This window comes from Heptranchias perlo, chromosome 1 (genome assembly GCF_035084215.1).
Source record: "Heptranchias perlo isolate sHepPer1 chromosome 1, sHepPer1.hap1, whole genome shotgun sequence".
Taxonomy (NCBI): domain Eukaryota; kingdom Metazoa; phylum Chordata; class Chondrichthyes; order Hexanchiformes; family Hexanchidae; genus Heptranchias; species Heptranchias perlo.
The window spans coordinates 113,715,593-113,859,771 of NC_090325.1; the positions used below are offsets into that span (position 1 = coordinate 113,715,593).

The 144,179-nt window shown below is 42.1% G+C and overlaps 1 protein-coding gene across 10 annotated transcripts; it reads right to left on the reverse strand.

The window, feature by feature from the left end:
- Positions 1–6,861: 6,861 nt before the first annotated feature.
- On the reverse strand, positions 6,862–115,438 carry sec31a (SEC31 homolog A, COPII coat complex component). 10 transcript variants are annotated; one of them, XM_067989837.1, is made up of 30 exons: positions 115,331–115,438; positions 107,164–107,256; positions 100,097–100,220; positions 99,430–99,628; positions 95,687–95,782; positions 85,777–85,917; positions 83,844–83,986; positions 82,469–82,568; positions 80,576–80,737; positions 79,507–79,659; positions 78,434–78,664; positions 74,684–74,758; positions 74,415–74,468; positions 62,479–62,553; positions 61,433–61,535; positions 58,993–59,171; positions 58,781–58,907; positions 56,265–56,410; positions 53,615–53,788; positions 50,214–50,396; positions 40,885–40,974; positions 37,850–37,985; positions 35,731–36,021; positions 31,907–31,945; positions 23,107–23,145; positions 18,069–18,130; positions 16,584–16,850; positions 10,851–10,970; positions 10,053–10,124; positions 6,862–7,697 (listed from the first exon to the last, which is right to left on the reverse strand). In XM_067989837.1, the coding sequence occupies exons 2-30, from the start codon at positions 107,240–107,242 to the stop codon at positions 7,518–7,520; spliced, it is 3,840 nt and encodes a 1,279-aa protein (XP_067845938.1). In that variant the 5' UTR covers positions 107,243–107,256; positions 115,331–115,438; the 3' UTR covers positions 6,862–7,517. The 10 variants fall into 10 exon arrangements, with proteins under 10 accessions (XP_067845938.1, XP_067845964.1, XP_067845983.1 ...); XM_067989863.1 differs by lacking the exon at positions 62,479–62,553; XM_067989882.1 differs by lacking the exon at positions 40,885–40,974.
- Between the last annotated feature and the right edge of the window lie 28,741 nt (positions 115,439–144,179).

Below are 144,179 nucleotides of genomic sequence, written 5' to 3' on the forward strand. Positions count from 1 at the left end.
TCCGTAGCCTTGTATGCTATGGCATTTCAAGTGCTCATCCAAATGCTTCTTGAATGTTGTGAGGGTTCCTGCCTCCACAACCCTCTCAGGCAGTGAGTTCCAGACTCCAACCACCCTCTGGGTGAAAAAGTTCTTTCTCAAATCCCCTCTAAACCTCCCGCCTTTTACCTTGAATCTATGTCCCCTTGTTATAGAACCCTCAACGAAGGGAAAAAGCTCCTTAGTATCCATCCTATCTATGCCCCTCATAATTTTGTACACCTCAATCATGTCCCCCCTTAGCCTCCTCTGCTCCAAGGAAAACAAACCCAATCTTCCCAGTCTCTCTTCATAGCTGAAGCGCTCCAGCCCTGGTAACATCCTGGTGAATCTCCTCTGCACCCTCTCCAAAGCGATCACATCTTTCCTGTAGTAATCACATGCACAGTAACTATCTCTATGTTTTTTACACTATTTATTGCAATGCACATTATAGTTTTTGTTTTTTTATGCAATTTTATACAAAGTTTTGGGTCAGTTTAGTTAGACCTTTTCAATTTAAAAAAATCGTCAATTACTATTATAAAATCCGTATCAAATGTGAAGGACACAGAGAAAGTCACTCTGCAAGGATATGATCTTCTGACTTTTATGCAGAGTTGATATTACAATATTACTAAAAGCTGTATTAAATTTACATTGCAGACACTTGCGGTGAAATGAAATTTGTTGGGCATTGGTTTCATTTGCCTTGTGTTTACTGTATCAAATATACCGAATGTATAACATAGCGGGCAGTTGACCTAAATCTGAAGTGAATGTTTAGGCTTTAGAATGAGCAATGTTTCTGTCAACATGTGATGTGATTTCAAAGCATTAATTCGACATGAACAGCCTGAAACACATCCACATCCAGCACAATGTGTGGGAGGAATCCAACCCGGCTAATTACCATCCTATCAGCCTACTCCCAATCATTAGTAAAGTGATGGAAGCAGTTGTCAACAGTGCTGTCAATCGGCACTCACCAATAACCTGCTCACCGATGCTCAGTTTGGGTTCCACCAGGACCACTTGGCTCCAGGCCTCATTACAGCCTTGGTCCAAACATGGACACGACCTAAATTCCAGAGGTGAGGTGAGAGTGACTGTCCTTGATATGAAGGCAGCATTTGACTGAGTTTGGCACCAAAGAGCCCAGTAAAACTGAAGTCAATGGGGATCAGAAAACTCACCAGTGGCTGGAGTCTTACCTGGCATAAAGGAAGATGGTTGTAGTTGCTGGAGGCCAATCATTTCAGCCCCAGGATATTGCTGCAGGAGTTCCTCAGGGCAGAATCCAATGCCCAACTATCTTCTGCTTCGTCAATGACCTTCTCTCCATCATAATGTCAGAAGTGGGGATGTTCCCCGATGACTGCCAAGCGTTCGGGTTCCATTCGCAATTCCTCTATTAATGAAGCAGTCCGTGCCCGCATGCAGCAAGACCTGGACAACATCCAGGCTTGGGCTGATAAGTGGCAAGTAGCATTTGTGCCACACAAGTGCCAGGCAATGACTATCTCTAACATGTGAGAGCCTAACCATCACCCTTTGACATTTAATGGCATAACCACTGTCGCGTTCCTCACCGTCATCATCCTTGCAGTCACCATTGATCAGAAACTCATCTGGACCAGACAAGTAAATGCCGCAGCTAGAGCAGATCAGAGGCTGGGTATCCTGTGGTGAGTGACTCAACTCCTGACTCAAGATAAGAGTGTGATGGAAGACTCTCCATCTGCCTGGATGTGTGCAGCTACAACAACACTCAAGAAGCTCAATGACATAGTATCTTGGTATCATAGTAGGTATAGCTCAGGAGGAGGCCATTTGGCCTGTTATGCCTGTGCCAGCTCTTTGAGAGCTATCCAATTAGTTCCATTGCCCTGTAAACTTTTTCCCTTCAAGTATTTATCCAATTTCCTTTTCAAAGTTACTATTGAATCTGCTTCCACCACCCTTTCAGGCAGTGCATTCCAGATCATTGCAACTCGCTGCGTAAAAAAATGTTTCTTCATGTCGCCTCTGGATCTTTTACCGATCATGCAGAACAAAGCAGCCCACTTGATCGGCACCTCATCCACTAGCCTAAACACCCACTCCCTCCACCACCGGCGCACCGTGGCTGCAGTGTGTACTATCTACATGATGCAATGCAGCAACTTTCCAAGGCTTCTTTGGCAGCTCCTCCCAAACCCACAGCCTCCACCAGCTAGAAGGACAAGGGCAGCAGGTGCATGGGAACACCATCACCTCCAAGGTCCCCTCCAAGTTACACACCATCCTGACTTGGTCCTATCCATCTCTGTTCCTTCATTGTCACTGGGCCAAAATCCTGGAACTACCTACCTAACAGCATTGTGGGAGCATCTTCACCACATGGACTGCAGCAGATAAACAAAAAGGCGGCTCACCACCACCTTCTCAAGGGCAAGTAGGGATGGGCAATAAGTACCAGCCTTGCCATCAACGCCCACGTCCCGAGAACGTTTCCCATGAGAGAATTTCAGGTCCTACCTGGCGCAGTGGCTGAATTGATAAAGACAACTGACCCAAATAAGCAAAAAGCTTAACCATCGGAGCAATGAGTCTCAGCCAAACACCGCCACCTCGTTTCATTTAGCACTTAACTCTGCTCATTATTTTTGTCCCCAGACTTGTAGATTTGAATTGTTCTTAGTCTTTAATTTAGAAAGTTAACACCAAATAAATCACTACCTATCCTTATACCTAGAAATGGCCAATTCCTACTAAACAAAAATTTAACTGATGGAAGTTAGAGACATTAATGGCAACTGCATCCAATCCATCTTTAAAAACGACCAGGTTATTGATGAAGCTGTATTTCAAAGATTAACTGAATAGATTGGGTAATATATCCAGTTTGGAAAGAATGTGTGTAAGATATTTGGCATAATGCATTAACTCTTCAGAGGGAAATGTTTGGAGGGAAAAGTAACATTACTTCCAGATCTATTTTAAAACATGAAGTGTCCTGGCCAATATTTATCCCTCAACCAACACTTAAAAACAGATTATCTAGTCATTGTTACATTGGTGTTTGTAGGACCTTGCTGTGTGCAAATTGGCTGCCGCATTTCCTATATTACCATAGTGACTACGCTTGAAAAGTACTTCGTTGGCTGTAAAGCACTTTGGGACATCCTGAGGTTATGAAAAGTGGTGTATAAATGCAAGTCTTTCTTTCTTACAGCATCCTGCTTTTATATTGTAAATCTGACACTGCTTTAGAGATTAGGGAGGCTCAGGATGGTCCAGAACACAGTTTTGATTTCTCATCTCACTGGACGTTTATAGTACCAGTACTTCATTTTCATGAGAGATTGCCAAAGTTGGCTTTTTTTCATTTTCTACTTCATTGGTTGTAAAGCACTTTGGGACGTCCTGAGGTAGTGAAAAACGCTATATAAATGCAAGTCTTTCACTCTTGTCACCTGCTCCCAGACCAGGTCACAAATTCACACGATAAATACAGATTAGGAAGGACGTTCGTCTCATTTTAGTTTATTCATCCAGACCCTATTGTCCTCCTATTATAGTATCCAATTGTTTCTTAAATGATTCTGGGGTTTTCATCCCTACTGTACTGGGAGGCTATTCCACTATTTGAAGAACTTCCTGATATCAGTCCTAAATTTGCCTTTTACTAGTTTGAACTTGTAGCCCCTTATCTTAAATGTCATTTTCTGGATTTACCGTGAACTATTTTTATAAACCTCTATAAGGTCACATCCCAGTCTTTTGTTTTCAAGATAGAAAAGCCCATTTACTCCTGACACTAGGGACCAGACAGCTGGCTCTTCTCTGAACTGTATCCAGTACTTGAATGTCTCCTCTGTGTTGCAGTAACCAAAACTGGACACAGTACTCAACTTGAGCTCTGACTTACATTCTACTGTTTTGGCTATGTAGTTTGACATTCTTTTGGTTCTGTTGATTGCTGCTCTGTATTGGTTGGATGTGTTGAGCGCCAAGTCTAATAAGACTTCTAGGTCTCTTGTCCTTAGGTCTTACAACACCAGTCATCGAGTATGTCAACCATTTTTATTTCCTATCAAGAGTACTTTACAATTGTCTGCCTTAAATTTCATTTGCTTTTGTTTTGCCCACGAATATTTTCCTATATTTATCCTGGTTTTATTAGCTGCTTGTAAGACTAAATGATTTTTTTTGGCTTCAAATTTGATCTAATCACACCCAGCCTTTGATGCTCTCGCTTTTCCTTTCGAGAATATATTTGATTGGTACCCTTTCTATCTCCCATTGAAATATTTCCCATTTCTGATTCATAGTTCTATTTGCCAATTTTTCTTTTAATTTGAACAAGATCCCTTTTTATCTTATTTTAATTTGCTATGTTTCCAGTCGAATACCCTTCCCTGACATTTCTATTCTTAAATCAAACTCTAATTATATTGTGATCAATTGTTAAAGTGTGTATCCTCATAATGCTGTCTAGTATGAGGAAATACAAATATGAAGAAACGCTTGAAAAATTGCATCTTATTAGAATTATGCAGATTATGGTTCAAATTGATGGCATAGAAGCGTTTAAAATTCTGAAAGTGTAAGACAAGGTAGATAGAAGCAGACAGTTTCCAGTAATTGAGGGGTCAAGAACTTGGGGCCATAGATACAAGGTTTAATATGAGATTTAGAAGAGAGAGCAAGAGAAACTTCTTTACACAGGAAATGATGAAGCTGTGGAATTCACTTCCAGGGTTGGTGGCTGAGGCAGAAACTGCTTCAACATTCAAGATTAGATTGGATAGGTGGATAACGGAAAGGGGAATAAAGTGATAATAGAACGGGGTGGGTAAATGTGATTATAACTACTCACGTAGAGGGTAAACACTGACATGAACTGGTTGGGCTGAATGACTTGTTTCCATATTGTAATTCCATGAATTTCTATGACTCCATAAAGATAACGGACTACTCATTTGTATGTAAAAGCTGAACAAGTGAAGAAGATTTGTATTTTGACATTTGGAAAGAACTGATACAGCCAACAAAGACTTTCAGTCCATCAGTAAGAGTCCAATGAGAGTTTGGGCAATCTCAACCCAATTCTTCATAACAAATTAGACTGTTCCAAATTTGGCATTAAATTGGTAATCTCACTCGAAGAGGCCAAGGACCTTTTCATACTGCTGGAGGTCCAGCTGCTCTTCTGAAGCTAGGTTTAAGGCAATCAGGGAAAATCCTATCCATGTGTTATTTGTAACAAAATGATTTACAATTTTACTATAAGTAACACAGCAAATATTTTTAGCAATGGTTGGGGCAGAGTAAAAAGAAGCAATTGGTTGATTATGATGCAGGGTTCCATTGCACAGTTGTGGAACCTCTCATCTTGATCAGTACACAGCCTTATCAAAAATGACCAGAAATAGTGCACATAATTATGTTTTGAGCAAGATGAAGCCTTAAGTCCTCTAAGTGGCAAGAAACACAGGTGTACCATCTAAAGTCTCTGCTTTTGGTCAGTGGTATAGTTTCTTTCCTTTCAAACATGAGCTAAAGTTTGTAACTAGTCTGTTTATATTGGGACATGGTCTCAAAATTACCATTCTCTGAACTCTTGAAAAGTCTCCAGGTTACCCTGAAGGTACCTGGTTTGGTGAAGCAGTGGGCTTCTTCAGCCATGGATTCAGAATTCTGGAGCTGTAAAATCCTACAGGCTGGCACTTGTAGTTTTTGGCAGATGTTTGGATTTGTCTACACAATACCAAATTTGTATCTATTCACAGATATGCACGGGATGTTTAACGTTTTGTAACAACTCAAGACATGTTAGTAAAGTTGAGTTAAGATAATCTCACACTGAAGCTTCGTGAACATGACCAGACATCAGAAATTGCCAGGAAATATGGAGAGAACATTAGAAATAGGAGCAGGAGTAGGCCATAAGGTCCCTCGAGCCTGCTCCACTATTCAATCAGATCATGGCTGATCTTCAACTTCAACTCCACTTTCCCGCTCGATCCCCATATCCCTTGATTCCCCTAGAGTCCAAAAATCTATCGATCTCAGTCTTGAATATACTCAATGACTCAGCATCCACAACCCTCTGGGGTAGAGAATTCCAAAGATTCACAACCCTCTGCGTGAAGAAATTCCTCCTCATCTCAGTCTTCAACGGCCGACCCCTTATCCTGAGACCATGCCCCCTAGTTCTAGACACTCTAGCCTGGGGAAACAATCTCTCAGCATCTACCCTGTCAAGCCCCCTCAAAAAATCTTATATGTTTCAATGACATAAGGGCATTTCACAACATAAGGGCATTCAACAAGATCCTCATTAACATTATGCTACAGGTATAGTTCCAATCTTGGACAGCCGGAGTGATTATCCTCATCAGTTCCATTTGACAGGGGGTGGAGAATATACAGCTTCTTTCTTATGGGAATTTTGATCTTTCCTGTACTTATCAAGGATAATTAGGTTAGTTTATTTGCCAATTCAACAATGATTGGAATAAGATTATTTTCCCATTGATTTTGCTGGTACATAGTACGTGGATTGTATTACATTGAAAACAATTAACAGTGTTTCAGTAAGACAACAGCAAGAGTGGAAGTGTTCAACTGTTCAAGAGCTTCTTTCAGTGTTCAAAATGCACCATTTTTTTTTTGCTTTACCCACTCAACAGAAAGCTCTAGAAAAGAACACAAAGCAGGATTGTCCTGAGCAGTAGCAGACTCCTGAATCCGCCGTTAACACTGTATGACACTATTTGCCAAATGTACATTCCTAATATTCAGCTGTCTTGACTACTGTGACCAGCTCAACAGATAAAAAAAAGACACAATCAATTTAAATAAATTAATGTTTATTTAAAATAAGATGAATTGTAGATGTGTTTCTGAATCATAAAATTGAACAATTAAAAGGGAAAGACAAGGTAGTACTGGTTTTGTGCAACCTGCACGGCATTATAGGCAGTTGTTTCAACTTTTCTCAGAGACTCAGCCATAAATTGAGTATCTTCTTCCAGTCTGTATAATTGTATTGGTGCTAAACACAGCCCGACATTTTGATCTCTTAAAGTACACTGTGCCATTAAATAAGACAGTGGCACAAAACCTGTATTATTTTAGTTTGATCAGTAATGCATGCATCTGGATTATTACAATACTGTACGGATTCCATTTGTCCTATGTAGGTCACATAATTTAATTGCTTTTTTAAAACAGGCAATATAGACAGATTTAAAAGATCAAGGTGCATTGCCACTGGCTTCATATTATCTGATTATATATTGGAATGTCTTGCCTCTTTATATGAAGATGCTGTGGCAAGAGAGCCATAAAATGCAATATGGAATGAAACTTATGTCCATTACATTTGACAGTGAGTATTCAAATGATCTTTGCTCAGATTCTCATTTTAATCTAAACCGACATAGGTTTGGCCAACATTTACTTTTCACAAAGTATATAGCTTTCTTTTATCAAATTACACTTTTATATCAAACACCTAGTTTATTAGCCTGGGTGAGGACCACTTTCAGGACCGGCATGAATGCAGAGATTTCACTGAAGTTACTGGTGCTCACTATGTGCGTGTGGATGCTTAATCCCTCAGTGTAGTTCCGCGTTTCAATGCTCCTTGCTATGTTGTGTAAACCGCCAACTATGGCTGGTGAGAGCTGCAAGAAACGAAGGAAAGTGTTAAGAATATCAAGATCATATTTCCTTGACTGCAACATTGATTTTGCTGTTAACGCACTATTAATGACGCAATTTGGTATCATTCACGCTGCAGTCGATGGTCTTGAGGTGACTTCCAAGGGAATTTATTGCAGGGGGTGAGCCTCACAGCTGTCAACACGAGGAAACTGTTAGTAGATTTATGATCAAAAACAGAGACTGATCACAAACACATTTCAACAGAAGGTGCTGTGTTTATTTTTAAGAGTGCAATACATCAAAATAGGTCACAGTTTTAAACTGAAATAAACGAGTTTCACTCTAAATTAGTTAAAGATCTGGCATGCTGGCTTCAGCAAGCTCCTCATGCTCAAAGCAAGGCCCCAAATAGAGTCAACAAAAATACATGGAGAGTATCTGTGATGGGGATCACCCACCCTCCTAACTGAAGATGATAGCGTGGATGTGCAGATGAACTGGGGGTGGGGGCGCCATGGAGGGAGGGAGAGGGGAGGGATGGAAAGAGGGCAAACTAGGGAAAAAGAAAAGTTGTGTGATGAATTCATTTTCAAGCACTAATAGTTTTTCACATTCCTACGAGGTAAACAGTGGCAGGGAAAATACTTGACAGACTCACTACAGGAGGAGACAGGATATGGCATTTGTTTCCATGAGTGAACCAGATATTACAACTCATGACATAGCTGTCATGACCTATGTTATGGCCAGGGTAACTCATGGAAATAAATTTCACATCCAATTGGCTCTGGCATTAAATATTATTTTGTGCAATTTTTTTTTAAACTGTATGTTTTAATGGGGAGTATCCTGTGAGAAGCACCAACTGTCACACAAATACTAATGGTCCTATGAAATAGGTCAGTTGGAATGAGTGCATCGAGATTAGATAAGAATAGATTAAGAGACTGTTGTCTGAAGCTGAAAGCTTATTTTTTGACAGAGAGCTACAATGTTTTTAGGCAGAAGTGAGGACATGTGGAATGGTTTGGGCAATTTACTCTGGACCAGTGTAATTTTTTTCTTTATATTATGCAGTAAAAGGTTCAAAAGACAATCTAGTGAATTTTTTTTAATGGTTTTATGAGGCTATGACTTCCTTTTAATTTTTCCCCAGCTTCCTTGGGTCACATACCACCGGGAGCTGAGAGGGTGAGTGGCCTAATCACAGGCTTATGCCAACATCAAGAAGGTGGATTGAGATAGAGATTGATTGTTTTTTTTAAATTTAGTATTCCTTAAAGTAGGAAATTAACAAGCAGTTGGGGGTATGAACAGAATAATCAAATTTCGTACCTACTTATATTCTTAGGTGCAATAGGTTTTCTCCCCAAGCCTGACCAACACCAAATTAAGAGTTAATCTAAGAGAAAAAGTTAACACAGCCCCAGCAGGGTGGGTAATTACCACCACCAAATGCTGGGATGGGGTGGCTGGGAGGACAGCAGAGTGGTACTTCCAAGTTTCACTGCGCTGAATTTGGATTTACAACCAGGTAACGACAGGCACAGTGCAGTAATTGAGACAGAGAATATGGTGGTGTTTACTCACGGAGAAGACCAAGAAACCAGCTTTCAAAGTTCACGGCCTTAAAACTTAATTCACGATCCCACGAGGTAACTGACGACAAGTTGCTCGCTACAAAAATAGCTAACTATCTTTCAACTTCACTTCAGGAACTAAAAACAATTGAAGTAGGATTCCTGCTTCTGATTCTATCCAGTGACTCCCTGCTAGAATTTACATGTGAACATTGGGTATGATGAGGATAGGGCTAATTTGTGAAGCCTCCCCCACGGTCAAAAGGCTTGGCAACACTCACTGTCTAGACATATACAAGGGGTGTGAGGACGCTGCCGGTTGGGAGCCTTGTCCATAGGAAGCACCTATCAGATATTCAAGCGTGCACTGCGCACCATTTTTATGACCATTAATTTCAGAAATGAGCTTCCAGTGGACAAGCTCCCCCGCTGGGAATGCGGACTCGGAAAGTTAGCTCTATGAAGAACGCAATTTGAGCAAATATCAGAGGATTGCCGGCACCTATGGGACTGTATTCCAACATGTAACTGTCTGCAGGAGAAGAGGGGAAATAAAAAAGTGGGGGGAGAATTCAATTTGGCATGGAAAGCAGGTGTTATCAAATTCAGATATATTCTTGCGTCTTCAGGTAATTTGTTGTTTTTTTTGCTGGGAGAGGGGAGAAAAAAGAAAGGAAGCAGTGTTTATTCTGAGGTTATCACCTGCTGCATGAGACCCATGCTGTAGGAGATGGGGGTCCCAGTACGCCACCAAGTGCAATATAAAAGGAAAGTGGTTCATATTAGGTTACTCACCACCTGGTCCCGCAGCTTATCATACAGAGATTCCAGTCGCTTGTTTGCGTCATCCAGCTTTCTCTTGGTTTGCTGCAAAAACAAAAGTTTATTATCTAGTTAGCAACTGAATAGCAGCAGAAATTTTTTAAAAATAAAATGTTCTCACAATCACAACTGTACTTTTCTTGTTTATTAATTTCAAGTTTCCATCTGCTTTTCTCTCCCGATTTATTCACTCTCAAAGGCACGACTCATTTTGGGGTATAGTGTTGTGAGCTGAGGCAGCCTTCATGTGTGAATCTGCTGGCAGGATATTCAACCATGACCGAGTCCAAGCCTGCATTCACACAGGTGCACTTTGCAATGGAGGGGCGGTCACTGGATAGTGGGAACGTTGGCCAACTCCTCCCTTCCCTAGCCAGGGATAATGACAACAACTGCAGCACTCATATCACAGCTCCAATTGAGATCAGCAAACTCAGCATGTGGCAAGGATCAAATCCAGAACCTTCCTGATCTGTATAAATCAATGGCACACCATGTAATGTATTCAGCTGCTCAGCCACCAGAAGGTCATCTTCTTGATGCAATTTAATATAAAGACTAATCTACTTTCAAAATTACTTACAACCGTAGCACTGGAGCTGCCGTGCATATTTCTGAACAATTCACAAGAAATGTCTGTCATAAAGAGCAATCAGCCCACACAAGTACAAGATACAAATATGCCTTTATAGCATCACGTGATCACATAACAAAATCTACAATTATCTACCCATAGAAATGTAAATAAAATCAGGCATGGACAATACGTACAGGATCAGTAGCTGCAGTCATGCACCGCTGAATCAATCCTTCAAATGTGATCTTCAGAATGGCATGCTCTTCTGGAATGGGTTTCTTGGCAATTTTCTCAGTGGTTACTGGTTGTACTGGCTGAGCAAATAAAAAGCACAGCTTGTCAGATATTTGAAGCACCAATTTCAGTTTTACCAACATACATCTCAAAGTTTCCAGTGCAGCACAGTAATGTTGACAGCAACTGGGTTCAGCTCATATAGTAACCTGGCAGATTTCCGCCAATATAGGTGGAGTTTCTGCAGTAGAATAAGAAGTTAAAAAGCAGATATGTGCTTTCATTTGTAATCACCTTTGCCAATATTTGCGAACTAACCTCACATTAAATCACCGACTAGGACCATAAGACTATAAGAGATAGGAGCAGGAGTAGGCCATTCGGCCCCTCGAGCCTGCTCCGCCATTCAATGAGATCATGGGTAATCTGATTTTTACCTCAATTCCACTTTCCCGCCCTTTCCCCATATCCTTTGACTCCCTTGCTGATCAAAAATTTGTCTAACTCAACCTTGAATGTATTCAATGACTCAGCCTCCACAGCTTTTGGGGGTAAAGAATTCCAACGATTCACGACCCTCTGGGAGAAGAAATTCCTCCTCATTTCCGTCTTAAATGGGCGACCCCTTATTCTGAGACTATGCCCCCTAGTTTTAGATTCCCCCATGAGGGGTAACATCCTCTCAGCATCTACCCTATCGAGTCCCCTCAGAATCTTGTATGTTTCAATAAGATCTCCTCTCATTCTTCTAAACTCCAATGAGTATAGACCCAACCTGTTCAATCTTTCCTCATAAGACAACCCTTCCATACCCAGAATCAACCTAGTGAACCTTCTCTGAACTGCCTCCAATGCAAGTACGTCCTTCCTTAAATAAGGGCACCAGAACTGTACGCAGTACTCCAGGTGTGGTCTCACCAGCACCCTGTACAGTTGTAGCATAACTTCCCTGCTTTTATACTCCATCCCCCTAGAAATAAAGGCCAATATTCTATTTGCCTTCCGGATTACTTGCTGCACCTGTATGTTGACTTTTTGTGTTTCATGTACAAGGACACCCGGATCCCTCTGTACCGCAGCATTTTGTAGTATTTCTCCATTCAAATAATATTTTGCTTTTTTATTTTTCCTCTCAAAGTGGATGACTTCACATTTTCCCACATTATATTCCATCTGCCAAATTTTTGCCCATTCGCTTAACCTGTCAATATCCCTTTGCAGACACTTTGTGTCCTCATCACAACTTGCTTTCCAACCCATCTTTGTATCATCAGCAAATCTGGCCACAAGACACTCTGTTCCTTCATCCAAATCATTGATATATATTGTAAATAGTTGAGGCTCCAGCACTGATCCCTGCGTCACCCCACTAGTTACAGATTGCCATTTTGAAAATGACTATTTTATCCCGACTTTGTTTTCTGTTAGTTAGCCAATCCTCTATCCATGCCAGTATATTACCCCCAACACCCATGAGCTCTTATCTTGTGCAGTAATCTTTTATGTGGCACCTTATCGAACGCCTTTTGGAAATCCAAATATACTGCATCCATTGATTCCCCATTATCCACCCTGCCCGTTACTTCCTCAAAGGACTCTAATAAATTTGTCAGACACGATTTCCCCTTCATAAAATCATGTTGACTCTCCTTGATTGTACTATGAGTCTCCAAATGTCCTGCTACTACTTCCTTAATAATGGATTCTAGCATTTTCCCAATAATAGATGTTAGGCTAACTGGTCTATAGTTACCTGCTTTCTGTCTCACTCCCTTCTTGAATAGGGGTGTTACGTTTGCGGTTTTCCAATCCGCTGGGACCTTTCCAGAATCCAGTGAATTCTGGAAGATTACAACCAATGCATCCACTATCTCTGTAGCCACTTCCTTTAAGACCCTCGGATGCAAGCCATCAGGTCCAGGGGACTAGTCAGCCTTTAGACCCATTAGTTTACCTAGTATTTTTTCTCTAGTGATAGTGATTGCTTTTAGTTCCTCCCTCCCCTTTGCCCCTTGATTTTCTACTATTATTGGTATATTATTAGTGTCTTGTACTGTGAAGACAGATACAAAATATCTGTTCAATTCCTCTGCCATTTCCTTGTTTTCCATTATTATTTCCCCAGTCTCATCCTCCAAGGAGCCAATGTTTACTTCAGCTACCCTCTTGCTTTTTATATACTTGTAGAAACTTTTACTGTCATTTTTTATATTTCTTGCTAGTTTACTCTCAATTTATTTTCTCCCTCTTTATTATTCTTTTAGTCATCCTTTGCTGGTTTTTAAAGTTTTCCCAATCTTCGGGCTTACCAGTAATCTTTACCATGTTGAATGCTTTTTCTTTTAACCTGATACCATCCTTTACTTCCTTAGTTAGCCATGGTTGGTTCACCCTTTTTTGTGGAGTCTTTCCTCCTCACAGGGATATATTTTTGTTGCGAGTCATAAAATATCCTTTTAAATGTTTGCCACTGCTTATCCACCATCATACCATCTAATCTGTTTACCCAGTCCACTTTAGCCCATTCCGCCCTCTTTCCTTTATAATTGCCCTTATTTAAGTTTAATACAGTAGTTTCAGACCCAAGATCCTCGCTCTCAAACTGGATGTGAAATTCTATCATGTTATGACCACTGCTTCCCAAGGGATCCTTTACTTTGAGATCATTAATTAATCCTATTTCGTTACCCATTACCAGATCCAAAATGGCCTGTTCCCTGGTTGGTTCCCCGACGTATTAGTCGAAGAAACAGTCCCTAATACACTCTATGAACTCCTCCTCAGGGCTATTTTTGCCAATTTGATTTGTCCAATCTATGCGAAAGTTAAAATCGCCCATGGTTATTGCATTACCGTTTTTACAAGCCCCCCTTATTTCCTGATTTATATTTTGTCCTACAGTGTAGCTACTGTTAGGGGGCCTATATACTACTCCCACTAGTGATTTCTTTCCCTTGCTATTTCTTACCTCCACCCAAATTGATTCGACATCTTGATCTTCTGAGCCAAGATCATTTCTCACTATTATACCAATTTCATCCTTTATTAACAGAGCTACCCCACCACCTTCTCTACCGCCCTAGTTATTCGGTTTGCCAGAACACTGGTTCCAGCATGGTTCAGGTGAAGTCCGTCCCAACGGAACAGCTCCCTCTTTCCCCAATACTGGTGCCAGTGTCCCATGAATCGAAACCCACTTCTCCCACACCAATCTTTGAGCCACGCATTCATCTCTCTGATCTGATTTACCCTGTGCCAATTTGCTCATGGCTCAGGTAATAATCCGGAGATTATCACCTTTGTGGTTCTGCTTTTTAATTTAGTCCCTAGCTGCTCAAACTCCCTTAGCAGAACCTCTTTCTTATTTCGTTGGTACCTACGTGGACCACGACAACTGGATCCTCCCACTCCCACTCTAAGTTTCTCTCCAGCCCTGAGGAGATGTCCTTAACCCTGGCACCGGGTAGGCAACACAGCCTTCGGGACTCTCACTCTTGGCTGCAGAGAACAGTATCTATCCCTCTAACTATACTGTCGCCTACTACAACCATATTCCTTTTTACTCCCCCCACTTGAATGGCCCCCTGAACCACGGTGCCGTGGCCAGTTTGCTCATCCTTCCTGCAGTCCCTGCACTCGTCCACAAGGGCTGCAAGAACCTCATATCTATTGGACAAGTGCAGAGGCTGAGGCTCCTGCAATGTACCTGCTGGATCCCCTGTACCTGCCTCACTCGCAGTCACACACTCCTGTCCCTGACCAAGTGCCAATTCTACAGTATTTAGTCTAAGGGGCATGACTGCTTCCTGGATCAAAGTGTCCAGGTAACTTTCTCCCTCCCTGATGCCTCGCAATGGCTCCAGCTCCTCAACTCACTCCAGCTCCTCAACTCGGAGCCGAAGTTCCTCGAGCTGCTAGGAGAGCAGAGCAAAGGATTATTCCCCAGCGCCAAAACCAATATGTTGTTCCAGACTTTCAGTGCCCCCTCAACAGTCTCCATTTTGTGCAGCCAAAATCCTTGAAGATTTGAATTGGTGCCTTTCTATTTTGCGTCTGGTTGGGCCATTCTTTGGTTACTTTATAAGTAGGATGGCTGAATGTATCGGATAAAGAGATGCTAATCTGGGACTGAATCTAAGATAACAATAGTTTGGAGGGAGGAAGCACTGTATGAAAGAAGCAGATTCAGTTCTTTTGAACATAGGACATAGGAACAGGAGTAGGCCATTTAGCCCTTCGAGCCTGTTCCGCCATTCAATGAGATCATGGCTGATCTATGACCTAACTCCATATACCCGCTTTAGCCCCAAATCCCTTAATACCTTTGGTTAACAAAAGTCTATCAATCTCAGATTTAAAATTAACAATTGAGCTAGCATCAACTGCTATTTGCGGAAGAGAGTTCCAAACTTCTACCACCCTTTGCGTGAAGAAGTGTTTCCTAACTTCACTCTTAAAAATCCTGGCTCTAATTTTTAGGCTATGTCCCCTAGTCCTGGACTCCCCAACCAGGGCAAATAGGGTAGATAGAGAGAAACTATCAGTTCCCTAAATATCTTGAAAACTTCAATCAATTCACCCCTTAATTTTCTAATTTCCAGGGAATACAACCCTATTTTGTGTAATCTCTCCTCAATTTAACCCTTGGAGTCCAGATATCATTCGAGTAAATCTACGCTACACTCCCTCCAAGGCCAATATATCCTTCCTAAGGTGCAGTACCCAGAGCTGAACCCAGTACTCCAGGTGTGGTCTAACCAGGGCTTTGTATAGCTGTAGCATAACTTCTACCCCCTTGTATTCTAGTTCTCTAGATATAAAGGCCAGCATTCCATTAGCATTTTTGATTATTTTCTGTACCTGTCCATGACATTTTAATGATCTATGTACACGGACCCCGAAGTCTCTTTGGACCTCCACTGTTGAGCTTTTCACCATTTAGGAAGTACTCTGATCTTTGCTTTTTAGGTCCAAAGTGGATGACCTCACACGTGCCTACATTGAAATCAGTTTGCCACAATTTTGCTCATTCACTTAAACCAGTAATATCTCTGTAATTTTATGCTTCCATCTACACTGCTTATGATGCTGCCTATCTTTGTGTCATCAGCAAACTTGGATATGTGGCTCTCTATCCCGTCATCTAAGTCGTTGATAAATACAGTGAATAGTTGAGGCCCCAAAACAGATCCCAGTAGGACACCATTCGTAACATCCTGCCAATTTGAGTACCTGCCCATTATCCCTACTCTCTGTCTCTTGCCGCTCAGCCAATTTCCTAACCAGGTCAATAACTTGCCCTCAATTCCATGAGCTTCAAGTTTAGCTAACAGTCTCTTATGAGGGGCTTTATCGAATGCCTTCTGGAAATCCATATAAACAACATCCATAGTAATCCCCCTGACCACTACTTTCGTCACCTCTTCAAAAAATTCAATCAGGTTTGTCAGGCATGACCTACCCGTTACAAATCCATGCTGGTTCTCTCTGATCTGAAGGAAACTAAAAGCAAACTCTGAGCTGTGATGGAGTCTCTGCAACATTATAAGAATTAAGCATATTGCTTACATCATATTTTCCTGTACCAAATCAAATTTATAATACAAGAATAGGTTGATCCGATTTCAACTGATCCAAGTTTGCTCTGTATGTGATATATGAACAGGTTTAAAACACAAGGAAAAATCCTGTACCTGCATGATGTCACCAGTAGGAGCACCAGGTGCTTCCTCAGTGCTGTGCTTTGGCACCATTGTCTGTAGTGTGGGCTGCATTCCTGGCAGGGCTATTCCTTGGTATGGACTCTGAACCCCTGGTTGACTTAAAAGTTGCTGGGGAGTCTGGAACGAACTCTGCAGCGGAGGATGAGACTGCTGGTGCTGAATTGGGGCCTGAGGGTCTGCGACTGGGTTCATTATGGGAGCTGTGATGGGTGCAGGAGGAGTATAGTTGCCTGGAACCTGAAAAATATTATAAATTAAAATCATGAAAGGGTGATTTTTAAACAAACAGAAAAATCAGCTTGGATTGTTTAATGAGTCAAAAAAAAGTTCTGTAGTACTTATTGGAAATTCACAACTATTTAGTTTTTAGCGAAGATAATATAACAGCTCAGCAAAAATATCTGCATATTCTATGGAAATCTAAAAATGACATTAAAATAAGTAAATTTCATTAAGTGATGAATTCATAAAGACTTCTTTCAAATTAAAAATAGAAAGTACTGGAAATACACAGCAGGGTCATCAGCATCTGAACATAAAAAGACTGGTTAATTTTTCTGGTAGAGAAGATTCATTATGAGCTCTGCTAATAAGTCCGGATCAAAAGCCTCAACCTGTCTTTTCTCTTTGCTAGAAATGGACTTTCTTCCTGGTGCAACGACATTAAATTTGGTGTTCGGGGTTGGGGGGGGAGCGGTTTATCAATACAGCCTTACCATCAGTGTGTTCACTTCAAGTAGGCCCAAGCGCTTAGCAGAGCATGGAAACACTACCACCTGTGTGGGGGCCTAGTTCATTCTTCTGGATTACCTGCAATCTTCAGCCAAAGGCAGCCCATGGCTCTACCACTTGCAGCGGCAGGTGCCGCTCTGAGATTCTGATCCTCATGCTGGGGGGTGCCTGTGTTGCATCGCTAGAAAGGCGGGCACCTGCCCTTATTACTTAGAAGACCTTGTTGCCATGGGATTTTTATCCTGCTGTGTATTTCCAGCATTCAGAGTTATTTTTTTTATTTCCTTTATCTTTAAATAATAATTTTAACACAAATCTCTTAATATAAGAACCTTATGCCTTTGTACATTTCCTAACAATTTTTCTTTGTTATAAATTACTATGTCCACATTTATTATTGAAACTGCCTATGTAAACTTATCAAGCTGTAATTACATTCTCCCTCTAGTGCTGGCACTGCAGCACCACCTCTGGCAAGTGGGTGTAATTACAGTGTGACAAGTTTACATAGGCAGTTTCCATTATAAGTGTGGACAAACAAATTTATAATGGAAATATAAAAATAAGGACCGAATGTATGACTGCATTACAACTGCTGCTCTGGTCCAATTATCTCTCGCCCTCTAACTCTGCTTCACCTGAAGACTACACTTGATCTTGACTCCCCATGTGCTATGGGGAGATTAACTAGTTTAAACAATAATTAAACATTTCTTAAATTACCATTATCTTTTTCTTTGGAATCCTATTCAAAGCTGGAGGGTCATTCCAACCATTTTGAGGTCCTTTGAAAAAGAAACATTTTTTTACTTCCGGGTAAAACCAATAAATTACATGAATATTAACTCCAGCTCTTAAACAGCAGGCATCACCGTCACTGCCCCTTTTCAAAATCAGTTGCAAAGAATTGTAAGCAACCTTTTGTCTGGTTTTGTTGTCCGTCTCCCCCACCACCATCTTCAATACTTGTTTAAACAATAACAATGAAGGGGCTGATTTGTTGCTGATCCTAACAGTGTGCAGGACACAGAAAATCAGTAGAGATTGGAGTTGTTCAGTTGTGGGCCTTCAACTGCCTGCGTTAATTCAGCTCTCTCACACTCTCAGGCACAGTGATGGTGACAGCCATGCTTTAAGCAATTTTTCAATACTCCATGAAAGGTCTGGACAGTTCAAATATTAAGGTAACAAAACTGGATTCAAAGTGATCATGCAATAGAACCAGCACATTCTGACAAGAGTGTCATAGTTCGATTTTTCACCACAGCAGTTTGCTTACAGTGCAAATACATCTGCTATTTAGTAGCAATACAAGTGCGCAAAAACAAATCAAGCACGGCAACTGCTAACTGCAATGAAGAATTTACAATAGATCTAATGCTTGCTGTTTGTTCCCTTTCTGTATTTTGACTCGTGATAAAGTCCTGAGCAATTTACCAACGATACAAGCAAATGGTTCACTGACATCCTTGGATCAGCTATATGTTTATCCAGATTTTGACACATTGGTAAAATAAATGCTAAGGTCTGTGTCCTCTAGATTTTGTTTCATTCCTAAGCATCAAATATGTCATCCTAAACACTCTTCTTCCTCTTTACATCCCCATTGGTTAAAAGTGAGACTCATTTTACAGTCTCCCGTTCTAACTCCTTTTTAAGGATCTCAAAGCTGTGGAACTCCTCGTCTCCTCTCAGTCTTTCCTTTCTCCTACAATGTTCAAGCTTTGAAAACTCAAGCTTGCCATCACTATTTCTTGATTTTCTTCTATCATGTTGTGTACTTTTTTGGCAGTCTTTTCTGCTCTGCAATCTACCAGGCAATGATAGAGGACTTTAATAGGATGAGAAAATCTTCCCAAAAACTACTGTAAATCTTAAAAGCTATGAAATTTAACAGCTGGCTTTTGAATACCGAAATATTTCAAAGCAACCTCAGCTCATTATTTATATGATCGGTAGGAAATGTTAAGATGGCCAAATGATAATGATCAATTTCCATGAAAAGTTGTTTTTGTTCCAGTGGATGCAGCATAAAAATTTAATGTGCCCAGCATTTTACTTTACTGCACACTGCTGCCTATGAACAACATGGCAATTAATGCAATAGAATCTGCTAACAAAGGTATAAAAATATTACCATAGTTACAGGTCACATGCCTGTGTCAATACAAAGGGTAAGAGGAACTAAAAAAATAGCACAGGCTAATCAAACAGATCCATCTCCTGAATTTTCTACCGATTGACCAATGACAAAAGGATTACAGAAAAGCTATTGATTACAACATACACACTCCTGCACTACAGTAACAAATCTAATCATTAACTCTTGTGTTCTGTTGTAATGGGAAAGGACTAAAGCTGAACAACATAAAAAGTGAATGTCAAACATTGTCAATTAATACCAAATATTAAATGCTTAGACTGTTAATGCATAACGTGAGTCTGGGTGCAGCAACAACAGAATTGCCTGCAGACTGAACAACAACACGTTGCTTTTAGATCCTGAGTGTGCTGTTTCCGTACCTCACTGGATGGAATAATTTTATTCTGATGTGAAAAACTTGTATTCCAAAAAGGGGAAAAGTTGTTATTTCACATAAAGCTTTATTTGGTTAAAATAAAAACTGACCTAATATTTTGTAATTGAAAAAAAAATTCTTCTGGTTACACAGAACACAGATCAAAACCAGATACATATTAAGTGTTACGGTATTATTATCCTTGCATATAATTGAGCCTAAGGATTTCCAGAAAGCGCACCTTCATATTCATCAATGCAACCTTTTCAGTTATTTCCTTACTGGCATTTCCCCTTTCCACATTTGAGGTCATTTTAAATGCAAATACATTTCATTATGTCCCCACCAACCAGATAAACTTCTTCCAGTAATTTGAAAATCCCACGGTCAATAAGCAATCATAGAATCATAGAATGGTAACTTCACAGAAGGAGGCAATTCTGCCCATCGAGCCTGTGCTGGCTCTTTGTAAGAGTAATCCAGTTAGTCCCATCCCCCCGCTCTTTCCCTGTAACCCTGCAATTTTTTTCCCTTCTAGTATTTATCCAATTCCTTTTTGAAAGCCACAATTGAATCTGCTTCCACCACCCTTTCAAGCAGCGCATTCCAGATCATAACTACTCGCTGCGGAAAAAAGATTTTCTTCATGTTGCCTTTAGTTCTTTTGCCAATCATCTTAAATCTGTGTCCTCTGGTTCTCAACTTTTCCACCAATGGGAACGGTTTCTCTTTACTTACTTTATCTAAACCCTTCATGATTTTGAACACTTCTATCAAATCTCCTCTCAAACTTCTCTGTTCCAAGGAGAACAACATCAGCTTCTCCAGTCTATCCACGTAACTAAAGTCCCTCATCCCTGGTACTAGTAAATCTTTTCTGCACCCTCTCTAAGGCTTTCACATCCTTCCTAAAGTGCAGTGCCCAGAATAGGACACAATACTCCAGTTGTGGCTGAACCAGTGTTTTCTAAAGGTTCAATATAACTTACTTGCTTTTGTACTCTGTGCCTCTATTTATAAAGCCCAGTATCCCGTCTGCTTTTTTAACCGCTTTCTCAACCTGTTCCGCTACCTTCAAAGATTTGAGCACATATACCCCTCCCCGGTCTCTCTGTTCCTGCACCCCTTTTAGAATTGTACCCTTTAGTTTATATTGCCTCTCCTCGTCCTTCCTGCCAAAATGTATCACTTCACACTTCTCTGTGTTACATTTCATCTGCCATGTGTCCGCCCATTCCACCAGCCTGTCTATGTCCTCTTGAAGTCTATTACTTCTCACTGTTCACTACACTTCCAAGTTTTGTGTCAACTGCAAGTTTTGAAATTGTGCCCTGTACACCAAAGTCCAAGTCATTAATATATATCAAAAAAGCAGTGGTCCTAGTACTGCCCGCTGGAGAACACCACTGTATACCTTTCTCCAGTCCGACAAACAACCGTTCACCACTACTCTCTGTTTCCTGTCACTTAGCCAATTTCGTGTCCATGCTGCCACTGCCCCTTTTATTCCATGGGCTTCAATTTTGCTGACAAGCTTATTATATGGCACTTTATCAAACACCTTTTGAAAGTCCATATGCACAACATCAACCGCACTACTCTCATCAACCCTCTCTGTTACCTCATCAAAAAACTCAATCAAGTTATTTAAACACAATTTGCCTTTAACAAATCCATGCTGGCTTCCCTTTATTAATCCACACTTGTCCAAGTGACCATTAATTTTGTCCCTTGTTCCGGATTATTGTTTCTAAAAGCTTTCCTACCACAGAGGTTAAACCGACTGGCCTGTATTTGTCGGGTTTATCCTTACACCCTTTTTCGAACAAGGGTGTGGCATTTGCAATTCTCCAATCCTGTGGCACCACCCTCGTATCTAAGGAGGATTGGAAGATTCTGGCCAACATCTCTGCAATTTCTACCCTTACTTCCCTCAGCAACCTAGGATGCATCCCATCTGGACCTGGTGACTTATCTACATTGAGTACAGCCAGCCTTTCGAGTAGCTCCTCTTCATTATTTTTTAACCCATCCAGTATCTCAACTACCTCCCCTTTACTGTGTCTTTAGCAGCATCTTCTTCCTTGGTAAAGACAGATGCAAAGTACTCATTTAGTACCTCAGCCATCCCCTCTGCCTCCATGCGAAATCTCCTTTTTGGTCCCTAATCAGCCCCACCCCTCCTCTTACTACCCGTTTACTATTTATATGCCTCTGGAAGACTTTCGGATTCCCTTTTATGTTAGCCACCCGTCTAGTCTCATGCGCTCTTTGCCCCTTTTATTTCCTTTTTCACTTCTCCTCTGTACTTTCTAAATTCAGACTGGTTCTCAATCGTATTACCAACCTGACATCTTCATATGTCCCCTTTCTCTGCTTCATTTTACTTTCTATCTTTTTTGTCATCCAGGGAGCTCTGGCTTTGGTTGCCCTACCTTTCCCCCTCGGGGTACTGTGCCTAGACTGTACCCGAACCATCTCCCCTTTAAAGGCTGCCCATTGTTCGATTACTGTTTTGCCTGCCAATCTTTGATTCCAATTTACCCGGGCCAGATCCGTTCTCAACCCACTGAAATCGGCCCTCCTCCAATTCAGGACTTTTACTCTAGATTGCAATAATTCAAGAGAGGGGACAATCTTATATTTACAATAATATAAGTTTAGCTGCTTAAGATAATCACACAAAATAAGCTAATATTCAATTCAGAGGGAGGAGAGAAAATTACTTGGAAGCAAAGTACTAAGATTTTGATGCCTGGTAATTGGTTTGTTTTTGACCCTTTATATACTGTGGAATTACATGCATCTTCCTGCCAAACAGTACACTGTAAGAATTTTCTTTAAGTAATGTAGATCAAGTTTCTCCAAATCCCATTTTGTTCACCAGTGATTCCGTTAATACCAATTAATCTGAGCCAGGAGCTAGCAAAACAGAGTGGAAGCCAGCAGCATTTGTAAGCTATATTGTACACACAGTGTTGACCCTAAGTCACCATTACAATAATAAGAAAAAACATACTTGAAAATGGACCATATTTGAAATGCAATATTTGGTATATTTCGTTAAATTTAAAAACATGTTGAGGGTAGTGGGGCATCACAGCATTAATGGTACATCATAAATAATCCGCTTTAATTATTTAGTTAAAATTAGACATCATTAGGATTACATTTGGATTTTTAAAAATTATTCCCAAATCAACTGAGATTTCCAGAGTAATATTTCACTATCTTTAGTTCACCTTCTAAGAAAGTAGTTTGGTCTTGGGAATATATGTCTCCTGTAGACAGAAGCAAAGTAAATTCAGAACAAGAGATGCACAAAACATGACTTAGCTAATTTCTAAATAGTTTTGTAAATTGGTATATTCTAATGCTCTAGGGTCAAAACAAAGAGGAGGATGATTCAAAACTCTGCATTAATAAAATAACCAAATCCTCAGAGACCAAAACAATATCTCTCTTCTCAGTATTTCTTCTAACAAGTAGTTTTTTTCCACCTTTTGTTTTTAAAAGCACAAGTAAAAACTCCAGTTAGTATTTTAAATTAATTTCTCTGTTAGTTTGTCAAAATTCTGAATACTTTACTGCGGCAATCCTTTTGTTACAAGAAGTACATTCTCACCTACATTGAGAGCACACAGCATATGGCTCCAGATAAAACTCACCAGTTTGCAGGCTGGTGCTATTTACGTACTAAATTCAGGCTGCAAGGTGGCTGCGGCAGTGTTTACATTGAAAAACCAATCTGAGCCTCGTCAGTTAGAGCTCCAGTCACTTTGTAGAATAGTGGGTCTGATATGGGTCCAGTGAGATTATTTCTGAAGCAAGTAGGAATGCATCTTAAGTTAGAGGTTGAATCTCAAACCCGAACAGAGTGTGAAAGATGTTAAGCAACACAAAATAAAAGCTGCTTGTGGTAATTAAATGCCTCTGTGTTTATCAATGAATGTTATAGAAAGTGCATGACACTAACATGTTTTCAACATGGCGTTATATGCCATATGTAAAAGAAAAAAAAATTGCTGAAAAGGCAGAAGTTCCGAAGTCTTGGATATCTGAAAATTGGTGAGAAAGAATACAAGATAGGTGGCCCTTCTACTCTTTACCTGCATTAATTTTCTCCACAAAGTCCAAGCTGAGATGGTGAACTAACCACGGGTGGAGTTACAGAGAGCCCCTGGCTTCCTGTTCATCAGTGCATCATTAACAGTCTGACATAGCCATGCTCACAGAATCATACCTTTCAGCCAATGTCCCAGACTCTTCCATCACCATCCCTGGGTACATCCTGTCCCACCGGCAGGACAGACCCACCAGAGGTGGCGGTACAGTGATATATAGTCAGGAGGGAGTGGCCCTGGGAATCCTCAACATTGACTCTGGACCCCGAGAAATCTCATGGCATCAGATCAAACATGGGCAAGGAAACCTCCTGCTGATTACCACCTACCGTCCTCCCTCAGCTGATGAAACAGTCCTCCTCCATGTTGAACACCACTTGGAGGAAGCACTGAGGGTAAGCAAGGGCACAGAATGTACTGAGTGGGGAACTTCGATGTCCATCACTAAGAGTGGCTCGGTAGCACCACCACTGACCGAGTTGACTGAGTCCTGAAGGATATAGCTGCCAGACTGGGCCTGTGGCAGGTGGTGAGCGAACCAACACGAGGGAAAAACTTACTTGACCTCGTCCTCACCAATCTACCTGTCGCAAATGCATCTGTCCATGACAGTACTGGTAGGAGTGACCACCGCATAGTCCTCGTGGAGACGAAGTCCCGTCTTCGCACTGAGGATACCATCCAACGTGTTGTGTGGCACTACCACCGTGCTAAATGGTATCGATTCAGAACAGATCTAGCAGCTCAAAACTGGGCATCCATGAGGCGCTGTGGGCCATCAGCAGCAGCAGAATTGTATTCCAGTACAATCTGTAACCTCATGGCCCGGCATATTCCTCACTACCATTACCAACAAGCCAGGGGATCAACCCTGCTTCAATGAGGAGTGTAGAAGAACATGCCAGGAGCAGCACCAGGCGTACCTAAAAATGAGGTGCCAAACTGGTGAAGCTACAATTCAGGACTACATGCATGCTAAACAACGGAAGCAACATGCTACAGACAGAGCTAAGCGATTCCACAACCAACGGATTAGATCAAAGCTCTGCAGTCCTGCCACATCCAGTCGTGAATGGTGGTGGACAATTAAACAACTAACGGGGGGAGGAGGAGGCTCTGCAAACATCCCCATCCTCAATGATAGTGGAGTCCAGCACGTGAGTGCAAAAGACAAGGCTGAAGCGTTTGCAACCATCTTCAGACAAAAGTGCCAAGTAGATGATCCATCTCGGCCTCCTCCCGATATCCCCACCATCACAGAAGCCAGTCTTCAGCCAATTCGATTCACTCCACGTGATATCAAGAAACGGCTGAGTGCACTGGATACAATAAAGGCTATGGGCCCCGACAACATCCCGGCTGTAGTGCTGAAGACTTGTGCTCCAGAACTAGCTGCGCCTCTAGCCAAACTGTTCCAGTAAAACTACAACACTGGCATCTACCCGACAATGTGGAAAATTGTCCAGGTATGTCCTGTTCACAAAAAGCAGGACAAATCCAATCCGGCCAATTACCGCCCCATCAGTCTACTCTCAATCGTCAGCAAAGTGATGGAAGGTGTCGTCGGCAGTGCTATCAAGCGGCACTTACTCACCAATAACCTGCTCACCGATGCTCAGTTTGGGTTCCGCCAGGACCACTCGGCTCCAGACCTCATTACAGCCTTGGTCCAAACATGGACAAAAGAGCTGAATTCCAGAGGTGAGGTGAGAGTGACTGCCCTTGACATCAAGGCAGCATTTGATCGAGTGTGGCACCAAGGAGCCCTTGTAAAATTGAAGTCAATGGAAATTAGGGGGAAAACTCTCCAGTGGCTGGAGTCATACCGAGCACAAAGGAAGATGGTAGTGGTTGTTGGAGGCCAATCATCTCAGCCCCAGGACATTGCTGCAGGAGTTCCTCAGGGCAGTGTCCTAGGCCCAACCATCTTCAGCTGCTTCATCAATGACATTCCCTCCATCATAAGGTCACAAATGGGGATGTTCACTGATGATTGCACAGTGTTCAGTTCCATTCGCAACCCCTCAGATAATGAAGCAGTCCGTGCCCGCATGCAGCAAGACCTGGACAACATCCAGGCTTGAGCTCATAAGTGGCAAGTAACACTCGCGTCAGACAAGTGCCAGGCAATGACCATCTCCAACAAGAGAGTGTCTAACCACCTCCCCTTGACATTCAACAGCATTACCATCGCTGAATCCCCCACCATCAACATCCTGGGGGTCACCATTGATCGGAAACTTAACTGGACCAGACACATAAATACTACGGCTACAAGAACAGGTCAGAGGCTGGGTATTCTGCGGCGAGTGACTCATCTCCTGACTCCCCAAAGTCTTTCCACCATCTACAAGGCACAAGTCAGGAGTGTGATGGAATACTCTCCACTTGCCTGGATGAGTGCAGCTCCAACAACACCAAAGAAGCTCAACACCATCCAGGGCAAAGCAGCCCGCTTGGTTGGCATCCCATCCACCACCCGAAACATTCACTCCCTTCACCACCGGTGCACAGTGGCTGCAGTGTGTACCATCCACAGGATGCACTGCAGCAACTCGCCAAGGCTTCTTCTACAGCACCTCCCAAACCCGCAACCTCTACCACCTAGAAGGACAAGAGCAGCAGGTACATGGGAACACCACCTGCACGTTCCCCTCCAAGTCACACACCATCCCGACTTGGAAATATATCGCCGTTCCTTCATTGTCGCTGGGTCAAAATCCTGGAATTCCCTTCCTAACAGCACTGTGGGAGAACCTTCACCACACGGACTGCAGCGGTTCAAGAAGGCGGCTCACCACCACCTTCTCAAGCGCAATTCGGGATGGGTAATAAATGCCGGCCTCGCCAGCGACGCCCACGTCCCCTGAACGAATCAAAAAAAAACTAGCTGCAGTATCTTGCAATATTGGCATAATGAGAATACCAAACTTGTTGCAGTGCAGTACTGGACTTATTTCACTTGTACATATGACACTGATGACTTCTGGGATCTGTCCCTAGGGTGAAATGAATCCAGTAAATTACTGCACTTAGTGGGATGGCATAGATTAACGAGATCCTTGTAATTTTTCTCTATTTGCTCCTGCCAACCAATTGACTGTTCTTCTCTGCACGGAGGTTAGAAGAGTACAGCCCATAGTCATCTCTAATTATAGCATCAATGTCACTCTTCAGCTCGCCACACAGTGGAACAATGCAGGAAGGGGCTTTCCCCCTCAAATTAAAAAAATTATTTTTACTTCTCTTCAGATTTTCCCCACGTGCTACTGCACAACCAATAATTCAGCTACGGAACCTGCTGCAAGGCCTCTATTAACGCAATCTTGATTGATAAATTGATAAATCTGCCAATTCTCCCTCCTAGATCATTGGAACTCAACATGAGCAAAATTGTATGAACATTGCTCCATCGAGTCACCCTATAGTCTTCCCAAATTACCCAGCTGAGACTGACAAGATGGTCCTTTGATCAAGCTCAAACATGAATGCTGTCTGAACCTAGGATTCAAACACCGGTTTCCTATTAAAGAGTCCAGTTTTCAAATTCTACAGCAACTGGAGTTCCAGTTTCTTCTCTCCCACCCCTTCATTTTTAAGGGTTTACATCAATAATCTCAAACACACTAAATGGAAATAATCATCCATTTATAAATCACCTTATCCTCTGATGCGAGGAAGTCAATTATAAACTTGACTTCAATTGAAATAACCCTTCAATTTCTTTAAGACACAAGGTCAAATTATAGTCAAATAAACATATGCACAATACTTTTGACACACAAAAGAAAAATAAATCCCAAAATTAAGACGCTGAACATTCAAAATTTATATTATTGAGAGGGTACATAATTTCTTAAAAAGCAGGCTTGAAAATTGCCTGATAAGGGGGTGGGGAACTTACAAAGTTGGAATAGTGTTAGCTGATTGGGTTGTGTCATCACTGTTCGTGAAAGATGTGTCATGTATAACTAACCTAATAAGAGTTCTCAGACGGTCACCAAGGTGGTTGATAGAAGAGGATTTATGAGATGTGGAATACATGAATTTTCAGAAGGCATTTGATAAGGTTCGGCAAAAGAGATTTCTGGCTGAAACTGAGGCCAATATAATTACATAAAGACAAATGAGTTGGGAGGTAGGAAGCTGAGAGCTAGGACAAAGGGACATTTGTGGATTGGTGTCCCCCAGGGATCGGTACTGGGGCCATAGCTCTTGTTCTGAAGTTGGGAATAGAAAGGAGTATAACCAAGTTTGCAGATGATACTAAGCTAGGAAGTAGATTTTATAAATTTGTACTCCCAGAATTAACGGCCCAATGATGATCTCCGCACCTGAACTCATCTGTGTCCCAAACACGTGGAGCGCAAATTTATTTTAAAAATCTACTCTATAGAAAGCAGAAAACTCCAAAAGGGACACAGATCAAATAAACTAGTGGGGAGACTGATGGCAGATGGAGCTTAATATACCAAAGTATGAGCTGTATATTCTGAACGCAAGACTGGCAAAGAGCAGTACGCTGTAAATGGGAAAGCATTATGGAGAGTTAGTTGAACAAAGATTTAGAGTCCAAGTACATAAGCAATTAAAAGCTAGCTCACACTTGCAAAATATAATCTAAAGGCTAATGTGGTGCTGGACTTCAGAGGATCAAACATAGGCCATTCAGCCGCTCGAGCCTGCTCCTCCATTCAATTAGATCATGGCTGATCTATACCTCAACTCCATTTATCTGCCTTAGATCCAAATCCCTTAATACTCTTACCTGACTAAAATCTATTGATTGCAATTTTGAAAGCTCCAATTGACCCAGCATGCACAGCCTTTTGGGGCAGAGAATTCTCGATCTTTATCACCCTCTGTGTGAAAAAGTGCTTCCGGGATTTCCCTCCTAAATAGCCTAGCACTAATTTTAAGATTATGTCCCCTCGTTCTTGATTCCACCATCAGATACAATAGTTTCTCTGTATCTACCCTATCGAATCCTTTTGACATTTTAAACACCTCAATCTGATCATCCCTCAATCTCCGATACTCAAGGGAATACAAGCCAAGTTTACGCAACCCGTCCCCATAGTTTAACTGGCTAAGCCTTGGTATCATTCTGGTGAATATGCGCTCTACCCTCTCAAGGGCCAATATATTCTCCCTGAGGTGCAGTAACCCAAAACTATATGAGTACTCCAGATGGGGTCTGACCAAGGCTCTATACAACTGAAACATTACTTCCTAACCTTTATAATCCAGCCCCCTTGAGATAAAGGCCAGCATTCCATTTGCCTTTTGGATTGCTTTTTGTACCTGTCTACTAAGCTTTCAATTTTCATCACGAGGTATAGACTATAAAAGCAAGGAAGTACTACTGTACAGAGTATTGGTCAGACCTCATTTGGAATAGTGCCCCATCTTAAAAGTCTTGGCCTTGGATAAAGTCCAGCAATGGTACCTAGCATGAAGAAATTCAGTTATGATGAGCGACTGAGTAAACTTGAATTATACTCCCTGGAGATGACAACAGTTGAAGGGTGAAAGGAAAGGAACACAGGAACAGGAATAGGCCATTCAACCCCTCCAGCCTGTTGTGCCATGACCGATCTGTGGCTTAACTCCATCTACCCACCTTGGATCCGTAACCCTTGCCGAACAAAAATCTATCAATCTCAGTTTTGAAATTTTCAATTGACCTAGCCTCAACACCTTTTAGGGGGAGAGTTTTCCAGATTTCCACTACCCTTTGTGTGAAGAAGTGCTTTCTAACATTACCCTTGAACCTTGCTCTAATTTTAAGGTTATGCCCCCTTGTTCCAGACTCCCCCACCAGAGGAAATAGTTTCTCTTTATCTCCTTTAATCATCTTAACACCTCAATTAGATCACCCCTTACATTTCTACACTCAAGAGTACACAAGCCTAGTCTATGCAACCTGTCCTCATAAGTTAACCCTTTTAGCCCCAGTACAATTCTGGTGAATCTGCGCTGTCACCCCTCCAAGGTCAATATATCCTTCCTGCGGTACGGTGTCCAAAACTGAACACAGTATTCCAGAAGCGGTCTGACCAGAGCTTTATATAACTATCATAACTTCCACCTCATTGTATTCCAGCAATCTTGAGATAAAGGCCAACATTCCATTAAACATTTAAATTATTTTTTGTACCTGTCTACTAGTTTTTAGTGATTTCTGCACTTGGGACTCCTAAATCTCTCTGTTCCTCCACAGTTCCTAGCTTCTCGGCATTTAGAAAATTCTATGATCTATCTTTCTTGAGTCCAAAGTGGATGACCTCACACTTTCCCACATTGAACTCCATCTGCCACAGTTTTGCCCACTTATTTAATCTATCAATGTCAATTTGCAACTTTCTGCTCCCATCTACACTATTTTACTGTGCCACCTAACTTGGTGTAGTCTACAATCTTGGATCTATGGCTCTCTATTCCCTTATCCAAGTTATTAGTAAATCTAGTGAAAAGCTGAAACTCCAGTACAGATCCCTGGGAGATACCATTAGTCACATCCTGCAAGGTCTTGCATTTATATTGTGCCTTTCATAACCTCAGGGCGCCCTAAAGCGTTTTACAACCAATTAAGCATTTTTGAAGTGTAGTCACTGTTGTAATGTAGGGAAATACAGCAGCCAATTTGCGCATAGCAAGGTCCCACAAACAGCAATGAGATACATGACCAGATAATCTGTTTTAGTGGTGCTGGTTGAGGGATAAATATTGGCCAGCACACGGGGACAACTCCCCTGCTCTTCTTCGAATAGTGCTATGGGATCTTTTATGTCAAACTGAGAGGGTAGATGGGGCCTCGGTTTAACGTCTCATCAGAAAGACAGCACCTCCAGCAATACAGCACTCCCTCAGCACCACATTGAAGTGTCAGCTTAGATTAGGTGCTCAAGTTTCTGGAGTAGGCAAGAGTGCTACCACTGAGCCAAGGTGATTTGATTGAGGTGTTTAGGAACTTGACAGGAGAGATAGGAAACAACTCCCCACTTCAGTCAGGGAATCCAGAATGAGGTATCTTAGAGTTTGAGTTAAAGTGGTTAAAAGAAAATCCAGAAAAACGTTTTCACATAAAGGGCTGCGAGAATGTAGAATGCGTTACCCAGAAGTCCAAAGATGCAAAATCAATTGAGGTGTTTAAAAGGGAGGTGGACACATACTTAGGAAATAAGGACATTAAGTGATATGGAGAAACAACAGGGAATTAAGAATAAAAAGAGCTGCCATGGCTAACAAAAATGGTGGGACAGACTTCATGAGACAAGTGTCTGCCTCTTGTTCCAATGTCTGGTGAAATCTGAAGAAGTAGTTTATGTTTTAACTATTGAGGTGACATGCTAGTGCTCAGATAGGTAGAGATTAGTTGATGGCATCATAACTTAAATCTGCCTCCTTATGGCGGAGGGGAAACTACAAAACCTTAAAGTCTGTATTAGATAACTGAAAACTGTAATTAACTGTAACTAATTCAGTTAACTGTATTAGTTAACTGAAAGCGCAAAAAAAATGAAACATTTCAGTGTTAACATTTACAATCATATGGATCTCCATCATGCATATTGCACGTGACCTTAATTTAAAGTGAGCACTATCTTCATGAAAAGACAGGTATAGGAAAAAACTTTTATAGGGAGTGTTGACCCTAAGTCTCCATTACAATAATAAGAAAAAACATACTTGAAAACAGAACATATTTGAAATGCAATGTTTGGTATATTTCTTTAAATTTAAACTAAACCCATTGAGGGGTGTGGGGCATCACAGCATTAATGGAGTACCATAAATAATTCGCGTTAATTATTTAGTTAAAATTAGAAATCATTAGGATTACATTTGGATTTTTAAAAATTATTCCCAAATCAACTGAGATTTCCAGAGTAATATTTCACTATCTTTAGTTCACCTTCTAAGAAAGTAGTTTGGTCTTGGGAATATATGTCGCCTGTAGACAGAAGCAAAGTAAATTCAGAACAAGAGATGCACAAAACATGACTTAGCTAATTTCTAAATAGTTTTGTAAATTGGTATATTCTAATGCTCTAGGGGCAAAACAAAGAGGATGATTCAAAACTGTGCATTAATAAAATAACCAATTCCTCAGAGACCAAAACAATATCTCTCTTCAGTATTTCTTCTAACAAATAGTTTCTTCCTCCTTTTTCTTTAAAAAGCACAAGTAAAAACTCCAGTTAGTATTTTAATAAATTTCTCTATTAGTTTGTCAAAAATTCTAAATACTTTACTGTGGCAATCCTTTTGTTACTCGTGTACATACTCACCCACATTAAGAGCACACAGCATATGGCTCCAGATAAAACTCAAGAGGTTGCAGGCTGGTGCTGTTTACGTACTAAATTCAGGCTGCAAGGTGGCTGTGGCAGTGTTTACATTGAAAAAGCAATCTGAGCCTGGTCAGTTAGAGCTCCAGTCACTTTTTGGAAAAGTGGGAGCAACACCTCTCTGGGTCTGATATGGGTCCAGTGAGATTATTTCTGAAGCAAGCAGGAATGCATCTTAAGTTAGAGGTTGAATCTCAAACCCAAACACACAGAATGTGAAAGATCTTAAGCAACACAAAATAAAAGCTGCTTGTGGTAAATAAATGCCTCTGTATTTATCAGTGAATGTTATAGAACATGCACTAAACATGACACTAACATGTTTTCAGCATGGCATTATATGCCATTTGTAAAAGAAAAAAAATTGCTGAATTTTCATTAAAAAGGCAGAAGTTCTGAAGTCTTGGATATCTGAAAATTGGTGAGAAAGAATACAAGATAGGTGGCCCTTCTACTCTTTACCTGCATTAATTTTCTCCACACAGCCCAAACTGAGATGGTGAACTAACCATCAGCGGAGTTACAGAGAGCCCCTGACTTCCCGTTCATCAGTGCATCAATAACTAGCTGCCGTATCTTGCAATTTGGCATAATGAGAATACCAAACTTGTTGCAGTGCAGTACTGGACTTATTTCACTTGTACATATGACACTGATGACTTCTGGGATCTGTCCCTAGGGTGAAATGAATCCAGTAAATTACTGCACTTAGTGGGATGGCATAGATTAACGAGATCCTTGTAATTTTTCTCTATTTGCTCCTGCCAACCAATTGACTGTTCTTCTCTGCACGGAGGTTAGAAGAGTACAGCCCATAGTCATCTCTAATTATAGCATCAATGTCACTCTTCAGCTCGCCACACAGTGGAACAATGCAGGAAGGGGCTTTCCCCCTCAAATTTAAAAAATAATTTTTACTTCTCTTCAGATTTTCCCCACGTGCTACTGCACAACCAATAATTCAGCTACGGAACCTGCTGCAAGGCCTCTATTAACGCAATCTGTATGTAGCCCAAATTGATAAATCTGCCAATTCTCCCTCCTAGATCATTGAAACTCAACATGTGCAAAATTGTATGAACATTGCTCCATCGAGTCACCCTATAGTCTTCCCAAATTACCCAGCCGAGACTGACAAGATGGTCCTTTGATCAAGCTCAAACATGAATGCTGTCTGAACCTGGGATTCAAACACCGGTTTCCTATTAAAGAGTCCAGTTTTCAAATTCTACAGCAACTGGAGTTCCAGTTTCTTCTCTCCCACCCCTTCATTTTTAAGGGTTTACATCAATAATCTCAAACACACTAAATGGAAGTAATCATCCATTTTTAAATCACCTTATCCTCTGATGCGAGGAAGTCAATTATAAACTTGACTTCAATTGAAATAACCCTTCAATTTCTTTAAGACACAAGGTCAAATTATAGTCAAATAAACATATGCACACCTACTTTTGACACACAAAAGAAAAACAAATCCCAAAAAATTAAGACGGTGAACATTCAAAATGTATATTATTGACGAGGTGCATAATTTCTTAAAAAACAGGCTTAAAAATTGCCTGTTGAGGCGGGGGTGGGGAACTTACAAAGTTGGAAAGGTGTTAGTTGATTGCATTGAGTCAGCATAATTTGTGAAAAATTATGTCGTGTATAACTAATCTAAGAAGAGTTCTCAGAGTCACCAAGGTAGTTGATAGAAGAGGATTAATGAGATCTGGAATACATGAATTTTCAGTGAATGACCTCACATTTCCCCACACTGAACTTCATCTGCCACAGTTTTGCCCACTCACTTAATCTATCAGCATCCCATTGCAACTTTCTGCTCCTATCTACACTATTTACCATGCCACCTAACTTGGTGCAGTCAGCAAACTTGGATATATGGCTCTCTATTCCTTTATCTAAGTCATTGATAAATATAGTGAAAAGCTGAAACTCCAGTGTAGATCCCTGGGGGACACCACTAGTCACATCCTGCAAGGTGTTACATTTATACAGTGCCTGTCACAACCTCAGGATGTCCCAAAGTGTTTTACAGCCAATTAAGCATTTTTGAAGTGTAGTCACTGTTGTAATGTAGGGAAATAAGGCAACCAATTTGTGCACAGCAAGGTCCCACAAACAGCAATGAGATACATGACCAAATAATGTGTTTTATTGATGCTGGTTGAGGGATAAATATTGACCAGGACACTGGGGCAACTCTCCTGTTCTTCTTCAAATAGTGCTATGGGAGAGGGCAGACGGGGTCTCGCTTTGACGTCTCATCAGAAAGACGGCACCTCCAGCAGCGAAGCACTCCCTCAGTACCACACTGAAGTATCAACTTAGATTAGGTGCTCAAGTTTCTGGACTGGGACTAGAACCCACAACCTTCTGACTCAGAGACAAGAGTGCTACCATCGAGCCAAGGTGATTTGATTGAGGTGTTTAGGAACTTGACAGGATAGGAAACAACTCCCCCCCCCCCTCTTCAGTAGGGGAATCCAGAACAAGGTATCTTAGAGTTTGAGTTAAAGTGGTTAAAAGAAAATCCAGAAAAACGTTTTCACATGAAGGGTTGTGAGAATGTACCCGGAAGTCCATAGATGCAAAATCAATTGAGGTTTTTAAAAAGAAGGTGGACACATACTTGGGAAATAAGGACGTTAAGTGATATGAAGAAACAACAGTGAATTGAGAATAAAAAGAGAGCTGTCATGGCTAACAAAAATGGTGGGACAGACTTCATGAGACAATTGTCTGCCTCTTGTTCCAATGTCTGGTGAAAATCTAAAGAAGTAGGTATGTTTTAACTCATGAGGTGACATGCTAGTGCTCAGATAGGTAGCGATTAGTTGATGGCATCATAACTTAAATCCACCTCCTCATGGCGGAGGGGAAACTACAAAACCTTAAAGTCTGTATCAGTTAACTGAAAAAGCGCAGCAGAAACATGCAACATTTCAGTGTTACCATTCTACAATCATGTGGATCTCCATCATGCACATTGCATATGACCTTAGTTTAAAGTAAGAACTATCTTCATGAAGACAGGTATAGCCATGCATCATTTTTGTCATGTCATACGATGATGCGTTTGGATACAATACATTTCTGTTTGTGAACAAACAAAATGAGGTCGGCGAAACACTTTTCATGAAGGTGGAGCCCTTTTAAAAAGTCTTTAAATCAAACACAATGCACAGAAAGATGCTGCTGCCTTTATGAAAGACATGCTTTTTTCTCCTGCATTATCAACCATGATGAGGCAAAAACCTAAACTGCTGTCAGCATACAACGTTAAATGCAAAATGTATTTCAAACAAGAAAATAAAAGCAACATGCCAACAACAGCAGACCTGTTCTTTGTGAGGCAGGCAGCCCGTTAGTTGCAGTGTACCTGTTGGTCCTGTTGATGGTGGATAGCCCACAGAAGACGTTGGAGCTCCAGGTCCGCCATGCTGGTAGGATGCTCCAGAGAGAGGAGGAAAAGCAGTAGCAGGGCCAGGTGCTGTTGGGGATGTCTGTGGCTGTCCTTGATACAGAGGAGCCACAGAAGGAGGCAAAGAGTGAGAAGGAACAGAAGGCAAATAACCAGATGAGTAGGAAGGGGGTGGAGGTGCAGTAGGTTGCTGAGGTTGATAATAAGTTGGTCCCCCTGCTCCTTGGGGGTACTGTTGTAGTTGGTAAGCTATGGAACAGAATTATGTTAGTAAACAAGTAAGAATGATTAAATAAGCATTTATCATGGGTTTTAACCAGCGAAACATTGGGCAAAATCAACCAGCACACAAATACCATAAGATGTTGAACTACAAATTTGTTGTTAAAGCGAACAAGTCAAAACTCTTTAATTCTACTGAGGCTGGAGGGTGAGGAGGCAAAACAAGGAAATGGTTGGGGGTGGGGGTGGGGGGGGCAGCATGGCTCCACCCACTGCAATTCATCAGAATTTGGTTCCTAATTACCCGCAAACGTACTTACATACCAACTATCCAATCCTTATTTAGTTAAATTACATAGAATTTTACAGCACAGAAACAGGCCATTTGGCCCAACTGGTCTATGCTGGTGTTTACGCTCCACACAAGCCTCTTCTCACCTTACTTCATCTCACCCTATCATCATGTCCTTCTATTCCTTTCTCCCTCATGTATTTATCTAGCTTCCCCTTAAATGCATCTATGCTATTCGCCTCAACTGCTCCATGTTAACATTTATGTTCCTATAGGTTGAAGACCAGCCATGACCTTATTGAACGGTGCAGCAGGCTCGAGGGGCCGTATGGCCGACTCCTGCTCCTATTTCTTATGTGGTAGCGAGTTCCACATTCCCACCACTCTGAGTAAAGAAGATTCGCCTGAACTCCTTATTGGATTTACTTGTGACTATCTTATATTTATGGCCCCTAGTTTTGGACTCCCCCTCAAGTCGAAACATCTTCTGTATGTCTACCCTGTCAAATCCCTTCATAATTTTTAAGACCTCTAATATTAGCACATTATAAGAATTGAAAAATAAAACTGACATATTATGGTCACTAAAGTACCCTATTTACCATGAGATCAGGATTATGCATATATTATGCAAAAAAAATTTAAATCCTTCCCTATTTTTATGGTTACTGTTTTGGGTCAAATGATTTTCTATGCATCGTCACCCCTCCTCCAATCCACCTTTAGTATTCAAGGTTTCAGCCTTGTTAGCCTACACTGTGAAACTCTTTCCCTATACTTCTCCACCTTGCTACCTCTCTCCATACTTTCAAAAGCTTCCTAAAAAGCTCTCTCTTTGATCATTCCTTTGGTCACCTTCCCTAACTCTTCGCCTCCTTTATTAAGTGCTTAGTAAGTTAAATGTGTGCTACAAGTGCAAGTTGTCATTGTTGATGTGTACAAATCATCCCAAATACTCAGGGTACATAAATACAGGTATGAAGGTGGAACTTACATGATGGATTTTATGGTACAATGCAGAGAGCTGGACCTTTATTACACTTTTTCTGTTCAACAGTGGAGATTCTTTATTAACTAAATGGGACTGCTAAAATAGGACTATAAAGGTCCATCATCAAGCAAAAAATTCAGTACTTTTAGATGCAGGAAATTATTTTTTTTTTTTGCAGAGGGGGTAAATTCATTATCAAAACCCTAAATATATACCAACATTAAATTGTTGGACAGCCAGCTGGAGTTCTTCCTTCAGGACTTTAATTGTCCACATTTATTGCTAGCCTGGGACCACCATAATTCTAGTCCCCATCATAAACACTTCATTTCACAACACACAGCAGCATTACTACCATCTCAACTATTTCCAGGATGGTAAGGACAACTAAATGGACACATGTCCTGTGGGTAATAAAATAATTCAACCATCATGCACTTGCTAGATAGTGGATATTTTCTGAAACTGGTTCAGTTGCTATTGTCTGACTCAAGTGATACAGGATTTATTCATCAAATAACGTCTATGAAAGTCTGATTCAGATCAAAGGAGGTGTTACTGATTATACTTACTTTGAGGGAACGTTTGACGGGACCCCACTTGGGAATACATGTTATATGCGGTTGATGTTGAGGTTGATGATTGCACCTGCCCACCGGGATTTGGAATTCCCTGCAGCACAAAACCTGGCGGTGGTGGGGCTTCACCCTGGAGAATGAGCAAAACAGCACTTGAAGCTATAGAAATGCATTCAAAACGTAATAATACAATATATGTAGCCACATAGAGGATAAAAGACCGTGTGAACATGTTAGAGAGCTGTAATGCATTTGAGTGGTTAGCATGGTATTAAACTATAAGGGTTAACTCTCGGGAAGAGCGATTTCATTCAAATCCCAAGACTGCGGCTGTCTTGGAACACCATAAAAACTTATAAACAACCTACGTTGTTTAACCTACATACAACTGTCCTCATGTTAAACAATTTCTCAAAGAGCTTTGCAAGACAGAGACATGGGCACTGAGCAGGAAAAGGAGGGTTTTGGGGAAGGGGAGGAGATGGAAGGCAGTGTCCAAAATGTGTTATTTTTTAAAAAGGAGAATTTGAAGACAGGAAGGAAGGTAGCAAGGGGTTGTGGGAAAGAATTCCTGAGCGCAGGGTAGCACTGACTTAAGTTGCGGGACAGGAGACAAGGTAGAGAATCAAAGGGAACACATCAGGAGGTAGATGGAAGTCAGTGAAGCTTGGATCCAGAGTGGCAGCCATTTCTTTTTATACAAGATATATGTCCAATTTTCTTAATGTTTTTCTGAGTACCCAGTTGCCATTTAATTCACACTATCGCTGCAATTACAGTCAACTTTTCTTATATGGCTCAATGTTAAATGAAAGGCAGAGGCGGTTTGTTAAAACATTAGGGCTAGAAGTCTATAGTCATGTAAGATAAGCTACAGAAGAAACTGCTTCACTGATAAACAGTCTACTATTTTTACATATTATAACAGAGGAGTCTTTAGACAGCACTTCAGTTGGAAAGAACAGATAGCAACTGTCTGCATTTAATTTGCAACACTTCTTTATCTCCAAGATAAATGTCTAAAACATAACTTATACAGATACAATGTATCAATTTTAAGATTTTTTTTTCAAATTGGAGGTTCAACCAAATTCGAAAGATAGTGAATTTTAATCTATCACTCAAACATCAGTCCCATGTCGCACTGGAGAGTCAGTATTCAATTTTCTCCTCACTCATCCAGTTTTTTTTCTGGATAGCAGCTCAAACTGATGACATGAATGCAGGTGGGCCATAGTTTTGCTTTACAGGCTTGCATAGAATTTTGTCTCAAAGAAAGAATATATTCTTCTTTTAAAAAAATTAAAGTTGTCAAAATTTTGAGTGCAAGTAATTGTTTTTTTGGTTTGTGACCATCACCCAAAATGAACTGGATTTCATATAAAATGTTTGAAATTGGATCTCTTCCCAACGTAGAAGCATTTGGTTCAGAACATTTGACAGAGGGGAATAATGTAATTTTCCATCTTTTCAATGGCGTTGCGCTCTCTTTATTTTATCTTTGCATTCAACAAAAGAACGCACCTGAATAGCTTATCAGCAAAAGTACTTCAGCAGTGTACTATTAGTTTTGGCTCTGCAAAAAACGTTATCTGTAATGGGACCAATCATATCTTCAGTGCAACAACTAACTGCCTCTCCAGTAATAGAGTTCAATAATGCAGTGATAAAACCTGTGAATGAGACTCGCAAAAAGCAGCAGAATTTTTCAAATCACTCATTACGTGCAAGTTTCCATACTTCAAAATTTCCTTAAGCATCTATATTGGACTGGCAAACACTGATACATTGATTTTAACTGCCAAGTCCGGGTGGGTTTGGGGCTGTGGGGGAAACAAAATCCCATTTTTATGCAGCTGCAGGGAATTCTGCCTCCAACCTGCCGAAAAACGTGTACGACACAGACACACCTGGACGCGCATGAGTATCAGGAAGCCAGAAGTCCCGTCGGCAATTAAATCCAGCGGGCCGATAATTAAAGGGGCAAATGTACCTCATTGAGGTACTTAAGGTAGTTTATTTTTTGTATATTGGACACTTAAAAAGATTTTAACTGTACTTGGGCGGCTTTTCCACGGCTTCTGATTCACGCCTGATCCAGGCGGGAAGGGCCGGATCAATGAAAAATAAACTAAATTAAGTAAAATTACATTTCCCATTGTAAACAATAAATAAACAAACCTTAACACCGATGTCATATGCGCACCCCCACCCCCCCAATGTCTCTCCCAATGGCCAATGAGGTCTCTCTTTCTCTCCCCCGCCCCACATTTCTAGGATGTGTGGCTCCTCTGTTGACAGGCAGCCAGCCTGTCAATCAGGCTGGCTGCCAGGCGTGAAACCTGGAGGAAGATCGATTGGCCTCACTACGGTCATGATTGCAGATTGCGACCTGCCTACTTCCCTTCTAGGTTTTGCACCCACAAATCCTGCCGCCCCACCCCCACCCCGGCATCATGCCCATTGTATCACGATAAATCATGCCTTTTTTTAAAAAAAGGACATCTCTGTACTTTCTTCATCAATGTTGTGCACATTAAATCAACTACCTCTATCCTCCAACAGCTCTAGAAAAGGCATTCAGCCATAATGAACGTAGTAATAATAATAAAGTCACAAAAGTGGGGAAAACAATTGATCTTAAATATTATTCTCATTTTTTTTTCCATCTTGTGCTCAATGTGCTCTATAAAGCAATTTCACAGATGCCCGGGTGGAGGGAAACCTTTTTACAGAATTAGATCAATGTATTCAACATTTCCAAGCAGCGCAAAATACGCATCAGAATCAGTTACTGATTGGATTTACGTAAGGATGAGTTTCAATCAAAGTCGGAACTCTGGATTCGTTCCAAAATTTAAACAAAAAATATTCAGGGAAGATAGTAGTAAACCGGAGACAAAGCACAGACAGCAGGCGAAGTAAAGCAAAGTGGATTAAACACTAATCCTCATTGCCAATGCAACCTTTTTTTGCTGTGAGAAGAGGCTGCTAATTTGGGAGAGAACAGTAGGTTAACACTGTTGTACCTGTGTGTTAGATGCAGAGGCTGGTGGAAAGCTGGGAAGGGCAGTGGAAGTTTGGTTACTCCATGATGTAACAGTAGGGGCAGGTCTAACCTGAATCAAACAGAGACAGACACCAATAATGGAAAAAAAAAGGAACCACAGAACATTCGTCCATATTTTATATAAAGTAAAAGATGACATGATAGCTCCCCTTGAAAGACATGCACACCAACAAAAACAAATAAAAGCAAGTGCAATATAAAGACATTTTGACATTGAAGAGAAGGAAAAAATCTTACTGATCATATTTTAGATATAATGTTTAAACATATTCTGTTGCATGCATTCTGTTCAGATTAGCACTGTTTATGTCATTAAGACACATGACCAGTGCAGATACATGCACAATATCATGTTACAAAACAGGAGCCCCAGTTTTGAATCAATTTTCTGCTGACACTTACACATGGATTCTCTCGGACAGTTGTTGACGTCACCTGTGTAGTCAAGAAGAGGCCAATGGAAGGTACCTGTTGGGGGGTGGGCCAAAACAATAAGCCCTCCCAGTGAGGAGTTTTGCCTCAATGCAGAAAGGTGTTGGGAGAATCATTTTTTAAGTAGAAAATAAATTGAGCCACGTTTGAATCCAGTCTGCACAGAGTTAACTGGGGCATTTCTCTCCTCCCTAACTTTGAGGTTGAAGTGTCAGCTGGGGTTCCCACTTCTCATTGCTATTAAGGGACCCTACTGGGAGGGGTTTGTGTGTAACATTGGGTAAGGAGAGTATGGGCTTTGCGCTGATATTCCCTCACAGTTGAACAGTTTATGAGCAATCACTCTAAAGGCTGCACATGAAGAATGGCCACTTATGTTTGCATCAGTACCTTTAGGAGAGATGAGAAGATTGGAGTTAGGGAAAATTAAAGCTCCAGATGCGATCCCTGGTCAATGCTCTGTTAACCCATCTCACTTGGGCAGCACTGGGAGTGCACCAATTTTCCAGTGCCCCTTGGTTAGGGAAGGGAAAACTGGCCAGTGAATATGCTTCAGATTGGTATGAGGCAATCTCTACTGGAGGTGTGTGTGAATGGACGTTAGGTCATCGGATCAGGCAAAGTTGAATAACCTGCCGAGACTCACTGTCGAAGCTCTCACATGAACAATGGCCACTTGGTCAAGATACTGGAAGGCGCCTAGCACCTGTGCAACAGTACCCCAACAAGGAGGGAAAATAATATGAACAAAAAAAAAAACTGACAACATTTCACTGCATTTGGACAGAGTGTAAAATATTATTGTCACATAGCAAGCACACAGATGAAGCACAGAGATAAGTAATCAATGTAGCAATGTATTGTTGAACAAGCACCATCTAGTGGCTATGAAAGTGGAATCAATTCAAAGCAATGTTTAACAGCAGTCATTATTTTCATCTCAAACTGACCAGCAGATACTACAGCTTAAAGTTACTCTGCAATAAAAACTATTAGGGAGAAATCATTCTGATTCTGATCAACTGTTCTTAAGACTGTATTTCGTGACTGTGGCAGTCTATGCCAAGTCCTGTTGATTTAAAACTTGGAAGCAGATTTCCAAAATATAGCAGAGGGAGAGTATATAATATATAGGAAGACTCGATCCAGTTTGGTTCACCTCCTACCAACTAGTTACAGAACATGAAGAGCAAAAAACTGCAGGTGTTGGAAATCTGAAACAGAAAATGCTAGAAACACACAGGTGGGTCAGGCAGCATCTGTGGAGACAAAGGGTCTGCAGTCAAAACGTTAACTCCTCTGTTACTTGCTCCACAGATGCTGCCTGACCTGATGAGTGTTTCCAGCAATTTGTGTTTTTGTTTTAGTCACAGAGCATCATTGGTAGGGGCTGGGAGCAGGCTACTGCTGTCCTTTCTTAGCTAAGAATGGAGTGTGGGGAGCATGTGGATGGAATGGGGGTGGGGGGGTTAAAAAAAATAAAACTAGCATTTAACAAAAAAAAAACAAATTAAATCACCATGGGTGGGGAATTTCCTCTGTGCGCTACGTGTAGCAAAATGTAAATGCAGTCCTTATAAACAGGCACACTATTTTGTGACACCTAGCCCAGAGATAATCTTCCATCCCTGATGGCCTATTTTCTCCTTTCAAGGCCTGTGGCCCAACCTGTTCTGATTCCGATACAACTGGTATGATGCGAAACTTAACCCAACCGGTACAACACCAACACAGGAATAAACAGCACAGCCTGTTCCGCCTCACTTAAACCATGTTAGCCAATCAGGAATTGGAATTGACAATGGCCATGGAAAAGTTCACAGCCCTCATCACTCCAGTTGTATCGGCTACAGAACAGTTCTGACCGCAGGGCTTGAAAGGGGAGAAAATTGAGGTGGGAAAAACTGGGAAAGCAAATAAAAGGAAAAACAGAAAATGCTGAAAGCACACAAGTCAGACATGTTGTATAATGCCTTTAGGCGAGTGTATTAATCCGGAATGGAAAGGGTTAATCAGGTTAGCAGTAGAGATACTGCAGCTGGCCAGATTGATTCTCCGAAGGAATCTGTTAGTTTAATATTGCTATTTTTTTTTCTTCTGTGTAAAATTGTAACTTTTCACCTCAAAGTCTTAACACACAACATTTTGAAATACCTAATCAATATCTAGTTAAGAAAGTGAAATCTGTGGGAACAAGTAAGATAGTGTAGAAATGCCCTTGTGGCAAGTGCTGATGTTGGATATATAAAAGGGGTCTGTAGACCTGTGAATCAACAGACTCTCATGGTTGAATAAATATCAGAGAGGGAAAGAATATGCTAGGTCAAAGTTGATGTTTACTGGTGCCAATTACAAGGACACCAGAGTATTAATTAAGAAGAAGGGAGCCCAGTGCTCAGAGAAGTGTAATAAAGTTCATGTAAAGGCTGGAAAACAAAGGGGAGCTGTGGCTAGAGCTGTAATGTGGCAGTAATAAGAAAGGGTCGACATCCAAACGGGGAGCTCCAGTGAATCCTCCACAAAACAAACCATGGTTGGTGTAATTCTCAGAACAGAGATAATCACTGTATCCTGTTTGGTAGACCGGCTGGCTGTCGGGCGGGAATCGGAGAAGAGGATGGGATCGTGGGCAGTGGAGGACATGGACATGGACATGAACGGGGCGGGGGGGGTCTGATGCCAGAGGTGGAGATCGGGGGAGGGATGATGCCGGGAGGAGGTCAAAGGTCGGGTGAAGGGGTCAGATGAATAAGTCAGAGGTGGGGGAGGGGCGGGTGATCCAGCATCCAGGAAGGCGGGGGGGGGGGGGGGGGGGGCTGCGGAATAGGTCGATCACAGGGGTCCTGTTGCGCCAGGTAAGCTTGTTGGGCCTCGATGAAACACTCCTGCTCCTCCGGGCCCACAAGCAGGGCAATAAAGGCACTCATCTCATGGATCCGGTTCTTCCCACCTGCTTTCACCTAACGTGAATCGGAAGCAATGGGAAACCCGAACAGGTAAATTTAAAGTTGTTTTACTTTTGTAATACACAAAAAATTAAGTACCTCAACTATTTCAATGAGGTACATTGCCCCTTTAAGTATTCGCCTGCTGGCTTTAAGTGGGTGGGTGTCTGTTGTGTGCACACATCCAAACGCGCCTGGCTTAAACCTGGAAGTGGGCATGTGGGAGCCAGGATGCAGTCCCGCTCCACAAACTAATTATTTTTACTGCCCACCCGCCCCCAACCCTCCCGTTCTTGGGGGTTGAAATTACCCCCGAAGTCTGTCATAAATTTTTTAAAAATGTAAAGTATATATGTAGTCGTGCATATATGCAGCAACAGTCACTGTCAACAGTCAGGCATCTGTGGAGAGAACAGACTATTCTCAGGAATTACTAATAGACCACAATTGAGATCACAGCATTGCTGATGCAGGTTATTTATGCACTGTCCTTGCATTGGTAACATACTGGATTGGGGAAAGAAAAGAAACACTTGGTTTTATATAGTACCTTATTGTATCATCAAAATACATCACACAATGAATTACATTTGGAGGGCAGGAATAGTTGTTTAGTTGGGAGGGAAAGTCAGAGGTCCAAGACCACTGGAAGACCGCTGTAACACCAAGCAAACATTCGGACCTCCCAAACTACTGCATATCCCATTTTGTAATGATCTCTTTCATAGGCACCATCCAATATGGCTTTGAAAGAGAACGTTATAAAAGCACAAACTCAGTTGGACAGAACTCACTTACGCTAACTATTACAGTAAAGACCTTGAAAGAGCTGGAGATTATGTAAACAATTTCAAATTGTCTTTTTTTTAAAATCACACAGCACTGTGTTTGATGAGGTCTAATAAGTTGCAGTTGAGAGCAGGCCATAAAGTAAATAGAGGATGAACATGCCATGGTTTAGGCCATGAGGGATTGCACTGTACCTTTTAGATTTCTGGATTGATGGTTTTATGGGGAAATTGCTGGGTAACTTGGCAGCTGGGTGCAATTGCTTTTTCATGCTGCTATACACCATGATGTTACCAGAAGTCCAATGATAAAAACTTTTAAAAACTGGTTAAACCCCAGCCCATCTCCCACCCTGTGTAAAATCTACTCTTTGGTATCTTAAGCAAGATAGGGGAAGGGAATTTGAATATTTGACTTCCTTTAAAAAGTAAGCAATAGGTTAATGTACCCCTCCCTACTTATTCTCCAGACTTATGCTGGGTTACAGTTCCACAGGCACTGTACTGCTACACTATCTCACTCAAGAAGCCATTTTTCACGTCCAAGTGTAAGGAGGCTATATAATCATGGAGGTCAGCAAGCCCAGTCCAGTCCTTTCCTCTCCTAACATCCAGACGCAACGACTTGGCAGCAGGTCACTGGACAGTGATCAGGGGTGGGAACCCTGACTGATTTTTCATCTCTCTAGCCCTGTGGTGCTCTGGCCTGCCTTAGTGTGTATAGCTCACACAATATCTAATTACCCAATGATCCATTTTCCAGATATGCATGGTGCTATTTATATTATATTGCACTGATCATATTGTATTGTTCTGATTATATTGTATTGATTATATTACAAGTAAGCTGACTGAACAGGGTAGTTTATAAGTTAAAAAGTGAAAATTTAAAAAAATTAAAATGTGCCTTATAGTTATTTCTGATGATTAGTGCTAGGCAGAGGAGATTTTTTCAGTTCAATCATATGGGAGATGGGCGAGTAGGATGCAGCAGCATCACCTACTGTTTAGAGACCTGCAAGGACAGCTTTAAAAAAGTGTGACAGGCAAATGTTGACATAGGATTTTTCCATTATAAATGTTAACATAAAAAGCGTGCCTCAAAAATTGTGGCACAGGAAATAGGGTTAATTTGGGCAGAAAGTGCATGCCATACGCAAGATTTTTATCATTTATATATATAAAAAATAAAATTACATCTGTCTTGTCTGTCTGTTCAGTCATGCAGGAGCCTTACAATTGGTTCAGCATAAACTCATGTCTGATCTACCTGACTGATTCAATGTTTCTATTGTATTTGCTTGCTATCTACACTGTCATTTTTAATTGGTTCAGTCACTGAACCATGACAGCTCCCCGCATCCCAGCTTCTATTAAAAGTTAAACAGGTAGATTATAACATTATTTTTAATGCCTAATTTCTCTACTATTGAAATAAATAAATCTAATTTTTAAATTATGTTCCCAGTTTTCTATATACTGTTGTATCTGTTGTAGTTTGGCTTGCGGTTGATGGCAAAGCTGAAGCATGTTCAGAATACAGTGAATGTAACAAGGACCAATGTCAAATTTATATGCACTGCTGGACTCCAGCTGTTAGATCTGAATTAGATGATGAATGTAGCTATCAAGGGGAATCCAGGCTACTTTTTATCATGAGATATTCAATACCAATCAGAGCTTGGTTAGTGAAATAATCAGAAGGTACAATGGTCAAGCCACATTCTTTAGGATGATAAAAGACTCTGACGCAGATTGCAGCAGCAGTGAGATGCGTGCTGAGAAGCAGAATTGAAAACACTGCAAATAGCAACACTGCATTTATGTGGGAAAAATAGTCACCGACCTCCTGATGGGAGTGTGCAGCACCCACAAAGTCAGGAAGTCACCCACTCCTTCTGTCATTTCACAATTCTCCTGGATAGCCATTCTGTCTATTCTTCACTGAGATTTGGTTTAATTAATATATATCAATTCCTCCATCAGTCCAGTGAATAATAGATTTCTGTACCTGTGGAACTGCAAATGAACAAAAAACCCAGCAATAAATCGCCCTCAGTAACTACTGGATATCAGTTGAGAGATAAGGACCTTGGGGAAAATGTTATGATTTAGCACTCCAGGTGCAGGGAGTTGTGTGGCGGGAATGCACATTGCAAACTTGCACACGGAGATCAGTCCAACTCCAGGCCCACGTGATTTTCCACCCACTCAAATGAATGGGCAGGAAACCATGCAGGCCAGAAATCGGATACACTGACATCCATGCCTGAATTCCTGATATGTGTTCCCATCGCCAATCCAACAGCACTTGAACCCAAATGACTGGGTTTGCAGAGAGTAAAAAGAAAAATCTTTGAATGCTGACAACCTGAAATAAAAAAAGAGAAAATGTTTGAAATGATGTACAGCAGGTCAGGCAGTATCTGAAAGAGAAAAGACAGGTTAATGTTCTGATTGGGATCCTTCACCCAAAACATCCTGCTGCTATCTTTTCTCTTTCATATGCTGTGCTGTGTATTTCAAGCATTTACTGGTTTTATTTAAAATGGCTTTAATACTACATAGAACGTACAGCACTGAAACAGGCCATTCGGCCCAACTGGTCCATGCCGGTGTTTATGCTTCACACGAGCCTCCTCCCACTCTACTTCATCCAGCCCTATCAGCATAGCCTTCTACTTCTTTCTCCCTCATGTGTTTATCTAGCTTCCCCTTGATTCTTTAAGTATACTAAAGAGAATCAGGCAGCATTCAACTGTTGGCTTCTCCGGACTACCTCCCAGAGAACAGTCAGCTGCAATCTCCTTTCACGCCAAGTCTATTGATCATTTGCTGCCTGAACTCACATTTGATGAGGTTTCACTGCAGTGAATAATAAAGAATAAATCTTGCTGTAGAAAATATACACAAAATTAAAGAAAAAATTATAAAGTTCATGTGGAATAAAACGATCACATTCACTTCCTCACTAGCAATATCGTTTGCCACTTAATAGATCTGCAACAGCTTTTTTAAAATTTTGCAGCATGGGGGAAGCCATTTGGCCCATGGTGCCTGGACTGGCTCTCAGAAATAACTGTCCACTTAGTCCGATTCCTCTAGCCTTTCCCAGTACCCTTTTAACATTTTCTTTTAAAAATATTTATCCATCTCCCTTTTAAATTAAATTAATTATGGATTCTGCTTCAACTACTGTTTCTGGTAGGGCATTCCATGTCTTAATTCTCTACATTATAAAAAATTCCCTCAATCGCTCCCTTCATTTTTTGCTGATGTTAAATTTATGCTCTCTAATTACCAAATGACTACCAGTTGAAACAGTTTTTCCCTATTTACCTTATCAAAGCCCTTCATAATTTTGAAGTGCTCTATCAGATCTTCTCCTAACCACCTTTATTCTAATGAAAAGCAACCCAGTGTCTCTAGTCTCTCCTCATAACTATAGACTCTCGTTCCTGCCCTGTGCCCTAACGCATCAAATTTAAAATTCTCATCCTCATGTTTAAATCCCTTAACCGCCTCACCCCTCCCTAACTCTGTAATCTTCTCCACCACAACAACCCTCCGAGAACTCAGTGTTCCTCCATCCCTGGTCTCTTGTGTATACCCCAATCCCTTTGCCCCACCATGGGTGGTTGTGCCTTATGCCACCTAGGCCCTACACTCTGGAATTCCTTCTGTAAACCTCACCCTCTCCCTCTCCTCTTTTAAGACCCTCCTTAAAACTTACCTCTTTAACAAAGCTTTTAGTTATCCTTCCCAATATCTCCTTCTTTGGCTTGGTGTCGATTTTCGTCTGATTAAGCTTCTGTGAAGCGCCTTGAGACGTTTTTCTACATTAAACATGCTAAATAAATGCAAATTGCTGTTGCATCATTTTAGTAAATCTCATCTGCACTCTCTCCACAGTCTTGACATCATTCCTAAAGTAGGGTGCTCAAAAATGGATGCAATATTTTAACTGTGGCCTAACTGATGATCCTCACAGGGTTTAGTGTTACCTCTTCACTACTGTACTGTATGCCCCTATTTATAAAATTCAGCATGCCAAATGCTTTTTTAAAAAAAATTACCAACTTGCACTCCCATCTTTAAAGGTTTGTATATCTAACCCTCAAGTCTCTCTACTCGTTTTTGAAGTTCCACTATTTATCATATATCGCCTCTTATTCTTCCTCCCAAAATGAATCACCTCACATTTCTCTGCATTAAATTTCTATTTGCCCAATCCACTAACTTGTCTACCGTGAGCCTTAATTTGATCGAGGCTCCTATGTGGCAGCTTATTAAACACTTTTTGAAAATCCATATACATAGTAATCACTACATTTGCTTTATCAATGCACTATACAATTTCCTCAAAAAACTATGAAATTTGTCAAATAAACTTGCCGTTTACAATCCTGAGCTGACTGTCCTTTTTAGGCGAACATTAATTTTACTTTGCATTATGGCCTTCAGAAGCTTACCCACTGTTGCTATTAGGCTGACTGGTCTACAGTTACTTGGTTTATCCCTTTTGAACAGAGATGTTACATTGGCAACCCTCCAGTCTTCTGGTACTGCTTCCAAATCCAAGGATGTTTGATTGATTGTGGTTAAAGCCTCTCTATTTCCTTCAGCATTCTAAGATGCATGCCATTAGTAGGCCTAGTGCCTTTTCCACTTTCAGTTCCACCAGTTTTTTTTTAAGTCCTACTTCATTATCTATAGTTATCCTATCTAACTGCTCCACCTCCTCCTCCTGCATCCTTCCATCTTCATTACTATACTCTTCTGTGAAAACTGAAGACTGGAGCAGTGTACACGAGGGCACAAGCAAAAGATGCAACATCCAATTCAGATCACAAGTTGTTACAACCCTGGGTTATGCTATCATACAATTAGATATTGGGCAGTGTGGGCACACACCTATAACTTGGTCTATATATTACCACTAATGAGTTGATTAATCCATCTGCTTGATCACCATAAGAAATTTTGTATAAACAGGAATTTTACTTGAAAGCAAAGCCTTTCTTATAATTAAAGAACCTTTTTACATTTATATTTCAAAATATTGTACACTATGAAAAATGTATGCTTAACTTCAGGTTAAAAAGATGAAGAAGCTGCCTCACCTGTGGGTAGTACTGCTGGGTAGGTGCTTGCTGCTGTAGCTGCCCTGGAGTGAGTGAATGACTGGAGCTGGCTCTCCCTCTTGAAACTTGATGCTTCTCGTATGGAAAAGGAGTCAATTCCTGCCCTGCTGCCTGTTCACCCTGGGCACGGAATAGTCTGTCTCGTAAATGTAGGATGGTCAACTTGTTGAAAGATGAAGAAAAAAATTAATATGAAAAGAAAAAGATGCTTCCTCCAAGAGAGCTTTTCGCTTTAAGGGAAGCTGTCATCAAGGTAACTGGTCTCACTTTACCTTGTTTTATAGAGGATGATGTGATTGGTGTTGCAGTGACACGACTCTGTCACCTATCACATCTGCCACTAACAATTTTATTTTAGTTTTTTTATTGGGCAACTAAGAATGTTTGTTCTGCAGCAGCTGCATGTGGAATATTTTTCTCAGATCGTTAATTTTGCAAAAAAGTTGATGTGAATAAACTTGCTGTTCATTTTTTGCCCATTATTATTGCAACTCTTGACTGTTAATTTCCTTTCATCCATTTTAGGATTGAAGTATCAACAAAACATTGCTTACTGAAGGCCTATCCTGCAAAACACTGCATGAGGCAGAGGGGAAATATAAATGGAAAGTGAGCCCTGAACTCACATTCAGTGTAATAGTTATGCAAAAGGAAGATTTTAAAGTATCAGCATGGCTGGTACTTATTGTTTAGAAGTAATCTAAATCTAGCACAAAGCAACAATATAACACCACTATAACATTCTACAATATAACATTCAGATGTGTTTTATAAAAACATAATTTTACAACCAAAATCATTTAATGGCAATAGCTTATTAACCATGTAATACAGTTTTTATGCACTACAAATTCAACTATAGTTTGCAATTGTGCAAATAAACTAATTGCACTGTTGTGTCACACTAATAATAGAATGTAGTGATATAATTTACATTGCATGAAATGTGATGTAATTTCTAAAGTTTTGAATACTATTATATCTTGTAAATGAAAAACATTTTAAACGATGCCAAGCATTTCACAATGTATTATATAGCTCAATCTTTAAGAGAGTTTTTAAATTTATATTGTTATTTTCCTTGCATAAATGGATACCTGGGATTGCACTTAGGGCTCCTTGAGAGATTTGAGTAAGTCACAAGCACAACAATCTTGAGAATCCTTCACGTTTCTATAATACAGATTTGTTTTTACATTTTCTATTTTGGAGCATTTTAATGCAAACTATCAGTTTCGATTCCATTTGCTCTGTCACTGTTGGTCATTTTTACTTTCTACAGCTGTTATGGAGCCTGTATTTTACTAATAAATGTCAGGTCATTTTATATGAACAGATTCAATTCACAGTATTGAACAACAGGAAAGGAGTTAGCTGCAAACAGACAAAATAAATAACCAATTAAATATACTGGAAAAAGTTAGGATTGATCAATTATTCCCAAACAGTTTTGGATGAACTGGAACTTTTAGTACATGCAGAGTTCTGTGAGTAAATTGGGATTTTCTCCATTTTCATTGATCAGCTCATACCAGCTTTGAGCACTCCATATTTGTTTTACTGAACTTGTGTCATTTATAATAAAAATAGAAAATGCTGGAAATACTCAGCAAGTCAGGCAGCATCTGTGGAGAAGAAACAGAGTTAACGTTTCAGGTCGATGACCTTTCGTCAGAACTGGAAGTTAAAGATTTAACAGTTTTTGAGTAAGTGCAGAGCCAGGGAAAAGGGGTCCGGGGTGGGGGGAGGGGAGGGGGGAGGGGGGTGTAGGTAATAACAAAAAGGAAGGTCTCTGATGGGGTGGAGGGCAGGAGTGATTAAATGACAAAAGGGATGATGGTGCAAGGCAATGAGGGTGGTAATGGAACAAGTAAAGAAACAAAAGATGGATCTAAAGGAGCTGTAAATGGCAACAGCAGAACCATTACCAGCACCTGCTATCTGAAAAAATGGGAACTGTGGTTATGAAGTTACTGAAATCAATGTTGAGTCCGGAAGGTTGTAAAGTGCCTAATGGAAAGATGAAGTGCTGTTCCTTGAGCTTCCATTGAGCTTCATTGGAACAGTGCAAGAGGATAGAGAGGTCAGAGTGGGAATGGGACGGAGAATTAAAGTAGCAAGCAATCGGCAGGTCAGGGTCACGCTAGCAGCGAATACAGTATACTAAATTGAAAGTATATTCGCTGCTTACAGTGCAGTCTCCTGTACATTGGGGAGATCAAACACAGATTGGGTGGTCGCTTTGCTGAACATCTCTGTTCAGTCTGAAAGCGTGACCCTGACCTGCCGGTCACTTGCCATTTTAATTCCCCGTCCCACTCCCACTCTGACCTCTCTATCTTCAGCCTCTTACACTGTTCCAATGAAGCTGAACGGAAGCTCGAGGAACAGCACCTCATCTTTCATTAGGCTCTTTACAACCTTCCGGACTAAACATTGATATCAATAACTTCAGATCATAATCACTGCTCCATTTTATCAGACAGTAGGTGTTGGTAATGGTTCTGCTGTTGCCATTTGCAGCTCCTCTAGACCCATCATTTGTTTCTTTACTTGTCCCATCACCACCCTTCTTGCCTTGCACCATCGTCCCTTTTGTCATTTAATCACTCCTACCCTCCACCCTATCACAGACCTTCCTTTTTGTTCTTTCCTCCCCTCCCTCCCCCACTTTCCCTGGCTCTGTACGTACTTAAAAACTGTTAAATCTTTAACTTCTTCCAGTTCTGACAAACGGTCTTTCTCCACAGATGCTGCTTGACTTGCTGAGTATTTCCAGCATTTTCTATTTTTATTTCAGATTTCCAGCATCTGCAGTATTTTGCTTTTGTATCATTTATATATCCCTTATGAGGCTCATTAACGACTTAATAATTATTAAAGCATTATTACAGGTGGATCATGAAAGCACGGTTTTCTGTTCCTGCTCACAAGCTTGTTACATAAAACCACCCGAAGAAAAATTGCACTCAGCCGCCATTTTGATTGGTGGTCGATAAAATCAACAAAAAAAGGGTTATTATCTGTAATTTCAGAAAAGAGGAAAATATTCCCTGTAACGTCTACATTTAAAAAGGTAATTATAATAAAACGGTAAACCAAGAATCTAGTAACACTGTGTTACGCACAGCCTTGTTTGCTTTAGTATTTGTAATAGACAAAAATATGGAAAACATGTCACATGGTGCAATTCCTCCTCCCCAGAATCTTAGTTACTCTGAGCATGATAGAAATATTTTCTCTGAGTCTCGCTCTTAACCAAAAAATGCCACTTATGTGGCCGATGGAGATGTCCATGTACTCAAACAGCCTGTTTGCACAAACATTGAGGATAGTGTGGATAGAAAGTGGGGACAAAGCAAAAAAACTTTCAGCATTACCTGATTTGTATCAGTAGGCAGATAAGACAAAGCAGCAGCTAGACTTCCTTGGGCAGCCAACAGGCTGGCATATTGACTCATCTTCTCTGCCAGAACAGCGCCCACTCCATTATTGTTAGTTCCTTGGGTAAGTTCAATGGCTTTACGCAAAACCACTACTTTCTCAATCAAATCCTGAAGAGCAGGAGAACACAAAAATACACAAGAAAAAATTAAAACCTTGCTGCGAGAGAACTTTTCTTTTTCAATTAGGTTACTGATTGCAGCTGGAGTCAGTTATAACAAAGACAGAGACCTTATAAATGTGGCCCTGGTAGTTACTGAGAATACAGAAACACTTGAGCCACTTTTATAATTTGTTAGTGCTGCGAGCCCCCCCGGGGTTACATCGCCAGCCCCCCGGGGGCACGGGGTCCACCGCCGGCCCCTTACTATATTCACTTAAGGCCGCCCGATAGGAAGACCTGTGGGAACTTTCCCAGCATGGGGGAAGGGGCACTACCCAGATGTGTCTGAATTTTTTTGGCCACACTTGAATGGTGGCCTACCCTTCAGCACCCACTTGGAGTGGGTGTTGTGCAGTTGCAGTGCTGGTCAGGTGGTCCAGCCGAGTTATGGAGCAGCTGCCTAATTAGTATGAAGTTGCCTAATGAGCCTAGCTCACAACTTGTGTGCAGGCTCCCAGCCCCCATGCTGCTCACCATCCACACTGGGTAGTGATTAGTGCTTCAGACATGCTACAGGCCTCAGGTCACCCACAGTATCGGCCCCTCTATGTAAACATGACAGAGTTCCATGCTAAACCAGAGGTTGGTGCGAGTATAAGGCAAGGTATGCACTTTATATTCACACCAAATTTTCCACTCACATTAGCAACCAGAGGAAAATATTCCTGATTGTTTGATAGATTCCACCTTCTGCTTCGACTACTAAACCAGTTTTCAATCCAATTAGCTACTTTTATATTATTCTATGAACCTGAGTCGTTTTTTTTAAAAAGCCTCACACATGGAATTTATCGTACAAGTGGCAAACTCGATCAATATAATTATCGTCTTACTAAACGTCTCTATGAATGGGAATAGGAAGCTCTCTCAACCTGATGCATTCTTGATGTTCAAGCCCCAATACAGGACTTGACTACATAATCTAGGCCAACACTCAGTGTAGTACTCAGGGAATGCGGCACTGTCAGAGGTGCTGTCTTTCAGATAACATGTTAAAGCAAGACCCCCCCCGCCCCACCACCTCCTTATCTGTTCCAGTGGTTCAGGTGAATATTAAAGATGCCATAGCACTATTCAAAGAGCAGGGAGTTCTAAAAAGGATAGATCAAAGTACTTTCTAAATGGTGACAAGCTCAAAACAGTGGCAATCCAAAGAGACTTAGGGGTCCATGTACATAGATCATTAAAATGTCATGGACAGGTACTGAAAATAATCAAAAAGGCAGTGGAATGCTGGCCTTTATATCTAAAGGACTAGAATACAAGGGAATAGAAGTTATGCTACAGCTATACAAAGCCCTGGTTAGACCACACCTGGAGTAGTGTGTTCAGTTCTGGGCACCGCATCTTAGGAAGGATATTTCGGCCTTGGAAGGGGTGCAGCGTTGATTTATTAGAATAATACCTGGACTCCAAGGGTTAAATTATGAGGAGAGATTACACAAACCAGGGTTGTTTTCCATGGAATTTAGAAGATTAAGGGGTAATTTGATTGAAGTTTTCAAGATATTAAAAGGAAACAGTATTAGACAGCACAGAACACCAAAGTATAGCGCCATGGGATGGGGGGACACTTCACCAATCTCAATCCTAGCTGCACTGCTGGGGGAAAGCAATGAGCGAAAGCCAGATAACTCTCTATAGGCCCACAAGAAAAACTGATGAGCTTGAATGCCAAGAAGGCATCAACTTGAGAGAGCTTCCTATCCACATTCCTAGAGATGTTTAACGTAGATGATAATTATATGCCTCCTAGTCTGGCTCAGGAGCAGACATCTTGGTCACAGGAGGTGTGTGTCCAGCGAAATCTGCATTGGGAGAAAGTGGTCGGAAAATGGAGGAATTTCATGCCTCTTAAATAAATAATCTTAGATTATCAATTGACCGGGTGAGCAACCTAGGAACAGGAGAAGGCCATTCAGCCCCTCGAGCTTGCTCCGCCATTTAATTAGATCTTAGCTAATCTGTACTTCCACTCCATTTGCTCACCTTAGCTCCATATCCCTTGATACTAATACCTAGCAAAAATCAATCAATCTCAGACTTGAAAGTTTCAATTGACCCAGCATCCAGAGCCTTTTGGGGGAAGAGATTTCCAAATTTCTACTACCCTCTGTGTGAAAAAGAACTTCCTGATTTCACTCCTGAATGGCCTGGCTCGAATTTTAAGATTAATGTGAAACGAGCTTAAAAGAATGTTTTTAAATCTAGCAAATTCAAGGAAGCGCTGTATGTGATTCGGGCTGAAATCCACAATGTGCTGGCAGTGATCATTAGGGGAATCACTAAATAGAGGAGAGGTCCCACTGGATTGTAAACAAGCCACAGTGGTACCTTGCAAGAAAACAATATCACCAACTCCACTTCCTGTTATTCAAAAATGAATGAAATTGCATTGCCCCAAAAATCTCAATGGCACTAACCTGAAGAGCAAGAGGTGAGTTTCCATTCCGAGCTCTATCCCAGCAGGCAACTAGTTTCTCCACATTACCAGCACAGATGTAGCACAGGCAGGCTTGGGCTTGAAGGCCATTGTCCCCCTCGCTCTCCAATCGTGTGCCCAACAAATCTTCGGCGGAAACAAATAAAAGCATAAAGCACACAATTTAAAAAAAAATCTTTCTTTTTATGTAATTTCTTTTTTTATTTATAAGCTAGACCCCTCATCTTCCTGGCTTTCACTTCTCTGCTACTGAGAGTGTGGGTGTGTGTTACGCTCCCACACCACTGCCAGGAGGTGTTACTAACCACCCACATGTGATTCCCTGTTCCAAATCCCTTCCTCCCTGCAACTTCTACTCGGTGCTCCCTGATTAGTGCAGCTCAGATGAGCAACTGAGCAAAGCGGGGATTGAACCTGCTTTTCTCAATCCGTGACATTGAGTATTTGTGCTTCAACGTATTGTCAAAGCCACATCAGATATCAAAGGTCACAGCAGCAGGGCTATTGGAATGACATTAAAAGGGGACATTTTTCTTCCCCTCCCCGTGCCTCAGTCCTAGACTTCAGGTGTGCTGCTCCTATCCAGCCCCAGCATCACTAGAATTTCCGCTCCCTGGGTTAGCAGAAAGGGCAGAAAAATGAGGCACGGTTGCAGGCCCCTTGGAACTTGGGCATTAAGACCGAGCTCTGCCTCTGCCCCCCCACCCCGACAAAAGGAAAGCCTCACAAATCCCAGGGCAATGTTAAGGGGCAGATGCTTTTTCCTGACCTTTGTGCTTAGAAAACTGGGCGTTCCCAGGAGCTATATTTTTTATATACACAACACCTGTAGAACTTTTGTTTTTAATTCCATCTGCCAGCTAACTAGCTTCCCCCACCATAAAACCATCCCTCAAATTTCAATCTTTGCAACACAAACTGCAATGTTCGTTAAGTTTTGATTTTACTGTAAAACATTTAGTTGTGGATTTATCTTTTTTAAAAATATATGTATCACCACTGACCAAATCTTCCTCAATGAACTGACCACACTGGCAGACATATCTAATTCTGCTGAAGGAACATCACTGCTAAATAGGAAGCAAGTAGTAGAATCAGATTGTAACCTAACGTTTTGACCCAAATCAGATCAGCAGATCCCCAAATGGCTTTAGTGGGTAAATAAATTGCTCAGTGTGGTGCAGAGCCACAGAAATCATGCACGGCACAGTTTCGATCCCCAATCTATGCTGTTAGCTGATCTTGGCCGAAGTGCTCTTAGGAGCCATACGACTGTCCATCGGACTAAGGATTGAACAGCCTGACAAAAACCTGGGCCCCGATATTTACAGGAGACGGGGAGGGAGCGGGGGGCACATGAGGGAAACCTGGAAATCCCGGGTCATATTATAATTTTTTGATTCCGTTTCTCGCCCAGCAGCCGGCCAGATTGACAAGTTGCAGAAGGCTGCAGCCGGGGACTCTTGGGGACGGCCCCCAGCAATCGGGAAGGATTGAGGGTTAGTGAGGGCACTGTGGGAGCCTGATTTAAATATGATAATGAAGTGTCCTGCCTCTCCAACACGGGACATGGACAAGGCTCGCAACCCCCACCCCCCCCACCGGCTGCAGGTACCTGTGGTACTCTAGCCCATCAAAAATAGAAATAAGGGAAACAGGCAGCCAATCACCTCTTTACTACATTCTACGCCCATTAGCTGCTAATGGAAAATATGGAAGTGGTGGTTGTTCTTGGATATAAACTGTAAGGAACAAGTAGTGTCACAAATCAACTGCAGCCCTGAGAGAGGTGCCTTAAAATTTACAATCACCATTAATGTGATCGAGAAAAACGAAGCAAGGAAATAGCTCTTTGACTCTATACACTACTTGTGTTAAATGCATTTTTAAGTAACAGGGAAAATGTCACTATCCTGAGATACGCAAGTACAGCAAGATTGATCACAACAGTTTACATACTGCCAGTGCTTTACAGGTCGAGCACCTTATTTTGGACAGGTTCAGTTCCTGAATAGGTGGCTCTGGAAGTTGAGCTTTTGTGATACCATACTGGATGTCACAGCAACAACTTACTTTAGACTCTGCATTGTATATGCAGAGTAAACATTATCCAATGCAGTTGATTTCTTTTTTTAATCTTTCTTTTATTAAAATCAAATAAATTTAAATTAAACTACATCAATTGCAACTCCCTTCCATTTATTAAAACAATGGTGTCTGGCCCCTTCAAATACACCAGCAGTGCAGAAATACTTAAGATAATACAATAAATGCATTTTTGTTTCAAAATTTGTTCAATTATCAGTTGTTGTGGTACCAACATGCAGTTGCTCTGTGAAGATCTGTGCCACTGGTGTTTCAATGGATAGGCCATGCCTTGCTGACAAAACAGCTTGCGACTAAATCAAACACCATTACGATGAATTCCTCTTGTTTACAATCAATTAAATAGGATGACAAATACTTCAGAACATGGGGCAAAGCATTTCTACTCACCACAAAGTGCTGCAAATTCATCAGGCCTAGCATAGGTCAACAAGGCAGCCAAAGCTTCCTTCCAGTTCTGAAGATCACATGACCGTAGAATTTCTTTCCAATCTCTTGTCACTACAGCATCTATCAACTAAACATTATATCCAAAACATTCAGAACCAAGTCAATAAGTAATAAGATGATTCAAAACATGGTCAAAATGAAAGCCACCTTACCCTGGTGATCTTGCTTTTTGTTTTGGCAAAGTATTTTTTTTGTGTCTTAGCCAGAAGTTCCTGTCCTCCAGCTATTGCTAATATGATGGCATCCGCCATTCGATTATCATACAAGCAAAGATCAACGGCCCCTTCGAAGTTACCAGTCAGCAAAGCCTGAGTAATCAGCCCATCAACATCTGTAGTATGGAAAAGAATTTTAAAAAATGTGTCGCCATACCAAACTATCTTAATCCAATCTATGAACCACTGAAATCCTTCAGTGCAGTACTGAGGGAGTGCTGTACTGTCAGGGGTGCCATGTTTCAGGTGAGACATTAAACTGAAGCTCCATCTGTTTAGGTGGACATAAAATATCCTATTCAAGAGCAGAGAGTTCTGCTGATGTCCTGGCCAACATTCCTCATCAATCATAGTCATCAAAGGCCAATTAGCTGGCCAGTCATTTGCAGTTTGTGAGACCATGCTGTGCACAAATTGGCTGCCGCATTTACCTACATGGAAGTAAATGCACTTGAAAAAGTAATCCATTCAGCGTAAAGCACCTGCAACATCCTGATGACCTGAAAATATGCTGTATAAGTGCAAATTCATTCTTTCCCTTTCCTAACCTAAAATAACCACACAATTCCAATTATGTATCAGTTTCATCCTCAGGACTTGAAACTACTGTAGGCCTGTGATACCAGGACCACTTAGTTGTTTATCAGCACAACACAGGTGCTGAGAAGAGCTTTGAGTGACTTGTAAATATGCTACCTCTGCTGCTGTGTGTAGCAATAACAGTGTTGGAATGTTCTGATTTTTCCTTTTGGCTGTCAAGTCTCCCTCCAATTTCATGTTTCTCACAGTTGCTGACATCGCATTCACTCCTCAGTCAGCAGCCTCTCAAAATGGTCGTGTTGAAGCTGCAGAGACGCTGCACTCAGGTATAGGGGACCAACACATCTTCCCTCAGCAATGCACTGGCTGAATCCACGATTTATAAAGACTGCAATTTGCATGTGTGCGGTTGAGAGCAAACGGATGAATTCGGACAGAAGCTGACAAATGGGTGGATGCATTTTTATTTTACATTGATATATGGGAAGGGCGAGATTGATATTTAAATGTGATGAGAGGCACAATGAATTTCTGTGCATTAGGTGTCAGCTGTGGCTCAGTGGTTACACTCTCGCCTCTGAGTCAGAAGATTGTGGGTTTAAGTCCCACACCAGGGACTTGAGCACAAAAGCTAGGCTGACACTCCAGTGCAGTACTGAGGGAATGCTGTACTATCAGAGGTGCCGTCTTTCGGATAAGATGTTATATACAAGGCTCCATCTGCCCTCTCAGTTGGATGTAAAAGATCCCATGGCCATATTCTTTTGAAGAAGAGCAGGGGAGTTCTACCCGGTGTCCTGGTCAATACTTATTCCTCAACCAACATCACTAAAACAAATTATCTGGTCATTATCTCATTGGTGTTTGTGGGAGCTCGCCGTGCAGAAATTGGCTACCATGTTTCCTACATTACAACAGTGACTACACTTCAAAAGTAATTCATTGGCTGTAAAGCACTTTGCGACGTCCTGAGGTCATGAAAGGCGCTATATAAATGCAAGTCTTTCTTCCTTTATTAGAAATTTGGGCTTAGAAATTAGTGTTTTTGGGGATGTAAACCTGGTGTTGTGGGAGCAGAGGGGCAGGATATTGGGGCAGAATCCATTTATCAGGTTTCTGGCTTGGACAAGAACTTCTGGGAGGGATGGGGGGGGAGCCATCACAATCACGGGTTTATTTTAACGCTTCATTACATGGGAAGGACTAAACCATATACACTTTTATTTTAAATTGTTGCTGATCTTGCGCTATTTCCCCCTGTAGACCAGCAACACTTGCCCACTTACTAGTCCTGCTGTACAGTATAGTGAGTGGGATTATCTGCAAGTCCTGTGACATTAAATGTAACTTTGTAAAGTACAACTTTGCTAGTCCTTAATGAGGATAGTGAGCTGCCTGGAATGTCCATGTTATTTTTTTTTGTATTTTCTAGAACAGATTTAAAGTCATACTAACTTGTGGAAAGAAAGCATCACTCAAGACCTACTCAGAATTCCATTTAAAACAAACAGGAGTCAACTATTCATTCTTGCACGAGCTGGCACAGACACGATGGGCCGAATGGCCTCCTCCTTCTATGCTGTAAACCTCTATGGCTCGATTTGGCAATACACAGGCTTTATGAAAACTGCCTCATGGAAAATATAACAACTGTATTAGCTGGTTTTAGGAGTGAAATTTCTTAGGTCGATAACTAGCAAAAAAGTCAAGTAAATAAAAAGTAGTGATTTCAGTTTTATACTTATGTTGACTTCCTCACTAAAATTGATGGGATAAAATTTACTGCCTCATTGTTTTTCTTTAGAACATAAATTACCAACTTCTACAAACTACTAACCTCCACTGATAGAAATATTGAATTTAGTTTCATCCTCAACTTGCTTCTCAGATGTGGACTCACTGATGTCCACATCTTCATCCTCTTCGTGCTCACTTTCTGCCTATATGGCAAACAAATAAAAAGCTAATTATATACAACATACAAAACACTCACAAACATTGATGCCACAAATACATCTCATCACTAGCATTTTCATTTAAGATACAGTCTATCTTGTTCAGTATGCTAAGTGTGTTCTATTACTTTGAAGAATATAATCACCAAGAGATGTGATGTATTATAAATTGTGGAATTTTATGACTGTCAGCAACTCTTTCTAATACAGTATAGTCCCAGGATAGATTATGAAACTCAGTCCAAATCCAGATTTTAATGTATAATTCTAGACTAGATTATAAAGCAAAGTCCCTGGTTGGATTATATTTTTCCCTGATGGTTCAGCCAGTTTATCCAGTAGCTGAGTACTGACATAGCTGAGGCATATGGACCAGGAAGATCCCAGGTTTGATTCACAGCCTATGCTCAATTAACTGATCTCAGCCAGAGCAGCAGCAGGTGCGTTACAATTGACCTCAGTACATCTGCGTTAGGGAGAGAAAAATCAGCCACGGTTCCCATCCCTGATAACTATCCAGCAACCACTCCCGGAAATGTGTGTGTGGATATCAGGAGAGGACAGGATTGGCTATGATGTCCTCTCATCAAAACGCTGCCAATTCTTGCAATGACAGCCATTTACGCATGGTAACGGAGGATGACTGTACCACGACAAGGAGTTGGCACCTTCAGGAAAGAAGGGATGGGGAGAAAATCCCTTTTGAAAAAAAATTGTTATGTATGATCGCTAAGCAAGAACATTCAACTTTCATGATCTGCGTTCCCAGTGTAGCAAACTGATCAATCACTTAACTGGGAAATTTTCAACACAAAGCACCGCGAAGGTTACGGCTTTCCGAGTGTGTGGAAATACTACCAGCACAAGGTGTTATCTGCATGCACACAGCTAAATTACAATAAAAAAAATAATGGGATTGATCTAATACCTCCCCCAGGAACTGATCTTCTATAGCAGGGCTGTCTTCAGCACTTTCTGCTGTCTGCTCAGAGTCATCGAGAGCCTTAAAGTGGAAGGGTTAGATGATAACACCATAAGGAAGAGTAGGAAGCATCAGCAAAGCCAGAAGAATAAAAATGTCAGGGAGGACAATGGGGTAAGCAGTTTATTCCACAAGTGATAGAAGTCATAATACTATGTCTATGTGTAAGGCCAGTGAAACACTGAGCTCTTTTTAAACCCTTCCCGAGTCATTGGGTAATTGTGGTAAGACACATTCCACTCACCACCACCTATGGTTCCAATGACTTTTAAAAAACAATTTAAATAGATTATAAAATAAAAACATTGCACAATAAGTTAGCAGACTGGGATCTGAATCCAGACTGATGGGATCAAGTTGCCTCTCTCTGCTGGCTGTTAAAGGTCCTACACAAAATGTGTTTGTCTTAACCGTGTTCATAGTAGGCATGGATCAATTGTCATATAATCTGGCACTACGTTTGCAATCTCTCTCAGAAGGGCCACAAGATGATTGATGTGGTAAACAATCGTCACACTGATGCAGTACAAGCTATTCTGAGATTGGAACACACTACTTAGGCAGAGTGGAGGGAGCTTTATTCTGCAACTCTCAAGTTTTACCCAACCAGATAATACTCAGTGCTGATAATGGTGCTTGAAAGTATTCCATTCCTCAACAATAACATCCCGCACCCTCATTAAAAAAAAATCATCCAAACAAAAAAAACAGAACTGCACGTTTAAATTTTGATCAGTTAAATAATATGGTCTCCAATCTCAAAGCACTGTTGGGTTTAAGTAATCTAAATCATCACAACCCCTTCTAAAAATTGAAGTATTACAAAACACCATGTTAATATCCTTTTATTTTGCTCCATCTATTTCTTTTGAGTTTTTAATATTTTGGTTAAACAGTGAGTGATGACACTATTGGGGGTACTGGCATTAGAGTTACTGAGTTCAGCTGCAAAGGAGCCTAATTATCATTAATGCAGATAAAGTCATTAACCCGGGGGAAGTTCAATGTCAACTCTATCTGATAATCAGCTTCTTCACATCATTAGGCTCTCTAGCTCTTCCAAGCCAGTACTTTCAAAGTCTCCAACATGTGCTGTGTAAATAAAAAAATATTTTTTTTAAAAGGCAGAAATGGACAAAAAGTCATAATTTCTGTACCTGAATTTAAAAACTGGACTCTGATAGCGAGGCTCCCTCTTCAGCCTCGCACTGTCACTTCAGTTCTATTGCTCACAATGATCATTATTTATACAAATGTAGGAGCTCGCCTCAAAATTGGGTAATACAGAAATGCAGTCTCAACTAAATATCACACACACACATTCACACTCACACACATTCACACTAAACAAAGAACTCAAAAGGGCTGAGTATTAAGTAGCCTCCATTAAGTAGTCTTTCTCACCAGTGGGGCAAACTATATATTATTCCTCATCTGTGCTTTTTATTTACATCACAGGTAAAAATATGATCACACCCTAGCTTAAGACAAATTAGCCACATAAAACTGCTTAATAGAATGTGGCTGAGGTCCACTCTCATTCTTATGGTACAATACCACAGCAGTTATTGGATCAGGACCTCAATCACAATTCTAACAGGCCTTCAAGCTTAGATTTCCTCAGTTCGGTGTCAATGTCATCCAACTCTCGGGCACAAGACTGAGGACAAGAAATGTCCCATTCACCTTTATGTGATCAGCCAAGTGAAGCCACAGCACTAAGGTGCCAATCCGGTCCGCAGTATCAGGAGCAGCAATGAGTGCAGGTAAGTTGCATAACAGACAGAAAAGGGAAGTCAACAAGGGTTTATCATCCAGATTTATATCTAATTTGTCTTCAAGGTGATGACTAGCAAAGGCTGTGGAGATGTCCACAGTCACCCATCTGACTGTTAACGGGAATCTACTATGTACTACACAAAATAATATTTTTTTAAAAACTTGTCAAGATGAAGGATGTTAGTACTGGGGATTGGAACAATTCAATTTTGGGAAGGCAGTATCCGTATCTGGCACTCCTAGTTTAGGTACAGCAGAATAAAACTCTATCTGCTCAGCCCCAACCTCAGAAGAACATCCCCAACTGCACTAATGTGACGCTTCTCCATTTTCCACACCAGCCACAAGTGATCTCTCTGAATGAAACTGCCAATTAATGCCAAATTAGGGACCGTTTTATGCTGTAGACCTGTGCTCATTTGGAATTAGATTGAGATTGCCTAAAATCATTTCACATTGAACCTTTACAGCCAGCAAGAACAACAGATTTTCATCCGTAGGAACAACGGAACAGGAGGAGGCCATTCAGCCCCTTGAGCCTGTTCCACCAGTCAATTAGATCATGGCTGATCTGTACCTCAACTCCATTTAGTCCAGTTTCGATTTAAACTCATGACACTAAGTTAAAAAGCCAGCGTCTAACGCAAATTTTAATCTTTAAAAAAGGAACTACGCAGTTTGATCATAAACTTTGCTTTGATTTTTCAATCTTGTGGAATAGTATTTATCCCATGGTTTATACAACTGTGGTAAAATTCAATACAAATCAGCAAGACAGAATCAATCACATTTTCAACTTAAATAACGATTAATTTAAGTAATTAGTACAATCAAAAGAAAGGTTACTTCAGCAAATCTAGGTCACAATCCAAGGGGATAGAGTGCCCTCAATCCAAGGGGATAGAGTGAGGCTGGAGCAAGAAGGTTAAGGAATAGGGTAGAGGTGTTCAAAATTAGATGGGGTTTCGATAAGGTTAATAAGGACAAGAGCAGCAGGCACATGGGAACACCACCACCTGCACGTTCCCCTCCAAGTCACACACCATCCCGACTTGGAAATACATCACCGTTCCTTCATCGTTGTTGGGTCAAAATCCTGGAACTCCCTTCCTAATAGCACTGTGGGAGAACCTTCACCACACGGACTGCAGCGGTTCAAGGCGGCGGCTCACCACCACCTTCTCAAGGGTAATTAGGGATGGGCAATAAATGCTGGCCTTGCCAGCGATGCCCACATCCCATGATCGAATAAAAAAAAGGGAGAAACTATTTCCAATACTAGAGGATATAAATTTAAAATAGGTAACAAAAAATTGAAGGGAAAGGTTGGAAGAAATGCAGTGGAATGTCCTGCCATCAACAGTGGTGGAAACAGAATCCATAATAGCTTTTAAAAGGAAAGTGGATAAACATCTGGGAAATAATTTAAAAGGGAGTGGGGAAAGTGCAGTAGAATTGGACAAAGCGGGTTAGCTCTTTCAGAGAGTCAGTAAAGGCATTATGGGCTGAACGACCTAATTCTGTGCTGCGAAATGTAATGATTCTATATAGCATTTGCTAATTGCTGAAACTATAACACTGAAAATCATGCTGTGTTCCTTAAGTACAATGTGTACATTTCTTTACTGCTGAAAATAATTATAAAACACCATTATTTCTTGAAATATTCAGCAACTAGCAACCCAGGAAACCAGCCTTAATGTCACTAAAAAGTTCAAATAACAGGCTACAAGTTGAAAAATTAAGAATAAGAGTGAAGTTTCAAAGGAAAAATAGAAACGGATATTGAAGAATCAAAGTTAAGGTTGCTGAACTGGAAAAAGGCAGAGTTTAGTGAGATAAGAAGTGATTGGCCCCAAATGAATTGGGCAGAAAAGTCAGCAATCAGGTCGATGGATCAACAGTGGGAAATCGTCAAATATGAGATGTGTAGAATACAAAATAGATATACTCCTATAAGGCAAAAGGGGATGGATACATCAAGGGAAAGAGTTCAATAAATAAATATAGAGCTTAAAACTAAACTGAAATTTTAAAAAGGGAGATGTGCCAGAATAAGGGCTAACAATACTGAAAAATGTCATGAGGAATATAAAATGTATTGTGGGGAGGTAAAAAGGCAAATGAGAAAGTCTGACAGGGAATGCAAAAAAAGATTAGCAGATAATTTACCCAGGGAATGGTATGGGCTTTTATAAGCACAATAAAAGTAAAAGAATAATTAAAAAGTGAAGGACTACTTAGGGATGAAGGAAGAATCTAGTTGGGGAGAATGAAGGCATGGCAGAGATGTATTAAATAAATATTTTGCATCTGTTTATACATCATGATTAAAGTGAGAATGTAGGTGTACTAGAAAAGGATGTGGAGGTAACAGTAGAAACGGAATGGATTGTGGAAAAATTAGAGCTCAAAGTTCTAATTTACTGGACTCTGATGACACGCACCATCAGCTACTGAAGGAAGTCAAACAGGGGATAGCAGAGGCTCTGACCACAATTTTTCAATCCTCCTTAATTATGCAAATTGTGCCATGGGACTAGAGAGTAGCCAATGTAACAGCGTTGTTCAAGAAGGGAAAGAAGGATAAACTGTTAACTTACATTAGACTAACTGGCCCAAAGTTATGGGGAAACTCTTAGAAACCGTAATTCAAAATCAAGTTAGCAATAAGTATCAGCGAGATAATCAAAGACAGCCAGCATGGAATTGTTAAAGGCAAATCATGTTTGACAAATTTAATGGTTTTTTTGAAGATGGGACTGATTGTATAAATAAAGGGAACGCAGCATATAGATTTTCAGAATGATTCAATTATGTGTCTCAGAAGAGGCTTGTTACAAAAATCAGGCATGTGGTATAAAAGGAAATGGAGCAGCATGGATCAAAAGTTGGAAACAAATGGTTACAATTAATGGGTATTGCTCGAATTGGAGAAGGGCTGGAAGTAGAATAACTAAGGGGTCAATGCTGGGTCTATTTCTGTTCTCGGTAAATTTAAATAATTTGGGCATAGAGAGCACAATATCAAATTTGCTGATCACACAGAAGCAGGGGTTTGGCAAAGCGCAAGGAGGACAAAGCCATCTCTGACCACTTCCTTGTCTCCCTTACCACCCACACCTCTCTGCCCTCCTCCAGTCCCACTACTTTCACCATCTTCTCCCACTTCTCCCCTCGCCCCAATTCACTTACAACCAGCATCTCGAATTCCCAAATCCCTCGCTTTTGGCTCTCACCTCGCAATGACACTGCTGCAGCTGTCATTTTGCTTAAACACTCCCTTAACTTCATCTTCAACACCATTCTTCCCCACAAAGCAAGACTGGCCAACTCCAGTCCTGCACCCACTCCTTTCTTTCTGAAGTTTCGCCCCCATCTGCCCTTGCATTCTCCAAATTCACCTATGAGATCCGCATCCTGCTCCCTCCAGCCTCTTCTCACTCAACTCCTGTTGCTCCAACTCCCCTTCCCTGCCCCATGCTACCTAATATTGTCAACGGTTCCCTCTTCAGGCACTGTTCCTCTCTCCTTCAAAACCACCGTTATCACCTCCTCCTCAAAAAACCCACCCTTGGCCATTTCGCACTGCCAAATACTGCCCATCTCCAACTCCCCATTCCTCTCTAAGGTCTTTGAACATGTCATCGCCTCCCAGATCCATGTTCAACTCTTCTGTAACTCCTGTTCAAATCCCTCCAGTCCGGCTGCCACCCTTCACACAGCACTGAAAGACCCCTTATGAATGATATCCTCTGTGAAATGTGACCATGACACAAAGACAGCTTACTTCCACCGTCTCCGTTCCTGCCACAGTCCATCTGCTGCTGAAACCCTCATCCACGCTTTTGTTATCTCCAGACTCGACTATTCCAATGCTATCCTAGCTGACCACCCATCTTCCACTCTCCATAAACTTGAGCTCATCCAAAAATTTGCTGCACATATCCTAACTTGCACCAAGTCCCGTTCACCCATCACCCCTATGCTCGCTGACTTACACTGGCTCCAGCACCAATGCCTCGAATTTAAAATTCTCATCTTCCTGTTCAAGTTCTTCTATGGCCTCATTCCTTCCTAGCTTTGTAACCTCCTCCAGCCCTACAGCCCTCCAAGAATAAAAGAGATGCAGCCAGAACAGAGAAATCAAAAAAAAAATCAGTAAGTCACGTCAGAGGAGCGCCGAGGGTAAGTCAATGTAAGTATTTAGTTTATTGGTAAGTGTTTTTAGTGGTTATTGTGTTTAGTGGTTAGTATCTTTAGCGGTGGTTAGTGTTTTTGTGGTTAGTCTATTAGTGTTAGTTAAAAAGCCTAAAGCTAAACACGCAGTTAAAAAGAGCAGGAATCCAGAGCAGTTAAACAAACCCAGGAAAAAATCTCAAAAGGTGATGTCATAGTCAGCACAGAGGGTGGAGCGGTGGAACCTGAGGAAATTAAACTAAGCCTTTAATTTACAATACACACTTTATCTTTAACTATAAACAATAGTTAAATAAATAAATAAATAAATAATTACTAATTAATTTAAAATCTAGCTAAAATCCATCTACTAAATATAATCTAGACCTTAAGTGTTCCTATTAGTTCTAGATTAGTTAGTATTAAATTAATACCAACAAATAAATATAAACTAGAAATGGCCATGCAGGCTGTGTGTCAGGACTGTGATATGTGGGAGTCTGTGGACAGCGAGACTGTCGCGGATTGCCACATCTGCAGTGAATGTCTCTGCCTTGAATTACTCCAGCGCAGCGTCCTCTTGAGCTGGAGTGCGAGTTAGAGACACTCTGACACATAGCTAGGCAGGATAAGGGGAACCAAAGGGAGGTAGAGAATGAGGTCCGCAGACACTGGCCCTATCCAACAGGTACAATGTACTTTCTACCTGTGAGAATCAGGGTGTAGACTGCGGGGAGGACAGCCAGAATGCTAACCATGGCACCGTGGAGCAGGAGGCAGTCCTAGGTGGGGCGGAGCAGAATAGAAAGGTTGTTGTCATAGGGGATTCTATATTAGGGGGATAGATAGCGTCCTCTGCAGTCGTGACCGAGAGTCCAGGAGTATGTGTTGCCTACCTGCTGCAAGGGTAAAGGATATCTCGGAGCAACTGGAGCAGAACTTGGAAAGGGAGGGGTGGGGGGGGAGGGGATCCAGTTGTCGTGGTCCATGTTGGGACCAATGACATAGGGAAGAAAAGGGAGGAGGTCCTGCTAAGAATATCAGAAGTCAGGAACTAAATTTAAAAGCAGGCCCTCGTGGATGGTAATCTTGGGATTATTACCCAAACCATGTGCGAACTGGCATTGGGACAGACAGATCGGGAAGGTGAATGTGTGTCTGAAAGACTGGTGTGGGAAGGAGGGGTTCCACTTCATGGGGCACTGGCACCAGTACTGGGAAGGAGCTGTACCACTGGGACGGGCTCCACCTGAACCGGACTAGCGGAAAGGATAAATTGGGCTGTCAATAGAACTTTGAACTAGGAAGACTGGAAGGATCTGGGGAAGATGACATAAGTCTGAAGAAAAAAGAAATGATAGTAAAGGTCAGACCAAGTTAAGGAATATGGGTAACAAATGGTCAAGGAAAAAATACAGTTATAGAATATAAGTACAAAATGACTGTTAAAAACAAAGGGAGGGGAACAATTACTAAAAACAAATTGAATTGCCAGTACAGCAATGTGCACAGCATCCGAAACAAAACGGGAGAACTGGAGGCAATAATTCATAGTGAGGAGCCAGATGTGGTAGGGATAACTGAAACGTGGCTACATAAGGAACAGGGCTGGCAGTTAATTATTGCAGGATATAATGTATTTAGAAAGGATAGGAAAGGAAGAAGGGGGGGATGGGGTAGCTGTACTAATTAGATGTAAAGAATCTTACAACACCAGGTTATAGTCCAACAATTTTATTTGAAAATCACAAGCTTTCGGAGATTATCTCCTTCATCGGGTGAGTGTGGAAATCCTTGAACGTTTCGCATTTATATTCAGAGAACAATACCTGGTGATTACAGATAATCTTTCCAACTGCCCGTTGGCAAGGCAATCAAAGTGTTCAGACAGAGAGGTGTTACCTACAGGACCACCGAATACACAAACGGCCAGAACACAAAACAGAGAGAGAGAGGGAGAAACATCCGAAAGGAAGAGAAAGACAGAAAATGACCAGTTGTATTAAAAAGATAACTTTTATTCGCTGGTGGGGTTACGTGTAGCGTGACATGAACCCAAGATCCCGGTTGAGGCCGTCCTCATGGGTGCGGAACTTGGCTATCAATTTCTGCTCGACGATTTTGCGTTGTCGTGTGTCTCGAAGGCCGCCTTGGAGAACGCTTACCCGAAGATCGGTGGCTGAATAAAAGTTATCTGTTTTTAATACAACGGGTCATTTTCTGTCTTTCTCTTCCTTTCGGATGTTTCTCCCTCTCTCTCTCTGTTTTGTGTTCTGGCCGTTTGTATATTCGGTGGTCCTGTAGGTAACACCTCTCTGTCTGAACACTTTGATTGCCTTGACAACGGGCAGTTGGAAAGATTATCTGTAATCACCAGGTATTGTTCTCTGAATATAAATGCGAAACGTTCAAGGATTTCCACATTCACCTGACGAAGGAGAAAGCCTCCGAAAGCTTGTGATTTTCAAATAAAATTGTTGGACTATAACCTGGTGTTGTAAGATTCTTTACATTTAATTAGTACAGCTACCCCATCCCCCTCTTCTTCCTTTCCTCTTTGGCTCGGAGTCAATTTTTGTCTGATTACGTTCCTGTGAAGTGCTTTGTGACGTTCTCCTACATTAAAAAGGCACTAGATAAATGCAAGTTGTTGGCGATATTGGATCAGCCGGCTCTTAAATACCCCGCCTGATTTTCCTTTCCATTGAGGTCAATGGCAAGGAAAATTATGCGGCTGAGGTGATATCGCCTATTTTATGCCCCTGCCGAAGTTGAAAGTTCCATCCATCAACTTAAAACTGTCACTAAGAGGGTGGAGAGAGGTTAGGAGAAACTTCTTTTGCAGAATGCTGTTAGAGGATAGAATACTTTATCACAGGTAGTGGTTGAGGCAAAGACCACTGCATAGATACAGGGCTATGGGAAGAGAGCAGTACATAAATAAAGCCAATTACATAGGTATTAGGGGCGAGTTGACTAAGGTAGACTGGGAAATTAGAATAAAAGGTATGATGGTAGATAAGCAATTTCTGCTAACAGTAAAAGTTAAGATGGCCTCCCAAGTGTGTCAGAACTATCATAAGGAGTGTGGAGGATGGTGTCAACAAGCAGATCAATACGGAGCATTTAAAGAAATGTTTCATAATTCTCAATGAATATACATTTCATTGAGAGGTTAAAAACTCCACGGGAAAAGTGATCCATCCGTGGCTAACTGAAGAAGTTAAGGATAGTATTAGGTTAAAAGAGGCATATAATGTTGCCAGGAAGATTAGTAACCCTGAGGATTGGGAGAATTTTAGAAACCAGCAAAAGATGTCCAAAAAATTGATAAAGAGGGAGAAAATAGAATGAGAGTAAACTAGCAAGAAACATAAAAACAGATTGTAAGAGCTTCGACAAATATGTAAAAAGGAAAAGTAAACATGGGTCCCTTAGAGGCTGAGACAGGAGAAATTATAATGGGGAATAAGGAAATGGCAGAGACGTTAAACAAATATTTGGTATCTGTCTTCACAGTAGAAGACACAAAAAAATACCAGAAATAGTGGGGAACCAAGGGTCTAATGAGAGTGAGGAACTTAAAGTGATTAATATTAGTAAAGAAAAAGTACTGGAGAAATTAATGGGACTAAAAGCTGACAAATCCTGTGGATCTGATGGCCGACATCCTAGGTTTCTAAAAGAGGTGGCTGCAGAGATAGTGGATGCATTGATTGTGATCTTCCAAAATTCCCTAGATTCTGGAATGGTCCCAGTGGATTGGAAGGTAGCAAATGTGACACCGCTATTCAAGAAAGGAGGGAGAGAGAAAACAGGGAACTATAGGCCAGTTAGCTGGACATCAGTCATCAGGAAAATGCTGGAATCCATTATTAAGGAAGTGGTAACAGGGCACTTAGATAATCATAATATGATTAGGCAGAGTCAACATGGTTTTATGAAAGGGAAATAGTGTTTGACAAATCTATTAGAGTTTTTTGAGGATGTAACTAACAGGGTAGATAAAGAGGAACCAGTGGATGTAGTATATTTGGATTTTCAAAAGGCATTTGATAACGTGCCTCATGAAAGGTTGTTACACAAGATAAGGGCTCATAGGGTTGGGGGTAATATATTAGCATGGATAGAGACGTGGTTAAAGGACAGAAAATAGAGAGTAGGAATAAACAGGTCATTTTCAGGTTGGCAGGCTGTAACTAGTGGGGTGCCGCAAGGATCAGTGCTGGGGCCTCAGCTATTTGCAATCTATATTAATGACATAGATGAAAGGACTGAGTGTAATGTATCCAAGTTTGCTGATGATTCAAAGCTAGGCGAGAAAGTAAGCTGTGAGGAGGACACAAAGAGTCTGCAAGAGGATACAGACAGGTTAAGTGAGTGGGCAAGAACGTGGCAGATGGAGTATAATGTGGGGAAATGTGAGGTTATTCACTTTGGTAGGAAGAACAGAAAGATGGAATATTTTTTAAATGGTGAGAAACTATTAATTGTTGGTGTTTGAGGGATTTGGGTGTCCTTGTACACGAAACACAGAAAGTTAACATGCAGGTACAGCGAGCAATTAGGAAGGCAAATGGCATGTTGGCCTATATTGCAAGGCGGTTGTAGTACAAGAGTAAGGAAGTCTTACTACAATTGTACAGGGTTTTGTTGAGACCATACCTGGAGTACTGTGCACAGTTTTGGTCTCCTTACCCAGGGAAGTATATACTTGCCTTAGAGGCAGTGCAACAAAGGTTCACTAGATTGATTCCTGGGATGAGAGGGTTGTCCTATGCGGAAATATTGAATAGAATGGGCCTATACTCTCTGGAGTTTAGAAGAATGAGAGGTGATCTCATTAAAACATAAGATTCTGAGAGGGCTTGACAGGGTAGATGCTGAGTGGCTGTTTTCTCTGGCTACAGAGTCTAGAACTAGGGGCCATAGTCTCAGGATATGGGGGCAGCCATTTAAGACTGAGATGAGGAGAAATTTCTTCACTCAGAGGGTTGTGAATCTTTGGGATTCTCTACCCCAGAGGGCTGTGGATGCTCAGTCATTGAGTACATTCAAGGCTGAGATAGATTGATTTTTGGACTCTAAGGGAATCAAGGGATATGGGGATTGGGCAGGAAAGTGGAGTCGAGGTCGAAGATCAGCCATGATATTATTGAATGGCAGAGGAGGCTCGAGGGGCCATATGGCCTACTCCTGCTCCTATTTCTTATGTTCAGTGGGATTAATTTGGGTTTCTTCTAGCAAAGAGCTGGCACAGACACGATGGGCCAAATGGCCTTCTACTTTGCTGTAAACGCCAATGGTTTAAAAAGTTAGGAATTAGAGAGAAGTTTTTTTTAATATGAAAGGCTGTTGTTGCGCAATAATTCACCAGGGAAGCGGGCAGTGTAAATGTGATCAAGTGGTAATTAGATGAGTTTCTGAAGAAAGAAGGGATTGAGGGATCTATTGGGAAGGCAGGTAGGTGGGGGTGTGATAAATCAAAAAGGGATGGTCTTGTTGGGCCTACTGACTTCCTCCTGTTCCTAAAAACTCTTTGCTCTAATTATGATTGAGTGCACAAAAACTTTGAAGAACTGAAGACACCAGCTGGATTTTAAGTGAAAGATCACACATAACAGCAGTAACCTCCCCCATGTTCCACCTGTACAGCATTATCTTTCTGAAAGTCACAATGAGCCTGCCACAAGGGCTGCAGTAAAGGACAGTAGTAGAGATTACAGGTTGTAGTTGTTGTCAAATTGGGCAGGCCACAGTAAACAAACTGTGACAGAATGGCATTCTAATAAGAAAATAATCTTTTTTTAATTATAAAAACCTTTTATTTGTGCATAGGATCTCAGGACAATTATTTTTCCAGTTTCACAGTCTGAGATAGCAGAGATCTGTGCTACATTTTGTTTGCTTTGTATTGTCTGTACCTTATCTGATGGAAGCCCAATCTTGTTTGCTCCACTTTGTAGCGCTGTTGCAATCTAAAGCAGAAATGTACATTTGTTGAGGTTAAAACTGCGCTGGCCAAAGTAAACTATTCTCACAGTTACATTCTGTATTGTTCGCATCCTCCCCCTCCCAAGTACTGTGTTATCAATGAATCCTTTCTCTAATGGATCTAATAGATAATAATATGAATACATTTCAGTTTCTTTCTTTTTACCACCCAGATGTCATCAGTAAGTCTTCTTCCTACCTTCGCTGCAAGTTCTTCTTGTTTGTATCCTAAAAGCTCCAAGTATTTATTGCGATGATCTTTCTGAAAGTTCACCTGTGTAAAAGGAGATAGAAAAATCAGTATAAAGGCATTGTTTGAAATGCCAGCTGAGCCAACACTGAAGTATCTGTGCTGGATTACACTTTCCATTCAACCAGAACATTTAAAATAATAGTAGAGATCAAAAGAAAGACCTCAAATGCTGGATTCAAAACAGAAAATGCTGGAAATGCACAGGTCAGTCTGCAAATCAAAGAGAGAGATGGAGGCCGAATTTTCCACATCCCAATGCACCAGCTTTTGAAGCATAAGGTTGAGGAAAATGTGGCGAAGACCTGTAATGTCAGTCCCCACCCCATTTGGAGATGATCATTTCCATTTGTTTTAAGTGTATTTATTGTTTGTCTACATCAGCATTATTGCCATCAATGGATTTCCAAATGGAAATCTGCTTAAGTGAGGTGCTGGGAAGAAGAGGGCCATCTGGATGTCGGGAAGGTTGGGATGCACAAGAGATGTTCAGTGCCTCTCCACTGGTACCCGGACACCCACTTCAAAAGACAGAGGTGACCAGTGCACATGGAGGCTCCAACTCTGAAGGTAAGGTTGTGACACGAGGCACAATGTCACAGGTACTTGTGCATACTGGAGTAACCAGATGGTTCTTAAAAAGCACAACGATCACAGCATATCATTGTTTTACTAGTATAAGCTTGACTAAACACTCAAAGTTTCATTATAGTGTTTGGCAACAAATGCTGAAGTAAATAAAATATTAGCATGTATAAGTGGATCCAGACCACACAAATCTAAGCTCCCCGATTGCTCAGCTGATCAATCAAATGAAAGGCAAAGCCTGGAAGATTATAGGTTTGTTTCCTGGTTTGTGCTGAGTTAGGCAATCTCATCCAGGATGGCCGTTGCAGTGTCACAAATGCCCTCAGCATCGCTGTGTTAAGGAACGGGAAATTGGTCAGGGGTCCTGCCCATTATCCTGCCCTAAACGGTGACTGCTGGTGGAAGTACATGTGTTTGGACATTGGGTAAGGACAGGTCAGGATCTGGAGTGATGCTGTTGCAGCTGAATAGCCTGCAGACAATCATTCTCTCGGCTCACACATGAAGAGTGAAGAGGTACGGGAGGATAACCACCGACAGCAGAACCTCAGCCCAGCAAAAAGTCAATGCGTTATGAAGACGACGAAGAGAGGAGAAAATAATGGAAAAAGAGGAAAGTGACAATGGCACTCGATAATGCTCTAGTGAAACCACACATGAAGTACTCTATACGGCTGTGGTCACCATACTTAAAACAAGGTTTAGAGCCAAAGAAAAGGGCAGGAGGGCATTTTAGATCATTGAGCTGTGAAGAGAGGTTAAGAAAACAAATGTTAAAACTACTCTCGGATGGATTTCTGGAAGGCAAGAGTAAATTATCTCTGATAGCTATTAATGGATAATAGGCCTCTTTGAAGATTGCCTGATTGCCTGTAATGGGTCGGAAAAGATTTTAGCAGGATGACTCTTGAAATGGCTGAACATTTTTTTGTTGTCTCTCCCAGGAGGTGGCGGGATGGGATAGTTTGCCCACGTGGATGAAATCAGTCGAAGGATAGGGGCAAGGACATGTGGGGCAGATAGTATTTTCTCAGATATTTAAACAAGTGCATACTGTCATTGAAGACAGACAATAGGGGAAAACATGATCTAAGTTTTAAAGTAGTAGTGTGAATTGATTTATGTAGACATAAATGTTATTTTGTGCAAAACCAGGATACAAGAGCTTATAATTATAGGCTCAAGAATCCATAAGCTTGATTTAAAGAATCATAGAATGTTTACAGCACAGAAGGGGGCCATTTGGCCCGTCGAGCCCATGCTGGCTCTCTGCAAGAGCGTTCCAGCTGGTCCCACTCCCATGCCCTTTCCCTGTAGCCCTGCAAATTTTTTCCCTTCAAGTACTTATCCAATTCCCTTTTGAAAGCCACGATTGAATCTGCCTCCACCATCCTTTCAGGCAGTACATTCCAGATCATAACGACTCACTGAGTAAAAAAGTTTTTCCTCATGTCGCCTTTGGTTCTTTTGCTAATCACCTTAAATCTGTGTCCTCTGGTTCTTGACCCTTCCATCAATGGGGACAGTTTCTCTCTATCTACTCTGTCTAGATCCTCATTATTTTCAACATTTCTATCAAATCGCCCCTTAACCTTCTCTGCTCTAAGGAAAACAACCCCAGCTTCTCCAGTATATCCATGTAACTGTAGTCCCTCATCCCTAGTAAATCTTTTCTGCACCCTCTCTAAGGCTTTCACATCCTTCCTAAAGTGCTTTGCCCAGAATTGGACACAATACTCCAGTTGTGGCCGAACCAGTGTTTTATAAAGGTTCATCATAACCTCCTTGTTTTTGTACTCTATGCCTCTATTTATAAAGCCCAGGATCCCATATGCTTTTTTAACTGCTTTCTCAACCTGTCCTGCCACCTTCAATGACCTGTGCACATATACCCCCAGGTCTCTCTGTTCCTGCACTCCTTTTAGGATTGTACCCTTTAGTTTATATTGCCTCTCCCCATTCTTCCTACCAAAATGTATCACTTCGCATTTCTCTGCATTAATTTCATCTGCCACATGTCCACCAATTCCACCAGCCTATCTCTATGTCCTTTTGAAGTCTATTACTATCCTCTTCACTGTTCACTACACTTCCAAGTTTTGTGTCATCTGCAAATTTTGAAATTGTACCCTGTACAACCAAGTCCAAGTCATTAATATATATTAAGAAAAGCAGTGGTCCCAGTATTGACCCATGGGGAACACCACTGTATACCTCCCACAGTCTGAAAAACAACCATTCACCACTACTCTCTGTTTCCTGTCACTTAGCCAATTTTGTATCCATGCTGCCACTTCATGGATCAAATCTCCCCTTTTATTTCACGGGCTTCAACTTTGCTGACAAGCCTATTATGTGGCACTTTATCAAACGCCTTTTGGGAGTCCTTTTGGAGTAACCTCTTCAATTACTTACAAGGGCGGATTTTCCTGGCCCTTGCCCACTGCAAACGCTTAGTTCCCTGGGAATGAAGATTAGGAAAATGGGGTGGAGACCCTCTTTAACCTTGCTCTGTGATTTCTAGGGGGAGGGAGCAGAGCCTGGCCTGAACCAGATGGAGCAATTATAATGAGGCATAGTATGGGTTCTTGGCTTCCCACCTTTTTACCCTGGTGCGCCACTTGCTTTTCTGGCACCCAAAGAAAACAGCGCTATGGCCTACTCCCCGACTGAAGGCCTGCTCTTTTAATTTTCAGGCACCCCCAGGATCTTGAGATCATCATTGGCAGCTAGAAATTCCCAATCACCATGGCAACTGCCTCTGACTTTCTTGCCCCCACCACTAGTGCAAAAGCCTGCCCTTAGGCCATTTCAGGTGCACTGTTTGTCCCCAATGTCCGGTCAATCACAATCAGCCCTATGGAATATATGTACTGCTGCCTACTGTAGTTGACACTCGTTGACTCAAAGGATTCAAAAAGTATTGCACCAATTTGTGGTTCTACAAACTGAGAGAGACATCGATTTTGGATTTCAGAAAAGAGATGAATACTTAAGCTGCAAATCTGTGCAATAGCAGATAAACAGCCTTTCGAATGGGTTTCACAACTGAAATCAAACATCAGAAGTCAAAAGTCTAACAATTCTTTCTTTATCTGTGTTTTTCCTCACCTTTAAGAACCCCCAAACATTCCTCTCAAAGTCTGTCTGGGCAGCATTAACTTTCGACTGACAGTACTCCACAAAGCCTCCTGAATGTATAGTAGACTGCAGCTCATTGGAACGGTTCAGGAGCTCCGTTTCTGTGACAACTTGACTGACAAACACCTGGAAAGGAACATCCTGCTGCTGCTGCTGAGGTTGGGGCTTCAAGTTCTGAAAAGTGACCAGCTTTCCTCCAAACTTTACGATGAAAATTGGTGAAAAACAAAAACACACAAAACAAATATGTAACAAAGAGAGAGAGAGGCCAGTGGTTAAGTTCAATTTACAGCAATGGCAAGTATATAGGTATGTGTCATATTAATCCATTTAAACTAAATGCTAAAATAACAGTAAATTAAAAAGAAATCACTGCACCAGTACACAAGTGTTCAAACACACTATGTGACAGCTTGGTAGGAAGTGGTGGTCAACCACAGACATGCCATCAAAGGAGAGGCGAAGGTCAGGCACTTCCTCATAATAAAAAGGAGGAAAAAATAAATGAAATGAAAACGAATTGGCTGAAACTATGACATAAAACTGCACAGCTGAGATAAATTGCAATAACGTTACATCATTGCTGCTCCCCTAAAGGCTCGGGAGCTGAATTCACTGTCTGACGTGGCACTGAGTTGCACATGGCAGTATTAAGCTGATATCAATAGGGTGAGTGATGAGAGCACCACAAATGGCCTCTGTTCCTGGACTGGGTCGGTAAATTTAGCCGTTCTTGCTCTCAATAGCTATCCAGTTACCCCTGCAATAAAGTGAACATGTGGACGTCAGGTAAGACAGGAGCAGCCTTGCTGTGAAGGCTCCCACAGTCAAATACCCTGACAACACTCACTGTCTTAGTCACACACATGAAGAATGGCCATTTGGGTGAAGCACAGATGCAGCTCAGTAAATGTGGATTCACACTCTAGTATGAGTCATCACCTTCTGAGGAGGGGAGAAAGGGGATAAAGCTAAACAAATAACTGTGTCATTTTCTAATTCATATATTTTCACTGTAGATTATAAAAATGTCAAAAACTTACAGCAAATGTAGCTCCCACAGGGCGGCGAATCCACTTGGGTGGTTTTTTAAGAGGCAGCACAGCACTTGGCTGCGCTATGGACTGAGGGAGCTGCAGGGGAGGGAGGGTCTGACCAGTACCGAATGGATCCAGGTTCCCAAAGGAGGAGGAAATCTATCATAAAAAGAAAAATTCATAGTATTTGTAGATAATTGGTCACAGAGCAAAGAAAAATGTGAATGCACAATTATAGGCAAAGAGACATCACTTAAAAATTCAGACATACACTCACACTAAGATCACAGCTGAAATTCAAATTCACTAAAAGGTTTCAATAATCTTAAAATGCCCACAGTGGCTCATCTACCTTCGGATACAAAGAAAGTCGGGCGGTTGGGGGGGGGGGGGGGGAAGGAAAGTCGGGGGGGGGAAGGAAAGTCGGGCGGAGGGGAAAGAAAAGAGAAAAATCAATCTGTGTTTCAGTAACTCTCATCGAAATGAAAATACAAAAACCTGACTATAAATAGAATCTTTGCTTACCTTCGCAACTTACACTGGCAAGCTAGCAAAAAGAATAAACTTCGTTCCTGGGGACAATCTCTCTCCTCATCCTCATGTCACCCGAATAACAATTTCTGATGAATCCCTGAAAAGCACCCCAACTCGCCAACAGCTCATTGTCCCATCCACCCCAATCACATCCCCCAGCAGCTCGTCTCTTCTGCCCTCCTCCTCCCTTACCACATTTCCCTGAGAGCTCTCATCTTCAATCTCTACATGATCTTATAAAGTTTCCTTTTATTTTCTTGTCACCTGATGGGCACTGCCAGTGGAGGATCTGTTGATCTCTTCAACACAAAATAGTGAACATATGCGACATTTATACATTGTTGTCAAGATTTTGGTGCTGTAATTTTTGTCATGTACATTTTAGCTCTCCTTCTGAACTCTGAACCTTTTTGCACAATTGCTGAAATTATGTAAAAGCATCTCGTATTAGATCCAGTGAAGGAACCAACAGCAGCAAGAACAGTGCCAAAACTCACACTAAAAGAGATAAATCTGCCATCTGCATAAAAGTTTTACTTACATTGTCAACCTGTCTCTGTCTTTGTGCATCAAGATTCCCACCCATGAGGGAGTAGATGCTGACGTGGCCATCGAATGCAGCGGCAGAGAGGACAGCAGGATTCCTGGGGCACCACTGAATATCAAAGCACCATTGTGTAGCTGTAGGTAGCTCATACACCACCTGGTCACAGCCAAGAACAAGAAAACAATTCCGAGAGCAATGGTTAGGATGGATAATAATACATTATTTGAATTAAGTCATACAGTACATTTTTGATACCGAATTCACCATTCAAATTTGCAATGTGAAAACAAGAACTTGTATTTGTATAGCACCTTTAACGTAGCAAAAAGGTCCAAAGGCACTTCACAGGAGCGTTATCAAACAAAATTTGACACCAAGCCACATAAGGAGATAGCAAGACAGGTGACCAAAAGCTTGGACATAGAGGTAGGTTTTAAGGAGCGTATTAAAGGAGGAGAGCAAGGTGGAGAGGTTTAGGGAGGGAATTTCGGAGCTTAGGACCTAGGCAGCTGTTGGTGGAGTGATTAAGATTGGGGATACGCAAGAACTGGAGGAGCACAGCGATCTCGGGTAGGTTTTAAGGAGCGATTTAAAGGAGAGAGGTGGAGAGGTTTAGGGAAGGAATTCCAGGGCTTAGAGCCTAGGTAGCTGAAGGCACGGCCGCCAGTGGTGGAGTGATGAAAATTGGGGATGTTCAAGAGGCCAGAATTGGAGGAGCGCAGAGATCTCGGAGGGTTGTAGGAGGTTGCTGCAGGAGGTTACAGAGGTTGGATGGGGTGAGGCCATGGAGGAATTTGAAAAAAAGGATGAAAATTTTAAAATTGAGGACCGGACCGAGAGCCAATGAAGGTCAGTGAGCACAGGGGTGAATGAGACTTGGTGCAAGTTAGGACATGGGCAGCAGAATTTTGGATGAGCTCAAGTTTATGGTGGGTGGAAGGTGGGAGACCGGCCAGGAGAGCATTGGAGTGGTCAGGTCCACAGGTAACAAAGGCATGGATGAGGATTTCAGCAGCAGATGAGTTGAGGCAGGAACAGGGACAGGCGATCTCGGGGAGAGGATATGGGGTTGGAAGCTCAGCTCAGGGTCAAATAGGACACTGCGGTTGTGAATGGTCTGGTTCAGCCTCAGAAAACAGAAGGTGATTCTGAGGGCAAGTGCCATCAGTGATAGGTACATACCTGTAGGATTGGTTGGTAATAGAGACAATGGTGAAAGGATACTCCACGGGACACAATGTTTTCTGCGAGCTAGGGCAAGGGCAGGAAATGTCTGGGGCATACTGACCGGGGCTGAATATTGGAGATATGAGGATATTGGAGACTGATTGATTACATTTAGGGAATATTAACACAGAACTTGCTCTCAGGAGATTGGATGGGCATGATAGAGACCATGTTACAGTAGGTTCTACAGTAGACTCTAGAACCAAGCTCAACGGACCAAATGGTCTTACTTTCTTATTTTCTTCAAAGGCTCTCATTAGGACCTCCAATAAAAATTGTTATAGTTTTGTGATTATATTCACCTACAGGACTCCTCTGTGGAAACCCAATACACAGAGAGGACATGGCTGAGTTTTCTCCATTTTGTTTCCAAATCTCTATCAAATATTAGCTTAATAACAAAAATGGCAAAAACTAGCTAATCACTTACAAGAGCAATGGATACCACCATAAAAGTCACGTCCAATGGGTGATATTCAATGTTTGAAGAAACTTTAATTGTGTCATAAATTGAAATACTCACTAGGCACCCATGAAATTCCATTTTTACCTCATTTGTGTGGAAGACTTTTGTAACATTTTCGACCTTTACAAAGTAACATGAAGCTCTAAACCTAACCCAGTGCAAAGTTCAGGGTGTTTTTTTTCAGTTCAGCTTACTTCTGCAGTGTTGGGGTTCCAGCAGAGGATGCGGTTATCCTTCCCACAACTCAGAAGTAGCTCTGGGTCGGCCAGACTCCAGGCAATGGCCAGAATTCCTCTGCAAAACATATTCAATTCACAACATCAGCAAGAATGAAAAGCTGTTACTTAAATTTAAAAGAAAGCATCAGGATTTTGTTTTCAAAAAAAAACTTTCCCCCCGCCCTCCAATTTTCTCCCCATCTCACCTGAAGATTTTACTAGTCCAGCAACCCCATTGCACCTTGCCCAAATGACCATGCTTCACATGTGAGTCGACACAGTGGAGCCTGAATTTTCCAATCAATGTTATATTAACTCCGGCGGTAAGCAATTTATTTTAAATGGGTTACCGCTGACATTAACATATCAATTGGAAAGTCCAGGCTCAAGTGTCAGGATGCTATTTAATCATGGTTGCGTCACAGTCAAATCCAATCAGATGCTCATACAATACTGACAGTGAAGACAAAAACCAGAATCTTCAACAGCATTGTAATCAGTGTCCTTTTGTACGGTGTAGTGTGCTGAAATGATCTGTAGGAAGTTGAGGAGAAATTCCAAAGATTCAAAAGCAAATGCTGTTATGTGGGTAAACACAACAGCCATTTTGTGCATAGCAAGATCCCACAAACAGGGACGAGATGAATGATCAACTAATTAGTTTTTGATGGAGGACATCAGGAGAACTCCGTTTTTCTTTGAATTTCTATGGGATCTTTTACATATAGCTAAACAGGCAGAGAGAGACTCAGTTTAATATCTCATCCAAAAGGCTGCACCTCCAACAACAGACACTCTCTCGGTACTGCACTGAAATGTCAGCCGAGCTTATGTGCTCAAGTGTGGGGCACATAATCTAGGCTGACGCAATCTTCTGACTCAGAGGCGAGGGTGCTACCAACTGAACCAAAATGTCACTTTGAAGATCTGACAACAATGAGTGAATGAGGAGGAAATAAGATGCAGACAACCCTCCATGATAGAGAAATATCTTTGTAGATGGCCATTCTATGGTGATGCACTGAGAATGAATGCTAGACTTTTTATCGACTTAAATAAGTCAGTATGGTAAACCCAGGGAAGGCAGCATGTTGGCGCACTGAGAAATGTGTGGTGCACAACAATTTTGAGAAATATAAATAATCATAATAGCTTTTCATGGCCTTTTTTCTGAATTGATAAGGGTAGAAATGAATGACATCATTTCATTGCTGCCATGTTAACCATCAGAGTTCCAGGAAAGATTCAGTGAGCCTTGGATATTCAGAAAAGGAAATAATATCTCACTAAATCAAGAGAAAAAAGATTGCTGATGGCAGTATGACCTGCCCTTCTCTGGTATTAGCTCTACCTTGTGTGATTTTCCAGCACTCGCAGGGGAGACGTTGCAAACCTTAGGTCCCACATCTGAATCACAGGCATTCGGTCATCCTCTGAGGCAACTGCCATCTGTGTAGCGACTTCAGGATGCCAGGCTAGTCCTGAACAGTGCATCTGCCAGCAGGAACAAAGCAGTCATATGTAATAGTGATTAGGTACCAGTGGATTGGCTCACAGATAATTATTTAAAACAAAACTTTTTCTGATAGTGAGGAGGGGGAGGGGGAAGAAGAGAAGGGGAGAGAGCGAGAGAGACATCCTGTTAATGTTAGTTCAATTTCAAAATAAAACAGCCAATTCTTGAAGCCAAATGATTATCTCACCAGTGCTTTGTTGACAATTAGAAAAGGTTAATGCTAATTCCGTACACCACAAAATATTCTAATTTCTAAAACCGGGAGAGTGGGAGATAGGAGGGGAGAGTGGGAGATAGGAGGGGAGAGTGGGAGATAGGAGGGGAGAGTGGGAGATAGGAGGGGAGAGTGGGAGATAGGAGGGGAGAGTGGGAGATAGGAGGGGAGAGTGGGAGATAGGAGGGGAGAGTGGGAGATAGAAATATAGAGAGAGGGAGACAGGCTTTTTCTTTCCACATTCTAATTTGATTTCTTATTTAAAAGTTGAATTTTGAAAGCATATGAAGCTTCTTTGAGGAAGAGAGATAAAAAAATAGGATTGGGGAGAATGGAAACTGGTTAAGGATGAGGGGTTTCTGGCCTCTTGCCACCCACTCTTGGGAGGGTTGGTTGGTCAGTTACAGCAGAACAAGGGGGCAGCAAAAAGGGATTGAGCAGGTAGTTAAAGGAGAAGACATAGGGTTAATAATGGGAGTGAGGCGGTGGAAGGAAGGGGAAAGGGTAGCAGGAAGGTGAAAGAAAAAGGGGATGTGATGGGAGCGAGAGGGTGGAGGAAGTATTAGTAATTGGGGGAGCTGCTAAGGGCCACATCTCCCCGACAACCCCCACCCATATAAATCAAGCGTTGGTGGCTCCTTTCCCTGTCACACCACCCACCTGAAAGGAAAGATGAAAAAGAGAGAGAGAGAGAAAGAAAATCAGAAGAGAAAAAAAGAGACAGACGGAAGCAGAAGAGGAGACAAGAGTGACCACGTTCTCCTATTTACCATGCACAATGTCACCAGAGATCGACTAATAGCTACTATTTATACTAATTAGTATATATGTATTAGGGTTGATTTTCTAAATTCACACTGCTGATGGGGAGCATTGTCCACCAATCATGCATATCAGGAAATTGCAGGCACGTTACCCATGATTTTCCATCCATTAATAATAAAGGCAGTGGGCTGAATTTTCTGGATTTGCATAGCCGAGAGTGAGACTCCTCACCAGTAGCGCAAACTTGGAAAATTACTCCCATCTTATATGTACTGAAAAAAAAATCACACATTGCTCAGGTCCTGAGTAAGACCCTGAGGCAGGTGGCATGATGCAAGAATAAATTGTGAAATCCTATCTGAAGATGCAGCACTGCTCGAGAGGTACAGTAGTATTACAGGGGTTTTGTGCCACCGTTTCTTTTACCGAAATGTTACACTGGATTAAATGTTGGTGCAATTGCAATTTATTTTGTTTACACAGCATCTCTCGGAGCCTACCAACTCAATGCACCTGTTGGTTTAACTGTGAATATTGATATAGTAATGTTACATGCTGCAGGAACACTTTGTTTTGTTGGCAATGGCCATAAAAAGAGAAGGGTAGCCACAGAAGTGCACTGAGGACCATCCTACCTTGTTTCCATGGGCATTGTAAGAGATTGGGTTTGATCACTATTCTTCTTGGGTAGCATCATTTCAACCCTATCAAGTGTATTAAAACTCTTTACAACTAAACAATGCTGCAGGCTGCCCCAGATTTCACCCATTCCCCAAAAAGCTTACTTACTCGGTTGGTGTGGTCACTGACTTTCAAGATTGGTTCATTCTTCCGCAGGTCCCAAACAACAGCACGACCACTTGGGTTAGCTGAAGCCAGAATATGCTGCACTTGCCTGTTCCAGGCAACACAACTGACATCCTCAGGAGGCTGGGAAATCAAAAAATACATGATTCACACGGTCACTCTTAACACCAGCACCTCTATTTAATAAAGAATTATGGCATTGAGATTTCCCATTAATCTGGAACAGAATTTCAGTCAACAACGCTGTATGCAGAGTGTTCCACATGCACAACGAAGGTGAGTTGAAAGTTGCAGATAGTATTCATCAGAGACTTGTTCGATTCTTCCATAATGCTGTGCACCTGGCAGCTCAGTCAGAAGTTGTGTTCTTGAAAATGGTTTTGTGGTGATCTTCTAAACTCTTGTTACAATGACCACAAATGCTATGCTCCATGGTTTTGTGACTACAGTGACAGAAAAACTATGGTCAATAGAACAACCTGGTTTTCAGACACATCATTGTAACAGAGTGATACAAATATGTCATCTGTTCACTCTATTGGAGTTAAGGCTAACGTTAGAGTGTTGTCCTTTCTGAACACTTCAATCAAAACGGAAAGGGGCGAATTAGTACTTTGATTGTATAAAGACTACTAAAGAAAATTACCAGGGATATTCCCCCTCCACCGAGCAACATTCTCACCTTTCTTTGTTAAAGCCATCTAGAGACCCGCTGCGTCAGATATCCCATATAGAAAAGACCCATGCAGATGACAAATCCAACAGGCAGTTTCCCATCATGTAACAAAATAGCATTTATATAGCACGTTTAACGTAAAAAAAATCTCAGAACACTGCTGATGCCGAGCCTTTGTTGGAGAGTTAGGGGAGATGACCGAAAGCTTGGATGGAGAGATCGACTTTGAGAAGGTTTTTAAAGTTGTGCAGCACTTTGACAGACAGAACTGAGAGTTTTCTCCCCTCAGAGAGTAGGCACTCCTACCTTAAAGAGAATTCAGCTTCAACGGGGAATCATAGAAATTTACAGCACAGAAGGCAGCCATGTCATGAACAGGTGCAGAAAATGATCAAGAAGGCAAATGGAATGCTGGCCTTTATATCTAGAGGACTAGAGTACAAGGGGGCAGAAGTTATGCTGCAGCTATACAAAACCCTGGTTAAACCGCACCTGGAGTACTTTGAGCAGTTCTGGGCACCGCACCTTCGGAAGGACATATTGGCCTTGGAGGCAGTGCAGCGAAGATTTACTAGAATGATACCCGGACTTCAAGGGTTAAGTTACGAGGAGAGATTACACAAATTGGGGTTGTATTCTCTGGAGTTTCGAAGGTTATGGGGTGATCTGATCAAAGTTTATAAGATATTAAGGGGAACAGAAAGGGTGGATAGAGAGAAACTATTTCCGCTGGTTGGGGATTTTAGGAGTAGGGGGAACAGTCTAAAAATTAGAGCCAGACCTTTCAGGAGCGAGATTAGAAAACATTTCTACACACAAAGGGTTGTAGAAGTTTGGAACTCTCTTCCGCAAAAGGCAATTGATACTAGCTCAATTGCTAAATTTAAATCTGAGACAGATAGCTTTTTGGCAACCAAAGGTATTAAGGGATATGGGCCAAAGGCAGGTATATGGAGTTAGATCACAGATCAGCCATGATCTTATCAAATGGCGGAGCAGGCACGAGGGGCTGAATGGCCTACTCCTGTTCCTATGTTCATTCAGCCCATCGTGTCTGTGCCGGCTGAAAAACAGCTATCCAGCCGAATCCCACTTTCCAACTCATGGCCCGTAGCCTTGTAGGTTATGGCACTTCAACTGCATATCCAAATTCTTTTTAAATGCGATGAAGGTTTCTGCCTCTACTACCCTTTCAGGCAGTGAGTTCCAGACCTCCACCACCCTCTGAGTCAAAAAATTTCTCCTCAACTCCCCTCTAATCCTTCTGCCAATTACTTTAAATTTATGACCCCTGGTTATTGATCTGTCTGTTAAGGAAATAGGTCCTTCCTATCCACTCTATCTAGGCCCCTCATAATTTTATACACCTCAATTAAATCTCCCCTCAGCCTCCTCTGTTCCAAAGAAAACAACCCCAAACTATCCAATCTTTCCTCATACCTAAAATTCTCCAGTCCTGGTAACATCCTGTAAATCTCCTCTGCACCCTCTCTAGTGCAAGCACATCTTTCCTGTATGTGGTGACCAGAACTGTACGCAGTACTCAAGCTGCGGCCTAACTAATGTTTTATACAGTTCTAGCATAACCTCCCTGCTCTTATATTCCATGCCTCGTCTAATAAGGGAAAATATCCCGTACATCTTCTTAACCGCCTTATCTACCTGTCCTGCTACCTTCAGGGATGTGTGGACGTGCACTCCAAGGTCCCTCTGTTCCTCTACACTTCTCTGTATCCTCCCATTTATTGTGTATTCCACTTTCTTTGTTTGCCCTCCCCAAGTGCATTACCTCACACTTCTCCGGACTGAACTCCATTTGCCACTTTTCTGCCCACCTGACCAGTCCATTGATACCTTCCTGCAGTCTACAGCTTTCTTCCTCACTTTCAATCACACAGCCAATTTTTGTAACATCTGCAAACTTCTTAATCATGCCCCCTACATTTATGTTTAATTCATTAATATATACCACAAAAAGCAAGGGACCTAGTACTGAGCCCTGCGGAACCCCACTAGAAACAGCCTTCCAGTCGCAAAAACACCCGTCGACTATTACACTTTACTTCCTGCCACTCAGCCAATTTTGGATCCAAGTTGCCACTTTCCCTCGGATCCCATGGGCTTTTAGTTTTCTGACCAGTCTGCCGTGTGGGACCTTGTAAAAAGCCTTGCTAAAATCCACTACATCAAATGCACTACCCTCATCAACCCCCACCCGTTACCTGCTCAAAAAAATTGAATAAAGTCAGACAGACACAACCTTCCCTTAACAAATCCATGCTGACTGTCCTTGATTAATCTGTGCCTTTCTAAATGATGATTAATACTAACCCTTTTTTTTTATTATTCGTTCATGGGATGTGAAAGGCCAGCATTTATTGCCCATCCCTAATTACCCTTGAGAAGGTGGTGGTGAGCCGCCGCCTTGAACCGCTGCAGTCCGTGTGATGAAGGTTCTCCCACAGTGCTGTTAGGTAGTGAGTTCCAGGAGGAAGAGGCTCTGTAAACATCTCCATCCTCAATAATGGCAGAGTCCAGCAAGTGAGTGCAAAAGACAAGGCTGAAGCGTTTGTAACCATCTTCAGCCAGAAGTGCCGAGTGGATGATCCATCTCAGCCTCCTCCCGATATCCCCACCATCACAGAAGCCAGTCTTCAGCCAATTCGATGCACTCCACGTGATATCAAGAAACGGCTGAGTGCACTGGATACAGCAAAGGCTATGGGCCCCAACAACATCCCAGCTGTAGTGCTGAAGCCTTGTGCTTCAGAACTAGCTGCGCCTCTAGCCAAACTGTTCCAGTACAGCTACAACACTGGCATCTACCCGACAATGTGGAAAATACCCCAGGTATGTCCTGTCCACAAAAAGCAGGACAAATCCAATCCAGCCAATTACCGCCCCATCAGTCTACTCTCAATCATCAGCAAAGTGATGGAAGGTGTCGTCGACAGTGCTATCAAGCGGCACTTACTCACCAATAACCTGCTCACTGATGCTCAGTTCGGGTTCCACCAGGACCTCTCGGCTCCAGACCTCATTACAGCGTTGGTCCAAACATGGACAAAAGAGCTGAATTCCAGAGGTGAGGTGAGAGTGACTGCCCCTGACATCAAGGCAGCATTTGACCGAGTGTGGCACCAAGGAGCCCCAGTAAAATTGAAGTCAATGGGAATCAGGGGGAAAACTCTCCAGTGGCTGGAGTCATACCTGGCACAAAGGAAGATGGTAGTGGTTGTTGGAGGCCAATCATCTCAGCCCCAGGACATTGCTGCAGGAGTTCCTCAGGGCAGTGTCCTAGGCCCAACCATCTTCAGCTGCTTCATCAATGACCTTCCCTCCATTATAAGGTCAGAAATGGGGATGTTTGCTGATGATTGCACAGTGTTCAGTTGCATTCACAACCCCTCAGATAATGAAAAAGTCCGTGCCCGCATGCAGCAAGACCTGGACAACATCCAGGCTTGGGCTGATAAGTGGCAAGTAACATTCATGCCAGACTAGTGCCAGGCAATGACCATCTCCAACAAGAGAGAGTCTAACCACCTCCCCTTGACATTCAACGGCATTAACATCGCCGAATCCCCCACCCTCAACATCCTGGGGGTCACCATTGACCAGAAACTTAACTGGACCAGCCACATAAATACTGTGGCTACAAGAGCAGGTCAGAGGCTGGATATTCTGCGGCGAGTGACTCACCTCCTGACTCCCCAAAGCCTTTCCAGCATCAGGGGGAAAACTCTCCAGTGAATGTTTAGGGTGGTGGATGGGGTGCCAATCAAGCGGGCTGTTTTGTCCTGGATGGTGTTGAGCTTCTTGAGTATTATTGGAGCTGCACTCATTCAGGCAAGTGGAGAGTATTCCATCACATGCCTGACTTGTGCCTTGTAGATGGTCGAAAGGCTTTGGGGAATCAGGAGGTGAGTCATTCGCCACAGAATACCCAGCCTCTGACCTGCTGTTGTAGCCACAGTATGTGTGTGGCTGGTCCAGTTAAGTTTCTGGTCAATGGTGACCCCCAGGATGTTGATGGTGGGGAATTAGGCGGCGGTAATGCCGTTGAATGTCAAGGGGAGGTGGTTAGACTCTCTCTCGTTGGAGATGGTCATTGCCTGGCACTAGTCTGGCGCGAATGTTACTTGCCACTTATCAGCCCAAGCCTGGAGGTTGTCCAGGTCTTGCTGCATGCGGGCACGGACTTTTTAATTATCTGAGGGGTTGCGAATGGAACTGAACACTGTGCAATCATCAGCAAACATCCCCATTTCTGACCTTACGATGGAGGGAAGGTCATTGATGCAGCAGCTGAAGGAGGTTGGGCCAAGGACACTGCCCTGAGGAACTCCTGCAGCAATGTCCTGGGGCTGAGATGATTGGCCTCCAACAACCACTACCACCTTCCTTTCTGCTAGGTATGGCTCCAGCCACTGGAGAGTTTTCCCTGATTCCCATTGACTTCAATTTTACTCGGGCTCCTTGGTGCCACACTCGGTCAAATGCTGCCTTGACTGCAAGGGCAGTCACTCTCACCTCACCTCTGGAATTCAACTCTTTTGTCCATGTTTCGACCAAGGATGTAATGAGGCCTGGAGCCGTGTGGTCCTGGTGGAACCCAAACTGAGCATCGGTGAGCAGGTTATTGGTGAGTAAGTGCCGCTTGATAGCTCTGTTGATGACACCTTCCATCACTGTGCTGATGATTGAGCGTAGACTGATGCGGTGGTAATTGGGCGGATTGGCTTTGTCCTGCTTTTTGTGGACAGGACAAACCTGGGGTATTTTCCACATTGTTGGGTAGATGCCAGTGTTGTAGCTGTACTGTAGTTTGGCTGGAGACACGGCTGGTTCTGGAGCACAAGTTTTCAGCATTACAGCCGGGATGTCATTGAGGCCCATAGCCTTTCTTGTATCCAATGCACTCAGCCATTTCTTGATATCATGTGGAGTGAATCGAATTGGCTAAAGACTGGCTTCTGTGTTGATGGGGATATCAGGAGGAGGCCGAGATGGAACATCCACTCGGCACTTCGGGCTGAAGATGGTTGCAAACACTTTAGCCTTGTCTGTTGCACTCACATGCTGGACTCTGCCATCATCTCGGATGGAGATGTTTACAGAGCCTTCTCCTCCTGTTAGTTGTTTAATCGTCCACCACCATTCATGACTGGATGTGGCAGGAATGCAGAGCTTTGATCTGATCGGTTGGTTGTGGAATCGCTTAGTTCTGTCTATAGCATGTTGCTTCTGCTGTTTAGCATGGTCAGAGCCTCTGCTACGTCCACCCTTGCTTCTTTTGACAGCCTGGGATACATTTCATCCGGGCCTGGCGATTTATCTACTTTCAAAGATGCTAAACCCCTTAATATTTCCTCTCTCACTATGTTTATCCCATCCAATATTTCACACTCCTCCTCCTTAACTATGTCTGCATGTCCCCCTCTTTTGTGAAGAGACACGCAATGGAGGGGAGTAGCTCCATTCCACAAGCCCCGAATACGAACAGGTTGTGTCAGTTTTGTTACACACCTATTTAAATTATCTGTAGTTCCATCCCATTTGAAATGGACCAGAAAAAAAAATAGTAAATTTTCTGCAGTTCACCTAAACTTCTTGATAATTGCATCTTCAAATATGATGGAAATATTTTATTTCCTTCTCTAAAGTTTAATAAATGTTCCATCTTGTGCAGGAATTTGTTTTTAAAATATTCAGAACATATATTCTTGGTTTTAGCTAAACCTTACAAGCCACAGTCCAAAGGCCTGTATAGCAAGCTACAATCAACTGAAAGTGTGTACATATCCAATGTCGATTACTTGCTGTGTAACAAATGATTGTTGTTTCTCACAAATTAAAATGAGAATTATTTGGCACAACACACCTGTAGAATTGTACAGATAACATTGAAAGTAACTGGATTTATTTTTAAGATTAGGCTTTGAAAGTTCAACTGAATTTCCAAGACTCAATTACTGTGAGCCACAAGAAGAAATCATGAAATAACACAGGAACAGGAGTAGGCCATTCAGCCCCTTGATACCCTTGCCTAACAAAAATCTGTCGATCTTAGTTTTGAAACCTCCAATTGTCCTAGCCTCCACAGCATTTTGTGTGTGTGTGGCGGGGGTGTGGGGGGGGGGGGCGGCGGAGGGGAAAGAGTTCCAGATTTCTACTGCACTGTGTGTGGAAAAAGTGCTCCCTGATTTCGCTCCCGAATAGCCTAGCTCTAACTTTAAGATTATGTCCCCTTGTTCTGCAATTTTTCCACCAGGAGATAGTTTCTCTCCATCTACCCTACTAAATTCTTTTAACATTTTAAACACCTCGATTAGATCACCCCTCAATCTCGAATACTCAGGGGAATAGAAGCCAAGTTTATACAACCTGGCCTCATAAATTAACCCTCTAAGCCCCAGTGAATCTGCTCTACACCCCCTTCAAGGCCAAAATATCCTTCCTGAGGTGCAGTGCCCAGAACTGAATGCACGACACCAGATGGTGTCCTGACCTAGGCTCTATACAATTGATGTGGAGATGCCGGTGATGGACTGGGGTTGACAATTGTAAACAATTTTACAACACCAAGTTATAGTCCAGCAATTTTATTTTAAATTCACAAGCTTTCGGAGATTTTCTCCTTCCTCAGGCAAATGTTTCCATTTGCCTGAGGAAGGAGAAAATCTCCGAAAGCTTGTGAATTTAAAATAAAATTGCTGGACTATAACTTGGTGTTGTAAAATTGTTTACAACTATACAATTGAAGCAGTTCCAACTCCAATCCTGTTCCTGTTCCTAATGTTCCTATTATAGTCTCGTCTCTATCTGTCTCTAATGGGCCAACATTCCCCTTTACTACTGCATTTCTCTTAATATATTTATAAAAAATGCTGTTAGCTTTGATATCCTTTGCAATTTTTTTTTTCATATTCCCTTTCTTTGAATCCCTTTGTTGCTTTTTATATCTCTTCCAGTCCGATGGATTTCCACTTTTCTTTGCGTTTATGTAAGCCTTTTCTTTTAGCTTGATACTATCTCTTACCTCATTTGTTGCCCATGGTTGTTTAACTACTCAAGTTGAGTCTTTTCCTTTTAGGGATTAACATTACACAATATATTCCAATAACAATACCAGTGTGGTTTCAGTCGCATGATACAATTAGTTTATTAAATTTTTTATATGCAATTAAGTTTTAATGACATTTTTATTAGTTAGCAAAAATATTTTTTTCATTAATGGTGTTTTTAGTTATTGCTACAGTTAACAAAAACCAAAACCACATCATATAACTTTAAATAAAGATGGATTCTGAATACTTGTTACTAACTTCCCCTTCCTAAATGTTCAAATCACAAATGTTTAACATAAAATCTACTGCATTAGTCACACCGTTAACCTTTGTGTTTCTTCTAAACCTAGACAAAACCTCTTACAGTTACAAAAAATACTGTATAGGTTGTAGCAGTGCAAAAGACACAAGAATTTATTTTATGTTGGAAGGCAAAACTCTGCTTCCACTAAAGTACAGGTCACACAGATCATTAAAGCCCTGTGCTAGATTTTATGGTACGTTCTAATGCAATTTATTGGAATCTGAAACAACTACTGCAAATTAAGTGTCTGTCTTAGACCAGCAGTACAATTTATAATCCAGATTCTATGGTAAATGTACAGATGGAATGGGATGTTAGTTTATACATTTAAAAAGGAATGTACAGTAAACTCACACAACTTCATAGGTTCCAGCTCTTTGTTACCATTTCATAAGAAATAATTACAAAAGAATGTGAATACAATAGGAATAAAACATGAAGAAGGAAAGTATGTTGTGATGAACTTCAAATAAAAATCTCAGAGAAAAGCAATGTCAAAGTCTAATCAGCAGAGGGCTGAAGAGCAAACATAAAAGGTGTTCTCGACCAATAAACAGGAGTGGAAATTAATCTACCTGTCCCAATCTGCATTTAAGGACCACAAAGCTGCAGCAGAAACTGATAATTTCACTTCAGTTAGGAACATGTAGGAACTGCAAAGTTCCAAATGAAATAATGTGTCACATTCACAGTCGGGGAAGATTTCCTATCTTCGCTGATTAAGGGAAGTCATAGGAAGGGGTATAAAGAAACCTTCCTCTAATATTCCTTTCTTGATAAGATATAGTAAATAGCTTAATGGTTTAATATTCTACTTTTCTTTAGTTCCCTGATTGCTCCATAGGTAAATGAACTCAGTGCTATGACATTGAATAGTGCAGACTAGGAAGGGTGCAAGTTTCATCCCTGATCTATACTGAGTTAAGTGATCACAGCCAGGGTAACAGTGGTGTATTATAAATGGCCACAGCATCTCTGGGCTAGGGAGATGGGGCGGGGGTAGAAAATCACTCATGGTCCCTGCTGTTGATTCCTATGCAGTGATCTCTACTAGAAAATGGGCAGGTGATGAGCACTAGGCTTTGTTGTGATGACCCGCATTGTTCAACAAGCTATCAACACTCAAGTATTTGGCAAAAATTCAACTGAACGTCATTATATTTGCTACGGTATGAGTACTTGATAGCGCTCAGGGTTCAAAGCACTAACAAGTCACAGCATGCCCCTTTTCAATAGCACCCTAAGATAATGAAAAGCAATCATGTGTCAAGTTTTTTTTTAAAAAGTTAATTGCAATGGCCTACTGCTTCTTGAAAGCATACAAATGGAACATGTGCATAGCTCTGACTGGGGCCATTTGTCAAAAAAGTCCTAATTCTGATACTCAGTTTGATTAAAATCCTGCAAGCTGTTCAACTAGTGTTGATGGCCGCAGCACACTATGACCTAGATTCGTGCATTATGTTAGAGCTATGGAAGGAGAGAGAAGAGGTACTAATAACGATTGCACTTTTAGATATTGAGGCCGACTGAGAAACAGCGGGTCAGGCAAACCTGTCACTAATATATCATTACTTTTGTCCATGAGCATTGTGAGCCAAAACTGCAATCACTAATATTTTGTATTTTTAAATCAAGATAAAATCAAGTTGGTGAGTATTCCTGGAATTCATTCTATTTGACATAAATAGTTACTGTTACTATGAAAAACATCTATTATCACCAATGAGTTTCATTCAGATTCTAAGAGAGAGCTGGAAATGCTCTTTGCAATTATTTTCCAACACTACTAAAAATGAAAAGTTGATTAAATACAAGATAACATTTATGGAATAAACATACCTGAGATTTTGATCCAGGTGTCATTGGAGTACCAAAATTATTCAAATCCCAGATGTAGATTTCAGACTCGTTGGCTCCTGAAGCTACAAGGTTACTCTGGTCAAAAGAAGCGATTAACATTTTATTAAATATTCAGGAAACGTTACCTCGAAGACTTTGACAAAGGCAAGTTACACAGTCGCATTAACCGACTAACCCTTTCAGATAAAAGCAGAAAATATTTGAAATGCACAGCAAGTCAAGAAAAAGATAAACATTTCAGATGTTTTCAGTCTCATTAGCAGTTCTAACAAAGGATTACACCTGAAGCATTAATCTACCATTCCTTTTTCAGTTGCTGGGCAACCATACCCTGCATTTCTATTTTTATTTCAGATTTGCAGGCTTTTCTTTTTTGCCTCTAACTTTTACAGATGGCAGTTTGTTACACTTTTCCTGTTACAGATCCTGTTTGATACATTCCAGATGTTCCCTGGAGATGCAGTTCTATAAATTAACTACAATGGGAGGTAAAAAGAAAAAGCTGCAAATGCAGGAACTCTTAAATGAGAACTGACAATGCTGGAAATATATGGCACAGCCATCAGCATCTGAAAACACGGGTATTGGAGCTGCATTACACCCCTTTTGTCTTTCTGATGCTTTTCAATGCCTTGCTAGCTATTTTCACTTCTTCTTATTGCCTTTTACGAACGACTCAATTTTACAATTCTCATCCTCATGTTCAAATCCGTCCATGGCCTCACCCCTCCCTATCTCTGTAACCTCCTCCAGCCCTACAACGATCCAAGAACTGTGCGTTTATCCAATTCTGGCCTCTTGTGCAACCCCACTCCCTTCGCCCCACCATCGACGGCCTTGCCTTCAGCTGTCTAGGCCCCGAGCTCTGGAATTCCCTCCCTAAATCTCTCCTCCTTTAAGATCCTCCTTAAAACCTAACTCTTTGACCATGCTTTTGGTCACCCATCCTAATGTCTCCTTCTTTGGCTCGGTGTCAATTTATGACTGATTACACTCCAGTGAAGTACCTTGGAACGTTTTATTACATTAAAGGCGCTATATAAATGTTAAGTTGTTCTTCTCACTGATTATTGAGATGATCTTTGTATAAAATCCAACACTCGTTCACCTCTTTCCATCTTAAGAACATTTTTTGCAGGCATTCTCTGTCTCTTGGTGACAATTAGCATACCAGACTCTTGAACTTTACCTGATGTTCTTGCCTCCCCTTTGTTTTGTTAAGTCCTATAAAGAGGCTAGTTTATCCTTCAGTTTCCAAATCTGACAAAAGGTTTATCCTTAAAACTTCAACCTGTCTTTTCACTTTTCAGATACTGATAGGCCTGCTGTGTATTTCCAAGAATTTTTTGTTTTATTTCACAATAAAATAACCAGTTTCCACAGTCTTTATTAAACATTACTTCAAAGACATCTTCATAACTAAACTCTAAGCAGCTTTCTGTAGTATTACAACTGGTTGGAAATGAAAATGAGATTTAAGGAGAGGCTTGGTGGTTAGAAACATTGACTGCAGAATTTCCAACTTCCCAGCTTCGACTGACACTAGCGTTCAGGGTTCGCCCTGGGAGGAGGGGAGCAGTTCGCCAGTCTTGGTCAGGTCATCTAGGAAAGGAATAAGATGCTGCATGTGAGCTGTAATCAGTAGAATGTTCAGTCACACCACTATCAAACCAGGATTTTTTTTCCGAGGGATGGGACAGAGTAATTTTTTTCTCTTTTCTTCTTTGAGAAGTTCCCATGCATTCATTCCCAGACTGAAGACCAGGAGATGACCTACTCCCAGGTTCTGGGAAAAATGTTCAGCAGCCAAAATGTCAGATCATCCTAATAGCACAGTTGAGATTGGGAATCTAACATGGTGAAATCTAGGTCAATGTGACTTTAAAAAAAAATTGTACAAGAGGTGTATACATTGTTTGATACAGAGTGTATGCTATAATTGGATATATACTTAAAATGGAAAAATTTGCAGGGCTTTGGGGAAAGAGCAAGGGAGTGGGACTAGTTGGTAGCTCTTTCAAAGAGCCAGTACAGGCACAATGGGCCAAATGGCCTTCTTCTGTGCCGCAAGATTCTACGATTCTATAATAGATTTCACATTACTTGCAGCTACATATAAGGGCCATATATATTTATATGAAAAGAAAAAAAAACTGAAAATGCCGGGAATATGAAATAAAAACTTCAAATGCTGGAATTACATGGCCGGTCAGTCAGCATATGTAATGATATAAAGCTAGGTTTTGGGCTTGTAGCCTTCATATGAATAAAGGATGAGATATAAACAGGCATTTTTAGTGAGGGTGGAAAAAAAAGAGACAAAGGGAAGGAGAGGGTGAGAAGGAGCCAATGTGTTAATTGACCTGCAAACTGCTAAATAGAAAATAGTTAAGTGATATGAAAGATCATCAGTGAGATAATGCAGATATATAGAAAGGACAAAAGAATATGGAATTATTTGGGGCATGAAGTCACGAGAGGTCCATATAAAGCAAAGACATGAGAAATAAAGAAAGGATAAAGAAAGAGGGAAATAAATTTCAAAAGCTGTGCATGCAGTAGAAATGAAATTAAAACAGAAAATGCAAGTAAAGAGAAAAAGCCATACCCACAGCAAGAGCCCAGGCCCGCACCAGCGCTGTGCTCTGACAAAGGGTCTCGAACCCAAATGTAAACCCATCTCTCCCCTTCCCAGACACTGGCAGACCCGCCCCATATCACAAGCATCCACTGCTGAAGAAAATGGAGGGTGTAGCTAAGGTCTGAAGTTACTCAAGTCAAAGACCAAAGAGCTGCAAAAAGATGAGATGCTACTCCTGAAGCATGCATTAACTTTCACTGGAACAGTGTAGGAGAGCAAAGGTGGAGGTGTCAGAGTAGGAACGGGAGAAAGAATTGAAGAACAGTATATCATAATTCTGCTGGAAGTGGGGACCACCTTGGGGAAAAGGAAATGAACAAGTTCCTGGCTCCCCAAAAAGAGCCAAATTTTAAAAAAATAATCACAAAGGGAACCACAGACCAGCCCTCTCTGCCCCTCCACCCCACCCTCAACCAGGCTAACCACACCAGACTTTCTATGTATGTATACAATGATGCAATGGCAAGCGTCCTAAATGTGCCCCTCCACAAGGACTTTTAAGGCCGCTGTCCGTTATGAAATGAATTTGATCTGTTGCAACCAACTTCCTATTGGACGTAGATCCAAAGCACAAAATGGCCTCTAATCTGGTACTAAATCGCAGTATTGCTCAGAGAGATTGCAAATCATGGTATGTGCAACAGACGATGTCCATGAGGTTAATGTTAAGCCAAATGTTGAGACACAGCATAGTTTTTGCTGCACTTAAGCTGGGAGTGATTTATGCTGACACTGTGTGCAAAAAGTAGGAACATATGAATTCACAGACAGAGAAAGACCAAGAACCATCCATCTAGTTTGCCTTCTACCATCCCAGTAGTCGCATGATATAACAATAATGCAATTTTTGACTAATCATGGCAATCAATCTCTACCAATTAGTTTCCAACAGGCCCAGACATGAGTTGAGGAAATCCCGAGTGGTGGAAAGCTTTCAGAACCATTGGTCCAAAGTCACCTGCTCCTCCCAAAAAATTATTTTCTCCAGTAATGTCATTCCTCACTTTGATAAAGAGCAAAAAAAAAAAATCACACCTTCCCCAGAGGTTTTTTTAAAATACATAATTTTCTGCCAACTTACCTGAAAAGGATTGAAATCAAGTGCTCTAACTGGACCATTATGAGTGTCATTCTGGCCAATCACCACATCCTCCCCTCCTGCTATAATTTCAGATGGATTGTACAGAATGATATTCCCATTTTCACCGCCAGCAATGAGGACACCAGAAGACAGACCATCAGTTGTCTTTTCATGAGCACCCCAAATCACCTTATGGTACCTGTGGAACAAATAATGATATGTATGATAGCATTCAGCCACACAGACCAAAAAAAATCCCAGCTTGACTTCTGATTTGACTTGAGTCAGATGATCTTAACCAGTGCATTAGTGGGAGCAATGAAACTGTACTCAGCATCCGAGGCTAAGGAGGAAGGGGAGAGAGGTGGAAAGAGAGACAGACAGACACACACAAAAACTATGAAACTGTACCATAGCAAGAGTCATAATCTTGTAGATGATAGACAGACAGTCACAGATCTCTGCTGCTGGGAGACACAGAATGGAAAAGGACACTTCATTTATTAGGAAGGAGAGTCATACAGTCTGCTGTTACAATGGAAACATCCAGCTCAACAGCAGAAGAGGACTGCCCTGTTAAGCAACAGTGCACAGTGGAGGGACCTGAGAGATAACAAAACACATTTGAACAGGACCAAATGAGGACACGGCAGTAATTTGGTTTTACCTGTGTGCGGAAGAAAAGGTACCACATGATTTCATATCCAGGGTGGAGTCAGCCAGGTCCAGCTCAAAGATCTCCAGGGAAGCATTCGTGCTGAATGTAGCATCTAGCTGCTGGGCTGAGGTGCCTGTATTAACAGTTATAAAGAATGTAACAACTGAACAATTAACTGATTTTTCTTAACAACAAAATTATTGCTACCACAGTATCAAGGTAAACGTTGGCTTAAGGTAGCTGGACATGAACCAAATTTGTCGGCCAAACACTAATTATTGATTGCTAATATAAATTTAATAACCACACACAAGCTACGTTAAAGGTCTCTTTGAAACAATTCTTCAGCCACCATTTTTTGTCAATGATTGGCCGTAAAAGTGCTGCTGGAACCCAGGAATCTCCCAGTGAGCCAAATGCCAGATTCTACCCACCATTCTGCCAAATCCCAGGTATCCCTTCTGCGGTGCTACAAAGTACTACGACCCAAACCCAGGGCCAGCAAACTCCATACACCATAATGTTGGAGTTCAATATGGGGAAGTGTGAGGTCATCCATTTTGTATCAAAGGAAGTCAAATCGGAATATATTCTTAATGGTGGAGCTGTGGAGGAGCAAAAGGATTTAGGTATCCATGCAGACAAATCACTAAAAGCTAGTGCACAGGTAGAAAAAGTAATCAACAGGTGCATCAATAGCGCAAATTCACCAGAGTGATAAAATGGCTTAAAAGGTTAAAATAGGAAGACCCCGCGGGGTTGCATGAACTTAGCTTGTATTCCCTTGAGTTTAGACAGTTGAGGGGTGATCTAATCCGGTTCTTTTTAAATGATTACGGTATTTTTGGGATAGATACAGAGAAACTATTTCCTCTGATGGGGGAATCCAGAACAAGAGGGCATAATCTTAAAATTAGAGTTAGCCCATTCAGGAGTGAAATTAGGAAGCACTTTTTCATACAAAGGGTAGTGGAAATCTGGAACTCGCTCCCCCAGAAGTCTGTGGATGATGGACAACTAAAATTTTCAAAACTAAGAGCAATAGATTTTTGTTAGGTGAGGGTATCAATAGATATGGAGCGAAGACGGGTAAATGGGGTTGTAGTACAGATCAGCCATCATCTAACTGAATGGCAGAACAGGCTCGAGAGGCTGAATGGCATACGCCTGTTCCCATGCAACTCTATTACCCCTACCTTAGCTTTGCCAAATCATTGGATCGCCTCAATGCTGCTAAATTCCATAAATTTCCACCTTTCCCATTGCTGCCAAATACCAAATACTTACCTCAAACCAGGTACATGCTGTGTATCCTGGGCTTTCAAAATGCCATGTGGTAACATTGAGGTAACGGAATATTTAATAATAATCAAGGACACTGATTACCATTTACACTGAAAAATAGATAAAAGTGTCCTGGAATATAATCCCATGTAATAAAATGCAATTTGATTTATTCAACTTTTTCTGAGGTAATTTTCCGGAAAAGCAAATTAGGTTACTCTCATGCTTGAAGCATATTACCCACATGACCAATATCAAATATCAAAGTGGAACCTTTGATTTTTTAAATATATTCCAAGTGGTTATAGAGCTGCCCTTTATTTTATTTGTATATATTGAGAACTCAAAAACAATGATTGCTCATATAAACAGCTAGCAACTTGTGGAGAGGCTATTTTATTGTTCAAGTTTGGAGGGATATCTGAATAAAAGTCCTGATTTAAAGGCCTTGAATTTCCACAGGAGTTGTCCCAATCTCCCATCTTAACTTCACTGGGAGAACAGCTAAACACCCGGAGAAATGGCGCAAATATTTAGCTGTTTACGCCATTTCATTAGGGATTCTGCTACTTACCGCCGAAGTTATGGCCGAAGGTTGGGAGAAACCCCACAGGAAGCCAGGGCCGAAAATGCTTTACCAATAGGCTCTGCTTAAATACACTAAGTACTGTGTCAGAAATATTTGGTAAAGCAGGAAGTATGGAAATAAAAAGATTGAAGTTTTAGATATTTCTTGGCCTTTGCCATAAAGAGGGATACCCTCAACATATGGACAATGAAAAATTGCTCCCCCATATTAGATGCAGTGATTTATTTACATAATTGTGGTGCCTATTTACTAAATACTATTTACTCAATCTCCCGTGGAATTAAACACAAGGTGTGTAGTCTTCATGTGAAGTGCTGTTAGAGGACAGGGGATAACTGAACCAAGGCAGACAGGTGTACTTCAGGCCCCACTTTACAGTCATACCTATTTTTATATACCTTGATTTTATATTATTTATAGTTAAATGGCAATTTGGGAAACAGAAAAGTAGAATTGTTTGAAGCATAGGACTTTCTCTGCAGTACAGGAACTGTGAGATGCAAAACTGAGGCTCTAAGGTGGGAGAATATAATAACAAGGTGAAAAGTTTACATAGGCAATGGAAAAAGTTGACAAAACTTAATGGCAGGAAGTGAGGTTCTGTAAACAAGAAGTGCAAACCGATGTAGTTTTAATATAATATAGATGGGTAAGGTAAACACTATTTTTTCCCAGGAAGCAATCAACAAACACTTGTCTTTAGGAGGATTTCTTACAAACTCTTTTCATATTCTTTTATAAAGAAGTGCACCCTCGCTAACTTCCTCACCTCAGAACCCCCTCTACATCAGTGTAACATCTCACTCATTGCAAGCAATGCCACAGATCAGATATTTATATAGATAAAAAGTGCTTCATCTAGCACACGATTTGTCCATCATGTCACACTATGGCATCACACACATATACATGCAAATCTCTTGCAGCTGACTGGACTCAAATTTTGTATTTTTGAAACAGCAACAAATAACAATTAAAAAGGAACATATCAATCAAATATAAGAAAACAGGTAGATAATGATATATGACAATAATGAGCAACCAGCTCATTTTAATTTTACAACAAGAAAAAAAGTGTATAGTATGTAACAGTGTAAGTTCCACAAATGCAATTGGGGAGTACAGTAAAAGAGACAGAGATCCAGCTGAGGAGAAATCTGGCGAATGGGAAAGAACTTGGGTTCAAACAACTTGGAGCAGGTCTTTATATTTTGTAATGTATTCTAAATGGTTACACCAGCTGTATATATCCATTGTATACTTTTACCTGTTGTTCAATACATTTCAAAAATATTTATTACAGCTATGAGATTCAGCTATATAGTTAATCATTTTCTTTTAAATAGGTAAAACATGAAACTATAGTCTACTCTCAATGCAAAGTTGCTTAGTTCAAAATATCTGATCATTTAATTTTTTACCACTAAATTCCCCCTTTGCTGTATTATTTACAATACTGGACAATTCAACAGTTTTAGCACAACAAATAACTGAATTATCAGTCGACTGTATTGCAGTAGGATTGTTTTCCTGTGATTCTATTTTGCTAAAACACTTACAACGATCAGATGGGAGATATTCAGCCGAACTTTCTACTTATGCGTAATGTAAGCAGTACAAATTCCATTTAATTTGGTCTAACTATTTTGATTGAGTTAAAAAAAACTGTCATTCACTATTCTGATTGAGTGCCAGAGTTATTTCTATAGCTAAGATCACAGAGTTATTAACTGGCATCAGTGCTGTTCAATGCCCAGCCAATATGAGGTGCTTTTCTCTAGGGTGTGCTCAGTCTGACAATGCAATGAACTATGAACTCTTCTCCTGAAGACAGGCACTCATGCTGGACCATGGCGCCATGGATGCCTGCATCCTTCCTGTACCTTGCTCAGATGATCGTGAGGACAGAACCAGGCTTGGATGTGATGCCTCCTCACATGGAAAATAGTATGCTGACCATTACTGTTTGGGCACACAGGAACAGGAGTAGGCCATTCAGCCTCGTGCCTGCTCCGCCATTTGATAAGATCATGGCTGATCTGTGATCGAACTCCATATACCTGCCTTTGGCCCATATCCCTTAATACCCTTTGGTTGCCAAAAAGCTATCCAACGCACATTTAAATTTAGCAATTGAGCTAGTATCAATTGCCGTTTGTGGAAGTGAGTTCCAAACCTCAACCACCCTCTGTGTGTAGAAATGTTTTCTAATCTCGCTCTAATTTTTAGACTGTGCCCCCTACTCCTAGAATCCCCAACCAGCGGAAATAGTTTCTCTCTATCCACCCTATCTGTTCCCCTTAATATCTTATAAGCTTCGATCAGATCACCCCTTATCCTTCGAATCTCTAGAGAATACAACCCCAATTTGTGTAATCTCTCCTCGTAACTTAACCCTTGAAGTCCAGCTATCATTCTAGTAAACCTATGCTGCACTCCCTCCAAGGCCAATATGTCCTTCCAAAGGTGCGGTGCCCAGAACTGCTCACAGTACTCCTGGTGCGGTCTAACCAGGGTTTTGTATAGCTGCAGCATAACTTCTGCCCCCTTGTACTCTAGTCCTCCAGATATAAAGGCCTGCATTCCATTAGCCTTATTGATTATTTTCTGCACCTGTTCATGACACTTCAATGATCTATGTACCTGTACCCCTAAGTCCCTTTGGACATCCACTGTTTTTAACTTTTTACCATTTAGAAAGTACCCTGTTCTATCCTTTTTTGATCCAAAGTGGATGACCTCACATTTGTCTACACTGAATTCCATTTGCCACAGTTTTGCCCATTCACCTAATCTATCAATATCGCTTTGTAATTTTATGTTTTCATCTACACTGCTTACAATGCCACCAATCTTTGTGTCATCGGCAAACTTAGATATGAGACTTTCTATGCCTTCATCTAAGTCATTAATAGATATTGTGAATAATTGAGGCCCCAAGACAGATGGGACTCCACTAGTCACATCCTGCCAATCTGAGAACCTACCCATTATCCCTACTCTGTCGCCTTTTGCTCAGCCAACTTCCTAACCAAGTCCGTACTTTTCCCTCGATTCCATGGGCTTCCATCTTAGCTAACAGTCTCTTATGTGGGACCTTATCAAATGCCTTCTGGAAGTCCATATAAATAACATCCATTGACATTCCCCTCTCCACTACTTTAGTCACCTCTTCAAAGAAATTCAATCAGGTTTGTCAGGCACGACCTACCTACCTTTCACAAATCCATGCTGGCTCTCTCTGATTAACTGAAAATTCTCGGTGTTCAGTCACCCTATCCTTAATTATAGACTCCAGCATTTTCCCCACAACAGATGTTAGGCTAACTGGTCTATAATTCCCCGGTTTCCCTCTCTCTCCATTCTTAAAAAGCGGAGTGACATGTGCAATTTTCCAATCTAGAGGGACAGTTCCTGAATCTAGAGAACTTTGAAAGATTATAGTTAGGGCATCTGCAATGTGCTCACCTACTTCCTTTAAAACCCTGGGATGGAAACCATCTGGTCCTGGGGATTTGTCACTCTTTGGTGCTATTATTTTCTTCATTACTGTTGCTTTACTTATGTTAATTTTATCGAGTCCCTGTCCCCGATTCAATATTAGTTTTCTTGAGATTTTCGGCTTGCTATCCTCTTTTTCGACTGTAAATACTGATGCAAAGTAATCATTCAACATGTCCGCCATTTCCCCATTGTCAATGACAATATCCCCACTTTCACTTTTTAAGGGGCCAACACTGCTCCTGACCACCCTCTTTTTCCTAATATAACTATAAACGTTCTTCGTATTGGTTTTGATATCCCTTGCAAGTTTCTTTTCATACTCTCTTTTTGTAGCTCTTACTATCTGTTTTGTGACCCTTTGTTGATCTTTGTATCTTTCCCATTCACCAGGATCTGTGCCATTTTTTTCCTTTTTGTATGCCCTTACCTCTTTAGTTGTCCATGGCTGTTTTTTTTGGCAAGTAGAGTTCTTGCCCCTCTGGGGTATAGACCAATTCTGTATCACGTTAAATGTTTCTTTAAACGTTTCCCACTGATCATCAGTCGTTTTACCCATTAACAGATTTGCCCAGTTAACTGTGGACAGTCTCTCTCTCATCCCATTGAAGTCGGCCTTACCCAAGTCTAGAATCTTAGCAGCTGACTCACTTTTTTCCCTTTCAAACACTACATTGAACTCGATCATGTTATAATCGCTATTGGATAGATGTTCGCGTACAGTTAAGCCGTTAACTAAATCTGGTTCATTACTCATTACTAAATCTAGTATGGCTTGCCCCCTTGTTGCCTCTAGGACATACTGCTGCAGAAAACTATCCCGGACACACTCAAGAAATTCACTACCTTTCTGACAGTTGCTAGTCTGCTTTTCCCAATCTATGTGAAGGTTAAAGTCCCCCATTAAGACCACTATGCCTTTCTTACACACTTGTCTAATCTCTGCATTTATACAATCTAGCACTTCAGAGCTGCTGCCAGGGGTCCGATACACAATTCCCCCTATGGTCTTAGGAGAAAAGTATAAACATGTACTTTCCAGTAGGATCACTGGATGGCGATAAGGAATGGAAACATGACTAATTTTTCTCTATCCCAGACACATTATATTGGATGCAGTAATGCAGTGGTTATGGTACTGGACTAGCAAACCAGAGGTCATGAGTTCAAATTCCACCATGGCAAGTTGTGAAATGGAATTCAATAAATGTGGTAAATTGTGGCTAGTACTTAAAAAAAAAAATTACCATGGAAACTGGTTCATTAATGATCTTCAGGGAAAGGAACCTTTCACCCCTACCCAATCTGGCCAACACGGGACTCTAGCCCACACTACACGGTTGACCCTTAATGCCCTCCGAAGTGGTCTAGCAAGCCACTCAGTTGTACAAAGGACTACCACCACCTTCTCAGGGCAACTTGGGATGGGGGCAATAAATGTCGTCTTGCCAATGTTGTTCACCTCACGACAACAAATTTTTAAAAAATGTATCATTCCTGTCTCTAATTCCCCCCATTCCCTTTCCGCTGCTGCTGCTTTGGTTGACTTCAGTTGATTCATTTTTATGTGGGTTGATAGAAGTTAGGTCATTTTATGTGGACAACTATACTCTTTTTGTAAGATTCACTGAAGACTTTTGTAAACAGATCAGTTTTCTCAGATTGTTATTCCACTGCATCTTCATGCCAGTAGTTTTTTTACCTGCAGCAAGGTAAATAGGGTGTTGCTGAGCTGGGCTCCACGCCTGGATAGCAGTCCGATTGATTTCTTTAAGCTTCATTTTTGATAGCTGAGCTGGGAAGGAAAGAAAACACCAAGTATCTCAGTGCTGGAATAGGCATAAAAACTCAAAAACAAAAAAGGACAAGAACAGTAGTTACAGCAAATTGGTCAACTATTGAAATTGTGTCCTGAAGCACCAAATATACAGAGGCAGCTAGAAAAGTGTCTTAATTTATTTAATTGAAAAGCCTAAGTAAAGGGCCACGTCTTATAGTGCACCACCAAGGTTGGGGGGCGGGGGGAGAAGTAGGAGGGAAGATGAGGTAAATCAAGTAGTGGTTAAGTGACATCATTAGCTACTTCGTTAAATAAATTTAAAACAGAAATAGACAGTTTCCTAGAAGTAAAGGGAATTAGGGGTTACGGGGAGCGGGCAGGAAATTGGACATGAATTTAGATTTGAGGTTAGGATCAGATCAGCCATGATCTTATTGAATGGCGGAGCAGGCTCGAGGGGCCGATTGGCCTACTCCTGCTCCTATTTCTTATGTTCTCACATCCTTGGGTTTTAAAAGCCTGTCAAGTATGCAAGAAAGAGAGTGCACTGGGTAGAGAGTAGAAACTAGGCTATGGTTCCATGGGTACCCACAGTCTTCCAATACATTGCCCAGATAATCACTCTTTTCTTGTGTGAGCCCAAACAGTTATGGTCAGCAGATTACTTGACAATGGGAGGGGACATCACAGCCAAGCCTGGTCCTTTCCTCATCCGAAATCCATAAACACATACTTTCCAGCAGGAGTCAATGAATAATGGTAAGAAATGTGGCTAATTTATTCCTATCCCAGACAGACCAAGGCCAATAATATTGGGTATGGTAATGTAGTGGTTGTGGAGCAGCAACCCAGAGGTCATGAGACACGGGAACATTCTTATAGCACTTAGCAGTATCTACAAAAGTGTCAATGTTACCCCCACAAGCTATCAATCAATCGCATTTCTCTGAGTAAAGTAGATACAGTTATGTTCAACTACACAAAATTGCTTTTCCCAGAAAGAGCAAATTCAGAATGACCTATAGCCTTTGTTAAAAAAGTATACATATTTTACAAAATAAGTAGTATGCTTAGCAGAATGGAGATGGTTCCCAACAGGGTTCAAGGGAGGAAGGGAACAGAAAAAAAAAAATCAACCCACGCTACTGTAGTTCACCCAATGACACTTTATAGAGCGCCATTAATACTGGGACAAGTCACCAATTTGTCCCCTCAGGTTCGGAAGGATCTCAGAAGAAGCAAAAAATAAACATCACAAAATGGAAGGGAGGAATTTTCTTTTGAAAAAAAAAGTAATAATACTGGGGAAAATGAGTAATTGGAATAAGAATGCTACTGAAATACAGAAAATAGGGATACCGTTTACCAGCAAGCACAATATTTCCAAAAAATTGGTTTTTTATTACATGCTAGGTGGCATAACATCGAAGTTCATCTGAACGAAGAACAGACGTCCATCAAAATCCCAGGTCTTCACATTCAGCAGATGGCTAGTCATTCAGCAAATGACTAGTCACATTCAGCAAATGGCTAGTCGTCATACCATGATGACTAGCCATTTGGATTTTATATCTCAAAAATCATTCAGAAAAGTCAGTTGTCTTTACCAGATCACTTTTGCCAGTAACTGTAGATGGTATTCCTACAGAGAACAATGTGGTTAATCACCAAAACTTCAGTCCACAGCCCAACGAAATGCATTTGACAAATTTCAGTGGAAACACACACAGAATGCCTTTAATTTAAAAAAAAGTCAATGGGGAAATGAGACAGAGAATATTCAGTGCCATAGCTACTCAATTTTTAGCAATCCACTTCTAAATAAAATAAGAGGTAGGTTTGGACAAATGTAAACTACAAACCAGAAAAAGAAATAACAAAATTAAATTCAAGAGATTAGTCTGAAAAGTTCACCCTCTTCCCCTCAGCCACCCCCCAAACACGTAAATGGTTTTAAATTTAAAATTAAACACAGAAAGTGAAATCTTGCCACAATGCCTTTCATCAATCCCTCAGCAGCTTTCAGTGGTATCTAAAACATGTTTCAAATAGTGACAAGTGATTTCCGACAAGTCCAGATTTGTTCCCAGCCTTAAAACAGCTGAGAGCAGGTGAAGAATGACAGGCAGAGCACAATCAAAGCATTCCTACAATGGTTGAGAGAAGGCTAAGCATTTCAGGTACTGAAGAGGCTGATTGATGCCATTTCCCAGCTTCCATTTTTATTTTAAAAATTGCATTGTACAATTCATTCAGCAGCTTATGCTAGGCTCTGAGAGAGACTATTACATGTTTTCAAACTAGGCTTCTGACTGCAATGGTAGGCACAAAGACAGGTTCAAATGGAAAGCTGTAGAATATAACAATCAATTCTAGGAAGCTTGTTACCTGGGAGTCTGTGTGAAATTGATAATAAGGAACAATAGGAACTTTTATTGAGCTGCAAAGTCATGTTGTTGGATGTTAGGGGAATCGGCATCACGGGATTAACACACCTAAAATCACCAGACAACACTCATAGAAGGATTAATGTTAAGAAGTAAATGGATGGGCAGATAAGGATAGAGATATCAATTTTGGATAACACTGGTATCCCATTCCAGATAATTATACAGTAGAGACAATGACACAGGACTGTTTACTGGATAGGGATACAGCATTTTGCACTAAAGCTAAAACTCTAATAAGGGGAAAAGACAGGGAAACTACTGCGAGGCAGCTTAACAAATTTGAACAATCCCATTTGAAAAGTTTTGAGAAACTGCTCTTGACGAGATCTGGGAGGTCAATGAGCAATTGGTTTCAGGAGGAGTAGGTTTCCTGTTGACTTTTATAGTTCCTTGTCATGTATTTCTCCCATATTTTTTGCTTTTCCCCAATTGGCTCCTCTTGTCTTCTGAATGTGGCCCACACTGGCAAGGTCACATTTATTTCCTTGAATACTGATTCTTTTTACAATTGAGTGGATCACTAGACCACATCAGGGGGCATTACGAGTCAACCACATAATGTAGGACTGAATAAAGGTAACAAATTCCCTTCCCTGAAGAATATTAGTGAACTAGTTGGGTTTTTGCAATCTATCCACTTTCATGATAATTTTTCTGGTACAGGCCCACAAATTACCAGATTTAGTGAATTCAGCTCCACAATTTGCCGTAGTGGAATTGCTAAATCCAGTACTATAGCAACTATATTACCATACCCCACCCAGACTGTTTAGGTCCCTCTGGTCCAGAAAAACCATTAGCCAATACTTTGTTTTCTGTTCTTTAGCCAACATCGCCCATGCTGCCATATTCCTTTTAATACCATGTGCCATAATTTAATTAAATGCTTCACTTAAGTGTCTTCTTAAATGCCTTTTGAAAACCCATATACACAACAGGCATTGCATTGCCTTTATCATCAATACATTCTTATTTCCTCAAAGAACTCTTTTAAATTTGTCACATTCAGCTTCCCTTTTACAAATCCATGCTGGCTGCCCCTAATTAACCCATATCTTTCTAGGTGAGTATTAATTTTATCCTGAAGTATGGTCTCCAGAAGTTTACCCACTACTGATGTTAGGCTGACTGGTTATGAAGAGAGTACATGTAATGATGATAATGATTACCAGATTTAACCACTTGAATGGAATGATTTTCCCAACCTCACCAGGTGATTTATTTACAAAATATAACAAAACAATTACCTCTAAGAAAAGAAGAATCTGTAAGAAATACAAGGATGGACTAACAAAATTGATGATGAGGGGGAAAGAGATGGCCTGGGGCTCCAACTTAGATTATTCATTCCATAATGTGGGAACATTGGTGGGAGAGAAAGATAGGATGGTCTCACAGATCCCAGTTGGAAAGATGATTAAGTCAGAAAAATTAGATCAGATTACTTCCAAGATTATGTACACTTGGAGGTGGCCCAAAAGCTGATTTCCAGTGATTAGCCTTCAACTAAAGCTACTTTTACCTCGATGGAATGCTGCTAACTACTGATGTGTGGTTGTCTTACTAGTGGCGGCACTGCTGAACAGAAACAAACTGACCCCGGGGTGGGGGCTAATGACAACACACACTCAAGATTTTCATGGATCTTGCAATCTGCCATCAGGTTATTAGATGTTTAGCCCCTTCTTGGGTCTGCTGAATGCATCAATGTGATTGCATTGTGACACAAGTAACCATAGCATGCTGACATAAAACCAGTTCAGCATTAATTCCTCTTTTATCACGCTTGAGCTCAGACAGTAAGTGTCAGAAGGCTAGTCAACCACTGTGGGAAGGAGGGGGTTCAATCACAGCCAAGGCAGATCCTGTTCACACCCAAAGTCTACACACATGCATTTTGAGTAGGAGTTACTGGTTAGCAATCTGGAGTGGAACAATGGTAGATTTTTCCCTCCCTGATTCTGGGGTGCTCAGGCCAACTGTAGTGTTCCTGCTACTGACTCAGCTGAAATCATAAACTAAGATCAAACTCTGGACCAGGGACTGAATAAGTTGGGAGGAAAAAGAGAAAAAGGGATCCATTACACGACAAATCATACATGGTCCATTAGCAGTTCTTTATTTCTCGTTTCACACTATATGTTAATGTATAATACATACAGTATAGTGGGGGGGTTTTGAGGGGGAGAATATGCAAATGTAAGTTACTATACACTCCAATGAGCATATGCACAAAAAAAAATTACTTTGGCTTTCCCATGCAGAAGCCACTTCCTCACCAAAAAGATGGACCCGCTCCCAGGCCTCTGCTAATACTGCTCTATCACTGGTCACTGGTGCAAAAAGGGTGTGCTGCTAATTTTCCCTACATTGCTGTGGGGAAATGCCTAACTTCTGTTCCTGTGATAGCCAAATGTAACCATCGTCTTCCTCAGTATTTATGCACGATTGTTTCATTAAGCAGTTATGTTACGCTTGAATCAGATCTATATAAAATTACAATAAAGGTAAGCTGATTTGTAAGATTTTGCACATCAGCCTCTTTCCATCATTTAAGCAAAAACAAATTCTTGCTAAACTGATTAAACTTCCAAAAAGCATTGCTGACTCTAGGTGAAATCTGGCAGCTGAGTGGCACCTGCTTTTTTTGGTTAGACTTGGGCCGTTGTAGCCAATTCCATGAGACAAGCGGAAAAAATGACTGCACTCAGCTGCTACTGTGGTCATCTGAACAAGCTCTAGCATGCTAATAATTACAAACTAAGCAACTTGGAACGATTTATGCTTGGATCAGAAATTCTGCACGGCTGCAGCAATTGGGAGCAGTTTGGTACATCAGAATATCAGAATTCTTAGTTTCTAGATGCTAGATTTCTAATATTTTTCCAGAATTAATTGCAACTTGGTATTACAGCAATGACATCAACTCTCTCCTCCCTCCCTCAAAACAGTGATCACAGGACATAAGCACAATATGAGCAAGTCTTAAAAACTAAAGGTCAGTAGTTCCACTCGTTTCTTCTTCTATTCCTCCCCAAAAAGAGTAGACATTCAGAACACACTCATCAGTGCACCTTTAGCTTAGAAGAAAACTATCTGTTGCAGCTGATGGTGCAATTCTGCCATGAGTTATCAGCAGGTCAACAATAAGCAATTCCAGAAAAATAAATGTTACACGTTTAATTCATTTTTCAAGGGAAGGTGAAGGGAAGGGCTAAAATAATTTCGGATTTTTACTCATGTCTCCCCAAATCATTACCTGAAAGACCCTCTACAAGTGTGCCATTCTGTAATTAGATGCTCTCAGCAGCCTGTAAGAACATATCCTCCGGATCCAGCTCTCCCTATAGTGAGGGGCCTGGTTTCGCCAGTCAATACTAGGAGCTCAGCATGTGAGTAATTGCAAAATCGATCTGACACTCTATGGAGTGCTAGAACAGGGCACGTTTATGCTTCAAAAAAAATGGAACTGCAGCTTGATCAAAATCCCTAGCCCTCCATCACAGAAGTATGGTAGCATAGAGACTGAATGTTTCAAAGGCCCTACTCCAAACCTTTATTTTCCTTGTATATTTACTAATATTCCTGCCTGATCCCAGGCAAACACAACTGGTTATTTGAAGGTGTTCAATGCCAATTTTGTTTGCTGAAATTTTAAAAAAGAAATGTTCTCATCAGGTATTGAATGCAAGTAGAGCTTAAAATTGATTAATTATAGAAAGGTCTATTAGCACTTAGGAAAAAACACACCCATGTCTCCTTTGAAAAACAGGTGCTTGTCCTCTCAAATATATTTTGACAAGTAAATGAACTTCAAAAAAGGAGCTGCACGGTAGGGTGTGTGCATTCTGAAAAGAAAAAAAATCCCTTTTGTTAAAGGGGAGACTCCCATCCACCTATCTCTTTGTACTGTCTCTTACCAAGAATGCAGAAATCCCATTCCCAGGCTTCTAAAATTTAATGGTGGGTGGGAGGTGCAAGAGGATAGCAAGAGGTACTCCCCCTCTGATTTTTCCTACCTCCCTGTGGGTAAGTAACTATCTTCTGACTACGGCAAAGCTGAGATCAGTTACTCAGTACATTGGATACTAAGAGGGCAAACCACTCCATAGTAACAGTATATCATACTCCAACATAAGCCCCCCCCCCACAACTTGTACATTATGACATGCCAAAGAATTGGTCATGTCTCAGAAATGTCCCAACATGCTTCACACACACGATCCGGCAATCAATTAGCAACAAACAAGGCACCACAAATAACGCGATGACCTATTTTTGTAGATATTAGTGAAGAGAGACTGTTGACCAGAACACTGGGACAGCTCCGCTCTTCTTTGAAAAGTGCCGTGAGATCTTCAACATTCACCTGAAAACAGGTCCGGCTTTGGTTTAACATCTCACATGAAGAATGGCACCTCTGATAGTGCTACTGAGAGTACTGCACTGAAGTGTCAGTCTAAGTTAACGTGCTCAACTCCTGGAGTGGACCTCAGACACATAATCTTCTGACTCATAGGTAAAAGTGCTACCAATAGAGCCAAGCATAAGCAAGGCTACCATAAAAGCTGCAACTGATCTTTCTCCCAATTCATCAATAAAGAATCAGACCCAAACTAACTGAATTCCCATACAGAGGTCCAAGAATAATCTTTGAAAATGGAGCAATAGTATTAAAAAGAATAACATCTGCTGCCCCAGTAACTAGTGGGAAAGGGCACCATCCAGGTCAAACAGACCAGAAGGTCTCAGGTTCGATTTCCAGTCTGTACTGTGTATCTGATCTCAGTTGGGACAGAGACATTATACTTGGCCTCAGTGCCCCTGGGCTAATGACTGGGGGGGGGGGGTGGGTAAGTAATCAGCCAAGATTCTTACTGCTGCTGGAAAGTACCTGTGTGAATATTGGATGGGGACAAGATTGGACTTGGATGTGATGTGAAAACATGAGGGGTCTGACCAACATTCATCCTTGAACCAAGGGAAGGGAAATGATCCAAACAGTGTTGACCTGCAAACCCCGAGACTGCCCAAAGATAGGATGGATTCGATTCTAATCGGATCGACCGACAGTAATGGTGACAGACTGGACACAGACAGCGACCCGCTGATGATACAATATTTATACACAATGTTCCTCAACGTCAATCAAAATGAAGTGAGGGAGCGGAGATCACAGGTCTCCGAGAGTTGGGTCCGGCGCAAAGGAGCGAAGAAATGAGGAAGTTTGAGGGCCGGAAAACACGGAGCCGGAGCCGGGTCCGTGCGGAGCATCGCCCAAAGAAAATAACATCAGATAAAATTCACTCCGAGGAGAAGGGGAGGGGGGGAGGGGGAGAGGAGAGGGGGGGGGAGAGGGGAGGGGAGAGGGGAGGGGGAGAGGGGGGGAGGAGGAGAGGGGGGGAGGAGGAGAGGGGAGAGGAGAGGGGGGGGGGGAGAGGAGAGGGGGGGGGGAGAGGGGAGGGGAGAGGGGGAGAGGCCGCCACACGCGGCCCCGGACAGATCCCTCGTCCCCTCAGTTCCCCCCTTTCCCCTCTCTCTAAGCTGGGAGGGATTTAACCGGCGGCCGAGGCCCAGATCTGACGAGAAGAAGCTCCGACAGACCGGCCCCCGGCCCCGACCCCCGGCCCCCCGCTCACCTCAGGCTCCAGTCGGTCCGTCTCGGTGTTGCGGCTCAGCCTGTCGCTCTCGGCCCGGGCCCACGACCGCCGCCCGCCGCCGCCGGTCCCACAAGTCCACGTCTCCACCAACGTGGCAGCCAAAGCCGATTGGACCGACACAACAGCACTTCCGCTTCCTCGGGTCGCAGAGTCCGCTCAGCCGGCACTGCATCACAGACAGGGACAATCTTCACCAGACTGAGCAATGGAGCAATCACAGACAGGGACAATCTTCACCAGACTGAGCAAATGGAGCAATCACAGACAGGGACAATCTTCACCAGACTGAGCAATGGAGCAATCACAGACAGGGACAATCTTCAGGAGACTGAGCAATGGAGCAATCACAGACAGGGACAATCTTCACCAGACTGAGCAAATGAGCAATCACAGACAGGGACAATCTTCACCAGACTGAGCAATGGAGCAATCACAGACAGGGACAATCTTCAGCAGACTGAGCAATGGAGCAATCACAGACAGGGACAATCTTCAACAGACTGAGCAATGGAGCAATCACAGACAGGGACTATCTTCAACAGACTGAGCAATGGAGCAATCTCAGACAGGGACAATCTTCAACAGACTGAGCAATGGAGCAATCACAGACAGGGACAATCTTCAGCAGACTGAGCAATGGAGCAATCACAGACAGGGACAATCTTCACCAGACTGAGCAATGGAGCAATCACAGACAGAGACAATCTTCACCAGACTGAGCAATGGAGCAATCACAGACAGGGACAATCTTCACCAGACTGAGCAATGGAGCAATCACAGACAGAGACAATCTTCACCAGACTGAGCAATGGAGCAATCACAGACAGGGACAATCTTCACCAGACTGAGCAATGGAGCAATCACAGACAGGGACAATCTTCACCAGACTGAGCAATGGAGCAATCACAGACAGGGACAATCTTCACCAGACTGAGCAAATGGAGCAATCACAGACAGGGACAATCTTCACCAGACTGAGCAATGGAGCAATCACAGACAGGGACAATCTTCAGGAGACTGAGCAATGGAGCAATCACAGACAGGGACAATCTTCACCAGACTGAGCAAATGAGCAATCACAGACAGGGACAATCTTCACCAGACTGAGCAATGGAGCAATCACAGACAGGGACAATCTTCAGCAGACTGAGCAATGGAGCAATCACAGACAGGGACAATCTTCAACAGACTGAGCAATGGAGCAATCACAGACAGGGACTATCTTCAACAGACTGAGCAATGGAGCAATCTCAGACAGGGACAATCTTCAACAGACTGAGCAATGGAGCAATCACAGACAGGGACAATCTTCAGCAGACTGAGCAATGGAGCAATCACAGACAGGGACAATCTTCACCAGACTGAGCAACGGAGCAATCACAGACAGGGACAATCTTCACCAGACTGAGCACTGGAGCAACCACAGACAGGGACAATCTTCACCAGACTGAGCAATGGAGCAATCACAGACAGGGACAATCTTCAGCAGACTGAGCAATGGAGCAATCACAGACAGGGACAATCTTCACCAGACTGAGCAATGGAGCAATCACAGACAGGGACAATCTTCACCAGACTGAGCAATGGAGCAATCACAGACAGGGACAATCTTCACCAGACTGAGCAAATGGAGCAATCACAGACAGGGACAATCTTCACCAGACTGAGCAATGGAGCAATCACAGACAGGGACAATCTTCAGGAGACTGAGCAATGGAGCAATCACAGACAGGGACAATCTTCACCAGACTGAGCAATGGAGCAATCACAGACAGGGACAATCTTCAGGAGACTGAGCAATGGAGCAATCACAGACAGGGACAATCTTCACCAGACTGAGCAATGGAGCAATCACAGACAGGGACAATCTTCAGGAGACTGAGCAATGGAGCAATCACAGACAGGGACAATCTTCACCAGACTGAGCAATGGAGCAATCACAGACAGGGACAATCTTCAGCAGACTGAGCAATGGAGCAATCACAGACAGGGACAATCTTCACCAGACTGAGCAATGGAGCAACCACAGACAGGGACAATCTTCACCAGACTGAGCAATGGAGCAATCACAGACAGGGACAATCTTCAGCAGACTGAGCAATGGAGCAATCACAGACAGGGACAATCTTCAGCAGACTGAGCAATGGAGCAATCACAGACAGGGACAGTCTTCACCAGACTGAGCAATGGAGCAATCACAGACAGGGACAATCTTCACCAGACTGAGCAATGGAGCAATCACAGACAGGGACAATCTTCACCAGACTGAGCAATGGAGCAATCACAGACAGGGACAATCTTCACCAGACTGAGCAACGGAGCAATCACAGACAGGGACAATCTTCACCAGACTGAGCAATGGAGCAACCACAGACAGGGACAATCTTCACCAGACTGAGCAATGGAGCAATCACAGACAGGGACAATCTTCAGCAGACTGAGCAATGGAGCAATCACAGACAGGGACAATCTTCACCAGACTGAGCAATGGAGCAATCACAGACAGGGACAATCTTCACCAGACTGAGCAATGGAGCAATCACAGACAGGGACAATCTTCACCAGACTGAGCAAATGGAGCAATCACAGACAGGGACAATCTTCACCAGACTGAGCAATGGAGCAATCACAGACAGGGACAATCTTCAGGAGACTGAGCAATGGAGCAATCACAGACAGGGACAATCTTCACCAGACTGAGCAAATGAGCAATCACAGACAGGGACAATCTTCACCAGACTGAGCAATGGAGCAATCACAGACAGGGACAATCTTCAGCAGACTGAGCAATGGAGCAATCACAGACAGGGACAATCTTCAACAGACTGAGCAATGGAGCAATCACAGACAGGGACTATCTTCAACAGACTGAGCAATGGAGCAATCTCAGACAGGGACAATCTTCAACAGACTGAGCAATGGAGCAATCACAGACAGGGACAATCTTCAGCAGACTGAGCAATGGAGCAATCACAGACAGGGACAATCTTCACCAGACTGAGCAACGGAGCAATCACAGACAGGGACAATCTTCACCAGACTGAGCACTGGAGCAACCACAGACAGGGACAATCTTCACCAGACTGAGCAATGGAGCAATCACAGACAGGGACAATCTTCAGCAGACTGAGCAATGGAGCAATCACAGACAGGGACAATCTTCACCAGACTGAGCAATGGAGCAATCACAGACAGGGACAATCTTCACCAGACTGAGCAATGGAGCAATCACAGACAGGGACAATCTTCACCAGACTGAGCAAATGGAGCAATCACAGACAGGGACAATCTTCACCAGACTGAGCAATGGAGCAATCACAGACAGGGACAATCTTCAGGAGACTGAGCAATGGAGCAATCACAGACAGGGACAATCTTCACCAGACTGAGCAATGGAGCAATCACAGACAGGGACAATCTTCAGGAGACTGAGCAATGGAGCAATCACAGACAGGGACAATCTTCACCAGACTGAGCAATGGAGCAATCACAGACAGGGACAATCTTCAGGAGACTGAGCAATGGAGCAATCACAGACAGGGACAATCTTCACCAGACTGAGCAATGGAGCAATCACAGACAGGGACAATCTTCAGGAGACTGAGCAATGGAGCAATCACAGACAGGGACAATCTTCACCAGACTGAGCAATGGAGCAATCACAGACAGGGACAATCTTCACCAGACTGAGCAATGGAGCAATCACAGACAGGGACAATCTTCAGGAGACTGAGCAATGGAGCAATCACAGACAGGGACAATCTTCACCAGACTGAGCAATGGAGCAATCACAGACAGGGACAATCTTCACCAGACTGAGCAATGGAGCAATCACAGACAGGGACAATCTTCACCAGACTGAGCAATGGAGCAATCACAGACAGACACAATCTTCACCAGACTGAGCAATGGAGCAATCACAGACAGGGACAATCTTCACCAGACTGAGCAATGGAGCAATCACAGACAGGGACAATCTTCACCAGACTGAGCAATGGAGCAATCACAGACAGGGACAATCTTCACCAGACTGAGCAATGGAGCAATCACAGACAGGGACAATCTTCACCAGACTGAGCAATGGAGCAATCACAGACAGACACAATCTTCACCAGACTGAGCAATGGAGCAATCACAGACAGGGACAATCTTCACCAGACTGAGCAATGGAGCAATCACAGACAGGGACAATCTTCACCAGACTGAGCAATGGAGCAATCACAGACAGGGACAATCTTCACCAGACTGAGCAATGGAGCAATCACAGACAGAGACAGTCTTCAGCAGACTGAGCAACGGAGCAATCACAGACAGAGACAATCTTCACCAGACTGAGCAATGGAGCAATCACAGACAGGGACAATCTTCACCAGACTGAGCAATGGAGCAATCACAGACAGAGACAGTCTTCAGCAGACTGAGCAACGGAGCAATCACAGACAGAGACAATCTTCACCAGACTGAGCAATGGAGCAATCACAGACAGGGACAATCTTCACCAGACTGAGCAATGGAGCAATCACAGACAGGGACAATCTTCAGCAGACTGAGCAACGGAGCAATCACAGACAGGGACAATCTTCACCAGACTGAGCAATGGAGCAATCACAGACAGGGACAATCTTCAACAGACTGAGCAATGGAGCAATCACAGACAGAGACAATCTTCACCAGACTGAGCAATGGAGCAATCACAGACAGAGACAATCTTCAACAGACTAAGCAATGGAGCGATCACAGACAGAGACAATCTTCACCAGACTGAGCAATGGAGCAATCACAGACAGGGACAATCTTCACCAGACTGAGCAATGGAGCAATCACAGACAGGGACAATCTTCACCAGACTGAGCAATGGAGCAATCACAGACAGGGACAATCTTCAACAGACTGAGCAATGGAGCAATCACAGACAGGGACAATCTTCACCAGACTGAGCAATGGAGCAATCTCAGACAGGGACAATCTTCACCAGACTGAGCAATAGAGCAATCACAGACAGGGACAATCTTCACCAGACTGAGCAATGGAGCAATCACAGACAGGGACAATCTTCAGGAGACTGAGCAATGGAGCAATCACAGACAGGGACAACCTTCAACAGACTGAGCAATGGAGCAATCACAGACAGGGACAATCTTCACCAGACTGAGCAATGGAGCAATCACAGACAGGGACAATCTTCAGCAGACTGAGCAATGGAGCAATCACAGACAGGGACAGTCTTCAGTAGACTGAGCAATGGAGCAATCACAGACAGGGACAATCTTCACCAGACTGAGCAATGGAGCAATCACAGACAGGGACAATCTTCAGCAGACTGAGCAATGGAGCAATCACAGACAGAGACAGTCTTCACCAGACTGAGCAATGGAGCAATCACAGACAGGGACAATCTTCACCAGACTGAGCAATGGAGCAATCACAGACAGGGACAATTCACCAGACTGAGCAATGGAGCAATCACAGACAGGGACAATCTTCACCAGACTGAGCAATGGAGCAATCACAGACAGGGACAATCTTCACCAGACTGAGCAATGGAGCAATCACAGACAGGGACAATTCACCAGACTGAGCAATGGAGCAATCACAGACAGGGACAATCTTCACCAGACTGAGCAATGGAGCAATCACAGACAGGGACAATCTTCAGCAGACTGAGCAATGGAGCAATCACAGACAGAGACAGTCTTCACCAGACTGAGCAATGGAGCAATCACAGACAGGGAGAATCTTCACCAGACTGAGCAATGGAGCAATCACAGACAGGGACAATCTTCAACAGACTGAGCAATGGAGCAATCACAGACAGACACAATCTTCACCAGACTGAGCAATGGAGCAATCACAGACAGGGACAATCTTCACCAGACTGAGCAATGGAGCAATCACAGACAGAGACAATCTTCACCAGACTGAGCAATGGAGCAATCAAAGACAGTGACAATCTTCAGCAGACTGAGCAATGGAGCAATCACAGACAGGGACAATCTTCACCAGACTGAGCAAATGAGCAATCACAGACAGGGACAATCTTCACCAGACTGAGCAATGGAGCAATCACAGACAGGGACAATCTTCAGCAGACTGAGCAATGGAGCAATCACAGACAGGGACAATCTTCAACAGACTGAGCAATGGAGCAATCACAGACAGGGACTATCTTCAACAGACTGAGCAATGGAGCAATCTCAGACAGGGACAATCTTCAACAGACTGAGCAATGGAGCAATCACAGACAGGGACAATCTTCAACAGACTGAGCAATGGAGCAATCACAGACAGGGACAATCTTCACCAGACTGAGCAATGGAGCAATCACAGACAGGGACAATCTTCACCAGACTGAGCAATGGAGCAATCACAGACAGGGACAATCTTCACCAGACTGAGCAATGGAGCAATCACAGACAGGGACAATCTTCACCAGACTGAGCAATGGAGCAATCACAGACAGGGACAATCTTCAACAGACTGAGCAATGGAGCAATCACAGACAGGGACTATCTTCAACAGACTGAGCAATGGAGCAATCTCAGACAGGGACAATCTTCAACAGACTGAGCAATGGAGCAATCACAGACAGGGACAATCTTCAACAGACTGAGCAATAGAGCAATCACAGACAGGGACAATCTTCACCAGACTGAGCAATGGAGCAATCACAGACAGGGACAATCTTCAGCAGACTGAGCAATAGAGCAATCACAGACAGGGACAATCTTCACCAGACTGAGCAATAGAGCAATCACAGACAGGGACAATCTTCAACAGACTGAGCAATGGAGCAATCACAGACAGGGACAATCTTCACCAGACTGAGCAATGGAGCAGTCACAGACAGAGACAATCTTCACCAGACTGAGCAATGGAGCAATCACAGACAGGGACAATCTTCAGGAGACTGAGCAATGGAGCAATCAGAGACAGGGACAATCTTCAACAGACTGAGCAATGGAGCAATCACAGACAGGGACAATCTTCAGCAGACTGAGCAATGCAATGGGCACAAGTAACTACCACACAGTAATAGAGCAATCACACACAGGGACAATCTTCAGCAGACTGAGCAATGCAATGGACACAAGTAACAACCACACAGCAATAGAGCAATCACACACATGTACAATCTTCAGCAGACTGAGCAATGCAATGGGCACAAGTAACAACCATACAGCAATCACACACAGGGACAATCTTCAGCAGACTGTGCAATGCAATGGACACAAGTAACAAGCACACAGCAATAGAGCAATCACAGCCAGGTACAATCTTCAGCAGACTGTGCAATGCAATGGACACAAGTAACAAGCACACAGCAATACAGTAATCACAGACAGGTACAATCTTCAGCAGACTGAGCAATGCAATGGACACAAATAACTACAACACAGTAATACTCCAATCACACAGCAGTACCAATAGGTAAGTTACAGATTTCCCATCATCCACACTCCAACAATCCTGATTAAATGGTTACATTTGAACAAATGCACACAAGGGATACAGCAATGTCCAGAAAAGATGCCCTTAGGTTTTCTTCTCTTTTCTCTTGCAGGTTCACTCTGGTATTTTGCACCTATTTTCTGAAATGATAAATATATACTGAGGAGCAGCTCTTATGTTCCTGGTATAAACACTATGGCCTGACTTAAATTGTCGTAACTCTTGTCATGCTGTACAGTCATAATCTTGTAACAAACCAAAGGCCCAGGCCACACTCACCAATGTTGGAGAGTTGGTGTTTTCCATGGAGCAAGCAATTATCAGTTTAGTCCACTGGCCTGTAAAAATCAACCAGGATTCCACTTCTTGATACCTATCAGGGCCTCAAATTTAAAATTGTGCACACTCCTTACAATTGCTGCTCCACCCGCCACTGCTGCATGTAATTGTAGTGAGTGTCCTGGAGTATTCACATAAAATTTATATTTTTATTAAATGGTCAAAATTCTGGTTAATTTTAAAATACACTTTACTTCACAATTGATACAATTATTTTTATTCATTCATAGGATGTGGGCGTCGCTGGCAAGGACAGCATTTATTGCCTATCCCTAATTGCCCTTGAGAAGGTGGTGGTGAGCTGCCTTCTTGATCCACTGCAGTCCTTAACAGAAAAAATGCAACATTTGGGTTTATCCACATTCAACAAACCAACTAAACCATTAGGTAGCTTTTCAACCTCCGCCTTGTCACACCAAGTTTACAGCGACACTCTCCCTCCTTTAGAACTTTGTCACTGCTAGTTTGTGGCAGGTCCTATTTGATACTGCTGATTCACTTCAAGAGTACACTGCTGTAGGCAGGTATTCCTCATCTGTCACAAGACCAGAGGCCTCTCCTGGAGCAAAGCTGTTGCATCAAATACAAACTGCAGCCAGGACTGGCAATGAGATAATCAAAGGGCAGTGATTTCCTTTGGGATAGTAAATCAGTTTTTGCATCGCAAATTCACTAATTTTCCATCTCCGTGATAAAAAAAAGTGTGCAGATTTGCATACAGTGCATGCATGTCAGCTGAGGACAGGACTGGACCTGGCTATCATGCTCCCTGCAGTTGAACATCCTGAACATCTACAGGATGCACTGCAGCAACTCGCCAAGGCTTCTTCGACAGCACCTCCCAAACCCGCGACCTCTACCACCTAGGAGGACATGAGCAGCAGGCACATGGGAACAACACCACCTGCACGTTCCCCTCCAAGTCACACACCATCCCGACTTGGAAATATATCGCCGTTCCTTCATTGTCGGTGGGTCAAAATCCTGGAACTCCCTACCTAACAGCACTGTGGGAGAACCGTCACCACACGGACTGCAGCGGTTCAAGAAGGCAGCTCATCACCACCTTCTCAAGGGCAATTAGGGATGGGCAATAAATGCCAGCCTTGCCAGCGACGCCCATGTCCCGTGAACGAATAAAAAAAAAGAATAGCCTGCCAACGCTCACTCTCTGGCCCACTTGGGTGAGGTACCAGAGAACTGCCACCGCCCATTAAACTACATCCAATCTGAGTCACAGGCTTCAAGGAAGAGAGAAAACTGGGAAAAAAACAATATATTTGATTGATGAAGGAATTAATACATCTGTATTTTTTAGTTTTGGACTGCAATGTGAAGTTGGAAATAAACCTTGGCAAGTTGAAAAAAAACGGTCACTGTAACTTTGCGGTTTCCGCTGAAGTTATGACAGGAGATCAGGGATTCCCACCACGAAAATTCCACCCCTGATATGCATCTCTTGCTATTAGTGCAAATATTAGATTGATAATTTAATGTGACTTTAAAACAAGTTTGTAAGGTGGATCTACAACTAGCTCCATGGGGTATAAAGACCAAGGAAGACCTTTCCTCCTTCTGTCACCAAATTCACATGGCATGCTAGATATAGCTGGACAGAAACAAAAACTTAATGCTGAAAAGCAAGAAAACAGGTCACTGAATTACAGCCAGGCCATATGACCAACCAAGACCTATCACCATCAATAATAGACCAAATCAAGCTTGTTTCAGCCAGATCCATATTACATGTACTTATGTAAGGCAATTTGAATGAAGTAGATACACAGTGAATGACCTATTACTGCCAGGCATGCTACTTTGTCTTAGCTGCTACATATTGGCCACAATGCGAGAGAGAGAAGATAGAGACCAAGAGTATATTTTCATCTCCAGTGCCTGGGCATAAAGCATTACCCGGGCACAGAGCAGAGAGGAAGACTGGGCTGGGAAGATTGCACAAGCTTTAACAGAACCTGTCCAATTTTCCTTCCATTAATTTAAATTATAGAAAAATTGGGAGGGTTCTGATAAGGTGTGCGCACCTCCCTGTCCGATCTTCCTCTCATGCACTGCACCCGTGCATTGCTTTACAACCAGACATTAAAGATGAAATTCTACCCCCTAAGTGTTGTCAGGCCCTGAGCTGAGGGAAAAAGGATCATAAAATCATACAGCGCAGAAGGAGGCCCTTCGGCCCATCGTGCCTTTGCTGGCTTTTTGAAAGAGCTATCCAATTAGCTCCCACTCTTTCCCCATAGCCTTGCAAATTTTTCCTTTTCAAGTATATATCCAATTCCTTTTTAAAAGTTACTACTGAATCTGCTTCCAGCACCCTTTCAGGAAGCATATTCCAGATCATAACAAATCGATGCGTAAATAAATTTTTAGTCATCTCCAAATCTGTGCCCTCTGGTTACCGACCCACCCACCAGTGGAAATAGTTTCTCCTTATTTACTCTATCAAAACCCCTCATAATTTTGAACACCACTATTAAATCTCCCCTTAACCTTCTCTGCTCTAAGGAGAACAATCTCTTGTCATGTTGGATGATTGACAATCCAACACCAGATTATACCAATGGCTGCCTTCATCAAAATAATTTTGCAAAGTGTTATGAGTTAAGTCTATTGCTCTAACACAGGTTCCCATGTGCAGTAAAAAAAATTCTGTCCTGGATCCCCTAATGGCAAAGGCACTGCTCGATGTGCCACCAGAAGATCCCATGTTAAATTCTCAGTCTGTGCTGTGTTAGCTTATCTCAACCTGGGAAGCACTAGGGTACTACAATTGTCCTCAGTGCTCCCAGACCAGAGAGAGGGGAATGCGGGAGAAAAATCATCCGGTCAGCGATCATCCTAATCACTATCCAGTGACTCCTGCTGGTAAAGTATTCTTGCATGGAAGTTGGGGGAAGTCAGAATTGGACTTAATGATTATACCCTCAACAGTCAAAAAACCCACTGACACTGAGGGGTTGCATTTCCATGTGGGTTCTACCGATGATCCAAGGAAACCCCAGAGAAACGGCGTAAACGCCATTTATGGCACTTTGCCAAGGATTCCATGGATTTTCCACCAAAGTTACAAGGGATGACAGGAAGAACCCCTGCGGAAATTCAACCCCTCACTGTCTAGGTTCACACGTGAACATTGGCCATGAGGAACTGGATGGCTGCATGTGCTCACGGTATCAGATCCCCAGCAAGTCAGTGCACCTTCAGGCGAGGAGGGGAGAAAATTGGCAAACTAAAAAATTCCTTATCTTATTCATTATATTACTAGCAGGCACCATCTTTGTGCTCATCTGAGTCGAACCAGCTGTATTGCACACTCGCCTTTCCCTAAATTTCAGCTTAGCACTCTGACTCAATAGGTTTATCCACAATATTCATACAACTGTTCAAAATTGTATGCCAAAGATCTTTTAAGGTTTTTAGGGTGAGGCACCCCTGCGGGATCAGCAATGCACAGTGTGGAGCAAAGCTGTACAAATCAGGAAGGCCTCTCGTTCAATGTCTGATGTATACTGAACAAAATAATCTTAGTCAGGGTTCCAGTAGCTTCAGTATCCTTGTGATAAGAAAGAAAAACAAAAATTCAATTAATGGCTTGCTTATGTGACTGGTTTTCAAACTGGTGCAGTTCCATATTTCCTGTTAGACTCAGCTTGTATTTGCATTCATACATGTTTTGGGGAAAAAATTAACTTAAAAGTTTTGATTAAAAAATTATCTATAAGGTTTATTTCTAAGGATTGGGATTAAGAGCTGGTTTCTAGGTTACAACTGGAATCATGGGTATAAAAAGAAGAAATGATACAGGGCATTATTCAGTTTAATGAGCTGCAAGTTGGTGACAACCGCACAGTGGCAAATTAACATAAGAACATAAAAAATAGTGGCAGGAGTAGGCCACACGGCCCCTCGAGCCTGCTTCACTATTCAATAAGATCATGGCTGATCTTCGACCTCAACTCCACCTTCCTGCCCGATCCCCATATCCCTTGATTCCCTTAGAGTCCAAAAATCTATCGATCTCAGCCTTGAATATACTCAACAACTGAGCATCCACAGCCCTCGGGGGCAGATAATTCCAAAGATTCACAATCCTCTGAGTGAAGAAATTTCTTCTTATCTCGGTCCTAAATGACCGACCCCTTATGCTGAGACTATGTTCCCTAGTTCTAGACCCTCCAGCCAGGGGAAACATCCCCTTAGCATCTACCCTGTCAAACTCTCTCAGAATCTAACAGGTTTCAATGAGATCAATTCTCATTCTTCTAAACTCCAGAGAGTATGGGCCCATTCTATTCAATATTTTCTCATAGCGCAACCCTCTCATCCCAGGAATCAATCTAGTGAACCTTCATTGCACCGCCTCAAAGGCAAGTATATCTTTCCTTAGATAAGGAGGCCAAAACTGCACACAGTACTCCAGATGAGGTCTCACCAAAGCCCTGTACAATTGTAGTAAGTTTTCCTTATTCTTGTACTCCAACCTCCTTGCAATAAAGGCCAACATGCCATTTGCATTCCTAATTGCCTGCTGTACCTGCATGTTAACTTTCTGTGTTTCGTGTACAAGGACAACCAAATCCCTCTGAACACCAACATTTAATCGTTTCTTGCCATTTAAAAAATATTCTGTTTTTCTATTCTTCCTACCAAAATGAATAACCTCACATTTCCCCACATTATACTCCATCTGCCACCTTCTTGTCCATTCACTAAACCTGTCGATATCCCTTTGCATTCTCTTTGTGTCCTCCTCACAGCTTATTTTCCCACCTAACTTTGTATCGTCAGCAAACCTGGATACATTACACTCGGTCCCTTCATCTAAGTCATTAATATAGATTGAAAATAGCTGAGGTCAAACAAAAATCCTTGCGGCATCCCACTAGTTACAGCCAGCCAAACTGAAAATGACCCGTTTATTCCTACTCTGTGTTTTCTGTCCATTAACCAATCCTCTATCCATGCTACTTTATTACCCCAAGCCCCATGAGCCCTTTTACGTGGCACCCTATCGAATGTCTATTGAAAATCCAAATATACTACGTCCACTGGTTCCCCCTTATCTACCCAGCTAGTTACACCCTCAAAAAACTCTAATAGATTTAGAAACATAGAAACATAGAAAATAGGAGCAGGAGTAGGCCATTCGGCCCTTCGAGCCTGCTCCGCCATTCAATATGATCATGGCTGATCCTCCATCTCAATATCATATTCCCACTCTCTCCCCATACCTCTTGATGCCTTTTGTGCCTAGAAATCTATCCAACTCCTTCCTAAATATATTCAGTGACTTGACCTCCACAGCCTTCTGTGGTAGAGAAATCCACAGGTTCACCACCCTCTGAGTGAAGAAATTTCCCTTCATCTCAGTCCTAAATGTCCTACCTCATATCTTGAGACTGTGATCCCTCGTTCTGGACCTCCAGCCAGGGGAAACATCCTCCCTGCATCCAGTCTGTCTAGCCCTGTCAGAATTTTATAGATTGTAAATAGCTGAGGCCCAAGCACCAAGGCATCCCATTTGTCAAACATGATCACCTTTTCATAAAACCATGCTGACTCTGCCTAATCACGTTATGATTTTCTAAGTGCCCTTTTAGCACTTCCTTAACAATGGATTCCAGCATTTTTCCGATGATCAATGTCAGGCTAACTGACCTGTAGTTTCCTGTTTTCTCTCTCCATCCTTTCTTGTGGAGAAGACGTCCCATCTTCACACTGAAGGCACCATCCAATGTGTTGTGTGGCACTACCACCGTGCTAAATGGGATAGATTCTGAACAGATCGAGCAGCTCAAAATTGGGCATCCATGAGATGCTGTGGGCCATCAGCAGCAGCAGAATTATATTCCAGCACAATCTGTAACATGGCCCGGCATATTCCTCACTCTATCATTACCAACAAGCCGAGGGATCAACCCTGGTTCAATGAGGAGTGTAGAAGAGCAGCACCAGGCGTACCTAAAAATGAGGTGCCAACCTGGAGAAGCTACAACAGGACTACATGCATGCTAAACAACGGAAGCAACATGCTATAGACAGAGCTAATCGATTCCACAACCAACGGATCAGATCAAAGCTCTGCAGTCGTGCCACATCCAGTCGTGAATGGTGGTGGACAATTAAACAACTAACAGGAGGAGGAGGCTCTGTAAACATCCCCATCCTCAATGATTGTAAACAATTTTACAACACCAAGTTATAGTCCAACGATTTTATTTTTAATCCCACAAGCTTTCGGGGGCTTTCCCCTTCCTCAGGCGGTGTGGAAAAGACAATTTCGAATCCTTTGCATTTTAAGATCACAGAACAAAGCCTGGTGATTACTGCCCGTTGCCAAGGCAATCACAGTGAGCAGACAGAAAGGTGTCATCGAAAAGGCCACTGAATATACAACCCCCCAAAAAAAAAAGAGAGAGAGAGAGATAAGGAAGACAGTCAATGACCCGTTATATTAAAAACAGATAACATTTGTTCGCTGGTGGGGTTACGTGTAGTGTGACATGAACCCAAGATCCCGGTTGAGGCCGTCCTCATGGGTGCGGAACTTGGCTATTAATTTCTGCTCGACGATTTTGCGTTGTCGTGTGTCTCGAAGGCCGCCTTGGAGTACGCTTACCCGAAGGTCGGTGGCTGAATGTCCATGACTGCTGAAGTGTTCCCCGACAGGGAGAGAACCCTCCTGTTTGGCGATTGTTGCGCGGTGTCCGTTCATCCGTTGTCGCAGTGTCTGCATGGTCTCGCCAATGTACCATGCTCTGGGGCATCCTTTCCTGCAACGTATGAGGTAGACAACGTTGGCCGAGTCACAGGAGTATGAACCGTGCACCTGGTGGGTGGTGTCCTCTCGTGTGATGGTGGTATCTGTGTCGATGATCTGGCATGTCTTGCAGAGGTTACCGTGGCAGGGTTGTGTGGTGTCGTGGACGCTGTTCTCCTGAAGGCTGGGTAATTTGCTGCGAACGATGGTTTGTTTGAGGTTGGGTGGCTGTTTAAAGGCGAGTAGTGGAGGTGTGGGGATGGCCATAGCGAGGTGTTCGTCATCATTGATGACATGTTGAAGGCTGCGGAGAACATGGCGTAGTTTCTCCGCTCCGGGGAAGTACTGGACGACGAAGGGTACTCTGTTGGTTGCGTCCCGTGTTAGTCTTCTGAGGAGGTCTACGCGATTTTTCGCTGTGGCCCGTCGGAACTGTCGATCGATGAGTCGAGCATCATATCCCGTTCTTACTAGGGCGTCTTTCAGCGTCTGTAGGTGTCCATCGCGTTCCTCCTCGTCTGAGCAGACCCTGTGTATTCGCAGGGCCTGTCCATAGGGGATGGCCTCTTTGACGTGGTTAGGGTGGAAGCTGGAAAAGTGGAGCATTGTGAGATTGTCCGTGGGCTTGCGGTAGAGTGAGGTGGTGAGGTGCCCGTCTTTGATGGAGATTCGTGTGTCCAAGAAAGAAACTGATTCTGAGGAGTAGTCCATGGTGAGCTTGATGGTGGGATGAAACTTGTTGATGTTATCGTGTAGTCTCTTTAGTGATTCCTCACTGTGGGTCCATAGAAAGAAAATGTCGTCGATGTATCTGGTGTATAGTGTTGGTTGGAGGTCCTGTGCAGTGAAGAAGTCCTGCTCGAACTTGTGCATGAAAATGTTGGCGTATTGGGGTGCGAATTTGGTCCCCATGGCTGTTCCGTGTGTTTGGGTAAAGAACTGGTTATTGAAGGTGAAGACATTGTGATCCAGGATGAAGCGGATGAGTTGTAGGTGCATGGTTCATACTCCTGTGACTCGGCCAACGTTGTCTACCTCATACGTTGCAGGAAAGGATGCCCCAGAGCATGGTACATTGGCGAGACCATGCAGACGCTGCGACAACGGATGAACGGACACCGCGCAACAATCGCCAAACAGGAGGGTTCTCTCCCTGTCGGGGAACACTTCAGCAGTCATGGACATTCAGCCACCGACCTTCGGTTAAGCGTACTCCAAGGCGGCCTTCGAGACACACGACAACGCAAAATCGTCGAGCAGAAATTAATAGCCAAGTTCCGCACCCATGAGGACGGCCTCAACCGGGATCTTGGGTTCATGTCACACTACACGTAACCCCACCAGCGAACAAATGTTATCTGTTTTTAATATAACGGGTCATTGACTGTTTTCCTTATCTCTCTCTCTCTTTTTTTTTTGGGGGGTTGTATATTCAGTGGCCTTTTAGATGACACCTTTCTGTCTGCTCACTGTGATTGCCTTGGCAACGGGCAGTAATCACCAGGCTTTGTTCTGTGATCTTAAAATGCAAAGGATTCGAAATTGTCTTTTCCACACCGCCTGAGGAAGGGGAAAGCCCCCGAAAGCTTGTGGGATTAAAAATAAAATCGTTGGACTGTAACTTGGTGTTGTAAAATTGTTTACAATTGTTAACCCCAGTCCATCACCGGCATCTCCACATCATCCTCAATGATGGCAGAGTCCAGCACGTGAGTGCAAAAGTCAAGGCTGAAGCGTTTGCAACCATCTTCAGCCAGAAGTGTTGAGTGGATGATCCATCTCGGCCTCCTCCCAAGATCCCCACCTTCACAGAAGCCAGTCTTCAGCCAGTTTGATTCACTCCACGTGATATCAAGAAATGGCTGAGTGCACTGGATACAACAACGGCTCTGGGCCCCGACAACACCCCGGCTGTAGTGCTGAAGACTTGTGCTCCAGAACTAGCCGCACCTCTAGCCAAACCGTTCCAGTACAGCTACAACACTAGCATCTACCCGACAATGTGGAAAATTGCCCAGGTGTGTCCTGTCTACAAAAAGCAGGACGAATCCAATCTGGCCAATTACCGCCCCATCAGCCTACTCTCAATCATCAGCAAAGCGATGGAAGGTGTCGTTGACAGTGCTATCAAGCGGCACTTACTCACCAATAACCTGCTCACCGATGCTCAGTTTCGGTTCCGCCAGGACCACTTCACTCCGGACCTCATTACAGCCTTGGTCCAAACATGGACAAAAGAGCTGAATTCCAGAGGTGAGGTGAGAGTGACTGCCCTTGACATCAAGGCAGCATTTGACCGAGTGTGGCATCAAGGAGCCCTAGTAAAACTGAAGTCAATGGGAATCAGGGGGGGAAATCTCCAGTGGCTGGAGTCATACCTAGCACAAAGGAAGATGATAGTGGTTGTTGGAAGCCATTCATCTCAGCCCCAGGATATTGCTGCAGGAGTTCCTCAGGGCAGTGTCCTAGGCTCAACCATCTTCAGCTGCTTCATCAATGACCTTCCCTCCATCATAAGGTCAGAAATGGGAATGTTCGCTGATGATTGCACAGTGTTCAGTTCCATTCGCAACCCCTCAGATAATGAAGCAGTCCGTGCCCTCATGCAGCAAGACCTGGACAACATCCAGGCTTGGGCTCATAAGTGGCAAGTAACATTCGCTCCAGACAAGTGCCAGGCAATAACCATCTCCAACAAGAGAGAGTCTAACCACCTCCCCTTGACATTCAATGGTATTACCATCGCCGGATCCCCCACCATCAATATCCTGGGGGTCACCATTGACCAGAAACCTAACTGGACCAGCCACGTAAATACTGTGGCTACAAGAGCAGGTCGGAGGCTGGATATTCTGCCATGAGTGACTCACCTCCTGACTCCCCAAAGCCTTTCCACCATCTACAAGGCACAAGTCAGGAGTGTGAGGGAATACTTTCCACTTGCCTGGATGAGTGCAGCTCCAACAACACTTAAGAAGCTCGAAACCATCCAGGACAAAGCAGCCCGCTTGATTGGCATCCCATTCACCACTGTAAACGTTCACTCCCTTCACCACCGGCTGCAGTGTGTACCATCCACAGGATGCACTGCAGCAACTTGTCAAGGCTTCTTCGACAGCACCTCCCAAACCCACGACCTCTACCACCTAGAAGGACAAGGGCAGCAGGCACATGGGAACAATACCACCTATACGTTCCCCTCTAAGTCGCACACCATCCCAACTTGGAAATATATCGCCGTTCCTTCATCGTCGCTGGGTCAGAATCCTGGAACTCCCTACCTAACAGCACTGTGGGAGAACCTTCATCACACGGACTGCAGCGGTTCAAGAAGGCAGCTCACCACCACCTTCTCAAGGGCAATTAGGGATGGCCTTGCTAACGATGCCCACATCCCAAGAATTTTTTTTTTAATGAGCATAGAATGGAGATTAAGGACTTTAAATCCCTCCCTTGCCCTTTGTTATCTGAGGTACAGATGGAGTTTGTGGAGAAACCACTTTACCGAAGGGAGGGAGAAAAGTTGATGGACTCCTCTCAAAACAGCCAGGGTGTGGAGTGATATTCAGTTAGATATTTAAAAACAGTTCAAACATATTTAGCCTCAGTCTTGACCAAAGTATTCAAAGGAGCTGTCTCTAAAAATTCCCCACTTTGAGTTATGAATGTGACTATTATTTCTATTCTTCCAGTAACCTCCAATGGCTCAGTTAGTAAAGACAATATATAGCTGAGCCATGCAACCCAGAAGGTTCCATTTTCAATCCATGCTGAGTAAACTTTTCTCAGCCAAGGTAGGAGTAGGGGTGCTAAAATTGGCCTCAGTATCCCTGAGCTAGGGAGGATAAAATCAACAAGGGTTTCCACTCCTAATCACTATCCAATGACCTCCTAGTGGAAGCTATGTATGCAAGGACACTGCGCAAGGTCAGGGTAAACTTGGCTGTGATATCCCCTATGGTCATGTAGCCTGTTGGCACTCACAGTCTGGGAGGACTCACTAACTTTTGTTCGAGGATAACAATCTCTAGCAATTGGTTGCTCAAGAGATGACCTCACAAACTAATCAGAAGGCAACTCCATTAAAACATCAAACCATTGGAAACAGTGCACTGAACTTGGTCAACTACTTTTCTGAATTAATTAACATTTGTTTTCGTAAACTATGGGGAAGGCTGGGGACTTACCTCCATAAAGCTCTATCTCAGCCATAGGCCCAGAGCAATGAGAAACTCCATAATTTTCCCTGCCATCAAGCATTCTTTTCAGTCCTCAGACCCAATCAAGACAATCCGAGAATGGAAAAGGCTTGCTACTGAGGACCCACAACTGAAATACAGTTCTGTGGGGGCAGGACTCCAGCTTGCCCCCTTGGGCAAAGAAACCATGTAGCATAGGCCAAATAGAGAGAAAATATACAATTTAAAGTGGGTGCCTGAGCAGACTGCAGCTTTGCTATCCACCCATCTGGAATCTGACCTGTTCAACAGGCAGCAAATCAGACACTGATGGAATGGATGAACAGTACACAGGAAGATATTTAAAACTATGCAGAATCATTTAGAAATGTTCCTATTTTTAAAAGAACTATTAGGTTGTGAGGGCACTTGGGCTCATTTCTGCACCTATCACTCCAGCTTGTACAAAGGGAAGCAAATATGAACAATTGTGTTAAAAGGTATGCTGGAACAGCTCTTAAGAAAATGTAAAGTATCCTTTGGCAGCGTAAGAGGATAATATAATATACGATCATTTAAAAATCGATCATAATGGGAATCTGTTTTTGCATCATTAATTTAAACGAGCTTTATGATTAATTTTTAAATGAGGGTATATTATATTATTCCCTCATGCCTTCAAAGGCAGGCAATTTGTTATAGATCAATTTTCCTTTCAGGTCGAAGCAGCCTGCTTACTTTGATGGATTCCGTTTTTGATTTGATACCTGACTTGCATGTCAAATATTACAGGTATATAAAAATTCATTAAAAAAAGGGAATCGTGCCAGAAGACAGGCGGACAGCTAATGTTATTCCTCTATTTAAATAGGGAGATAGAACAAGTCCAGGAAATTATAGACCAGTTAGCTTAACATCGGTAGTAGGAAAGATAATGGAATCTTTATTCAAAGATGTAATAGAGAAATATCTAGAAAACGAAAATATAATCAAGAATAGTCAGTGCGGATTTCAAATGTAAAGTCATGCTTGACCAACCTTATTGAATTCTTTGAAGAAGTAACAGAAAGAGTAGACAAGGGTGATGGAGTAGAGGCGAGGCTGTGGCGGGGAGGAGACCATCTTCCACCTCCTGATGGGCTGCCCCTTTGCGCAGAGGGTGTGGAGAGAGATGCGTTGGTATCTGTTCTAGTTCATCCCCAACAGTTTGGTAACACAGGACGCTGTGCTGTATGAACTGTTCCCTGGAACGCACACTGAGACAGATATCACCTGCAGCTGGAAGACCATCAACTCGGTGAAGGAGGTCCTTTGGTCCACCCGAAACCTGCTGGTCTTCCAGCTGAAGGAGCTGTCCACGACCGAGTGTTGCCGACTGGCACACTCCAAAGTCCAGGAACATAAGAACATAAGAAATAGGGGCAGGAGTAGGCCATTCGGCCCCTCGAGCTTGCTCCGCCATTCAACAAGATCATGGCTAATCTTCTACCTCAACCCCATTTTCCTGCACCATCCCCATATCCTTTGATGCCTTTAATATTTAGAAATCTATCGATCTTTGTTTTGAATGTACTCAATGACTGAGCCTCCACATCCCTCTGGGGTAGAGAATTCCAAAGATTCACCACCCTCTGAGTGAAGAAATTTCTCCTCATCTCAGTCCTAAATGGCCGACCCCTTATTCTGAGACTGTGACCCCTGGTTCTAGATTCCCCAGCCAGGGGAAACATCCTCCCTGCATCTACCCTGTCGAGCCCTGTAAGAATTTTGTATGTTTCAATGAGATCACCTCTCATTCTTCTAAACTCTAGAGAATACAGGCCTAGTCTACTCAATCTCTCCTCATACGACAATCCTGCCATCCCAGGAATCAGTCTGGTGAATCTTCATTGCACTCCCTCTATGGCAAATATATCCTTTCTTAGGTAAGGAGACCAAAATTATACACAATACTCCAGGTGCAGTCTCACCAAGGCCCTATATAATTGCAGTAAGACATCTTTACTCCTGTACTCAAATCCTCTTGTAATAAAGGCCAACATACCATTTGCCTTCCTAATTGCTTGCTGCACCTGCATGTTAGCTTTCAGTGACTTATTACAAGGACACGCAGGAGCCTTTGAAAATCAACATTTCCCAATCTCTCACCATTTAAAATATACTCTGCATTTCTGTTTTTCCTGCCAAAGTAGGAAAAACTTTGGTAGGATAACTTCACATTTTTCCACATTATATTCCATCTGCCATGTTCTTGCCCACTCACTTAGCCTGTCTATATCCCCTTGAAGCCTCTTTGCATTCTCCTCACGACTCACATTCCCACCTATTTTTGTGTCATCAGCAAACTTGGAAATATTACATTCGGTCCCGTCATCCAAATCATTGCTATAGATTGTGAATAGCTGGGGCCCAAGCACCGATCCCTGCGGTACCCCACTGGTCACAGTCTGCCAACCTGAAAAAGACCGTTTATTCTTACATAAGAAATAGGAGCAGGAGTAGGCCAATCGGCCCTTCGAGCCTGCTCTGCCATTTAATAAGATCATGGCTGATCTGATCCTAACCTCAAATCTAAATTATAAGAACATAAGAAATAGGAGCAGGAGTAGGCCAATCGGCCCTTTGGAATTCTTACTCTCTGTTTTCTGTCTGTTAACCAATTCTCAATCCATGCCAGAATATTACCCCCAATTCCATGTGCTCTAACTTTGCTCACCAACCTCCTGTGTGGGACCTTATCAAAAGCCTTCTGAAAATCCAAATACACCTCACCCACTGGTTCCCCCTTATCTATTCTACTAGTTACATCCTCAAAGAACTCCAATAGGTTTGTCAAACCTGATTTCCCTTTCATAAATCCATGTTGACTCTGCCAAATCCGATTATTATTTTCTAAGTATGTGCTGCGGGACGCACTGGGGCAAGGTGCGACCTACACAAAGGCTATATGGGGAAAGGCCACCGTGTAAGGCCACCCCACCTTGTAGTGTACACCATGAGTCATAAGCAATATTGTGTTTGAATTGTAATAATGAAGTTGCTTTTTGTATGATCTGTAGTGTTCTGGGTTTGAAATGTACTGGTTTGGAATTGTGATATTTACATTGAACAGTGTGTACCTTTAAATTCTATGAAATAAAGTATACCTTGAAATTTTTAAAAAATAATATATTTGGATTTTCTGAGACTTTTTTCCCTGGAGAGTAGAAGGTTTAGGGGTGATCTTATAGAAGTCTATAAAATAATGAGGGACATAGATAAGGTAGATAGTCAAAATCTTTTCCCAAAGGTAGGGGAGTCTATAACGAGGGGGCATAGATTTAAGGTGAGAGGGGAGAGATACAAAAGGGTCCAGAGGGGCAATTTTTTCACTCAAAGGGTGGTGAGTGTCTGGAACGAGCTGCCAGAGGCAGTAGTAGAGGCGGGTACAATTTTGTCTTTTAAAAAGCATTTGGACAGTTACATGGGTAAGATGGGTGTAGAGGGATATGGGCCAAGTGCAGGCAATTGGGACTAGCTTAGTGGTACAAACTGGGCGACATGGACATGTTGGGCCGAAGGGCCTATTTCCGTGTTGTAAACTTCTATGATTCTATGATTCTAAAAGGCTTTCGATAAGGTACTGCATTGTAGACTCATGGCTGAGGTCAGAGCGTGTGGAGTCAAGGGACAGGGAGCAGAATGGATAGCAAGCTGGCTACAAAACAGAAAACAGGAAGCAGAGAGTCGGGTTTAAGGATAGCTACTCAGACCGGCAAAAAGTAGGAAGTGGTGTTCCACAGGGATTGGTGCTGGGACCACTGTTGTTCACAATTTACATCAACAATTTGGATTCGGGAATCGGAAGTACCATTTCAAAATTTGAGGATGACATGAAATTCGGGGGTGTAGAGAAGAAAGCGTCAAAATGCAAGAAGACATTAATAAACTTGCTGAATGGGCGTGTAATTGGCAAATGAATTTCAATATAGATAAGTTTGAGGTGGTGCATTTTGGTAGGAAGAATAAGGAGGCCACATACTCACTTCGATAACAAGAGCCTAAATGGGGATAGAGGAGCAAAGGGATCTTAGAGTACAGATATAAAAATTACTAAAAATAGCAATGCAGGTTAATAAGGCCATAAGGCCAAGTACTGGAGTTTATTTCTAGAGGAATAGAATTGAAAAGCAGAGAAGTTATGTTAATCTTTTCTGGAACCTTGGTTAGACCACACTTGGAGTACTGTGCACAATTCTGGTCTCTGTTTTATAAAAAGGATAGAGAGGCATTGGAAAAGTTGCAAAAAAGATTCACAAGGATGATACTAGAACTGAGAGGATATACCTATCAGGAAAGATTAAACAGGCTGGGGCTCTTTTCTCTAGAAAAGAAAAGGCCGAGGGATGACCTGATAGAGGTCATCGATATAAGATAGTCAAGAATAAATCCAATAGGGATTCCAGGAGAAACTTCTTTACCTAAAGAATGATAAGAGTGTGGAACACACTGCCACAAGGAGTAGTTGAGGCAAATAGCATAGATGCTTGTAAGGGGAAACTAGATAAGCACATGAAGGAGAAAAGAATACAAGGGTATGCCGATAGGGGTAGATGAAGTAGGGAGAGAGGAGGGTCATGTGGAGCATAAACGCCAGCACACACCAGTTGGGCTGAATGGCCTGTTTCTATGCTGTAGACTCAATGTAACTCAAATAGTGGAGTCTCAGGAATAAACCTTTGAGACCATTATGCATCTACAAACTTCACATATATCCAACATTTCAAACCAAGGAGAAATTTTATACTGCAACTAACAAACGCAACTTCCCTCTAGGAAGCTATATAGTGAGACTCCCTGCCCCTCCCCCTCTCCCCGGCCCAAAACAGAAATGTATGTTACTCTGGACAGTATGAGGCACAAATAGAGATAAACGGGTTTGATCTGGTAGCCATTACTAGTGTGGTTGCAGGGTGACCAAGGTTGGGAACTGAATATTCCAGGGTTCTTGACTTTCAGAAAAGATAGGCAAAATGGAAAAGATGGGGAGGGGTAGCCCTGATAATAAAGGATGAGATAAAGGCAGTCGTGAGAAAGGATCTTAGCTCAGAAAATCAGGATGTAGAATCAGTACGGGTGGAGCTAAAAAATAACAAGGGGCAGAAAACACTGGTGGGAGTAGATTATCGGCCCCCCAACAGTAGTTATAGCATTGGACAGAGTAAAAATCAGGAAATTAGAGGACCATATAACAAGGGTAATGCAATAATTGTGGGGGACTTCAATCTTCATATAGACTGGGCAAACCAAATTGGCAAAAGTAGTTTGAAGGTCAAGTTCATGGAATGCATTTGAGACAGTTTTCTAGAACAATATGTCGAGGAACCAACTAGGGAACAGGGTATTTTAGATATAGTATTGCATAACGAGACAGGGTTAATTTGTAATCTTATAGTTAAGGATCCTCTGTGGTAGAGTGATCATAATATGATAGAATTTCATATTGATTTTGTGAGTGATGTAGTTAAGTCCGAAACTAGGGTCTTAAATTTAAACAAAGATTGGGGGTAATACTTAGGTATGGGGGGGGGGCGAGTTGGCTAAGGTAGATTGGGAAATTAGATTAAAAGATTTGACAGTAGATAAGCAATGGCAAACATTTAAATAATTCATAATTCTCAACAAATATATATTCCCTTGAGGAATAAAAGCTCCATGGGAAAAATTATCCAATTGTGGCTAACTAGAGAAGTTAAGGATAGTATCAGATTAAAAGAAGAGGCTTACAATGTTGCCAAAAAGAGTAGTAAGCCTGAGGATTGGGAGGGTTTTAGGGATCAGCAAAGAATGACCAAGAAATTGATAAAAAGGGAGAAAATAGAATATGAGAGTAAACTAGCAAAAAATATAAAAGCAGATTGTAAGAGCTTCCACAAGTATGTAAAAAGAAAGAGATTAGCAAAAGTAAACATGGGTCCCTTAGAGGCAGAGACAGGAGAAATTATAATGGGGAATAAGGAAATGACAGAGACATTAAACAAATATTTTGTATCTGTCTTCACAATAGAAGACACAAAAAAGATACTGGAAATAGTGGGAAATCAAGGGTCTAATGAGAGTGAGGAACTTAAAGTAATTAAGATTAGTAAAGAAATAGTACTGGAGAAATTAATAGGACTAAAAGTCGATAAATCCCATGGATCTGATGGCCTACATCCTAGGGTTTTAAAAGAGGTGACTGCAGAGATAGTGGATGCATTGGTTTTGAACTTCCAGAATTCCCTAGATTCTAGAATGGTTCCCGTGGATTGGAAGGTAGCAAATGTTGCCTGCTATTCAAGAAAGAATGGAGAGAAAAAACAAGGAACTATAGGGCAGTTATCCTGACATCAGTGGTAGGGAAAATGCTAGAATCTATTATTAAGGATGTAGTAACAAGGCACTTAGAAAATCATAATATGATTAAGCAAAGTCAACATGGTTTTATGAAAGGGAAATCGTGTTTGACAAATCTATTAGAGTTTTTTGAAGGTGTAACTAGCAGGGTAGATAAGGAGGAACCAGTGGATGTAGAATATTTTGATTTTCAAAAGGCATTTGATAAGGTGCTACGCAAGAGGTTGTTACACAGGAGGGATTTGAGTTCATATATTAACGTGGATTGAAGATTGGTTAACGGACAGAAAACAGAGAGTAGGAATAAACGAGTCATTTTTGGGTTGGTGGGCTGTAACTAGTGTGGTGCAGCAAGTTGGACCCAAAGAGGCTGCAAAGGGATATAGACAGGTTAAGTGAGTGGGCGAGGAGATGGCAGATGGAGTATAATGTGGGAGTGAAATTATCCACTTTGGTAGGAAGAATAGAAAAACAGAATATTTTTTAAAAGGTGAGAGACTAAGAAATGTTGGTAGTCAGAGGGATTTGGGTGTCCTTGTACATGAATCACAGAAAGTTAACATGCAGGTACAGCAAGCAATTAGGTAGGCGAATGGTATGTTAGCCTTTATTGCAAGGGGGTTGGAGTATAAGAGTAAGGAGGTCTTGCTGCAATTATATAGGGCTCTGGTGAGACCACACCTAGAGTACTGTGTACAGTTTCGGTCTTCTTATCTAAGGAAGGATGTACTTGCCTTAGAGGGGGTGCAACGAAGGTTCACTAGATTGATTCCTGGGATGAGAGGGTTGTCCTGTGAGGAGAGATTGACTTGAATGGGCCTTTATTCTCTGGCGTTTAGAAGGATGAGAGGTGATCTCATTGAAACGTATAAAATCCTTAGAGGGCTTGACAGTGTAGATGCTGAGAGGCTGTTTCCCCGGCTGAAGAGTCTAGAACTAGAGGTCATAGTCTCAAGATAAAGGGTTGGCCATTTAGGACCAAGATAAGGAAATATTTCTTCACTCAGAGGGTTGTGAATCTTTTGAATTCTCTACCCCAGAGGGCTGTAGATGTTCAGTCATTGAGTATATTCAAGACTGAGATTAACAGATTTTTGGACTCTAAGGGAACCAAGGGATATGGGGATCGGGCAGGATAGTGGAGATGAGGTAGATCAGCTATGATCTGATTGAATGGTGGAGCAGACTCAAGGGGCTGTATGGCCTACTCCTGCTCCTATTTTTTATGTTCTTATTTTCAACTTCCAATGGAAATGAAAATCAGGCGGTTTCTACAATAGACTGCAGATTTGCAACTCCAGTTTTAAGGTCAGACTGTAAGTTGAAAATTTGCCTCTATTTGTGTGTTGCTTTAACTCACTTCCCCTACACAAAGTCAAAAGAATTCCTTTTAGGAAGCAGCTAACAGATTTATTTAAAATTCACAATATATTGGTCCAACTGAAATTTCATATAAATAAGATGTAATGCAGAGATTTTAAGGTTTGCAACAAGATGGAGCTCTGCTTCTACCACAAATACTGCAAAGCAACAAAATTAATAAGTCAGTGAGTTTTTTCTTCAAAGGATATTGAGGTGGCTTGGAGAAGTATGAATATACTGCGCAATTGTGTGAATTTGCAGCTGCGATTTTACACATCTTAGTTGTGTCTTTGGAGAAGGTGTCATGGGGACACTACTGGGCATGTCTACACAAGGAGGATCAATCACTCTGGGCTACTTTTCATGGACCTAGTGGTTATTTATGGACCAGCTTCAATAGAGGTTTGGAACCAGTTCACCTGTCTGAGAGGAAAGAAAAAATATATACTTTACAGCTCCTTCTCCATATAATTTATTTGTGAAAATATCATCCTTTTGCTACTGTACTTGTTTATATGAGTAGAAGTTTAAATCGAGTTAGGAATACCACTCTGCAAGTCAGTAGAGCTATTTCACAAAAATGAGGGGTTTGGACAATGATTCAACCCAAGTCCAAGCATCAGATAGATGCACATACTATAAATCAGAAAAACAGAATGATGAATATCTAGCATTTTCAGCATTCTATACCCATTGTAAACTGTAATGAAGTACAACTGAATAATTTGGTAACATTACAGCATAACCCCCAGCTTCTCTTCACTACAAACTATCTTCTGAAACCCCTCTCCCCTGCCTCCTCCACCCTCACCTCCAACAAGTGCGAGGAGCTCATGGACTACTTTGTGACTAAGATTGAGACCATCCGTTCAGCTGCCTCTGCCGCTTCCCTCCCTTCCCCTAGCCCACCAAGCTAAACTTCCCCTACGGTTCCCCCCTGCCCTAGCTCTGAACTTTGTATCTTTCTCTAGTTTCTCTCCTATCTCCCCTCAAGCCCTCTCCAACCTCAAGTTGACCATGAGACCCACCTCCTGCTCCCTCAACCCTGTTTCCACCAAACTGCTGACCACCCAACTTCCCTTCCTGGCCCCCATGTTAGCTGATATTGTTAATGGTTCCCTCTCCTCAGGTACTGTCCCCCTCCCCATCAAATCTGCCGTCATCACCCCCCACCTCCTCAAAAATCTCACCTTTGACCCCTCTGTCCTTGCAACCTTCCGCCCCATCTCCAACCTCCCTTTCCTCTCCAAAGTCCTTGGACGTGTTGTCGCCTCCCAAATCCGTGACCATCTTTCCTGCAATTCCATGTTTGAATCTTTCCAATCAGGTTTCCACCCCTGCCACAGTACTGAAGCGGCTCTTATCAAAGTCACAAATGACATCCTATGTGACTGTGACCATGGTAAACTATCGCTCCTCATCCTTCTCGACCTGTCTGCAGCCTTTGACACGATTGACTACACCATCCTCCTCCAACGCCTCTCCTCCTTCATCCAGCTGGGTGGGACTGCGCTTGCCTGGATCCATTCATATCTAGTCAGCCAGCATCTGTGGAGAAAGAAACAGAGTTAACGTCAGAACCTTTTGTCCAGTTCTGACGAAAGGTCTTTGACCTGAAACATTAACTCTGTGTCTTTCTCCACAGATGCTGCCTGACTTGCTGAGCTTCTGCAGCATTTTCTGTTTTTATTTCAGATTTCCAGCATCCTCAGTATTTTGCTTTCCTTTCATATTTATTCAGTCGTTGCCAGAGAATCACCTGCAATGGCTTCTCTTCCCGCTCCTGCACCATTACCTTTGGATTCCCCCAAGGATCAATCCTTGGCCCCCTCCTATTTCTCATCTAAATGCTTCATCTGAAAACACAACGTCAGGTTCCATATGTACGCTGACGACACCCAGCTCTACCTCACAATCACCTCCATCGACCCCTCCACCGTCTCTGATTTGTCACACTGATTGTCCAACAGCAAAAATTTCCTCCAACTAAATATTGGGAAGACCAAAGCCATTGTCTTCGGTCTCAGCCACAAACTCTGTTCCCTAGCCAACAACTCCATCCCTATCCCTGGCCACTGTCTGAGGCTGAACCAGACTTTTTGCAACCTTGGTGTCCTATTTCCCCTGAGATGAGCTTCCAATCACATATCCACTTCATCACCAAGACCGCCTACTTCCACCTCTGCAACATCGACTTCTCCGTCCCTGCCTCAGCTCATCTGCTGCTGAAACCCTCTTCTATGCCTTTGTTACCTCTAGACTTGACTATTCCAACACTCTCCTGGCCGGTATCTCATCTTCCACCCTCCATAAATTTGAGTTCAGCCCCCCCCCATCACTGTAAACT

Bases quoted from the DNA above. Each gene is read 5' to 3' on its own strand.
- sec31a (XM_067989837.1), bottom strand. From the start codon at position 107,242: ATGAAGCTTAAAGAAATCAATCGGACTGCTATCCAGGCGTGGAGCCCA. The intron at 99,629-100,096 runs GTAAAACCAAAT...TTTGTTCCACAG, and splicing joins ACCTTTTCTTCCGCACACAG to GTACCATAAGGTGATTTGGG. The intron at 10,971-16,583 runs GTACAGGATTTT...TTATTTGCTCAG, and splicing joins CTACTGGTGACATCATGCAG to CCAGTACAACCAGTAACCAC.